The following is a 101,655-nucleotide window of genomic DNA, read 5'->3' on the forward strand; positions in this document are numbered from 1 at the left end:
ATTGTGTATATGAGGGCATACAGCAATCAGGCTGGAGAAGTAACATGACTATGCAGACAGACCCTTTTTCAACAGCTAAAATATTAGCAAAAGTTATCACATTTAATTTATGAAATTTACTGTGTGTGGTAGTTACCTATATATTTGACTGAAGTGACACAAACCTTAGCCTGGTGAAATTTTAATGTATTTACTGGTTCCAGCCACAAGGTGGCAGACTATTACTGCAGTTCAGTGTTAGCGCGTATAAGAAAAGTTTTTGTATCTGTATTTCCATGCAGTGTGAACATTATAACAGTCCCTGTGATACAAAAAACACACTTACAATAAATACTTTATTTCACCATGAAAAATAGACAACATTCTCCATTTAGAACAACAATTTCTGTCAATCATATTTTTATATTTTCATCACTTTTCAATTTAAACATCCTCAGGATTCTCCTTCTTTAATCTTTTTCATTTTCTTACAGAATAAAGAAGCTGTCCAGTTAAGTTGCCAAGCAAAACTATAGCACAAAAATAGACACCACGTTTCTCACATACTGGAACAAACTCTTAAACACATTAAAGCACAAAGTGCAAAAAGGCTTGATGGTTTGATGGCTGAGATAGTCCATGCAGATGTTGGTACAAAAGCTGCACTGCAGTACATGAAGTGTCCAAAAGCGTTGCCTGCAGTAATTCACCACCTTCAGCTGTTCTCATTTAGTCACACCAATAGCTTTGAAGCAACATCCAAGCGTTGCTTTTACTTTACACTCAAATGTGTGCCAAGAAAGCTGAAAATATACAGATGATGAGCCTTTTTTTCTCTCTCACTTCCTTGTTTTTTTTCCCCATTCTCTGTGAACCTCTTTAATCTTTCTGTGAATGTAGCAAAAAGGAATCAGTAGTGAGAATGAAAAGAACGGTTTTCTGTAATATGGCGAGTGCAAACGTAGGCACAAAGAGCACCCTTTGATTCTGAGCTTGTATGGTATGACCACCTGTGCGTAATCGGTTGTACGCCTATTGTAAGACCTCTTTTTTTCCTTTCTTCTCAAAGACCGGTATGCTGCTTGCGCAGCCTTCCCTGTAGCTCTTCTCTTTTTTAACAGCCACAGATACGGCACAGTTGCAGTATGGCACAGTAAAATCTGGGTTTTAATGCCCAACAAAGAAAGAAAGAAATGCTTTCTCCTGAGGCTTGTGCCCTCCTGATTCTTTTCCAACAGCACACAATAGCAGCATTGATGAACATCAACTTGCAATCATACATAACTTGAGGTAATTCTTTCTTTTTTTTTACTTTTTCTGGCCTCACACCTCATTATGCCCAAAGGAACAGATGCAAATCAGCTTTGGCAAATGCTGATGCGTGACATTATGGATTTAATGGTGCACACGTTAATCACAGCTGGGTTCAAGTTGTGTGTGTTGCACTGTGCACGTAGCAGTTCTGAACTGAGGCAGGTATGGCATGGCGAAGCCACACGCCAACGGTGACGGCAGGATCCCGGGCTCGCTCAGGTTGTCTTGACCGAGCAAAGGATGCAACTCCACGGAACAGTGCCCTCTGTTCAAAGTGGTACTTTTAAGCAGCTCCACTTTGGCTTCTTCGTCTTCACTCTGCTTGTCGTCTTTCTCACTCTCCTCATCCTCTGCTGGGTAGTCCATTCCTAGATAATACAAGTCCTTCTCCCGTCTCACGTCATGCTCGTCTTCTGATGTTTGAGAAAGCTCCTCCACAGAGTTGTTCGAGCAGGAGCGCCTCGGGTCATCCATCTCCAAACCACGACAGCTTTCCAGCTCCCAGAGGCCACCGGGAAAAGATCCCGAAATGTCAGAGTTGTTGGCAGAGAAATTTCCCTCATCGCTGGAGCTGTTACCACTACCATCCTTGTAGGGCAGATGAATGGGGGGCTGCTGGTCCTGACTGGGATTGGAGACCAGAACAGCGGTGTAGATGACTGAAGACTGCCCAGAGTTGTCGGTGCTACCTGGATGTTGGTCCACTGAGGGATCAGCTGGCTGCAGATCATCTGCTCTTGGGCTTGAAGTAGTTAACATATCCAGAACAGCTGAAGAAGGACCCTCAACAGGGAGAGTCTCATTCTCCATGAACTGATCAACATTCAGGTCAAACCCAGGAGAATGGGAGCCAGCTAAGGCATCTGCAGGGTCTGGAAGTGGGTTTTGGATCAGAGCTGTAGTTAGAACTTTGTCCACTATAATGACCTGGGAGATGTTCTCATTGGGCATGAGCAGCGGCCAGACCGGCAGACCTTCCTGAGGTCGGAACAGATAGTCAAAGGTGTCCACCTGGAGAAAGTTTCAGAGCTGATGAATAATGAAGCATATGGCCATGAGAATACAGAGAATCCACTTATGATGGAAAAGACCGTTAAGAAGAGACTAAATGCATATTTTCTTGCTGTACTGATCCATGAAGGTAGCAGTGCAAACCGCTCACAAGCATTAATAGCCTACAGATGGCGACAAACATACATGACGAACATGTTGCCCACAAACTCATCATGCTTCTGCCTCTTTATTTATCAAGATAGACAGGAACTACTGAAGAACTTGCATGGTGAGTGTTTTTAAATCGACTCATCTCAGTATCATGTGATGACAAGAAACATGCAATCAGAACTTTATCCAAAGGAATAGAGCATATAGAGCATTTTCTACCTGAATTTTTGATGGGAACATCAAGATCACTCTCAAGTGTTTTCATTAAATATGAAGCAGCTAGTTAGCTTAGCATAAAATGAATCTTGGTGCTGCTGCTGGTATTTTGTTGTTTTTAGTTTGTGCCATCTCATCTTTTTTTTTTTTATTTCCTTCATTTCCTTTCTCTCTCTCTTTCTGTTATTATGATCGTTTTCAAGTTTCCTGTCCTCATTATCAGTGTTTTGTGTCTTTTGACTACTGCCTGTTTACTTTGATGATTTCCTGTCTCATGTGTCTCTTTTTGTATTTACTTCCTGTCTTTGTTTTTGTCTCCTTTGCGATTTTCTGCCACACTTTCATTAGTTCTGCTTGTATCTCGTCCCTGCCTGTGTCTGATCACAAATCACCTCTGCATGTGTGTGTACATATAGTCCTGTCTTCCCCTTTGTTGCCTCGCTTTTGCCAGTTTTTGTCACCTTTGCCACCTTCCCCATCCTACTGTTCACCTGGCTGTTTCCTTGTGCCTCTGCAGAGTGATTTTCTCGATTAACCTCCAACCTTTGTGCGGCACTTTTTTGAATAATTCTTTTTCCACTGAGATATCTCTGGTCTCTTTTTAATTGACACAAAAGTTAAAAGTTAAAAACAATCACTTGTAATTGTAACACTTGTAAAACACTTGTAATTTAACAAAAGGTATATGTGAGGTTCCACTCGCTCTTTAAGAAAATAAGATCATGTTAATAAGCGACCGTGTTAGGTAACAGCATCTGTCAGACTGTTTCTCCGACTTATACTAAGCTACCTCAGTCAATTTTTATTTGAAAACAGTGCAAATTAGCTTCTTTCACATGATGTTGTTCTTTAGGGCTAGTATGACCTAGATGTTAAGATTTTAGGGTTAATAAACGGATGAGTCAACAGTGACATTCACAGTGTACATTTCATACCTTTTTGAAGTCTATTCCTTTAGCCCATGAACACTTCCTTGGGTTGGGAACATCCTTCCATACAAACTTTTTCATCCTGGAAATGTAGCAGATATTCATGTTAGACATTTGATGCCTAAACACTCCTTTTCCCTTCCTCTCTCGGGTCTAATTTTTCCACCTTTTATCCACCAACATCAAGCGTAATTACACCCTGGTGACCTGTTAAATGTCACACCACTAATTTTTCATGGTCAGTGTCTCTGTGCCCTTAATTAGACTGCACCATAGAAATTACTATCATATATCATTTCTTACAAGTGTCTGTTCGGATAAAAAAAACTAACCGTGTATATTCAGGGTTAGTTTTACAAGATCAAACGGTGAACCCTAGAATTATCATGTTCTGGCTGTGTACCTCCACAAACCAGGCAAGCTACAGTTTACAGTACATCCAGGCCTGTACAGACAAATGTAATTTACTAATTGACGACTTTTGATTGGTGAGCGCTAAAGATTAGTGTCACAGTCTCTCCTGTTCCTGAGTCACAGCACTGAAAAATGGCCAGAGAGGTTTTTTTTGCAAAAAGTCTGAATGTTTTATCGCTTTACCCTCTTACACATTTGTGTCAGTTTGTAAATACATTTTTCTGGAATAGCTCTTACTGGTTTTGGGAGAGAACCAGGGTGACAAACAGGATGATGAAAAGAAAGGAGATGATCATCAGCATCATGTAGGCCTCAGGATCTCCTCTGGTGGCTGTAACACACATCAGAGCTTTAACTGCTAGAACAACAAGAGGCCTTTTGTCATCCTTTAGTGCTGCAGATGACACGACCCGTGCGCAGTGAGCATACCTAAAGTGTAAATCGGCTCCCCTTCTCCCTCAGCAAACACAGGGTACAAGAAAAAGCCGTACTCCTCTGAGGCAAAAAAATCACCTGATGGGATAAATGTAAATTGTTACAGCTTAGTTTAACTTAACATAACCAGACTGTGAAATAACAGTGTAACTAACACAGAAGAGAATGTACTACCTCTCAGATAGACGGGGTAATCAGTGTAGCGCAGTCTGGCCCACGTCTCTGCTTTTGGCCCAGAGTCCTGCTGCTTGTGTGGCAACCACTCGACCACCATGAACAGAGGCACCAAGCTGTTCTCCAACAGGCTCCATGACAGTGACACACATGTGCTGTTGATAAGCAACACGTGGAATGAACGCACGCAGCGGCCTGCAGTGCAGAAAGAAACAACTGAATTCATCCAGGGTCAGATGACCTCGACATTCACAGTGGCTTTTCTTTGCTTTTCTTTTCTCTCATCTGTCAACATCGAAGGCTGAATAACGCTCACTGAGCTTCAGCTACCAGCTTAAGGAGCATTCAGGACAGTGATGCTAGCACGTGCACGTGTGTAATCATGACTATTTATTTAAAGTTGCTGCTGACAGGAGCACAAATGTGCACTAATCTCACTACACATCAAACGTTAAAAGAAAAAAAGACTCTTGCAAACAGCTGTGAAAAACTGAGCCAAAGCAATTTTAGTTTCCCCCAGTCGATGGGTCATTTAATTGTTCCTGCAGGGAAGCGTATTTACAATGCTTTCAAAACTCAGCCACCAAAAAAAGAAGAAAAACAACAAATAAAATTCATTTCACGTCCAATTACACCAAACATACAAACTCACAGCAAACTAAAATTAAATGTATGTTTTTTCAGCAAAAACCAATTCAATTAAGCGCCTTTCCACCTTTTGGAAAAGTGTTTTGTGGAATAATCTCGGAGCTGAAATGTGGAACAGGAACCACCGATCTTCTTTTTTTGCTGTGTGCAAATTTAAGTCGTCCTAACCTACACGACTTGACTTTTTAATTGCTAGAGAGTTTTCGACAGTTCTTATTCAGTGTAAGATTGGTTATGCCAGCTTGATTATGCTGCTGTAACTCACTGCAACCAGAATAAAGTGAAAGCGCTTATAAATTTAAAGAATTTTCCCGGTAAAACTTGTTTAATTCATGTTTGTAGGCAGAAAAAAACTGGCGTGGAAATACAAACGCATATCCACTTGATGCTTGTTAGTCCTTTTGCTCTGTGTGGAACTCCACCAAAGGAGATTTCTAAGTCAGGTGCTCAATGATTTACCACAAATTTGCTGTGTTCTCGTCTTCAGGTTGCTGCTAATAAAACTCTTCTCTAATAATCAAATTATGAAAACAGTCCATCTTTATGGACAATTAATTTATTCTGACAGTTATTCTCTGAATCATGATTAAAGGAAGAGAAAAATGTTACACAAACACACACACACACATTAGACATCAGCCTTGTTTCCTATGTTCCCATTACTCTTAGCACTCACTGCACTAGAACTAATGGATGTTGGGCATCTATCACGGCTCTTATGAGCTCCCAGAGATAATTATTTTAGATGTAGTCTTAAACTAAATGGATGGTTTTAACCTCTGCTTTAAGCATTTCAAGCATGTGTTATGAGGCTGGGGAAGAAGCACACTGGCAAATAAACACATATAGAAACATGAGTTCATCTTGGGCTTGTCAAAATCTCAACATACAAGCCTTGATGATTATTAAAGCGCTGACAAAAATGATGTTTCCAGTAAGTATTTTGCCATGAATGGACACCACTGACCACCTTGTTCTTTTCTTTCCCGTAAATCTGCACCTGTGTCTGTGCACGTTTGAGTGTCCATAAATCTGTAAGAACTGATGAAAGGTTCCTGGACTGTTTGCTAAGAATCTTGCCCTTGCTTTTGTGAGCCTGTACATTTTTCCGTGTTCAAGAACACTTTTGATCTCAGCTAAGGTTTATATTTTCAGAGGAACGTGAATCCTGAGATTGTTAAAACTGCCTGTCTCTTGATGAAATCCTGGATTGATTTAAAGATATTATATCAATATATGGCTTATATGGTTTATTTTATTCTTTATTTAAAACTTGACAGCCTCCAGCATGATCACACTGAGCTTCTTTTGGAATACTAATATAATAAGGAGGATGAGGGATATTATTGATTGATTGATTAAGAACAGCCTCAGGCTAGAGTGACAAGAACATCGCCTAATAGAATAAATTCACTGAGTGTGTGACTGGTCACACGTCCTGTTATATTCCCACTCACTCACCTTTAGGCTGTCTCTCCAGTGTCATGTTTATGTTGTCTCTGGAGGTCCCCAAACTATTGTTGGCTTCCACAGTCACAGTCTGGAGCTCCTGGTTCCACTCGAAGCTGTAGGAGGACGTCAGCTCGATCTTCTCCCTCAGCACAGATCCGCTTGAGGATCGACGCTGGACTATAAATCCATCCACACAATAGGAATTCCCAGAAGGTGGGAAATTCTACAAAACAAATTGAGAACATTTAAACAATTTTCATTTCAAATATTGTATAACACGACAAAACTGCAAAGGCGAAGGCAGATTTGAACTTAAGCCTTTTATTAAATAACCAAAGAAACACATTGGTCCTCTCTTTGTATCCGGACACGTGGCAGCACTTCTGCTATCATTTTGTTCGTATTTAACAAAATAAAAATGCAGACATAGTTGTTTTTGACTATCTCACTGAACTAACAGAGCCAATCTCAGCACGCTTGTACTCTCTGCTCATATTGCCTTCATATGAAATCATTTTTGGCTTTTTAAAGAACTTATTTTAACATTGACCTCAACAGCAAACAAATCCTCCCTAACAGAAAAAGTAACTTCAAGCGCCAGATTGTATTATATTTCTTCACGTCACTCTAATATGGGCGATCGTGGCTCAAGAGTTGAGAGTTCGCCTTGTAATTGGAAGGTTGCCGGTTCGAGTCCAGTCTTGGTCTTGGACTGGTGGTGGTAGGTCCAGTGTCCGGCAGCCTCGCCTCTGTCAGTGCGCCCCAGGGTGGCTGTGGCTACAATGTAGCTTCCCATCACCAGTGTGTGAATGGGTGAATGACTGGTTGTGTGAAGCGCTTTGGGGTCCTTAGGGACTAGAAAAGCGCTATATAAATACAGGCCATATATATTAAATTTGACTTTTGTCTGACCGCAGAACAGTTTCCACTTTGCCTCAATGCAGACAGCAACATTTCTGGGTCATGTTCATATGGCTTCTTCCTCATTATTGGATACTGATACCCAAAGACCACAGGCATCCAATAAGTGATTATCACCCTTGTCAATCAGGCACAGAGATTTCTCCCGATACTCTGAATCTTTTAATAATATTATGTACTGTAGATGATGAGATATTCAAGTTCTCGCAATTTAAATATAGTCTTAATAAATAACCTAATAGGGAATAGTGTGGTTTATTGAAGTGTTTTCTTATAGCATTTGATCAAATAGTAAGCTTCACCCCACAGAGGAATAAAAAGTATCAGGTTTAGCCACAGAGAAAATACTTGTTTAGCGTCTTTTTGTGTTTTTAGAGGGACCTGCAGACAAGAAGAATATCACTGTACCTAACTCTTAATAAAAAAGCTGAACACTGTAATGTATGTACCTCAAACAGCAGCGTGATGTTAGACTGGTTTCCGTGTGGATCATCTTGACGGATTCTCCAGAAATCAGGGCCACGTTCAGGAGCTGAGGAGATCAATTAGCAAACATTACATCCACTCGCAGCCTTTACTTTTGCATTTCTCTGCTAGGAGATGGCATTTGTGTGCGCCATGTCCATTAGAGTAGAAATCACATGGTCAGATGTGACTGGAAACGAACATTTGTATCAGAAGTCAAGGCTGCCACCGCTGCTGTTTTCATAACATGTTTTACCTCTGCTGTTTTGCGGAGTGGAGTAGACAGACTCGCTCCAGTCGCTCCAGTAGCCGGTGCCGTTGGTGTGCTTGCAGCGCACTTGAACCACGTATACGCGACACATATCTGGCACGGCGACCTCTGCCCACAGAACCCGCACAGGATCCTGAAGCTGCAGACATTTTTGGAGCTCATTAAAGAAACAACACGCATTCCTAATGGAAAATGTTCGCTCTGCGCAGTACACATCTGCTCACTCTGTCTAGCCTCCTTATTTTATGAAAAGACAGAAAATGATTTCTTCATTTTTTTTGGTATTTTGAGCAAATTTTGAGATGAGAACACAAATGAGAGCGTTTGTCCAATTTCCAGGAGAATTTTTCAATCAGAGGACTGCAGTTTGATCTCATAAGAGACACACAAGCTGAGGTTATATCAGAGCATCCTGTATCATTTAAAGAAATATTTCATTTGGCACATTTTATTCTGGGTGTTTCGCAGGAAGCTAACAGTAGTAGAGTTCTAACAATCATCCAGTATCATATCATTATAGAAATATCATTCATTCCAAACTTTAGAGGCTTTTTTGAATAATTGATTTGTGAACCCACCACACCAAGCATTCAGTCACAGCGTGTGGTTGCTAAACTGTGCGATAAGCTCACCTTCCACTTTGGCTGGGGGCTCACGGTGGATGGCGAGTAGTACTGAAACTGACACTGGAGACCATCGACTGGCAAAGGCGGAGCCTGCCAAGTCACTTCCAGGACCCCACTGCTGTGGCTCACTGCCTTCACATTAGCGGGTGCATGAGGCTTCACTGCAGGAACGACAGAAGTTCGGGTTTTTTGTGGTAAACCTGGAGTAACGGTGCTGCTGAAGAACATCTAATAAGCCTGGAGCTCTTTAATTAAAATGAATCCTTCTTTCTCACCGTGATCTACAGGTGACAGGTAGACCGGTTTGGACCTGATGGGACCCAGTTGCGATGGCAACTCCAGCCAGAGTTTATAGCAGTTCATCCTCAGAGGGTGGATGGTGCAGGTTTTCTGCCTGCCCTCCATGCAGGCAGGACTCATCTCCCCCAGATTCTCACCCGCTCTCTCCCTCCCCTCCATCTCGTCACATGGCAGGTCAGCCCACCTGACATTAAAAACAAAAAGAAACAGATGAAGTCGTGTTCTTTTTTTGTCTCCACATGAGCTGATTTGCCTGTGCTTGTACTGTTCTTGCACATCATAACGAATGTCTCTCCAGGACCAGTAATGCACCGATGTGATGTCATAGATTTGTTACTTCAAGGAAAAAAAGATTAAAATATTAAACACAACTTTACCAAGACTAAAGAACTGGTGACAACTAGAATAGTTGAAGTCTGAGCAAAACAATCTGATCTGAAATATGAAATAAGATGTTCTCGTCATCTTTAAACTTACATCTGCAGTACATCAGTCAGTTAGAACAAGCTTGCATAATCGTGTCAGGCCACACTGGTTTTAAAGAGAAGAGACTTACTATTGTAGTCTATTGTATTGTATAATACTAACGACACACACTTACAGTGCACTGTTGAAATAAACTTCCTGATATTGCTTCTCTAGTGCTAAACACACAGGTCGAGGGTGTGTTCAGTGAACCTGGTGTCCTGGTACACTGTGTGTGTGTGTGTGTGTGTGTGTGTGTGTGTGTGTGTGTGTGTGTGTGTGTGTGTGTGTAGGTGTGTGTGTGCATGTGTGTGTGTGTGTGTGTGTGTGTGTGTATAGTAACTTCCAGCTTTTCATCACACAAACGTTTTATGAACAATGCAGCATCTTTTAAGAAACATAAACACTCCGGAAATATCAACTGGATTGGAAAAGGTGCTTTACTTGGATTGAAATCTGAGCTTATCCGGCTGTTTGTGAGTCCAACTGCAGTCCATGGCGTCAATATCCCCGTTGGTTACACACTTTATATCAATGTCAGCTCCTGAAACACACAAAGAAAAACACATTTAATTTGGGTGACAGTCACAAACACATTCTGGTTCACGCTGTTTTGCTTTCACATGTCGCCGCTCTGCTTCCTGTCTTTGTCAAATGAACACTGAAGGGACATGGATTTCAAGCAACTTTAAAACATCAGAAACTGACTTTCGCTATAAAAATAGGGAAGAGAAATACATTGGATAACACTTAGACTTGTTTTTACTGGTCCAACAAAGCTCACCTTCCACAAAGATCTGGCTGTAAGGGATGCTCCACTCTTCGGTACACCTCAGGAGGTCATACATTTGATTCTCTGAAGGATGCAATGTGATCTTGCTCACCTGGTTTGGGTCAACAAAAATATTTACTGTACTGAAGGCTGTACATTTTTAAAAATAGGCCCATAGAAATGTTCCGAGCATCACAAAAACCTCTGCAGGGAGAGTTTTTTTGTACTTCTTACCCACTGGTTGACTGGGTGGTACAGGGCGGGTGGAGGCAGCGGTTGGAAGTTGAGCTTCCACACGGCCATGCTGGCATTCATTCTGTGGTCGTTGAATACACAGTATACTGTTACGTTCTCCCCAGGTCTAGCCACCACTTTCTTGGGGATGTAGCTCACCGCTGCACGCAGGAAAGAAGAAAAAAACCACGTCATTTTATGTTACGTTTACTGCCTCAAAGAAGAAATCTCGTTTTTAACTTTTTATACTTTGAAAAGCCTTTTACAAAAGACACAAAGCCAAATGGATGTCACTCAGATGACAAAAACAAAGACTCAAACAAATCAAACACATGACTCATTCTCATTCACCCACAGTTGCCACGTAGACCTTTACAAAAGAAAAAAAGACAAACCTTTCTATGGAATTATGAAAACTTTGTCAAAGTTTGCCATTAAAAGAACAAGCGGGGAGTTATCTGACTCCTGTCACACAGCCACCTGAAACTTCTGTGAGGAGCACTGACTCACTCAAAATGTAACTTTTGTGAATGCTTCAGCAGGACGTCAGCGGCGTGTTCTTCTGTTCTGGCATCGTTTTAGCCAGAAGTTTCTGAGTCACCCTTCAAGCCAAGAACCTCACATCATCTCAATTACTGCTGTTTTACAAGGACGACTGTGTGGCTCGTTTTCACGGGATTACTCAGAGCTGCTGAGTCTCACAAACATTTAACCCCATGACACACACTACTGTGCCACTGACACACAGTACATGGGCAGTCTTTGGGTAACAGTATCTATTATCTAGGAAAAACATCACAAATATGTCTGCTGTGACAATACAACAAGACGCCGTCACTTGTGCTGTGTAAAGCTTTTGGAATCAATTAGCCCAAGCTTAGTATGAGTCACTGATCAGCTGACATGAACGAGGTTTCTGATTTTAGTTCATGCAAACAATTGTTATGTCTCAGTTCTTGCTCTTGTTTTTCAACTTTCAGTTTCATAATTCATATTACTGTAGAGTCTTTACCTACAACATACAGCACCTTGATGCAACTGTTGTTGTGATTTGAGTTGAATAACTTAAAAAAATGTTTTGCATGCACTAATACAGACAGTGCTTGACAGATTTATTAGACCAACACTCGGTGTTTTTACCAAAGCAATCCCGTGTTAGCAGCACTTGTATTTACCTAAATCAGTATTTTTTATGTTAAAATATAATTATTGTTGCTGTCCAAAAACTGTAAAGTGCACTATTAATTTTATTTGATTAGGATATCTGATATGTTCAGTTTGTTACTAATAAATTAAAACTTAATTTTTAGTTTTTCTTGTTTTTGTTACAGGTGATCAAATAAAAAGACTATACAGTAAATAATCCCTTTTATGAGCTCTTAATGCTGATCATTAACCTGGAGAATGACCTCTGATGAAATACTCATATGAGTTTTTCAGTGACTCAGTCTAATGAGCTTGGATTGGACATAATTGCGCTCAGTGCTTGACCCTATCTGAATGAGCCTCTCAGAGAAATGTGAGTTGACCCACAGCCACCAGGACAGGTTTAACATGTTAGGCTCACTGAAAAAAAAGATAATTTTATACTTATTATATCCTTTACTCCTTGATAAATCTTACACTTACTAACTTCTTACACTTCCTTCTTATATGTTCTTATATGAAATGGAGTACCAGATCAACTGATGAATAGAGTGGCTATATGTGATTTTCAAACAATTCTAGAGAGATAAGAAGCTGGTCCCATGAAACATCTCCTAAGGTTCTGCTGTGAGGAAGCAGCTCTTACTATCCAGGCGGATGTGGTGAGGTTCACTCCATTCACTCCACAGTGGAGGCTCTTCCGGGCCGGAGCAGCGAACCTGAACGGTGTAGTTTAGTTTGGGCTTCAGATCCAAAGACACTCTGGGCTCTCCAGGCGCAGACACCACCTGGAGACAGATAAGGAATACTGAAGAACATGCACACATGTACCCACAGACTGCTGGGTGTTGACCACTTGGAGTGATGCCTAAGTCAAATCCATCGTCACAGCATGGCTGCTGCTTTTGTTTAGAGTCCTCTTAACTGGAACTGCAACTGGAACTGGACTGTTTCTACATGCAGCAGCTGATTATTATCGTTATGAAGCATGATGCATTTGATGAAGAATCTATTTTAATTGTGAAATGAAGCAGGGAAAAAAAAAACATGCCTAAGAGTACACTGATGTTACTCAAGCAGATTGTGAAATCTTAGCTTGGCAGAGTGCCCAAAGCAGAGAGGGAAAGTCATTACATGACTGTGGCTCAAGAGTTGGGAGTTCGCCTTGTAATCGGAAGGTTGCCAGTTCGAGCCCCGGCTTGGACAGTCTCGTCATTGTGTCCTTGGGCAAGACACTTCACCCGTTGCCTACTGGTGGTGGTCAGAGGGCCCGGTGGCGCCAGTGTCCGGCAGCCTCGCCTCTGTCAGTGCGCCCCAGGGTGGCTGTGGCTACAATGTAGCTTGCCATCACCAGTGTGTGAATGTGTGTGTGAATGGGTGGATGACAGGTTGTGTAAAGCGCTTTGGGGTCCTTAGGGACTAGAAAAGCGCTATACAAATACAGGCCATTTTATTTTTACCATTTATATGTGATTTATAACAATCACTATGAATCAAGAATTTTTTTTAAAGCCGATATGATCCAAGCAAAAACACTCAGTAGATTAACCTGGGGGACTTGTGGTGAACAACCAGGCTTCAAATATTAGCTGACATTTTACATGCAAAGGTATGAAGAAAAAAAACAGGAAATCCTGTTAATTGATGGCAAATTCTTAGTAGAACTCTCCACCTCTTATATAATCTTCTAAGTATAAATAGTTAGTATTTACCTGCGAGGCCGGGTGAGTGGTGCCAGAGGAGTATCGGACTTCATATCTCAGTGGACCAGCGTCAAAGTCGGCTGGGTCATCCCAGAGCACGATCAGCTCTGCCTCAATGGTCTGAGTGTGTGACAGGTTGCCTGGAGGACTCGGTTTCTCTGGAGAAAAAGATTACAGCAACGTAAGCTTCACAACACCATCAATATACAGCACATCTGACAAATTACCCGCATTCATAAAACTACTCTGCAGTGCTGTCAGAGTGCATCATCACAGGTTACAACCAGACAGTCTGATTTAGCTCATGGTCCATAAAAAGAAAACAAGGCCAAAAGCCTCCTTCTGGTACTGTTTGTTATTTACTGTCACTCTAACAGTATGCCACTAGAGCCATGCAAATCTAATGATGGCTCCAATTCTGAATTATTAAAATTAAATAAATTAAGCTGAGCACAATTTACTTTCACAACCAGGCATAAAAGGCAAGTTCACTTTACACTTTAGTCTAACAGTAAAATGTCATCAAAGCATGCTGCTAATAATCTATAAATCACATAACGTTTCAGGCGGGTTTCTCAGCGGCGTGGACCCAGACAAACATCAGACAGGTGGAGCAGGCCTGATAACAAAGCCCCGTTTCACATGTTCAACTATGACACAAACAACCTGAGATAATTAAGTCTCATAAAACCACAAAAATGCCCACGGGGCGAGAAGAGATCAATAAACATTATGAGTAACAGCCAAATCGTTCTGCTCCCACACTACTCCGCCATTAGGAACATTACGTGCTTCTACTCCTCATCACAAAGTCTAATTTGCACATGTACCTAAATCAAGATCAGGAAACAGTTACGCCCTCCCTAATATGACAACAACTGCAGCACCATTGCTTAATGACAGTTCACACAGTGCAGGTAACAGGAAATAGCCTCGAGTGCCAGTTCCTGGTGCTTCTTATAACTCAGTTGAGTCTGAATAAACTGAATCCACAAAGTGTTTTCTTTTTCCAAGAATACAGAGAAAACACAAAAAGGCAACAGCCACTTTAGCCATTTACATGATGCAAACAATATATAACACATTGTAAATACATATACGCTGAATGGAGAGCCTCAAACCTAGAGTTTTGGCTGAGAAAATGTAAAATCGACACCTCATTAAGGGGGCTCTATTTTTACAAGACATGAATAATACAAGTTTGGTTTCAAGATCACTGAAGTTCAATTAAATGAACCAAAGGGATAAGACTGCAGCGGTGCAGTGAAAAGACAGCAAAAGCCTGACTGTTACTACTCGGTTTCTTTTCTGCTCCGTGCTGTTTCATCTAAGCGGTCTGGTTGAACAAACTCAGCATACAAAGTGCTTGTCTGTTACTGCGGAGATCTCACGGCTGCACACACACGCTTTTAGCTGCATTCCGGTCACAGTGCAGCTATAGAAAGGTCTTTCTCCTTATCTGTCCATCATGTTAAGGTTGGACGTCAGAATGGAGAATTAACCAGTGAGAGGTTCGGCATTACCGTCATACATAGACTAAATGTATTCTTAGGACCATTCATGTGTGGAAAAAAAGAAGACTGTTTGGGAACTTGCTTCTTTGATTGGTAACCGTAATACACTTAAAACAGTGTGGTCACACATATAAAACACCAGAAAAATGACCAAATACCTGAATGTCACTGTCTTACAAGGTAAACTTATTAGCTGAAATTATTACTATTACTATTATTACTTTAATTATTACTTTAATGACTCCCCGCTATGAATCATGCCTTTCTCACCAGGTCGGGCAGGAACTCTGAGCAGAACTGGTGGAGCCACGGCATCAGAGATGCTGACAGTTACCATGGCGACAAAGCTTGTTGTTGGGTCAAGAGTGAGTGAGCACATGAAGGAATCCTGCGCCTCACAAACAACGGGATTTTCAGATGCGGAATAGTCACCATCTTGCTGAAATCTGTAAACAGACGGTAAAACAGTTCAGTCAGAAGGTTCTGGCATTTCTTGGTATAGATTATCATGTTTCAGTTTGGTGCATTTTAGTGACATTTCACTATTCAATTCACTGTTGTGTTATATCTTTTGTTACATTTTCTTATATCTTTGTTGACTTGGAGAAAAAGTACTTTAAGTGCTCAAAAAAATCTCAAAACAGCTAATAAATCAGACTTGAGGGGGAAACCATTGAGTAAAATTCTCAAGTGCTTGTTAGGTCAGTGCTAACCTAATCGCATTAGCCTACCACAGTACAAGCCTGGAGCCAGTGAGATAAACACTTAACCCCCCAGTGAGCAGTTGAGACATCGCCAATCAGACTAAAACACACAAAGGCACACACAATCACTCATTCACACACTCTCAACAGGCAAAACGCACATGAAGCCATTAACGAGAGCCGCTTCACACTCACAACTGCCGCCGTAAGCTGACTGCCATAAGACTGTCGGACGGCTGACCACGAGACCGAAGATCGCAGATTAAATTTCGCCAGTTTCCATCAATTCTGCAGAGGATGTCCAAACAGGTGCCTGAAAAGAAATTACATTTGCATGTTAGGAGACTGTTGGCAAACCTCCAAATGAAGGCTTCTGAGAAAACAGCCTGGTTTAATATTCTTAGAAGAAGCCTGAGACTGAGTGGCAGTCTGGGGAGAGGCCTCCTCCAGCCTGGTCAAAAGGAACAAACCCTCTCTAGCACTGAAATCCTTCGCTGCATGAACAACCTTGGGCTCTTTGCTCAAGTAAAAGTTCTGAAATACAGTTAGCTTTCATACTACAATCAGAAATAGAACAGAACATCAAATCTATTTACTGCACGTACATGCTTTACATATATAGGCAAATGGTCGGTTTTATCAGTTTCCCATCACTGTGGGAAACGTCTGGCTGCTGAAAGCAGTGGAAAAACATGAATGAAAGAAGCATAAGTGCGTGCTGTTTGTGTCTGTAAATAAAATGCACCCAATTCTTAATTTTCAACACCTACTTTGCACTTCATGCTACATTAATCCATTCACACAGCACGCTCTTCTTATCATACACAGTTGTTTTTCTGTTTTTTTACCAGTGTAAATAAGGGTTCGTTTTGGGAGTGTATATCCTGCCCAAGGACACTTTGACAGGTGCCAGGGATCAAACCACCTACCTGATCTCGTCTAGCTCCTGTGTTTTACAGAAGGTGAATCACTCCTGATTGTTAGGCATCATAAAGAATCTGGAGATTTAAAATTCACATAAAGCTGGAAGCACTTACACAACACAGCACCTAATAGATCAGCGCAAATAAACAAATTCTCTGCACCATTCCCCGTGTACTTTCAGATCCATACAACACAGAGAGGGGATTTTATAATTATGACTCCTATGTGCCGAGTATTTTTTCTCCTTGCAAAAAAAAAAAAAAGAATAAAAACACACAAAATCCTAGTGAGATAAACCTTATGAACACTGACTCATCAGCCAAGTGGGAGCAACATAAGTACACAATAGTTTTTCATCAGATGTTAATTTCTGCATCTATACAAAATTTAAAAAAAATACACTTTTTAGAGGTTTTGCAAAAACCTGACGACCATAATTTAGATTTCAGTATGTCAACGTACAGAAATGAAATGATCTCATTTACGTTTTGAGCAGACCCGTTTGGACCTGGTCGTGATTCAGTGATCACACAGATGAGTATCTACACACAACACTGACAGACACTTTGTATCAAGGCCTAATGTATGTGTTATGAAACATGTTGGCGCTAAACTCTTACCGCCAGAGGATCGGGGATGATGTGAATCAATTCTCGAGCTCTTAAAAGTGCAGCCGGGACTGTGTGGGAGATTTGATTGGGAGAGGTTTGCTTCTGGTGAATTTGCGCTGCCTCCCTCCACACCCAGGTGGGCTGAAGGTGACTCACAGCACAGCTCATCTTGCCACGGGAGGTCCACGGCACCTGAACGCAGAGAGGCTCCATCCTCGGGCTTCAAACTCTGAGCACCTGCTCACAGGGAGGCAATAAAATTAAGAGGGGATGACACATGAGCAGATTTTTAACAAGAACTTTACTGTGTATTACAATTTTTACTTTTTTTTTTAATTCAAAGGCAAAATATGTTTTATTTTATATCTCATTAAAGTGACAGCTTACTTAAGGTCAAAGCTATCTGGAACATTTGCTTCTTTGACTGTTTCTGTTCCCTAAAATGTTGTGCAATAGCAACGGCTCTTTCATGGAAGTTGGATGCTGAACATCTGCTGAATGTGATGACAGTCTGTGTTTGTGTCTCAGGGACAAAGGCAAAAGGAGAGAGAAGCAAGAAGCCTTTCTTAGAAAGAAAGAGTAAGCGTAATGCAATAAATAGGAATTTACTCAAAACTGACATAAGCAGAAATTACGAGCAATAATTGAAAAGATAAAAATAATAGCGCCTCAGATAAGACTCAAGTAAGTCTGCTAAAGACAATTCTGTTTACTGATAAATATGAGTGACATATTTTATTTCTTTTGATTTGTGTGCTACTTGTACTCGTGTTTATGAAAAGCACTGTATACATAAATAATTCTTCCACACTTCTTGCTTGGCCATTCTTCACACATATTAATTTGATGCATGCAGTTTTTATGAACAGTATTCCCTCTGTAGGCTAGCAATTTACAGAAGCTAACAACAGCTAAGCTAACAGAGTATTTAAAAGTAGAATGGGAGGGAGAGCCTTCAGTTTTCAGGCCCCTCTTCTGTGGAACCAGCTTCCAGTTTGGATTCGGGAGACAGACACTATCTCTACTTTTAAGATTAGGCTTAAAACTTTCCTTTTTGCTAAAGCATATAGTTAGGGCTGGACCAGGTGACCCTGAATCTTCCCTTAGTTATGCTGCAATAGATGTAGGCTGCCGGGGGATTCCCATGATGCATTGAGTTTTTCCTTTCCAGTCACCTTTCTCGCTCTCTATGTATTAACAGACCTCTCTGTGTTGAATCATATCTGTTATTAACCTCTGTCTCTCTTCCACAGCATGTCTTTTATCCTGTCTTCCTTCTCTCACCCCAACCGGTCGCAGCAGATGGCCGCCCCTCCCTGAGCCTGGTTCTGCCGGAGGTTTCTTCCTGTTAAAAAGGAGTTTTTCCTTCCCACTGTCGCCAAAGTGCTTGTTCATAGGGGGTCATATGATTGTTGGGTTTTTCTCTGTATCTATGAAGCGCCTTGAGGCGACTTTTGTTGTGATTTGGCGCTATATAAATAAAATTGAATTGAATTGAATAAACTAGCATATATAAGACTTATCTAAACAAAAAAGAGAGGTCAAGGGAAGTTTTAGGATAATCAAAGCACTAACAAGCCGCTAAAGCTAACATATTTAGCATGTTTTTTCAGTTTTACTTTTTAGCATCTTGAACCGTATATAGCATTAATAAGGATATCGGATGAAACGTTTCAATGTCTGTGTCTGAAACCACATAAAACCAATGGAGACATTGGTAACTGTGTGTATTAAGTAAGCACATTGTAGTCTTGTCTATAATTGGAATCATTACAGATTACATAAAGATAAAATTGGACCTCTGTGTAAGAGGCTATATAACCAACTCAGCCATTCATGTGAGCGTCCCAGACATTATGTCTCTACAGAAAATTAATTACATCTAGATTTAAAGAGGACATGAAAGCTACATATATAAAGGCTAATTTACACCATTGAGCCCTGCTCTCAAAAACTGACAAACATTACGGCTAACAGGTGGATTTTCCCGTCTGAGTGTAGCTAGCCAAACAACAGATCAGTGTTGCCAACTCCTCAGTAAGGAAAATCGCTATTGGCTGTCCTAAAAGTTGCTATAAGTCGCTAAATGATGTCATTGCCTAATTTGCATAATTGGTCATACTAATATAATTGTAACCTACGTTGTTGAAGAGAGAAATAACAACGTGGAACGAGACATAAAGTGAGTAAAGCATGTCTTAAATGCATTTAGAATTTATTTAGAACTACAAATTAAATTTCTTTTAGCAATTATTGTTTTTTAATGTCACAATTCCAACCGTGCTCCTTTAAACCTTGTGATCCACAAAACAGCATAACAGTAAAAGAAGAATTGACTGCATTACAGTTAGTGCGGGAGCGGCGGCTTTGCTCGTGCGCGTTTCATTTGCAGTTTGGACGCATAGGTGTCTTAAGAGCAACCCGCACTTTCACGTCAAAAAGTCGTCATAAATAAGTCTCCAATAACACCAGAAAAAGTCACCAGATTTGTCACTAGTCGCTTTTTAGAAAAAAAAAGTTGCTAAGGGGATCTGAAAACTCGCTAAATATAGCGACAAAGTCGCTAAGCTGGCAACACTGCAACAGATAGCCACTTATTGCTAAAGAGACAGACAGTGAAGTGGACAGTATATCCTCCGTTTTTTAACATAAAACTCATTGTTGCAGCCCAAATGTTATCCCCTCAGACTGATTTTTTTATTTTAGTGTCCTTATTTTCATCTGTTTTATCGATTCTGTCACTAGTTACCTAACATAAGCTAATGTAAGTCTATTAGCTGCAACCAACCAACCAACCACATTGCCTCACGTTCGTAATGAGAGAAGATGGCGTTAAACAAGCTAAAACTTTAACTTTAAGCACTTATTTTTCTAAATCCAGCTTCACAGACAGTGATGTCAGTTTTTGAGAGCAGGGCTCAATGGTGTAAATACGCCGTTATATGTGTAGCGTCTTTAAAAGACCAAAATCTTTCTGCCAAAATCTCAAAAAATCAATTTTTACAGCCTCTTACTGATGTGGATGTGCATCTTAAGTAGAAACACATCCACGGATGGTGTACAAATTTAGTGTGCGAGATTGATAAAAGACACGTGGTGACGTGTGTGTCTTTGAAGTGTTTGGAGCATATCATTTCCCTAAAATAAACACTTTCTTAAATTAATCTTTCAGTAAACTAAAAAAAGTAAACTTTTTTTGTTCTACGCACACCACACGTGAGAAGCACTGTTTATTTAAAGGAGAAAAACTCTTTGCAGGTAGAAGAGGTTAAGCTTACAAGCTGGGAGGTCAAAGGTGATGTGCTGGAGGTGGAACTCACCGTAGGAGACCAGGAACACAGACACAAGGCCTGCCAGCATTACAGACTGAACCCTGTAGGGAAACAAAGCAGGAATAAGAAATAGGAAGATGGAGTGAAGAAGAGAAAAAAGAAGACTGATGGAACACTGAACATACAAAAAGCAAAAATGCAAGGCATGAACAAAACAGGCACAGATGGACCCAAAACGCTAACAAGTTTCAATATTTAGTATTAATAATTTATATTCGAATTTTAATTAGCTATCAAGGGAAACAACAGATGAGATGTTCTTGGGAAAATACTCAAGCTGTTTTAATAGCATTTCTAGACATTCTTAGGTCAGTTGGTGTATTTGCATATCTAAACCGTCTTCAGTTTCTTCTGAAAATGCTGACGGATAGATTTTCATTTAGCAGGAAAACAAAGTAAGGTTGTGCAAAACTCAGTGTTTTATGAGTCACTGATTGATTACTATTACTCAATGTAAAAAGGTTTTTCAAAAACAGATATGGGAAAGCAGTGGGAGTAGAAGGAATGCATTCCAGTTTTCTGCGGGAAGGGCACTGGAAGAACTGGACCGAGTTCTCTGCAGACGTAATCATCTGACATAAAAACCTGTGCTGTTACAACACAAGACAATGACAGTTCACAACCGCTTAATACCATTTAAGTGTCAAGAGGTTGATGCCTGAGGACAGGTTGAAGGTAGCTCACATTTACTTTAACTTGCTCCAAGTTGCAACATATGTAACCATGAGCTGCTCCAACAAGACACTTTCTCATGGAGTCTCTGAAAAACTCGTACAGTTTCTAAAGTGTTCATCTCACAAAGCTTTCAGCAGGCAAATAAACACATAATTAAATTAAATAAGCCAATGTTCATGTCTGTCTGTGAGGTACGAAATTTTTACTGTGCAAAAAGGGATCTCTGACTCATTTGAGTGCAATCTCCAAGGGCAGGACCAGTGAAACTCAAATTTCTGTCAGAGAAAAGAAGTTTAACAGCACATTTAATCCTCCAAAGATCTTAGAAGGTTTTTTTAATGCAATTATAAGAGGATTTCTCTGTTTTTCTACATACTGTAGTTAATCTATCAGTATTGATCTTTGGACTTAAATTGTAAGAAATAAATGTGTAAAATTACAGAAATGTTCTGGTAGCTTTTTTCTCCACTTTGGACCCACTGAATAAAGCTGAAATCTTCCACAGTAGAAGTTTTATGTCATTTAATTGTTTTCTATTACTTAATTACTTTGGTGTAATATGAATGTTCATGGGAGTAATTTTTTATTAGTAGGAAAAGCAATAAAAATTATAAAACTGTCCAAAATTCTTTCTCTTCTTCACATTTTTTCAAAGCTGTCCAGTGGCCAAATTCTGGCTCCCGGGTCTTATGTTTGAGATCGTCAGACAACAAGTTTGTGAATACAAAATCAAAAACTAGTGTTGCTACTTCTGCATCTGCAGCGAGCTCTTTTCAACACCCCACGAGCAGAAGATTAGAGAACAGACAGTAATACTTACATTGTAGTGGTCATCGCGAGAGCATGGACCACATAGGCTTTGGCTGTGGTGAATCTCACTGAGGACAGAAAAAAGAGACACAGCTGTTTAAGGTGCTTGGATCTCCAAAAGGACTGTGGGTCAGGACTTTATTGTGACCTGAATAAAAAGTGACAATTAAAAGTCTTTGCAAAAGGCAGAGCCAAGGAGATTATAAATGCAATTTTTCTATTAAAAAAAAAAAAAAGGTCTCTCGCTGATATGAGCACCTCCCTCTCTCCCACCTCACACTCAACTGCTTTTCATTCATGAAACACACCAGGCAGGACGAATGAATATTGCAGGGAGATCTTTTCTGTATTTTGCCCATGTAACTGTTCACTAGACGTCATGAATATAGATGTTAGATAAAAATAGGCAATTTGCTTCCTTTTCTTTTCTCTCTAACAGAAATATAATCAAATTCAGATGTTTTCTGTTTATTTTTTTTCCATCGACCATCATCATGAAGCTTTCCACTTCTGCTTGTTTCGGTGCCAAGCAAGAGCAGCGAGACGGTAAATGAATACAATCTTTTAATTCAGTGATACACTAACCCCAGACACACAGCGCCCTGGTGAAAAACAACACCACAGATGCACAGCAGGCACTGTGCGTTTGGTCTGAGTGTAATACTTAAAGCACTTCTGTACAATACATCCAGCACTTCTGGATGGATGCAAACTGCATTTTGTTGCCTTGTACTTGTGACATGTGCAATGACAATAAAGTTGAATTCTATTCTATTCTAATACACCAATCATTAGCAAGCCAATCTGTGGCCAAATTTGTAAGGATCCACTGAAAATAAGAGCAAACTGGCCAACAGGTTTGTTATCTGGTGGAAACAGACCATAAAGCATAGGTGTCAAACTCTGGCCCACGGCCCGCGAAGCCATACCAAATTACTATTAGAGCTGGCCTACTGGTATTATACAGCTAATATATATATTGTTTAGTATTAAGCTTTGCTTGTTCCATATTCAGTTTTTCAGCAAAACGTGTTTGAGTCCATAAGAAAAGATGCATTCTTATATCTGGAGGAATAAATATATTTCAATAAATATTAATGTTATCCCGCGACTTTGTTCCAGTTTTGAATTTTGGACCACTGTGTATTTGAGTTTGACACCCCTGCCATAAAGGATTCAGTGAATTCATGTAAAGCAGAAACATCAGTAGAGGAAGCATCTCATCTATTTAAAGGCACGTATACACCTGCCATCACCTTCATATGATTCTTGGAACAGCTTTGGGGAAAGTCTGTTATGCAAAGCATTGTTATCACTTCAGTATAATTACTGAAAGAATCATCACAAAGGTTTCAGTTTCACGTTAACCTAACAGGAATCCTTTATGACGATATTACTGTATTTAACTAAAATTTCCCCCAAAAAACTCCAAAATTTTTAATGTTGATCCAATCCAACAGCTTATGCTGTGCATTTCCTTTTTTTTTAGCAATTTTTTATTTTCTTAACTTACGGGAAAAAAAGGTAACTCAGTTCACGAAACCTATGGTGGGAGTAAGATTGCATATAGTGTATCTCAGTTATTATAAAAACAGTGCTCATGGCAGGGTCATGAAACACTTGAAGGCTTAAATGTTGTAGAGACAGATTTCTCACCCACAGTCATTTGCATGTGAGATGGAAAACAAGGATTCCCTGCATGTACCCATGTTACAGCATGTGGAATTTGGAGCCAGGATGTTAACATATACACTGTTGAGAAACTTCTATGGACAAAATAGTGAAATAGGAATCTGCCATGCATTTAATACCTGCGTCACAGAAGAATTTAACACTGACGCGATTCTCGCTGATTTGCAACACCTCCTACAAAGACTTTAGATTAATCACAGATGTTAATAGGATCGCAGTCACGGTGTAAACAAACTCCTCTACCATATGACAGTGTACTGATTCGTTAAAGTACACAGGCCCACCAAGAACCAATCAAAATCACAAAAAGATTGTTCCAAAAACTATAGTAATGAATTCCATGTGATCAGCTGTTGCACCATCTTAAAACAGGATACATAAATCGTTCATAAATACACACCCACGGCGTCGGAAAAAGACGTGAATGTGCCCAGCGTGCAACCAAACATGTGCAGCAGAGAAAAAGCTCAGCTGTCAATAAAGTGATGCTCACTGATCATCATCATCATCATCATCATCATCTGCAGGTGGAACTGAGCAACTCAGGGCTGTTATTCATGCCCTTCTTCCTACTGCACTGTTGCCCCCTCCCCCTCCCCCCTTCCTTTCTTTGGAAACAATTTAGATCAAGACGAGCATCTGAAACTATTTTCCACTTGCAGGACTCCTATCCGTGTCCTCCAGGGACTCCACCTCGCCAGCTATTCATCCATGTCTGACTCACACCCTGACTGAAGCTGCTTTGCACAGAGGCGCGCAGGGGCTTGTTTCCTCCCCTCCTTCCCATCAGCAGCCACAAAAGCAGGAACATAGTTTCTGCCAAGCTGCATCACAACAAGTTTAAAACGTTTGGCTATTCCATTCCTAATAACATTCTTAGACACTTTACAGAAAAATGTGCTCTGGAACAAGCATATCATAAAAAGTTCAAGTGAAAAAAAGTGAGAAATTAAGAGAAACTCACAGAAAAGTTAGAGATGATGCCCAGAAATCACAATCTAAGAGAAAAGTAATAAAAGGCATTTATTATCAGGCGGCAGGTACAGAAATGACGGAGGGGGAAACACATGCCACTAAAAAACGTTAAAGCTGTCAGTCTGTCAGAAGTGGGCGAGTTAACTGAGCAGTTAATCCTCACTTCTGTGTGGACAAATAGAGGACCGCACAGGAGCGTGAAAGGTCACAGGCAGAAACACGATCGGACACGGCTTTAGTAATAACGAGAAAGGGTTCTTACGTCGCTGCCGAAGAACTTCATGTGCGCTTCATTCAGTTGAATTTAATCCTTTCTGAAGATCTGCGCGCCTCTATCACAGCTCACTCCCCGCTAACTGAGACCGAGGGTAGCGATCAGGATTTCTCAGTGACAGACGGGCAATTTCCCCTCCCTCTCACAAAACGAGCCGCTGCCCAGAACGAGATTGAAGGCGTCTGAAACAGCTAAAGAGCCGAGGGAGGAGGGAGAGCCTCCAGTGCCCGGCCCATCGTGATGCGTTCAAGACACCTGCGGGAATCCAACAAGAATCTACTACGCTGTTGCTCAAGGTCTAAACTCGAGTGCAGTTTTGAAATAATTTAACCCTCCTCCATTATTATATTGAATATAAAACATGCTTTGTGATAAGTATGACAAGATAAGTATGACAAGATAAATGGAATCATTTATCATCAGTAAATGATTTATTACTGTTACTGAAGGTCCGCGGCTCCGAACCGTAGTAAAGGGACCTCTGGCTAATACAGCGGGTTCCGTGTCGGGCTCATAGCCGAAAACTAGCTTTACTTTGTTGTCTGAGTCAACTTTGCTTGCGAGAGACAAAGAGAGGCGTTGAACCGCTGCTCCAACTGAACTTATTGTTTTTGGAGGAAAACACGAACACGGTGTACAGTCGAGTCTTAATAGCTTACTTACAACTGGGCTTGTCAGGCACTCTTCTTGGCTGCAGTGGTTATTATTATATTTACATGCTTCCAGCTCCCGTTTTTGCTCGATGACAGCTCATACTTTTCCTTTTTCTCTCTCCCTCGCTCACAGACACATAACGTGTATGGCAGTCCATTCTCCCTGCAGCACGGACTACACTGCCTATGATGCTACATTCTTTAGAGCTATACCGGTAGCATTCTGCCTATTAGCTTAGCACAACAACAACAAAAAGGCCTCTCTCACCCAGGAAACACACAGAGAGAGCGTCACCCTGTAACCATGGTAACCGTAACGCTGCCGCCTGGAACAACAGAACGTAGCTGTCAAACAAAACCCAAACAGTCCTGACCCGCCACAATATGAAACAGGAAAGTACCGCCGTGTAACCCATTTATTTCAACAAAGTAACTATATTCTAAATACCACCTTTTTAAACGGTAACTGTAACGGAATACAGTTACTCATATTTTGTATTTTAAATACGTAACGGCGGTACATGTATTCCGTTACTCCCCAACACTGTCTATGGATGAGTCTAGTTTATGCGTCTCTTTAGCCTGCCATATATTTATAGATAGGGTAACTACTGTATCTGGGAAGTCTTTCACACCAATAACTGGAATACTGAAAGCCACTTGCACTCGTGGGCCATGAAAATGTGCAAAACGTTAATGACTTGGTTTGCCCTCTCCATCCATCATTCCATTAAAAACCCATAAAGTGTGTGAGCCAAGTATTTTTTTGCATATCCAAAATATCTGAGTGAAGCAGTAACTTGCTTTCTCTAGTCACGGTTCCGAAGCACCACTGTTATTAATTCTTCTGCTGTGAACCTGAATCTCAAACCTGAGTTGGAGATATATGTTAACTTTACAGTAAGCACTTGTTATCCCCAAGGGCTAAGCATCACACAGAATAAGAGCTTGTCTGATCCCTGCTGATTGTATTGGTGCAAACAGTCTAGTAGCCTACTTAGGGTTATTGTGACATGCAGCTTTTTCCTTTAATTTTGAATTACCTTAACAATTTTTCTAGTCCTGGAAAAAAGTTTCCCTGTCCACACCACGAAGTTGGCCTACTTTTCCAAATGCAAACAGGCAGTCTGTTATTTGAATGGAAGGTATGTCTGTATTATGATTAACTATACAGGGCTTTCACAGCAGTGAATGAATTTGTTGTTCTGAGTGATGTAGCACACAAGTGAAAATACAGAACTTACTTTATATGTAATACCTGCTGTTCATTCATTGCCCCAAATGTGCCCCAAACAGAACACGTGGTAAATACACAGGCATGCTTTAATTTTCTGACTTGGCACTGTTTAAAACGTTTTGCAATACACCAGGTTTCCAGGACATCAGGACACTTTATCAATAATCTTAATTCTGGCTGTATCCTGTCTGTCACGTGCATTGCAAATGATATTAAATGTAATGTAATAGCATTCATTAATCAGCGGCTGCCAAACTGACCAAAGCATTGTAGCTACATTTGTGGCAGCGCATGAAGTGAAACATAATGCTACTAATTAGTATTGCAGTTGGAATATGTGGTTATTGAGTTGACTAGTCTGTCTATAGGTGTGAATTCTAATTAGTTTAATTTAGAATCTGAGACATATGATTATATTCACTGTGACATTTCTTAAGGGGCACAGTGCGTGGGTGTATGTGAATACTGTGACGATAAAACACATGTCCACTTGTGACTGTTAAGTCATTTTTCAGGTTCCAGTTTGCTTCTTAGATTTGATTTTTCTGACTCTCTGACTAGGCTTAGGTAAGCCTAAGAGCATCTCGGTTTCAAGCTGAAACTGCTCTCACATTACAGTTGATTGTGCAAGCAAATTATTGAGAAATATAGTTGTGTTTAATTGTGACAGTGACCTTTAGTTATCATAATCACTGTGACAGTGATTATGTGACAGTTTTTTTTTTCCCGCCTGTCCCATTTGGCTCTTTTGCCATCAGAATTATTGTCTAAAGGCGAAGAAAGATGCCCAACGGATTTACTTTACCAAATGGACCATCCCAGCCTTGCCGTAATGGTCTATTTGATTCACCTTTTATTGTTTATTTTATTTTCACTTGTTAAATATGGGACAGACTTGACTGGGGAAAAGAAAGGGGAGCAAGAAAGGGAAAGAAAAACAGCGGGGGAACTGCACCCAGACCCAGGTTGTGTTACCCTTTTCCCTGGGGTGGAGAGAAGCAGACTGCCCCAGCTCGGCAGCAGCAGGGAGGCCCCACTTTCCAGACCCCGATCAGGCGACCATCTCCTCCTCCTGGCCCCCCTGCTCCAGCAGGCCGCAGCGAACGGGGGTGTGTGAAGACTCCAATCCTCCCTCCGCCCGCTCATATGTAGTGTTGATGCATGTGTGTTCTAAGGTGCATTTAAAACCCAGGAGGGCTTGAAGCTAGTAAGCGCATAGCCCCCTCCTGATAGCCCTCGATGACTACATGTATTTAAAATTGAGAAGGTAACGACGCCAGGGGTGAGTTGTACACCCTGATGGTCTTTTGGATACCGTGTAGCGTGCCCACCCCCAAGATCCTATATGTATGTGTAATGAGAGTGTGAGTAATGTGAATGTCTAAGTTGTGGGATAAAATTGAGGCACAGGCAGCTAGAAGTGGACAGAGGGGGGGATGCTTCCCCTGCACCCTGCTGACACACCTTTACGCCAAGGCCCTGCATGTGTGGGTGATTATGGTGGAGCGGGAAAAGGGAGGCAGCTGGAGATGGGGATGGAAGGAAGGGAGGGGCAAGTAACCCCTCCCTGGGGCCAAACCCCAGTAGGCACCCCCATACTCTGCAACCGGCCAGGGAGAGGGGGGCCCAAGCCCCTCCGGACTGGGGCCTAGTTCGGCAGCGCCACCTGGCCCCACAGAGCCCAGGACAGCCCACCCGACCCCACCACAGAGAAAACTGCACCAACCCCGTCATCCACTCATCTTCCAGACTACACAAGACAATAGACGCCCAGGCTGAGATCTTCCTCCACCTCTCCTATATCTCCCCCTCCTGCAGAGTGAGTTCCTGAAGAGAGGAGACCTCCTGCAAGATGTAACAGCCTCCCCCCACCAGTTGATGAGCCGGCGGAACCCTGCGCCAGGGCTGGGCCCCCATACACCCACCCGCCCACAACCCCGGCAACACACCAACCGGGACCCAAGCCCCCAATTCCCAGCCAGGGCCCAAGCCCAGAGATGGAGCACCCCCAGAACCTCACGCCCGTCACGGGGGCCAGGGGCAGCCAGGCTACCAGGTCAGTAACCCACGTCCGTCAGCACAGACCCTCCCCTAGCCCCGCTGCACGCAGCCACGAGGAAACCATCACCTAAGAGCCAACAGAGCCCTTAATAGGCCATGACTGCAACTCCGTGTTGAACCCTCCAAGGAAGATGCTCCTGGCTTTTCATTTCCAAATGATACTTTCAGCTGCAACGTTAACAGATTAAAGGCTTTTGGCTCAGTTTCACGTCCTTCAAAGCTGCATGGAGAACTATGACGTGAATTAGATGTTTATTATTGTTACAGCGACGACAAGAAAGGTTTTTTGGTTTTACCCAAACCCTGACATTTAGGTGAGCACAAAATATATGCAGTAATACACTCCTTTGAATCTTGTTCAGGAGGTAGGGACAACAGTCATATGTGAAAGACTCACTGAGTAAGGCTGGAAATGCTTTTCAAAGATATCAATCCATCAATTTTAGCGTAAACACTGCAGAGAAACTTTAGAGCAGAGAGGACACTGAAAAGCTAAAATAGGCTAACAAAGACATTCACACTTACATTCTTATATGCCACATCATCTGACTCGCATGCCTTTGGATTTTCACAGGGAAATGGAGCATGTGGATGATATCCAGAGCGACATGGGGAACAGATTAAATGTTGTCAGAGACTGCAGCTGGCCCAGCAGCTCCTTACTGTGTGGCAGGAAGGACGGATGTGTCAACATGTGCGTAGTAACGTTTGCATCTGGGGACTAAATGACAGATAATACCCTCACAAATATAGTAGTGCTAGTGTGCATGTGTATGTGTGTGCCATAGTGAGATAGTGCCTGCAGTCACTATAAACCATTATGACGTGGAAAGGATGCGTCACTGCATAAACCGCCTTTGCAAAAAAAATGAGGAGATTAATTTGCAAGAGGAGTTCCTTGATCTGCGTCATGATAGAGGTGCATCACCTCGCTTTCACAGCCCACCGGTCTTTATGGAGATTGATTTGGCTCATTGTTTTCAGCAGCCTGCGCTGCACTGTCGCTATACTATACTGCAGGGATGCTTGGAAGAATCTGGTTTCACACATTCAAAATCCACCCACATGAGCGTCAAACAGGAGTAAGGACGAGAGATGACAAGTATATTTTGTTTCCCTGCTGCTGCATTTGTCTTTAGTTACTTTTTGTCAATTTATGTGAGAAAACATGTGATTTAGCTGCTTGATGGAAAACAAGTGTAAAATGCTTTTTTCCTAGTTTTGGACCATTTTTAAATGAACAGTGTTATTCACACTTACAGACAACATTACTCATAAAGACAACATGCTTTGGATTCTGGAAAAACAGCAAACTGCTGTTAATAGTTTGCTGTTAATAGCTGTTCCTGTAAACCCAGATCTCTTCAGCACTTCAGCTGACATTAATTCTTGCTGTTGGGGATATTTGACATTTTTCATGGCACTTTCAAAGAGAGTTAGTGAAAAATTAGATGTGTAGTGTCTGACATTGTACATAAAACTGGGTTAAAATCTAAGGTTCAGTGATTAACAGGCCAGTGGAAAGATAGCCTCACCAACAGCATGACATCATCCTCTGGAATGACATCATGCTAACCTGTGTGCAGTGGTGACAACACCAACTGGTATGCTGGTATAAATAAAAATAATCAAATTATAAATATAATTTTTAAAATTACAAGCTCAGCGTCTGATGAGTGACAGGAGCAGTTTCTTTGTTCTTTTTTTTTTTTTACCACAAGGATCCGGTCTGCATGTGCTTTCTGTGCTGATGTTCAGTCTTTGAGGTGGTTGCTCTTTGTTGTGGGGATTAGACAAACTCTGATGTTCAGTAAGAAAAGGAAGAAGATAACTGCTCCTACATGCATCGTATTACCATGTGAGTAATTGTTCCTTATACAAACTGAAAGGACCACTATTACTATTAAACTAATGCACATCACATCATGGAACACATTTTTTTAAATATAATAGAAACCTCAACTAAAATCCACCAAAAAAAAAATCTCAGTTGATCTAATTTATCAATATCTTTTAATAGTAAAAAGTTATTTAAAAAAACAAAACAGAAATGTCACAAATAGTTTGAAGTGACGCCATGCACCATCTCACCAACAAGCCAAATGCTGTCAGAGAAGGGGGGGATCAAGCTGCTTATGTCCACATAAATTTTTTGTTGTACAATATTTTGTATGAGCCACTAAAAAGTAGGTGGATGACCTGACAAGAGATCTACAGTATCATTGCTGCAGCAGATGAGTCACACACGGTCTCAACATTATGAGTGGATGCTGTCTAACAAACACCCCCCAGTGGCCTGAAGCATACAGATGCCTCTGAGTCTCACAGGTGGGGAAGCCATTCATGAATAATTAAACACATGCTGAAAAAACCTTTGGGGAGGGGATTGCATAGCGAGAGGATGAGGTCATCCTTAAGTCTGGTAAGGATGATGTCACTTGAGGGGAATGATATCATCTCTTCATTTTAAATGCATGATGTACATGTTTTCATCCCCTTCTAAGTGAATTCAAATCACATTCAAAGAGTGATTTTAAATTTATGCTTGCTTTGTACCCTAGCTTTCCATATTAAGCTGTGACCCTTGCATCTATAACTTCAGCATGAAAGAGAGGAAATAAGGCAGGAAATAGAAACAGATAAATCGCTATTGTTACAGTGTGTGTTCCACAGAAATTACTTATCTGGCATGTTCTTGTTTTCAGCTATTCTCTGGAAGGAACCCGTTTGCAGTTGGCGGGAAGGCTTATCTTTCTATAGAAATGTTATACTTCTTCAGTATTCTAAACGTTGAATTTTAAAGGAGTAAAGAGAAGACGTGCAACAAAACACAACTCACAAACACGTGTTGTCTTCCTGGAGCTGCTTTTCCTTGGAAAGAGAGAGCGATAGGGCAAGAGGTCAAATTATGCAGAGCAAGAGGAACAACAGTAAACTGTGTAGCTATGTGCATTAATTCATTATTTATTTTCTACACTTCTTGTGTGCCATAAGTGATCCCATAACATAATATAATATATAAAATATTATGTATATTGCATTGTTGTGTCTATTAGACCCCATTCCCGCAAGACTCCTCAAAGAAGTCCTACCATTAGTTAATACTTCAATTTTAAATATGATCATCTATCATCTATCTCTATTAACAGGCTACGTATTGCAGGCCTTTAAAATGGCAATAATTAAACATTTACTTAAAAAGGCATCACTTGACCCAGATATCTTAGCTAATTACAGGTAGTTGTAAAACAGCTGGCTGATCATCTGCAGAGGAATGGTTTATTTGAAGAGTTTCAGTCAGGCTTCAGGGCTCATCAAAGTACAGAAACTGATTTAGTGAGGGTTACATGTGGTCTTCTTATGGCCTGTGACAGTGGCAAATCTGTGCTTCTCCAACTAGACCTCAGTGCAGTGTTAGATTCTGTTACTGTTGACCACAGTATTTTATTATAGAGCATGCTGTATGAATTAAAGGTACTGTGCTGGTTTAAATCATATCATAGACTCTAATTTGTTAATGAGGAGTCCTCTTCACACACTTTGTTTAATTATGGAGTTCCACAGGGTTCTGTGCTAGGAACAATTGTGTTTGCATTACACATGAGGTTTCTTCCTGTTAAAAGGGGGGTTTTCCTCCCCACTATTGCCAAGCAATTGCTCAAAGGGGTCATTCGATTGTTTGGGTTTTCTCTGTATTATTGTATGATGTTTTCCTTACAATATAAAGCACTTTGAGACGAGTGCTGCTGTGACTTGGTGCTATATAAATAAAATTTAACTGCATTGAATTGTTGCCTTTTAACAAGAAGATCCTGGACTCTAATTCACTATCTGGTCTGTGTGTAGTTTGCATGTTGTCCCCGCATTTCTGTGAGTTCTCTGGCTTCTTCCAGCAGTCAAAAGACATACAGTTAGAGGGGTTGGGTTAACTTATGGTTTAAATTGGTCATAGGTGTGAGTGTGATTGGTTATCTAGGCCTGTCGTGACTTGTCCAGGGTGTACCCTGCCTCTCACTCCATTGCAGCTGGGATAGGCTCCAGCCCCTCTTGGAACCCTAAATTGGACAAGTGTGGAAAAATGGATGGACGTAATATAACTAATTTATTTATTATATGGTATTTTCCACTGGGGAAATTTTCGGCCCATGCTTACGGAAATACATTTTCCCTTCCAACTCCCATCTTGAATTTTCTAATTCTAAAGATGTGAATGAGTATATGTGCAGTTCAATACAGAACATCAGATGTTTTTAGTGTGTTTGTGCTCAGTGTGCAGAATATACTGTTGAGCTCTCTGTTTTCATGTTTGTGGAAGGTCCTTGGACTGGACATCCTTGTTTCCACTGGCATTTTGCCCAGGCCACACTATGAATGTCCCTGTTAGAAACGCAGTCACGCCTAGCAGCAGGTCTTGCTGCTGAGCAGAAGAAATCCTGAAAGTTTGCCAAACACACACCTTTGCCCTCATGGGGTTTTTTTTCTGAAAAGACATGATCACTCAGTAGTTGAGGGCACATGCTTGTTATATCATGAATTTGATTCTACATCATATGTGCAGCAGTGTGTACTGACAAAAGCGTGCTTTCCCAGTTCACAGCTGTAACACGTGTTTCCTTACGGGATGTACTGGCAGAAATACAAGCTGACACTGCTTCTGTCATTAGCTCTTGTTTGTACAGCCAAAATCTAAAATAAAAACAGGCCAATCTTTGGAAGCCACATCAGCAGAATATTACTAAGACACATGCCACCCACCTGAACATTGTTGAGACAAGCACACAACAGTCTGGAATGTGGGACCTTCCTGCTGCTGCGGAATTGGGGCGGTCTGCTTCTCCCCACCCCAGGGAAAAGGGTAACACCACCTGGGTCTGGGTGCAGTTTCCCCCTCCAGGGGCAAGGGTACCAAGACCCGGGGCTTAGAGTACGCTTGGGGAGTGTGATTGTGTGTACAGTGTCTCTCTATGTCCGTCTCCACGTTGGGTGAGTGTTGAGTAATTGCATATGAGAGCATGAGGGTGGGAATGGATGTTTGTATCTGTGTGTGCCTGTATGTCTGTGTCTATATGTCAGGTTGGGTATCAGACGCCACCTCTCTGGGGACATCTCAGGCCCTCCAAGGTATGGAGGCCTATCTCCCCCCACCACTTCCCCTGCCAGTGGCAGACGCCCTCGGACATCGGTGCGTTGGTGGGTCTTTGTGTCCGGGGATGGGCGTCCGGGTACACACTGGCTCACTCTTTGGTGGCTGCTTGTCAGGGCCTGGAGCCTGGGGCTCGCTCGGGCCACTTCGGGGGTGGGGTCCCCTCAGCCTCTCGGCCTGGGGCTCAGTCACTCTGGCACAGCTGGCTGCCGGCGGAGCTCACGGACACGTCACTGCAACCCCCCCTGGCTTCTGCTCCGCGGCTGCTAAGTGACCCCTCATCTGGGACTCTCCTCAGCTGTTTCTGGGATAGTGGCGCAGCTGCCCCTCTGTTGGTCTTCCTTGGTCTCTTGTGTTCTGGGGGCCTCTGGATGTCTGGAGTTTTGATCTGAGTTTTGATCCTCCATACCTGCTTCATGCCCTGGTGGACGGGGCTGTGGCCCCCCCAAACCCTCTAGCAGATCATTACATGAAGGAACCTTTTAATACAAGCGCATCCATGCTCACAGGTGTACACACGGGTGCTCTCACACACAAACTACACCCTTTTTGGCTCCTACCTCAAAGCACACTGTGTGCTGTCGATCTTACATGCTGCACAATAATGTTTAATATTTAGTATTTACCGTTATATTCCCATATATCATCGTGATGTTGTTTATTATGTTGCTCTTTTCTTTCTCCTGCTTGTTCTCTCTTTTTTCATTCTCAACAGGTGAAATTAAAAAAGTATCTACTGTTATCTATTGTTAGCTAGTTTATTGTGATGGTGTTGTTTTTATTATGTTGCTCTTTGTTGTTTGTTTTCTCTTCTGGTATTTTATCTCCATACAGGTGATCCAGGTGTTTTGTTTGTTTTTCGTGTTTCTTTTCTTCCCCCCTTTACACCATCTCTTCTCCCCTCTATTTTTCTTTCTCTCCCTCTCTTTCTTTCATTCTTTCTCTCTGTCCTATCCCCCAGTCATGTCTGTCCCATCTTTAAAAAACGAAAATAAAATAAATACAAAATTATAATAAAGGTCAATCAAATGGACCAATATGGCAAGGCCATGATGATCCACTTGGTAAAGTAAATCCACTTGGCATCTTTCTTGGCCTTCAGACAACAGTTCTGATGGCTAAAGATCCAAACAGAACAGGCAAAAAAAAAAGAAAAAAAAAAGCACACAACACACTCCCTGATGGCACTAGCTTATCCCGGTGTAGGTAATCTGGAATATTTTGACATTGTTATTTTTTCACTTGCGCTTTATTTTCTCATGAGAAATGTGCAAGTGTGTGGCACAGCTGCACATTAGATGCAGTGTCTGCCACTTCTAAAAGAGAAGAGACGGGCAAAGAAAATAGCCGAGAGGCAGAAAGAAAGTGTGAGTCAGGCAATCACGTATGTGCACAAAGCCCCAGAAACAGCTCTGGGTGCCAATATACTTTCACTGAATTTGCAACAGGTGACGAAGCTTTCAACATTAAGGCCTCCTGGCTCACTCATAACACTGTTGAACCATTAAAAAAAATAGATTTAGCAAAAAAACAAAACAAAATAAAGATGTACCTTGGGCTCAATGATGTTATTGCAATGTGTTTCTGCTCTTTGTGCTCTTTGATTGGTCGATAAATTGGCTAACATTGGAAACAGCCATTTGTTTCTAGCTTTCTGTTCTTATTTTCTTATTTTGGTGACCCTCCTGTAGAGTTGGATGTCTCGAGACCGGTCTTGGTCTCGAGACCGGTCTCGAGACCACTTTTACGTGGTCTTGGTCTCGTCTTGGTCTCGACGGACTTTTGTCTTGGTCTCGGTCTTGGTCTCGACGGACTTTTGTCTTGGTCTCGGTCTTGGTCTCGCTGTCTCGGTCTTGCGCTCTCAAATCGACATAGTGTTCGGGAGATTTGGAGTCAACCATCAGCGGAGCGGGGGGTATCTTACTGGGCTTAAGCCCGGGTCATTTTTTCAGAAGCATGGGGTTTTTTGGAGTGTAATTTGTTTGTTAGATGCCTGACTGACAACTGTATAAAACAAAAACAACACACGAAGCACAGAGCGCACCGTCGTAAATTCCCCCTGATTTTGGTATGATCCGAGCTTTGGCACTAGGCGACTGAGCACAGCACCCATGTGAGCGAGGGGGGAGAAGATGCTGCCTGCGAGTTTGCTGAAGAGGAGAGCTTAAGTTTGACCAGGTACCAACGGAAATCATTCGTACTGAACTAATAATGTAAATATGACGGTGTATCACAAAAGATTGATATCAAACTGATCACTTGGTTGCGTTACTTACTCTTCGAGTGAATCAACAAATGGATAAATAAAAAGCCGAACGACAATGCTGATTTTTTTAGAGAGTCTAGAGAGATATTTTCAGTTGTTACCCTCCACGGCTAAACAAACTCTCTAAATCGGTTTCAGTTGTGTACTGATGAACACAACAATGGACATAAGGAGCTTCTTTCAAAGAAAAAACTCAGGTAGATGTTATTTTATATATTATGCTTTGTATGTTGTTGTTGTTGTATGTTCAGTATATCTATGCAAAACAAGAGGAATTTCAATACACAGCAGTATATTCACAGTTGAAACCAGATATTTACATACACTTTAGGGAGAAAACATAAAACCTTTTTTTACTGTTAAACATCAATTTAGAGTAAACTTTTGTTTTAGATAAATAAATGTTGCAATGTCTTTTGAATTAGTTAAATGTCAGAATAAAAAGAGGGAGCTGTCTATTTTAATCACTTTCATCAAATGTAGGAGTACATATACACTAAGTTTATTGTTAATTAAGATTAATTAAGAAAACTCCAGATGATTCCATTCTGAGCTTAAGAAGCTTCTGATTGGTTAGTAGAGTCCATGTGGGTAAATTGGTGGCACAGCTGTGGATGCATATAAGGCAAAACACAGAGCCTGTTTCTTTGAAATGGGAAGGTTTCTTTGAAAAATCAAGAGATGTCAACCAAAACACCTGGAAAAGAATTCTGGAAAAGAATTGTGGAGCTCCATAAGTGTGGCTCAATTTTGAATACAATTTGGTGCCATTTACAATTAAGAAATACAGACAGTTTCTCTCTTTACTCTTAAAGTTAACAAATATGTTTTTTATATTTATCAATCTAAAAAACTAAACATTTAGTCTGATTTGATGTTACAATTAAAAAGTGTTTGTGTTTTTATCTGAAGAGTATGTAAATATCTGGTTTCCACTGTATATTTGTGTTTGGCTTGATTGTCAGCACAAAGAGGGAGAGAGACGACGAAAATGACGACAGAACAGAGATGGAACAAGAGCAGGTGAGACACACAAGTTAGTCAAATGGTTGTTTGCCAAAAACTCATCAGAACATGTATCTCGTACCTATTGTATCTTTTTAGATAGCGTTTGTTACTTTTAAAATTCTATATTTATTAAGTTATGCAGGCTTGTTTGCTCAACAAGGCTAAATAATTATATAAACTTTTCAGAATCTAAATAGTGTACTTTGGTAGAATTAAAAAATAAGTGTAGTGCAGGTCTAAGATGATTTTTAGTGCTGCTATCATCTAGTTCTGATTCTGGTTCTGTCTTGGTTACTGTTGTAGTCCTGTTTTAATTCTGGATCAGTTCTGGGTCTGGTTGAATTGGGGTTTAGTCCCTGTGTCTTGATACAGGCCCGACTTTGTTCTGCCTTGCTGCTTAATTAAAAAACTATATATATATATATATATATATATATATATATATATATATATATATGAAGTCATTCTTTTTTGAACAAAGCTCAAAACAGAGCCTAATAATCTTTCAGTCATTTCTACCCCCACTTAATTTCCTTTGGCTGCTCAGCTCTCACACAGTGGCTCAGCTACGCTCCAATCCCTCCATATTGTGGCCAATCACATGCGAGGATATAGGATAATATCATTATGTGAAAAACAGAGAGGGTGAGAGACGCAACAGTCAAGTGGAGCATGGGTCAGTCCTTTCAGTGAGTGAGTGAGACAGTAGACAGTGGCGAGGAGGGCTGTGCGAAAGCAAATATGCCCGAGACCCGTAAACGAAGCAGCATCTGGCTGCAGTTTAAAGACTTTTTTTTTGTCTCGGTCTTGGTCTTGGTCTCGTCTCGGTCTTGGTCTTGGTCTTGTCTTGGTCTCGATACCCTCTGGTCTTGGTCTTGTCTTGGTCTCGATACCCTCTGGTCTTGGTCTTGTCTTGGTCTCGATACCCTCTGGTCTTGGTCTTGTCTTGGTCTCGGATTAGGCGGTCTTGACTACAAGTCTACCCTCCTGTGTTTCTGTTGAACAGATTTGCCTTTGTGCTGCTATACAGATGGAGCTCGATGATATCATGTGCACAGTTATGACGTAATAACCCCACCCGCTCCAAACAGGTCGTGTTGTGCGTGTGTGACAGAGAGAGAGAGAAAGAGAGCAAGAGAGAGTATTAGTGTGCAGCCCTCAGGTCTCACAGGAGTCATTGAGAGAGCTGCAGCGAATACATTTAATTCAATTTGTAAAGATCTGTGCTCATCAGCTGGCACAAACACCGCCTGGAAAACAAAAAGCACTGAGTTATTTTGTGTGTGTGTGTGTTGGGGGTGGGGGGGTTGGAGCGGGCATGATGAAAAACCAGTGAGTGCCAGATGTAAGTGGATCCATCTGGCTGTGACACCAGCAAGGCTTGAAGATGAACTCGCATGGGGTGGAGCTGTTTAGCGTCAGAGGCCATAGCAAAGGCCTTGGGGGCCCAGTTGAGATGAGTATTGCCTTCTCATCTTGTAGTCGTGTCTTTCTTTTTTTCTATCACCCTCTCTGTCCTTTTCCCTCTCGCTCCTACACATCAGCGCACAGTCCGCAGCAGCAGGCATGACAATGTGCTGACACGAGAACACTGTACTGACTCTCACTTTGTTGTTCATTCTGCCAGAACCACATCATCAGCGCCTGATAGAGTGACTTATAAAACCACAGCCTTTCTCTGGTGCACAGTTTCACTCTTATTTCTGTGCACACACACACACACACACATACACACACTGTGTTTTCATGTCTTGTGGGGACATCTAATTGACATAATGCTTTCCCTGGCCGCTTACCCATCAAAAATGAATGCCTAACCTTAACCCTTACCCTAAGCCTAACCTCAACCCAAATGTAACCCTGACACTAAAACTATATTTTGAGTCTCAAAAATGCCTTCAAACTCGTGAGGACCAGGATTTTGTCTCCATAAGGGCTGTTGGTCCCCACAAGTATAGTAAACTTTGAATTTTTGGTCCCCACAAAGACATGAATACACGCTCACACACACCCACCGACACACTGAGCCAGTGTGTCGCTGATTCTGTCCAAAGTAAATTATGTCTTCAGACACTCACGCAGCTTCTCTCTTATTTTTTCCTTTGAGAGACGAGAAACTCTTTAAAGGATCATTTCTCTTCTTTCCACCTTCCAGGGCAGAACACAAATATGGAAAGAATTAGCGAGAATAGGAGAAAAGAGGATTCCCAGAGCAAAACTTGTGCGTCATCAGATTTGATTATCTCGAACCCGGTGCGCTGGCCCTCACGGCAATAGTGATAAAACGGTAAAGAAGTGAAGTGGAGTCAAAGTAAGTAGACTTTCAGGCTGAATAAAGTGAAACAAATTGCCTGTCATTCCCAAATCATGTTTGATCAAATAATTTATACTACTGTATTGTTTAAGCACATACAGAACTCCTTGAGATCAAACCAGATTGTCTCTGGTGTCGGTTTTGGCAACTTTAACTCACACACACGGGGAAAAAATACCCCAGTTCCAAGGGAACATTTATGAAACAGGTGTGTGGCAGTGGTAAAAATTCAGTCTGTGCAGCATGAACATATTGTAAAGCAAGTTCACATAAACCTAGACTTAGAGCTTTTTATTGTCATTGTGCAGTTTATTGCATAGCGAAATTGGTTAGCTGGATCACAAAGGTGCAAAAGTAAGAAGAGAAAACGATATACAACGAAGGGGAAAAATAAATAAATAATAATAAAAAAATAAAAACCAATATATATGTATACATGTATGTGAGTGAAACTGTATACATGATGTATGCGTAAGAAACATTGAAACAGAAACATTGTGTGGCTGTATACAAGGGCAGTTATAAAATGTAATAAATAAATAAATAAGGGTGGAGGGGCTATGGTCATTTAGGAAATACATGACTCCTCTACTTCCTTCTAACTTAAGAAAGCCTACAGATAGCTGCAAAAACAATAAGAAAGGGGAAACCGAGCCCATGCAGCATTGTTTCCTTTGGCCTGTGCCCGGCCAATTTTTACATATTGAGAACACATTATTGTGGACAGAAGGGCTAGAACAGAAACATTAGTAGTAGTCGTAGTTGTTTACTGATTAACTAAGACTATCGATCAAACATATCTAGGAGGAAAAAGTAGCAACATGCCAGTGAGGAGTCTTCACAAACAGCCCAAGCAGGCAACAAAACTGCGTTAGAGTGTTTCTAAAAAGAAGCTAAATGTAATTCAGTCACTTCTCTTTTTGTAACACCAGCTCTGTTGTCTGTCTAGTCACTCCCACACTCATTAGCAGCTTCAATTTCTATGTTTAACTCTAGAACCCTGCTGTTCTGCTGCTGTCCTGTTAAAACTACCTGCTTTCAAATATTTGCCTGTTTTTGCTCAGCAGCAAAGCTTCTTTTTCTCTTTAATGCATTTGAGCATGTGCAGTTTTACTAAGATGGCTCAGATTAACAACAATAGATTTTTGGCGGGCTGATGTCAACGCAGAAAAACTATGTGGGGACAGGTTCTGAATTACCAGGCCTCTTTTTTTACTTTGTTTCAGAAAACACAGATGTTGACGTCTCTATGACGGATTGTAAACAAACAGATGACCTTACACAGTGCGTAGCTGAAAGGTTACATTTGTTAACAAATGGCTCTTTGAGGAAGTTCTGTGAGAAGTAAAGCAGCAACAAACACACAGACATTAATCCAACAAAATCTAATACCAAAGTCTCTGCACATAAATAAATAATATAATCAGATCAACAAAGGAGCCTTCATTGCGGTCATCTACGCTGCTTTGCATCCTGCACCCCTGACTGGATACTAATAGGTAGCTAAGCAACTGCTGAATGCTAATGGCAAACCTAATGTCAATAAACATATCCGGGGCCATTTTTACTGAATACATGACACTAAAGTCTTTATCAACTCAAATTAAACTGGAAAGCCAGGCTATCAGTAAGTGTAAATGATACTCACTCACTCTGTGCTGCTGATTTTGTGTGTGGCAAGCCTCCCATAAAATAGCAGCTTTAGGATATAAAACTGGAGTAGACTATTGAAAAGGTAAAAGCCAATAAAACAAATGAAAGAAAACCACTCTCTTCCTTTTGCACTCCACATAAGCACAGGAATCTGCACCACAGTCATCATAAAACTATAAGTACTTATAGGAAATTAAAGTTTGAAACAGTTAAACCGGGGGGGGGAGTTCAGATAAATGCTGGAGTTTGTTTTATATCAATGAATCAGAATCTTGGGTTTACCAACAGTTTGGTAATTAGTCAGCTGCAAGTTGTCAAGTGCACGCAATAACATCCTTGTGGGTTTCTCTTTGAGTAATGCCTTAATGTCTCACTGCATCCGTTGAGCAGCACTGAGAGCATCACTTTGGTTGTTATAACGCCTCGGGACGTATCATTTGAGATGCAAACTTTCTTCCAGTGCCATCCTGGATGAATGCTCTATATCTATTCTTTCATATCAAATTCTCCTGGCGCAGGTCATAGTGTTCAGTGTTTTCCAAGCAAAATGGCTTATTGAACCTCGAGTTATATTTGTGGTCTGAAGCTGTAAACCATTGAGGCTATCGGTTCAGTTTCAAACTCATTGTCATTATAATCAAGCTTTCCTCCAGGCTTAGAGTGACATTTAAAACATAAAAACTGTGTAAATAATCATTTTTAATAAGAGTAAAACACTTACTGCAACTCACTGGAACTGGAACACTTAATGGAAGGAACAAAACTTCTAACCAATGTATTTTTTCACCTTTTTGAGTATAGCTTGACCTTTCCTATGGCGTTCAGCAGTGACTAAGCAGAGCTTGGTAGAAATCGGTATGTGCACGTGTAACTGCACATGGGTTTGTGTGTTATCAGAAAACAGATTATCAGAAAAATAAACGAACCACATCACATAACAGCCTTAATAGAAATTGTGGGTGAATTAGTTTCCGAGAAAGAGGAACAGTGTATGGGTGCCTGTAAATGGCATATAAATGAACGAGCAAACAAAACGTGGACTGCGATAATGGCAGAAAATGGAAAAAGTGAAGCCGAAGCAACACAGAGAATGAAGCAAAGCACAGAAACTCATTTCATTATATTTATCTACTTGGAAAAATATATATATTTTCCAACAAGTGAATACTGGGTCATGTCTTCCTTCCTAGAATATTGGCACCTCTACATAGCTAAAAGCATTAGCATCATATCACACTGACATAAACCGATATAAACTCATAAACAGGTGGGATGAAGTATTTTGTTGTGGGACGCGTAGCACTGGAACATTTGGTGATCATATACTTCAAGCTAATGATTCACAGGAGAGAAGGAAGACAAGCAGACACACTGAGGCATGGGAACATCAGAATGGTACGCTTGAAATTAGCGTCCTGATGAATGCCAGGACCAAAGGTTTCTCAGCAGAGCAATGCACTGTAACAAGATGATCAAAGGTATCCACATCATCCATCGGGGTTTTATCTGATCGGGGTTCTCCAAACGAAGTAAAAGTTTCTTTCTTTTGTTTTTCCAACTTACAGTTTTTCTCGATTGGTTTGGCTCATTTCTTGAAACAGAAATTACATTCTCAAAATAATATGGACAAACCTCCAAACCTCTTGGCATATGTTCACAACAGAATGGCATTTCTCATTCATTTTATCAAATGGCAAATGCCTTAGTACATGTCTCAATTGTCAAGTAGCCTACAGTTATACAGTTAGCCCACATGTAGCACATTTTCCAAATGAATAGATCTTGTAGATCTAAACTGATTAGTTGATTCTCAGTCTAATGATCATTCTCTCCAAAACATGTCAGCATGATTTCATTGTATAAGTACTCGCATGCACAACCGTCTGTTCAATTGTCAAAATTGGTCAAGAACATAATACCATGAATACCATATATGAATTTCTTTGAATATTTGATAAATTGATGACAGTCATTGACAGTCAGGTGAAACTAGGTGTCACACACAGGTGTGTTCCATGATTGTGTGCTACCAAACACAGATATATAGAGCTTGACCAGAGCCAGTCTGATCTCTGAACATGGATAGACAAGGCCAAGCAAACGGACAAGGGGAAGTTCTTCCTCAAGGAAGAGGAGGAAGAAGAAGAAGAAGAGGAGGACTGAGAATGCGTGGTGGAGGAATAGGGGGAAGAGGAGGCCGAGGAGCGCGAAGACACTGTGCTGTCCCGAATGAAATTCGGGCCACAATTATAGACCATGTCATAAACCATGGCCTCACAATGTCAGAGGCAGGTCATCGAGTGCAGCCTAATGTGCCTCGCTCTACAGTCTCCTCCATTATCCAAATCTTTCGCAGGGAAAACAGGTATGTACTCTATGTAATCTATGATGGAATTATATGTTGTATAGGACAGGGCACTGTGCGTGAGGCAAAAAATGTATAACTTACTGTAGAGATTTTGTGTGCATCTGCCTACAGTGGTAGGTCTATACTAGCAGGTGGAGAGGACTAGTGGAATGTTTTGATACTAAATATGACAAGAAATATATTGAACAAATTACTGTAAACTATGGAATTACATAATTTATACAGTTTAGAGAAGTATTCCAGTCACTGTGCAGCGGGAGAATGAGTACAGCGACCACTGAATAAGTCCTTGTTTTTTGATTTTGTGTTCATACAATTTACTACTGTAATGTACATTTTCTTTTTACATATGTATGAAACTTTCTTTGCGTGTGAATAAAAAATGGTTATCATTTCCTTGGTAGTGTGAGTGCAATCTGTGATGTCAAACCTTGGAGGCTACTCTTTTCTGTTGTATATTGTTGGTCCTCTGCCATAGTGACAAAACATCTAAACATTTTGTATGGCAGTACTCACACAATGCCAAAGGGATGATGCATTTTGGGGGCACTGACTATTCAGATTAGAAAGAAATGTAGTTTTGACACATGAGTGAACTGTTTTAGGGGAGATGTGAGCTTTTGCAGGTGGACCAGGTTGTTGTGATCAACCATCCAGGTTTATTTTGACAAAAGCACCAAGAATGATGAGAATGTCCGATCTGTGTCGAGAAATGAGCCAAAGCTATTGAGAAGGATCTTTGCCATTTTGGAGACACTGACTGTTTGAATGAGAAAGGGATTTAGATTGAAGCCTGAGTGAACAGTTTTGGAAGAGATATGAGCTTTTGCAGGTGAGATATAGTGTTGTGCTAAACTGTAAGAGTGTTTTGCCAAATGATCTTAGAGTTTTGAGAATGTAATTTCTGTTTAAAGAAATGAGCCAAACCAATGGAGAAAAACTGTAAATTTGCTGCATATATGTCGAATTTTATCTTCCCGTATCCTTTTTAGACAGGAAGGATTTGTATTTCAAATAATACTTCCTAGGTTACTTTCTTTTTTTCCATCTAATCTCTTGCTCATCCTTTGCATCTGTCAGCTTTCAGACTAAACAGAGCTGTGTGTATCCACACAGAACTCCCTCACACACAGTTTATCTTAATGTTTACACCAAGGGCGGACAGACAGACAGACAGACAGACAGACAGACAGACAGACAGACAGACAGATAGATAGATAGATAGATAGATAGATAGATATTATTTAGACAACTGAGTTTCAAGTGAGCAAACAGCATCACCATGGAGATGTCCGTAACCATTACCTCATCTTTTGCTCTCAAAATTTAAATAACAGAGTTTGTCCAGCTGGCTTCATTCTGCATCCAGCAGAATAGCCACAGCTCTTATTGCTAACACAGAGTGAAAAACTATAGTGGCTCCTTCTCCAAACGCCAGCTACTAAAGTGTCGATCGAAGCCAGACAGTTTTTTGCCTCAGGCTTGTCTGAAATAGTTGTGTGACATGGGCACCTGATCTCAGCCTAAAAAGCACAAGTATAAACATGTTAGTGTTTTCACTGCTGAAGACACAATGCTCCTCTTTTGAATAATCTGCAGAACTGTGGTAAGTATTAGAAAATATATTGTTTAGACAAGACAGAGGAAGCTTAGAAGCAGAAAACTAAGATAAGTCAAAATTAGATAAGAGCACATTTTACTCTGAAACGGAGGGAAAACAACAGCATCAGTGTCCTGGCTCAGCCGCAACCCAGCAGATCAGCTGATTTTCAATAATATCAGCTGATAGCTCAGCTGATGTGAATCTCCACGCACATTGTTTTACATAAATGAAATGCGTTTGCCATCCAACCAGCAACAGAGCCATGCTGCCAAATTTAATACACTCCAGGTGGAAATAAGTCTCCTCTCCAAACTAGTAGCCTGACTAGGCTGAATATATTATTTGCTTTCTTGACATCAATATCTGCACCAATATCTCCTGAATCCCTCATCACTTTATATTTTTCTAGGAAAATGGGAAATATGTGCAGTGATTTATTGACACATGCAAACATACATGCACATAGAGTATATAAGGAAAATAAAAAAACAATTCAACTTTCCGCTCATCGCTCCATAAGACCTGTGTCCACTGTGGCAAGTAACATATGTCTAAAGATACAATTTCAGATTTAGTTTTTCCAAAATGTTCTGTTATATGTAAACCAAACTGTGTTTTTATACTTGAATGACTCATATTAGGTGACTTAACAAAAAACATTCCTCTGAAAATGGCTAGGTGCACAGACTGACTGAAAATGAGTGAAAAAGCAAAGAGAAACTTTGGAAGCCCTTCAGAAAGCCAGTAATATTCTCACTTATTATTCAAGACCACTTTTTTAAAAATGTCAGTCTCCTTGGAGATATAAAGAAATAAAGGATGGTTCAAGACTTTTGCATAGTGAAAATTTAGTTTGGTTTAGGTTTGGTTAGAAAAAAGCCAACGAAAATGAAAAATGTTGCTGCTGATCCTAATTTGGAAACATAACTGCACAAAAACATCATCAACAATGGACAATAGTCTTAATCTAGAAAGCATGTTTTGCATTTTGTTTTGGATTCCTTTTATGACTGATATTCCATCATTTCCTGTTTTATTTTGTAATCCTTGGCTCTCATGCATCCTAGCTAGTTTAACTTCGGTACTTTGCTCTTTTACCAACAGGTTTATCCCCCATCTTTCCCCTGTTCCTAATTATTCCTCCTAGTGCAGCTCCCAGATGGCCATTACCCTCTGCAGTCTACTTTTCCCAGTCTCTTTTTGTTTGGTTTTCTTGGGTTTTTGCAATTGATCTATTCAAATATTTTTCTTTTCATTCAAATACCAACTCACTGGCCCCCTAAAGCGAACACTATTGCACTTTTGCTTGTGTCAATGCACAGACTGAAAACAATTCAATCCCACCAGATTTCTGGCCACAGGTGTAAGTGTGCCACTAAAATTTGGAGAGAAAATAAGTAAGAACACAGCGGAGCTCTGACATTTCACCAAGACAGAAAGTTTGTGGTGATTAATTAAATTAAAGTGAGGCAGAATGAAAGAAAGTGAGAAACTGTACATATAAAGACCGAGGGAGGGGAATGTACCGTTTCAGTATAACAAATGTAGCGCAGAGTGATGAGAAACACAAGGGAGATCAACCATGTATGACAGTTACTTCTCCAAACAACCAACCAACGAACCGTCAACACAAAATCAACTTCAGTGACACGGGCGGCCTTTGCAGTCTGTCAGGCTTCATACAAGATTATGTTCAGTCTTATGAAATGTTGCCGTGTTTACAGTTACTCACCAGCAGCCCCACACCACCAGATATCCAGAAGTGAAAGATAAAAAAGTTTGTTTCCAGCTGATACGGCCAACATTTGAAGTTGGACATTTTAAAGTCCCACACGGAGAGAGAGCGCTTTATGCGGAGCAACATGTCTCTAGGCATCAAGTGCTATTTCTGATACAGGCTATCAGAATACACACCAATCCCTCACAACACCACACACAGGACAGGGTGTAAATACACGAGACAATCATCCATGTATCTGTTGGAGTGGGTGCCACTCAAGTGTAGATGGCACGGGGGAATCGAATACTTCTGGATAAAAGCCATCTCTATTTATGTAAGTGGACTGGATGTGTAAGCCTCTAGCTGTGGGCACACAGAGATCTCAGTGACAAGCCTACCTTCTGTGAAGGGCCTCCTCAAATTTTCCCCTCTGCCTAAGCTACTGTGGGCTTTGTGTCTGTGTGTGTGTGCATGCAGTCCAATGAGTGATATTTGATCCCATAAATCTTCTGACACACAGCCAAGAGCTGTGTGTCAGAGTTGTGAGCCATTTGCAGCAGCTCTCCCCTCACTGACCCATACTGATTCCAGGCCAAACAAACCTTAGGATATGACCCTGCTTTATTTACTTCTAAGATGGGGGGAAAAAACCTCTTACACGATATTCTTGTAAGTCTAAAAATACATCCTGTTTGTGTGAAAGGGAAATGTTCACTAAGCTGCTGTACTACATTCTTACATTATACTATATTCTTACATATCATTCATACATGATGAACAATGCTGCCTAATGCAGAAGTTCCTTAAATCTATATGTTTTCTACTGGCCAGATTGAGTCATCTCCACTGGTTACAGGAAGACATCTGAGTGTGTTGAATCCAAAGCTAAACTGGCTCTACTTTTTTTTTGTGAGCTCAGTAAGCATTTTGTTAAATGGGTTTATTATTTTGAGTCTTTTTCAGTTCAACAGCGAGAGAGAAACTGAAAATTATTTGCCCTTTTGCAGTAAAACAGAAAGAAATGAGGGCATGTGGACCCTGTGGTTGACTGGTCGCTCACACAGAATAACGCATCCAGCATCCTTGAGTTTCTTACAGTCCCAGTTTGGTAAGATCCCAGAGTTTGGTAAGATTCAAAGATACTTTTAAGAGTTGGCCATTTATATACTTCTCCATTGTGTTTTGTTTTCAGTCTGCTTTTCATTTCCTCACATGAAAATCAAATAGATGATCCTTTCTGACCAAGCTGGCTAGCGAGTTCTAGCATCGCCAACTATCTCTACCGTCATATTCAAACATGGTCACAACTCCAACACGCCAAACGTATAAATGGAAGTCCAAAAACAAATGGACGTCATCATCATAGCTAGGTTTACTGTTTATCTACACTGTAGATCAAAGGTGGGCTATTCATTGTCCCAAGGAACCACATAAGAAACTGGGAGTGTTGTGAAGGACCACATTTGTAAATTGATAAAGAGATCAAATCAACCCTGTAAAGCCTGAACCATGAAATATTTGCCAGAATTGTTTTTAAATTGGAAATATTTAATATTTATTGAACCTTCTATATGTAGAACTGGGTTCAGCTCATTTACACGAACCACCACACCAGTCGCATCTTCTCACGTCGCTCCATGGGAAAATTAATTGTTTATCCCTGCTGTATATCAACATATATGCAGTTATCACCCTAATTTGCTTTCCAGATTGGATTTGTTTGTTGTGCTCCAGTGAGTGCCAAACACAGAAGAAATACTGGTGAGAAAAGGTATACTGGACTACAGGTTGGCACCATCCACAGCAAATTTATAAAGCACCAGCCTTTTGTTGCCCCACTTCCAAGTGCCAGGATCTAATAATCTAACAATAAAACAAAGGAAATGACCCATTTAAACATAAAGTTAAACATACATAAATCTTTGTGCACCTGCTACAAAACCTTAAGAAGTGGGAAAGCAAAACATCAGGGTCAAGTAGCAACAAACCCCAACAACAGCTGTGCTATTTTAAAGGAGATTTTAAATGCCTGTAAAAGTTATTATTATAGTTCAATTGATTTCCATCACAGCTGCAGCTGGCAGCAGAGCCAAAGAGGGGAGAGACGTGTTATTTTTAAACTGCCAGTAAGACAACAAATCTCTGCCCAGCAGCATTCTGGGGTCGACCTCTATGACACCTGGAGTGTTTAAAACAGCCTAAAATCTTGACAACTGTTGCGCTACGATGGCTTGGCTTCCTGTAACCAGATGTGATCAGTAAAAAAAAAATGCACACAAGATTTATCTTTGAGTTTTCTGCTGATATGTTTTCAGAGATAAAGCTGACGCTTGGCACAGTATGTGTAAAGTTGATCAGTCTCCAGTTGTCGTACATAAAGATGGTGTTCGTAATCAGTCAGTAATAATAGAGGAGAAAAGACATAAAAAAAAACACAAGACTGAAAAAAAGAAGATATTCTGTTTCTTGTTGATGTATGAAATTAACACCCAGGCAGCAATATCTCAGTGTTTTGGTGTGCAAACCAGACATTCCTATTCATGTCGCGCACGTGTACATTGATTATGTGAGTGAGAGACTAATAGGCACACACACACACACGTACACGCGCACACACACACACACACACACACACACACACACACTCCCTCTCTTTCTACAGTCTTATTGCATCAGACAGGATGTATTGCAAAATGTTCCTTTCATTCAAGTTGATGCTTGTAGCACGGAGATTTCAGATAACCATTTATGAACGGAAAATGTGAGGGAAGAGTGATAACAAACTTCAGAGTATAAGAGAAACATAAAAAGAACAGCTTTTAATCTGTCAGAACCGTCAACTAATGTAACAAGTGAAGAATAACTCACCAAATCATTCCACACATGCCTCTTAGCTACACACCCGCTCCACTAACAAAGAAACTTGAGGACAGTTCATTGAGGACATGGAACAAAGGGTCAAAGTTCACAGAAGTCAAAGAACTCTAAAAACATGGACAAGCTGGACTTTCTCACCTCCTCGATGAAAATTATTTTTGGCTACAAGAAACAGAAACACTGGGGTTTACATTAGACTGACGTACATTGATCGGACACTCATGGCATGTTGAGGTTGTTATTTTTGCTTTTGATTGACTTGGAATTTAGTCTCACTATAATGAGTCTAGTGATTCCTTAATTATCAACAGAATAAATCTGGCAGCGGAGAACAAGCTAAAAATCTATATTCTGGAGCCATCTGTACTCATACAGCTGTGGTCACATTTACAGACATTTAATTTGGGGCTTTTAATTTTTTCTTTGAATTGTTCTTTTTCGTGGGTGAAATATTTGTAAAGCATACACCTTTAATAACTTAAAAAACAACAACCGGTTGGACAAGATTGACTTTATTTTGTATTTTTATCAAATCCACACAGGATCAAAAGTATACATAGAGCCTCAAGTATCTACACATGCTCACTTGAATGTGTCTCTTTGCCAGTATAAAAAGGATGCTGTTGATCTGATGTGAAGTTAAAGATTTTGGAGGTAGTGTAAGAAGTAACTAGCAGCAATTCAAAAGCCGCAGCCTACCATGAACTTGAAACAACTACAACACCAACATCACTGTCCACAGTGATGTGAATTTTATACAGTGAAATGAGAAGGTGCTGATCAAGTCCCTGTTCCAAGTTCGGCATCTTTAAGCTTGACTGAAATTTGACGCTGTCCAGATGCACAAGGAAAATACCATATGGAGAAAAGTGTCTTGATGCATGCTCAATGATCCAGGTAAGTAAATCTCCAAAAGTTTATTCTGTTCATCTGGACGAAGCGTTTTGTGGGAGAAACGTTTCGTCACTCATCCAAGTGACTTCTTCATTCTCAGCTGACTGCAGGTTTCCCCAATCATATAAACAGGACATTTGCACCAATGAATAGACAATGGCTGTGAGGTCAGTTAATTGATCATTAATATGCAAATTGTTGTGACCATTGATCAACAACCACTGATCAAAGACCATTGGTCATTAATCAAAGACTGTTCTGGAGAAAGGTTTTAAAGTCAGATGAGATAAAAGTTCATCTATTTGACCACTTTGACCTGTTTGGAGGAGTAAAGCTGAAGCTTTGAGACCTGAGAGCTCTGTACGAGCTGTTAAGCACGGCGGTGGCAGCATCGTGCTCTGGGGCTGTTTTGCTGCCAGTGTTATTGATACAATGTACAAAGTGAATAAAATAATGAAGAAATTCTTCTGCATCACCTCAGGTCAGATGGTTAAAACTTGAACACAACTTGGTTTTCCAACAAGACAGTGATCTCAAACACGCATCAAAACTTTTTTGTTTTTTTTAACTTAACCAGGCTAATATAAGCTGCTGGAAACCAGTACATTTAAATGAACTCTGCCAATTCTGCCAAGAAGCACATCAAAGAAGTGGTCAAATATTCAGCCAGAATTATGTCAAAAGCTTGTCGATGGCTTGCTGAGGGACATTTAGACAAATATTAGTGGGGATGTATTCATATATTTGATCACATATGTACACTTTTGACTCCGTTTAAATTTGAGGAAATCCTAAATAAATCCAAACTCCCCATTCCTTTGTTTTTTTTAAAGTCATTAGAGATGTATGCTATACAATTGCGCCTATTGATGCCCGTGATGTGTACGTAAACTACTGTTCACAACCGTATTTAAAAATATGTCTACATTAACATGAAAATCATATTTACAGCAATTTATCTCAAGACTTAAATATAAACCATTCACATTTTATTCATATTTTTTTCTGTAATAATTGATTTTTAATTGACTTTTCCACTATATTTTTTAATAGAATCAACTTTAGTAAATGACAATACTTATTGTATGTTGTCTTGAATATAATATTGTTAAATATAATAAATAAATATAGTACTAATTGTTAAATATAATATTGTCTTAAATATGATATAATATTGTTAACAGTAAATCCACTAATCAGCTCAATAAAAAAAAGGACTCCTAGTATTTTTGTTTGTTGACCACTGAATGGAAAGGCCATGTGAAAAGATATTTTTATGTACTTCTAATGTTCCCACAATGAGGGAATAGCATCTCTAGAGACATTTTCCCAGGAAGCGGCAGTCGGATTACTGTAAGATAACAACAGTTTGTACTGTGCTTGTGCAATTCTGAAGTTGTCTTAAATACATTTAAGATAATATTTAGTTACGCAAAGCAGCACACGACCTGTTTTCCCAGCCATTCCTGACATCGCAGGAGTTTCCAGCATAAATAAGTTTTAGCCTTTAAACTGACGACAGTGCTCGGCACAGACCAAGCTGCTTTTTTTTTCATCGTTGATGCAGAAAAACAATGTTCCCTTGTTACCATCAGTCTCTTTGTGAGAGCAATTTGTGGCCAGTGCAGGTTTATGTTGGTTATATTAGAAAGATGATTAAGACACCCTTTTTGGGAACCGCACGTCAGTGTTTACCTTGGCTTTATATCTCATTTAATTTCTAAAATCTAGATAATCTGATTGTGTGAGTCAGCGGATCTTTTGGCCTTTTTATATATAGAGTGAATTACACGGTGCATTAAACACTGAACGTGGAAATGTTCACATTGTTCACAAAAAGATGAGTGAATAACGAACTCCAATAAAACAAATAACAAAAAACAAAGAGATGAGACTCGCTTCAGCAGCAGGTGAGCAGTGATGAAACCAAGCTGGCTTTTCTGTGGGCAGAAAAATTGGATTTATGTTAATTTAACTGTAATAAAAGACAACACTTTTATTAAAACTCAGAGCGAGACTGTCTTCTTACTCTGGGGGCTACTTTACTTTCCATACATAATGGGAAACCTCTCTCAGAGCTCCATTCATTAAATTTATATAAATTTTAAGCAGAGGGCTAACAAACAAAACAAAACTATTTTGGTGGTGCTCAGGCTCAGTGACAGGATTGGCACCTCTTTCCACAGACTGTTGCAAACAGTCCAACCATATTACAGAAAAAGGGCAAATGGATTACATTTCAAAACAGCTTCAACTAGTAAGATTATGAAGCAACTCATACAGTTAATTTGCTTGCAATAATGACTTCCTATAATAATTTCCTAGGGATCAATAGAGTATTCTGATTCTGATTCCTATAAATTAAATACATTTCTTCTCAGCGATCATTTTGTGGTGCAAACATGCTTACTCGTTTCTAATTTCATCCAAATCCTCTCTGCTCATAGCTTTTTTTCTTTCTTTTTTTCAAACTCTGTGTGTGTCTAACAGCTTGACACCCAAATGCGGCTGGTGTTTAATGGTGTAGGATATCATGAAAATAAAACATCGGCCTGTGCTGATGGTAAACATCCATCAGCACTGGAGTCTCTCGAGAAGTGCGTCAGCACTGTCAGCAGAGCGAGTTGGAAGAAGGAAAAACTGAAGTGTCCAGCAGTAACTTTGTTTTACAGTGAATCACTGATTGGGGGGGGATTATATTCAATTACCCTAAATTTCCTTCTGGATAATGTAACGCTGGCACCGCAGCCATGTTTTCCCGAAACTGGGCCCCAAGGGGAGAACTATCAGCCCCAGATGGTAACAAAGCCGGAGAGGCTGGAGCACAAGTAGCAAATAGCAGCGTTGTGCCACAGCTTATACTGTAATGGCTCATTAGCATCAGAGCAGTCGTGCACTGCCACAAGTTGACATTGATGATTGCTGCCATTGTGAGTCTGTATGTTAAGGGCCTTTCAAGAAACCCAAGAAGGTCGCTTTCTGGTCAAAAGTCAAAGCCCAAAAGCCTGTGTGAACAGGTGACATCTCAGAGGGTGGGGGGTGGGGGCATGAAAGGCTCTGTCCTCGAAAGATTGGAGTTTGGTGTAGAGGGATGCAGAGTATCTGTATCTTTATCTGTGGAAAGCAGAATCCAGGCTGGGGTGCAGGGGAGGAGAAGATCAGATGAACACTGGGGAACACGATCACATAGGGATTTAGAGGTGAGGAGAAGGATTTTACTGGAGATTCGGGACCTGACTGTGAGCCAGTGCATGATGGGGATAAGCTGGTGAGGAGAAAAGCCTTTTTAAAGTTGCAGTACACCATCATATTAATTAATGTTCTTCTAAATGCTTATAGGGTGGAGATGGCAGCACAGTTAACTTGGGTTCCTTTCTTTGCAGCTTTCCTTTCTTACTCTGTCAGGTTTTCTTTCAGATTGAAAAAGAATAAATATAAAAATAAATTCAAGGTCTTTTTTAGATGTTTACAACTTGCTGCACCTGCAGCCTGTGACAGCTGCACAGGTAGTTCAGCTGTCAAAAGAAGGTTTGCAGTGTCTCGAGGCACAGTATCAAGAGTGTGGAGGGAAAACCAGAAGATACGCAGTTATAAGAGACTCGACTGCAGCGAGACTGGTATCTGCTCCTTTGGGCGAGGAATATGAGGAGCACATCACCACCAGCAGGGTCCTCATGTGCATGTTTCTGGCCAAACTCTCAGAAACAGACCCCATGAGGGTGGCACCACGTCCTTTTACTGGGACTCTCAGCTCAACTGATCATGACATATAGTTCATGTGCTGTACAATGCAGCCCTCTAGTGGTTACAAAGACAAAGGCCAAGCGAGATATAAAAACTGAGGAATGCTGCTCACCCGGCTCCGGTTTCTGTTTACTGTTTATTTCTGTGCACTGCACTTGATCATTATGTACATCCTGTAACTGTAAACAGAACTGAAAAGAACAACATGAACAGAATTTTTACACAGCTTAAGTAATATTTGAACAGGAGACAGGCAAACACATAACTTACAGTACTCTGTATCCAACTCTGAGCTCCTCCATACATACCACAAGTTCAAACAACACACATCCACTGACTACAATATAGAGGTTAGCTTTTTAACATAGCTGTAAGATCGCAGATTCAGTCAGCGAGGGAGCCTATGAGGGTTATTTCACATGTAGGTCCTCAGTGTAAATAAAGCATAGACACATACTACACACTTCTCATATCTTGTAAAACGACAAAGAAAGCAGTCACCTCCAGATTAAAGTTCAGTATTTTCAGCCTGAGACCCGGAGTCTTGTTCGACGGCCCAGTCAACACTTGTTATGGGATCCTTTCGGGGTCCTCAGCCAGCTAATGAAACCACACCTCACATAATTCTCTTACGCTGGTCAGAAGTCAGTCAGCATCCTTAATGCAGATGAACAAACTGGACGAATGAAATCCAGTGAAGGGAAAAGACAGTATGATGCCAACAGAAAATCACCTTTGACCTTACTATGCAAATCAGAGAGCATGAAGACAGTTAACAGTGTCAGGATCTTCAACTGGTCATGAGCATGAGAAGGTAAACACTTGGCTCGATTTGTGTGTGAAGAATAAACCCAAACAGCCTAAACTGTTTCGGGGGATCGTGTAGGAACATATTAGTGTTTTGTGAAAACCTCATGTGCTTGAAAGAAATTGATCATTGCCTCTCAAGTTATTGCATATTTTATCGTTTTCTCCACTTTGCTCTAAAATGATGAAATGCTTTTAGCACTAAGAACCGATTTTGTGAATAATTGCACGTAAAAAGGGGCCAAATGCTTCCAAAATCAGCAAATGTTTGTGTTAGGTTAGTACACATCAGCTGCAGCATCGACTGCTGTTCACTACTTCTAATGTATACCCCATTCTTTTATGCTGATTATGAATAAACGTGTAGTAAATGAAGTAAAAAGTAAACAAAACAAATCAATAAAAAGTAAATTGTTGTAAATCAGTGTTTTGATGAAACACAGTATGATCTGCCTGACATGAAACAGTGATATACAGTAAACAGAACTCTTATTGCATTCTTGATGGTTTGCGTTTAAGCACATTAGTGTCACTTCTGTGGTTCAGAGATTACTCCACCCAGTCTCAACCTTACAACTACCTCCCTAATTTAATGCAGGCTCCCCTCTAGAACAGCTCTGACTCATCAGAGCATCAAGATGTGATGTTTTGGGGTGTCTTACAAACTCTGGCACTAGGACGTATGTCTGTGAAGGTTCTCAGTCATCCAGGTCATCATAGTCAAAGGAGCTTGCAAAGAAAAGCGTCTGGACTTTTTTAAGTTACTTGAAGACGTTTCATCTCTCATCCGAGAAGCTTCTAATCGCCTGACCTCAGGAATTCGCATGATAAGGTGGGGCCAGGTTTCACAATGAACTCACCCGAAACTCTGGCTGATTGGGACCCACACCCATTTTCACACCTTGGCTCAGGCAATTAGAGGATCATCAGGGGGTCTTTTTGTCCCTCTGTGGGGGGATACTCCCACTAGGTTTATATCTGGGACTCTCCACCATTTGACCTTAGAACTGAAGAAGCTTCTCGGATGAGAGGTGAAACATCTTCAAGCAACTTAAAGACGTCCAGACGCTTTTCTTTGCAAGCTCCTTTGACCACTGGGATAGAGGCAAATTTTTTGAGCCCTCTGGTTGTGTGGAGGCGTCTGTTAAAGTGCGTCCCATGGATCCTTGATCAGACGTGGGGGATCTGGGGAGTCTGAAGGATAGGTGTGATGTTAAGGGCGTCACATTCTCATGAACTGCCTGATGTTTCCCAGCAGAGAGCTGCACTGTGATCAGATTTCCTTTAACTGCCAGTGGTTTTTACTGTTTTGGCAGACGACTGTGTTTGACAGACGTTAAAAGTCTTTAAGACAACAGCCTCAAAGTCCTGAACTGTTTCTCACGAGCAGATTGAATTTGAACCAATATTTTAAAGACAAACAAAGCGATTTAATAAATTAATTCATGGATTGCCTTCCTTGAGAGCTGCACCGATTCGATTCATCAGTTTGTGCTTTCACAGAGATGTAAAGCAAAAATATATTATTATATGAGTGTGTGCGAGGCCTCAAGGTGCTTCATGTAAGGAACTGTACATGTGCTAATGCTAAAACATACAATCCCCAGTTCCCCACAAGGCTTCAGGATATCAGACACACCAATTCGTATTAAACCTCTTCATAACAAAACCATTCCACATGATATCATATATGTCACATAACAAGTCAAGTTATTGTGTTACTGTTTTTTTTTTTAAACTAATTTTGTTTCCTCAGCTACACTCAGCAGACGACATCTTCAAGGTGAAACTCGACCTCTGATCAAGATTTTCTAATCCAATCACCTCCAAACAGCCTATTTTAACTTGACACTGCTGTTTGTGTTTGTTATTATAGGGACATTAAATAGTGTGAAAACTGGATTTGATATGACGGAACTGATCTTGAATTCAGTGTTCGCTCACAGTACAAAAAAATGGCTTGAATGCTGTTAAATGCTTGTTGTGCCTCACAGACTTCTTCATGCTTCAAAGCTCTCGCAAAGAGCAGTCTGACAAATGTTTGCTCAGTTTATTCTCGCGCATTTCTTTTTCCAGATCAACAGCTCTCACCTTGTTTTGATCCGTCTCTTTGACGTCCAATTTTTTTGAATGGGATGGTTCAAACATACAGTATGGATATTAGAGCTACAGAGAGTCAGCTGTTCGTCTGAGCTTCTAGTCCGGGCACGGGAGGCTGTTCTATAGCCTGTCATCACTCAAGTTCTGCGTTTTTGTTGCAAGAAGAGAGACACAAGTTAAAGCATGGGTATAAAGGCAGATGTTGCAGGGTGTGGCTGCAGTATGCGGACAAGAGGTGGTAACACTGTAAGGGTTAGATGATGGAATCAGCAGGGACATCATCTCCTCCTCCTTAAGTCCCCTTACGCTTTATTCAGTAGAGAGGCTTTTGTCCTTGGGTCTCAAATTCTGACCAGGCATCATTTAGTTCCATGAAAATCATCTTGGCATATTGTTCGTATGGTTGTCCCGTCGCCTACGAAGTAGGAGAGAAAAAACACAACAGTTATGAACCCATAAGTAAAGCATATTTGAGACATGTTGGCCTTTTGGGATTCCCACTTCATTTGTCTCTCATTCACAGCTTGCTTTACTCGAGCATTATGTCAACATTATATTATTCACTGTTACAGAAAATTCAGGTAAGACACTAACTTGTCTTTCAGTGCTGAGAGTCAGGAAGTATACGGTACCCCACTCTTTCTATAATACACACACATCCCTGCATGGATGGATGTTTACAGGTATAACTTGAATCACATGTTTAATTCTAAGCCAAGCTGCGTTGTTTTAGTGGGTGCAGTGGGAAAGGCCCGGCCTAATGCTTCAGCTGACCACATGGTAGCTGCTGTACTGCCAGTGTTGGGGAGTAACGGAATACATGTACCGCTGTTACGTATTTAAAATACAAAATATGAGTAACTGTATTCCGTTACAGTTACCGTTTAAAAAGGTGGTATTCAGAATACAGTTACTTTGTTGAAATAAATGGATTACACGGTGGTACTTTCCTGTTTCATATTGTGGCGGGTCAGGACTGTTTGGGTTTTGTTTGACAGCTACGTTCTGTAGTTCCAGGCGGCAGCGTTGCGGTTGCCATGGTTACAAGGGTGACGCTCTCGCTCTGCGTGTTTCCTGGGTGAGAGAGGCCTTTTTGTTGTTGTTGTGCTAAGCTAATAGGCAGAATGCTACAGGTATAGCTCTAAAGAATGTAGCATCATAGGCAGTGTAGTCCCTGCTGCAGGGAGAATGGACTGTCATACCCGTTATGTGTCTGTGAGCGAGGGAGGGAGAAAAAGGAAAAGTACGAGCTGTCATCGAGCAAAAACGGGAGCTGGAAGTATGTAAAGTAAGTAAGCTATTAAGACTCGACTGTACGCTTTGTTCGTGTTTTCCTCCGAAACAATAAGTTCTGTTGGAGCAGCCTTTCAACACCTCTCTCTGTCTCTCGCAAGCAAAGTTGACCCAGACAACAAAGTAAAGCTATTTTTTGGCTACGAGCCCGACACAGAACCCACCGTATTAGCCAGAGGTCCCTTTACTACGGTTCGGGGCAACGGACCTTCAGTAACAGTAATAAATCACAGCAATAGTACATTCATGTAGTTGTAAAATGCATGATAATATGTTAAGTAATTCAAAGTATTCAGAATACGTTACTCTCATTGAGTAACGTAACGGAATACGTTACAGAATACATTTTAGGGCATGTATTCTGTAATCTGTAATGGAATACATTTTAAAAGTAACCTTCCAAACACTGTGTACTGCATAGCTGTATCTTTAAGTGGATTACAAGGGAAGCTGTGGCTTGGCTTGGCTTGAGAGTCTGAGAATGACGCACTCTACGCTAACAGACTCTTCACTTCACAGAGTAAAGTGCAGAGCTTCAGATATCTTTGTATTTCATTATATTGTTCACATGCTCACACATACTTTTAGTTTGGTTTGGTTGTTTTCTTGTTGCAACATCATATATGCAAAAACTTCATCCTCCAGCACTTTGAACACACAGACACTACTGTGTGTGTGCGTGTGTCTAAACACGCGTTGCAACTTCTTGTCTGGTGCGCGTCTTTTATTTTGACAGCGAATGCGCACCTGCAGACCACTTATGTGCACCCCTGCTTATAAGCCTGATATAAGGAGAAGAAAGTGAAAATAAAGACAGTCACTATTTTTTCATCTGACTTTACCTTCAGTTGCTTTTAAGTAAAGAATGTCTCGTTATTGCAGCTGATTTATTCTGTACATATGGATATGTCTCCTATTACTGCATAAAGATCCCATTCATCGCAAATTCTGTCTCACCTTATCTGGGTGAACAACCAGGACTGCTTTGCGATAGACCTTCTTGACCTGCTCTGGAGTAACCAGGTCAGCCATGCCCACAGGCTTCCAGCGTGTCTCTCCTTCCCAAAGCACAGTGTGCATGGTGGAGAGCAGAGCACGGATGTTACGCTCTTTCCCCTCTATCCAGTCCAGAATCTAGGGCACAGAAGAGGGAGGCAGAGGAGGGGAGCCAATAACCAGTGAGGACCTGATTTGAAACAATTATTAGCATAACTGCTTTCAGTAGTTCTGGCTCTGGTTTTATCTAAAGAAAGCTTTTAAAGGAGCAATTAGATGAACCAAAATTTGGTCATGGGAGACCTACATTGGACGCTTCGTTAACTCTGAAATAAACAGAAAAGGTTTAACAGCCAAAGGTTTTCAAGTACATTATCCTACTTTTGGGAATCACTGAACTGCTTCTGTTGAGCTACACTGGATAAACAGGCGACCACCACCAAGCGAAATGTCATCAAAAACTAATTGTAATCAGACACAATGAACCAAAACTTATTGGTTCAACTTCATTAGTTTCAAACAAACAGCTCATGCCTTTAGTTTCTCAGGGTCCATTTCTTTGGCCATCTCCTCCTTCCTCATCTCTGCTATAGTCCTGGGCCCTTTCTTCTCTTTGGTCCCCGCAAAGCCCTGAGCAGACAGCAGGTCGTCAAAGTTGGCATCCGAGGGTTTGGACTTCGAACCTGACAAAGAGGCAGACAAACACAAAGACAGGATACATAGTTCTTAAGCAACAAATGCACTAATTACTATACGGTGAGCTGAAGAACAATGTATGTGCGCACAGCATGAAAATTTTAATGGATTAAAAATGCGGCGCTGTCTCTAAATGTTTGCAGATATTTTGTTAAACGTTTAACTTCAAAAATCAAACAAAAAAAACTTAAAACCTTCAAAATGCTCACAATTCTTAGTAACATTTTTAAACCTTATATTTTGAAATATAAGTTAAGTGTAATCTCTATTTTGTTTTAAAAGAAAAATGTCCTTTTATGTGAAATATACCCCACCTGACCAGCCACAACATTTGGAGCGTAACAATGAGCCTGTCGAGCTTACCCATCCCAGCCTGTGCTTTTCCCCCTGCGCTGGGTGAGCCTCCTCCCATTGCGGAGAAGCTAACATTGTAGTTCGGTCGATTCTGGGGCGATGTGTGGGGCATGGAAGTGTGGCTGGGGCTGGGTTTTGGCTGCGGAGCAGGACCCTGTCCTTGCGGTTGCCACCCTCCACCACTTCCACCAGCCTGCCACGAGGGGAAAGTGCCTCCTGCGTGGGGCTGCCAGGCTCCTGTGTGCTGGGGAGATGGCGGAGGCCTCGATGGGGAGCCCATTGGAGGGAAGGAAGGGGCCGTTCCAGTAGGGGTGGTGGGCTTGCTCGAGAAGCCAGAGCCTCCTGATCAAAAGGACAGAGATTATGGCATGAGAGGTAGTAGCAAAAATACTAAGAACTTAGGAACATTTCCAGCATCTCACCTCCAAGGCTTCCCCCCAGGTTGCCAATATCAGCGAATGGGTCCAGAGTGTTTGGCTTGGTTTGGTGGGTGGGGGTGCTGTGGACTGAGCCAGTGGGACTGGTAGTGGCTGACCGACTGCCCATACCAAAACCTCCTGAATGAATCGGCCAACAGCAAAGCAGGAAAAATAAATGACACTGATGCCAACGTGTTTTACAAACAGTGTGGTATCTGCTTGTATGTATGTGTGGCTGTGTGCTTGGGAGAACCTGTGCTTGTGGTAGCAGGTCTGTTCCAGTCCCATGCTCCCATGGCGTTTTGCTGCTGAATGTTGACAGTAGGGGTGGTGGGTGGGACGGGGGAACTCCGACCTGTTGAAGCACATAACCATCGGTCACGGGGGGAGCACACGGAAAATGGGAATTGAGGGACACGAAAACATTAAGCCGAATAAAATAACAACAGAACTGAGCTTCCGAGAGCTGTTGTTTCGTGGATGTGGAAACAAAATTTATAGTTGCTAACTAAAAATTGTCCACAGAAGACAAAAAAAACAAAGCCAGAAGGCTCTTCTTCATGCACACATCATGCCCTAAATCCTCAAAGTATAAAAAAGTGTAAACCTGAAGTTAAGAAAAACTGTTTTGCCATGTTTAAAGTTGAAAATACTGACTGTGAGCTGAGGAAAAAATTACTAGTAGGAGCTTGTGCTGGAATTGAAAAATCAAGCTTGCAATCCGTATGGAGTGGCAATGAGATGACCTGCAAACACTTCACATACAGCATGCAAACTCGTGAATTACAAATCATACATTACATGAGCAAAACAACAAAAATGTGTGAGTAAGCACAGAGAAAAGCTAAAAATGAATATATACTCAGCAGTCGGGTTTGGGTGTCAGTTTAAATAGACGCACAGATGAAGGGAAATTATCGTAGAGGCATCTTGCAAATATCTGAAAACATGCCTTACCCTAATTTGGTTCAGGCTCTTGAAATGCTTTAAGTGCACCTAAAATAATGGTTTGGGAAAATGTTCAGCAGAGCAGCAAGGAGCATGCCTTACCAAGGCTTGTAGGTTGCAGGGTGGGTGATGGTGAGCGAGCAGCATGCAGGAAAGGGTCTGGCTGCCCCACTTTACCTGGTCCGAGGAATGAACCCATCACGTCCTGAGGTTTAGGCATCGGACCCGTCCCAAAAGGATCAAATGCTGAGGAGAACCATCCACCAGTGTTATTGTCTTATGCTAAATTGCAAGAGTAATTGTGCCTATTTGAAGTCTAGTTTTAGGTTAGACCTAAAAGGAAATGCTTTTTCAAACTTCTCACCTGGTGGGGCAGGTGAGGGGCATGGTGAGGCAGTGTTGGGGGCGACTTTGTGTGGAGTGGACTGGGCAGATGGAGGCCCGCTGGTTGACTGAGGTGGGCCCCCGAACAAGTCCCCTAGGAGGTCAGTGGTTGCAGCTGCTGTAGATGGGGGCTTAGATGACGGGCGGTTGACCTCGTCACCATCGAGGCCGAGAAGATCGACTTCCTCGGCAGGAGCAGGGGTGGCAGAAGTGGGAGCTGGGAGGTCAGGTTTCTGATGGGCTGCACTGGCATTGCTTTGCTGGCTGGAGAGAGAAAGCATTTCATCATCCGACGGCTCGCTCTCCTCGCCACGTACCCGACCGTCTGGACCTCCGTGGGACCGACTTGGTTCTGAAAATGATGAGATGGGAAAAACAGAAAAGAGTGTCATGAGAAAGACACATCAATCACGAACAAAGCAATGACTGAAGAGATAACAAAGCAGACAAAGGGAATTAATTTGAGGTTCAGATATAAAGGGACAAGAGTGAAGCAGAGGATGATGGTAAACTACGCAGGTCATTGCTTCTACAGCCAGAACAGCTATTTGTGCTACGAGGTTGCAAACATACACACAGTCTGCAAATAAATTCTAGCTAGTAGTTGCTAGTTGGAGAAAACATCTTAAATGTGATAAATTTCAACATAAAAGAATATGATAAAAAAAAATAAGAAGCTTGTACAGCATGGGATTAAACAGCTGTATAAATCAAAAGCAATATTTCACTTTGGTAGAACATTTTAACGTTGGATTTGTTTACTCCCCAGACATGTTTTCCCTTTATTTCCTTTTGGGACTATGAGTTTTCCCCTCTAGTTCTCCATATCCATAAAAAAAACCTTAAAAACATGTCTCTGTATGCCCAGGAAATAAAATGCTGGCATACATGTTATGGAAATTGTGTTAAAAGACTGGTGTTTATACAAGAGACAGGACAAAATATTTCTACCAAAATGATACATCATGGGCTACAAGAATGGGCTAAATTTCAATTCAATCAATGCAAATCACAGTTAGAAACCACCAAATGGATTTTCCAATAACAAAAATTCTTCCTGGGTAGAGCATGAGTGAATTGAAGCAAACCCTGGGTAACTACGCTCACTGTATAGTTCCTCTAGCAGGTCTGTGATCTCCTCTACCGTCTTACCCTCAAGATCCAAGCCCTCCATCTCATCTTGCAGGGACAAAAATGAGTCACATTAGTTTTTCTGACTATGTTTTAATGTAAATTGATTAGCCACAACAATAAAACCACTAACATTGATACTGGAAATATTTCCAAACATCCGTATGATGAGGTGGGGGAGATCTTCACAATATTAGGCAAATGGCTTTAATGTCGTGCTGGCTGGTTCATAAATATTAAAATAAGTCGTAAAAAAAAATTAGTAGCAAGTTCTTTTTGCCTAATCTTTATTTTGGTACCAGGTAAACTAAAGTCGTATCCAGGTTTGGGGTTAGAGTTTGTTATTAAGGTTAATGTAGCATTATGATTGGTTTTAGGTAAAGGTATGATTACAAATTGTAAAGGCTAACAAAACAAGCAAGCAAAAATGCTAACTAAAAACATTTTCAATACAAAATTCCACATTGCTTGTTAGTCAAGCTAACTGCTAATTTGCTAGCAGCTAACCCATTTTGCTTTAGCATTTTCAGTTCTTAGCTAAAGATTTTTAGATTAGATAAAATAAGATAAGACTTTATTGATCCCACAACAGGGAAATTTTTGCGTTCATTTAATTATGTTGGTAGTAAAATCTGACAACAGATTAAACAAAGCAGTAAATGTTTGATTCTAAACTTAACATCTGATTTGAGTTTTTAAAAAAGGAAAACTTAATGTGTCGTATTTTATAGACTGAACACCAGTTGTTGCCCCAGTGAAACCCTCCGATTTTTACCAGCAATCGCCAGCGCATCCTGATGTTCCTGGTGGCCAGAGAAGAGCACATTTGGGCTCAAGTCTTTACAAGGAAACTGTTCCCATGGTGGTGTCAGGTCTTTCTGTTTGTCCACCCCTTCCACCTCCACGTCCAATATCACATGGAAGAGCTGGGGATATTTCTCTGGAGAGTCACAGGCATCGAGCTCTGGTCTGAGAGGAAAAGCAATATGTGTGAGAAAGAAAATTGAGAAGGTAAAACAGTCAACAGAGTGGAAGTCCAGCAATATTGTTTTTTATAGTGAGAAACCAGAATTCCCCGATTTTTGTAAGAGATTTTCCTTACTTGTTAAACTTTAACATAGTTGTTCCAGGAGCGATGAAGCCAGTGTGGAACTGAATCTGGAAGATCTGTGTGTTGGATACCTAACACAAGCAGGAACAAAGATAAATGTTGGTTACATTATATTTTATCAGCACTCTCCTGCAGTCAGTTACCCCTTACCTGTTGTTCTGCAATGTTTTTAGGTGTTATGTTCAAGTTTTGCATGTGATAAATCTTTGTCATGTAATAAAATACAAGCAGGTGAGATAAGAAAATCCAGTAAAAGAAACAAAATAAAAGGAAAAATGTTCAAGAAAAAAAAGACAAGCCCACTTTAACAATTTTAGCTGATTGGATTTTTAATTATTTTGTACTATTCATCTAGGTTTTAGTACAAATGTGCTATATAGCAAAATAATGAAGTCATTAAGCTACATATGCACATATTATTATAATGCAACGCATGGTGATGTATACCTATGTGCCAATAATCTGTCATAAGATTACTGAAAGACAATAATACCCAGATGAAACACCTGGACCAAACTAAAGCAAAAATAGCATAAATAGTGCATAAATGCTTCTTGCAGCAGTCATGAGTGAGTAAATCTGCATATTTCTATAAATGAAGTAAATCATTAAGTCAAAAACCTTCATCCAGCTTCTTCTTGTCTTAAACAATGTAACAATGAGACACAACAAGCTGTTGAAGCTACCGGAAACTCTACAATGGCTTATACTTTAGCATGATCTTATCACCACAATCGTTCCAATACTGTCACTGTGACTTAGTTGGAGTTTGCTGCTTGCTAGTTTGATTGAGATGTTGATTTTATCGACATTTTATCTTATAAAGCAGACAAAGCAGAAGCGTACCTTGGCCTGCAGTCGTCCTCCAATGGTTGACCTCATGTGGTAGACTGAAACCACAACATCTCCTTGCACGCTTACACCCAGAGGGAAAACTACCTTCCCGTCCTGGACCCTGTGCTCTCTAGGCGTGCAGAGAAGGTGCAGCAAAGTGTAATTGAGGGAAAGTGTTACAGAGTGAGAAAAAGGAAGGAGGTATAATGAGGCTTTGATTATACTTTCATTCATATCATACTCCGCATAAAATCTCTGAGACATTTGTAGTTATTCTATTCCAATACAGAACTGCAACGCTACCGTGCTCTCTGCCGTTCGATGCTGTCAAATTTTTTATTAATCTCGCTAATGTTATTTACCTCATCCTTTCATACTCCTGTGCAGTGGTGAAGATCTTCGTCTCTCCAATGAGAACGTCACAGAAAGGTCGACAGCCACTACGCTGCTTGTTGAAACAGGGGATGGGACTCATAGTGAGGGCCTTGATCACCAAGGGCTTGGAGTGGGGTAGGCTAGGCTTCTCTGATACCATGCTACATACATAGCCTATGTACCTGCAGGCAGAGAAAACAAAAACAGCAGTTTTCAATTTTCAGCACTCTGAATGATGCAATAAATGTCATTTATGAGGAGACGCTTGCACAACCATCGACTGTTAACTTCTACAAGTATGACAGGCGGACTCGTGGTTCTTCTTGCCCAGCAATCAAGAGTTTATGTTTAAGCTGAGATAACTAATAACTGTTGGCTTCAGTGATGGCTGTATGTATATTTCAACACGTTATGCCTGTAACAGCATATGATCTGAAACTGTGCTCTTCTTCTTAAGTGTGAATGTGTTTTGACCTCATTTAATATGTGATTCTTTATTAGAAGTGGTAAATGTTCATTATCTATGAAAAATAGACTGCAGATTTATTAGACATTGAAGAATGTAACATCAGCAGAACCAAAGGACGACAACCGAGCACAAGGCTCCCACTTTTCTTCTTCTCTTTCTGTCACATTCACATCCCCATGTTCACTGATGCAAACCTGCGGTGTGAAGGCCAGAGGCCAGAACCTGGTCTTTTGGCGCTGAGCAGCTGCATGGCAGGAACTGGATTATTGAAGAGGTGGCAGAAGCAGAACATGGCACAGACCAAAACACCTGAAGGAGCGCGACCATCCTGAAAACCCAAAACAAAGATGAAATTACATGTACATCTTATCATAACCGCAATTTGAGCCACTGGAAATTTTTTCTTTTGAATAAACACACGTATTATTTTTCTATGAGTCTATTCATACATGTGAACTGACTCTGAGTTCATTTCAGGTTACATGGATACTGTAACACTGTTGTTAACTGAGGTGAAAACACAGCTTTTTTAAAAAAGGAAGTGTTTTGTGAAGATTATGCAAGAAGAAGCAGTTTGCCAAGGCAAAACCAAACCCACAATGACTTGGTAATAACATGCCCCAGCACATGACAGTCTATAGTAGTCATGTCACTGAATTCCAATAAACAGAAACTCAGTTTCTATTGAAAAAGTCAGAAATGGTTGAATTCCCAAATGTGTCTAATGCAAGTGGCTGATATTGCTAAAGTGTCATGATCCACGCACTAAAAGTGCCTTTCATCCAATAAGCCTAAATAGGACACCAAAGAATACACCATTCTGCAATAAGCATAATAAGATGACTTCTATCATTTTTACTGAACATCATGTATCTATGAAGCGCCTTGAGGCGACATTTGTTGTGATTTGGCGCTATATAAATAAAATTGAATTGAATTGAATTGAATCACAGACCAAGATGCAAAAATGAAATATTCTTATCCTTTGCTTTTCATTTTCTTTTCAGTACCACCTGCTAAGTAACAACAGTGAAGAAGCTCACACGGCTGATTAATAGAGACCACAAGAGCAGTCTGAAGAGCTCCGAGCGGGAATGTATTTGGAGAAAAAAAGACTGTTACTCCAGCGTCAAGGACTGGCAACAGCCGTTGAAGAGGAAGAGAAGATTTCTGATCTGGGCGGTAACATAGCCTTTATCTGGAAGAATGATCCCTTTTGCAAAACTGTGTTAATTTATGTTAAAGTGAATTGTTAAATGTTGTCATTTTTATGCTTACCATCTCTACATTGTTTTAACTCTGTGATGAAAGGAATTCTTTTATCCCCCTCCCCAGCCTCTCGAGGTTCTGGGGGGGGGGGGGGGGGGGGTGTAGTGTTTTATTGCAGATACATCCTATCTGGAAGATCTGTTTCTTGTGATGTTGCTTCCTGCTTTTATGACCCTTTTGGTCAGCAGGAGGTCACACACACACATTCTTACACACACACACACACATTCTCACATGCATACAGATGTTTACACACACATATACATACAGTGCCTTGCCTTAGAACCATTTGGGGGGGGTTTACGTGGGCGGTGCTTTTGCTGTGATGTGTATTGTGTGAACTGTTTTCCCAATAAACGCAGCAAGCGCAGGCCGTCGTTGGGGTCATTTTGTGGTAGATACCAACGAGGCCTCCCTTGCAAGTAAATCGATCGATCGCTGACTGTCTTGTTTTCTTCATGATGAATAAGTCTCTAAACCAGCGGGGCTTATGGAAACACAGACCCAACAATTTATGTAGATGTGGAAAAAGAAGGTGAGTCATGTTTGGAAAGCTGTTGAGCAGTTGTTGTAGCATTTAACAACTTCAGACTTTAGAGATCCGTGTCTTGGAATGCCTTCATTTGATGTGAAAGCAAAGTTGACATGTAATCAATGATACCAATATCATTGTTGAGCAAAATGTTTTGGAAGGGGAACAAAAAGATTCTGACACTAAATATGCTTCGGTCTATTTCAGACTCTCTGCTTTGATTCAAAAGTGGGTCACAGGACATCAAACAGCTCAAAAATTAACGGATGTGTTGTGGGACCAACAAAAACAAGGCCCTTTACATAACAATCAAAAGTACCTCACTATGTACTTGTTTTTCATGGGAGAATGATTAGTAATAATTTCATATGAATCCTTAATAAATTCAACTATACAAAGGAGGATGAAGAATTTAATATAGGGCTAATGTGTGTACATCTCCTTACCGAGCATGTGATTACACAGACGTTCTTGGGATTCTGTTTCAGCCAGTTGTACATGTTTTTGCACACGGCAAACAGGTTGTGGAGGCTGGGTGCTTGGCGTGAAGGCCAATTACACTCTGAAACCTGTATTGAAGTAGATGCCAGGAATAAAAGGAGGGAGAAGGAAAGGGATTCCAGTAAAAAGAAAGAAAGGAGGCGGATCAGAGAGATAAAAGGGCAGGAAAGGGTTGGGGAAAAAAGGAACAGAGGAGAGGAAAGGGGAGTGGTGGAAGTTAGTAACAGCACTGCAGCAGCAGAGCAACACAACAGACCAGTTGCCATGATGAGTCATCTGCTAAAGATACAGTGACTTCACAATGCAGACAGGGGGCCAGCTTCACCATGTTAACAACAAAGCATGACTCCTAACAAGCCGGACTCCTTAGCTCCCACATGTGCCTTCTATGCAGTAATAGGAAACGTAGCTGCGGAAATGTCCCGATACTGAAAGATATGCATAACCATAAAAGCAAAATAAGATACAATAAACTGAGTGTTTGGAGTTTTATATTTCCAAATGTGGTAATTTAGCCGTAACACTGGGATTGGAAGCCCACAAATTAAATTCTGAATAATGAAATGAGTGCTGAAACCAAAAGCTGCAGTTTCAGGAACAGCCAGATGAGGTTGATCGCTGCTAGCTACTTATTAGGCCTTGCATCAGCTAATTTGCATCATTACACTGGATTTCTCAAAGGTGTTTGAAGTTCTGTTGTGTTTTGTGAGATTTTTTTTGAGTAATTATTCAACTTGCTGCAGGGTTAATTGTATATTTTAAAAAAAACTATCCAAGAAGTCTTTGGTCCTGTTTTGTTTTTTTGGTAAGAGTAAAATTCTACCATTTATTTATGTGTTAGCACAAATTAGCAAGTATTGATGTCATGTGTGATGCAGCCATGCTCTGGTTTTGTTAGCCATCTAGCTTGTAGAAACTTTCCACCTTCTTGTCGAAATGTAGTCATTTCTGGCTTCTAAAAAACCAAATGGTGACTGCCAAATTGACAGGTTATACACAAACCAGCTGATGACACTGGATACTTCATATACTGTTTGAACAACAATTTTATGAAACTCAAAAAATTATTCTCAAGTTTAAAAAAAGAAAGAAAAAATGTACTTTTTTAGCATTAAGCTAATGCCTAGGAATAGGACTCAAGTACCGGCTGTTGTAGAGAATTGGTTCACAGTAGTTCAATGAAATTGTTTATCTACTTATGCCTATTGATTCTGCTTATCGGTTCCTCTTGCACTTGTGCTGATATCAGTTTTTGTGCTGGAGGAGAAAAACTGCGGTGCAGTCTAAAGCGTTGATATGGACATTCATTTTATTTTTATCACACAAAAGGACGAGAGCTCGATGGTAATGGCAAACTGCATTCAGGACAGAAACATCTGGATTGTGGTGCTAAAACAACTTCAGCTCTTTTTAAATACCTGCACAGAAAGCATGTTAACACTAAGGCAGCTAAGAATCCAGGCTGATGTTAAAAGTGAGCAACTGCTGACCCCAGCCCAGTAGCCAGACCCTGAACTTCCACAGGTAATAAACTGATGGCCTGTCATGCTGCAGTCTTCATTTCTACCCGTTCATGATTCTAAAGTAGACTCATGAGACAATGCATTTTAGGTCATTTTACTGAAAACCTTGAAATATTTAAGCAACGTACTGCATTACCTTTATGCAAAATATTCTATGTAATATTGTATTACCACAAAATTAACACTGATTACAACAAAGAAAGAAAATACCTGCAATGCGCACAAACATTTCACCACACAGCATGCAATTAATTTGCCTGAATGTAATGCGGTTGATATTCTGCTTAGTGATGGTGGTAACTCTCAAAGCAGAGCCACTGAGAACCCAAAGAGAACCTATAAGAGATTCAATAAGGAATCAAATGAATAATCCATACAATTAGTGATCCAGTAATGAAATCGGAATCCTTAGCAATTACAGACCTGATAAAAAAAGCAAAATGAAACTTTTCTCTGGGTGGTTTGAGACTATCAAGGAACAATCATGCCTAAAACTGTAATTAAGCCCTCCTATTTCCCTTCTATGTTTATAAAATGAAGAGTGCGAAAAAGGTGGAGCAACCACTACATGAGTAACAGCTTCATCGAGATTCATGGGCTACAGTCACACTCACCCTGTTGGAGAATTTGGCCCCACGGTAGTTACGCTGTGATAGGTTGAAAACAGTGTAGTGGTCCGCATGCCGGCTGTCAAGAAAAGAGCGGATGTCTTCGACATGGTTCTGGTAGCCAATCTGCACCGACTCAGCTGGATAGGTCATCACTGAAAAAAACAAAGTTTGACATGTTCACATGTACAGTGCAATTAAGACAAACTCAGTCATGACAGAGAACATTTTAACAGAACTCTAAACAGTCTCGTTCAAAACTAAGCACAGTCTATAATTCAGCAGCTTGTAGAACCTCCTTTAGCAGCAATAACATTTCAGCCATAATTTTGTGGATTTGCTTGTGTACGTAGGAACATTGCTGTTTCTGTTGTATGACCCAATTTCAACCAATCATTAAATGTCAGAGATGGCCTCACACTTGACTCTAGTTACTTTTACCTAATTCACCACTATTCTTTAAGGTTTCTATGGTTGATGTAATTAAATCCTGTACAACCTGCATGAAATTCTTCTTGAGATGACATGATGCGATCAAGTAAGAGTGGTTAGTTGCCTGGATTTGCGATATCATGAGATCACGCGAGATTTCAATCCACAAGAAAATCACTGGGGTTAGAAGAAAAGCACACACCATGTGTATGCCATTGCTATTTATTGTGGTTTTACCTGTCAAGGACAAAAACGTAATGAAAATTCTGTATCAAACCTTGTAATCATACCTTTCCTACTTTTTCTTGACTCCTTGAATTTAAAATAATCATAAAAAGGATTTCCACGTTAATAAATATCTTTCTCTTAGCATTAAGTGCTTTTGTTGGACTAACATAATTTGCATGGATTGGATCAGCTCAATAAAATTATGATGGACTCGACTCCAGTAAATAAGTTGATTCATCATTAATTAATTAAGTTGGTCCAACTCTAGTACGTTACACATTGGAATAACAGAATTGCATAACGCTAAAATAAAGCAATTTAATCACGTGGAAATCCTTTCCATTATTTTTTTTTATGTTCATTCAAAGAGTTTTTTTCATTGAGTGTCAGTCGTCTTATAATTGTCATGAGCTTTAACATGCTAACCGAGACATGTAGAATCCAAAATATAACTCTGAGAATTGTACAGTCTGAGCCTGGAATGAATTTTCTGTGACCCCCACTCCTGGGAAGACTGTGGTATTGTGTTAAAACACACCAGACCATCAAACTGATCACAAATTCCACTTTTACGGAGGTGCTCACACTTGCTGATGTTCAGTTAATTAAGTACATGGCTGCTACTTACTGTCTTAATTCCTATGGAAGCCGTAAGAGTGTGCTTAGTTTTTCACAGGACTACAGAGGGGTTCTGTGAAAATTTTTCATTTCTACATAACTGTATTTTTACCCACTGTGGAGTACAGGATTGCAAAAAGGTGAGCTGAGTAGCTCTACACTCCAGCATGACTACCATGGGATATAAAGCCCTCGAGTGACAAATGTCTGACTGACTTTGCCTTTTAAAGGGCACATTGCTGCTCAATCAAAAAACTGGAAAACAGTCCAAGTAACATTGTTAAAGTTTATCTATCTACACACATGCGTATATACAATGCCCATTCGCTAGAAATACATTTACCTATGATCCGTGATGTTATGTAGGCAATGTCCAGCTCCCCTTTGGTATAACTGTAATGAAAAAGGAAATCTTTGAAAACACGTTTTATTACATCATATATGTAAAACCAATGTCCACTGTCCACAAGCATCTCAATAACTGTTTAAAATATAAGTTGTGGTAGGCTTTACAAAATCACCTTGCTTTTGTATTTCTGTGATTTAGATATGAAATGTTAGAGATTCATAATGACTGTTTCTGTGCATTTAGCTACCAAGACAAAATGATGCATATATAAAAGGTTAGTATAAGAACATCCAGCATCCAAAAAGGTTGATCCACCTTTCTGTCATTCCCAGGTTGAACTGCATTACAGGCATATCCAAGTGATTAACTTCAACAGGCTTTAGAGCTGTTATCTTGTTCGGGCTCACCACTCTAGGCTGAACTGCCTGGGATCAAAGAAATACCATATGTGAATTCTTAAATTGGGCAGCACTGCCTTTCATTGCCAAATGCAGCTCTGCCATATGGACCTTTTTTTTTTCGACTGTGGGGGCAGCTGTGGTGCACTCACATACAAGCAGTCCACTAGTGCTCCAGCACAGCAGTGGTGGAAACACGTACTAATGAAACACTGCCAAAAAGGCTCAGGGTGGGGTTAGAGTGAGAGACGAAATTTGTTTTTGGACAAATGACTCACAAAAACAAAATCTCACAACTGACAGCAGCAGAGGAAGGCTCAGCTCACTGTAGTTGCATTTATTTTTCAAGATAGGCTTGTAGGCTAATGCGAATCAAATTCAGTTGGCTTGTTGCCTACTGTGTAAATCCTGCAAGCTAGGCCTAGCTGGGACCGTCATCTCCGTGTGATCATGGAGGAGTGCCATATGGGCCTGCTGCAGTCCTAGACCTGGTTATGTAATGCTGTCCTTCTCAGCTAGACTGCTAAATGAGTCTTGGGTTTTTCTGTAAACAAACCAAGTGTACCATATCACGTGCATGTGTCCATTTGTGTAGTTTAGCCTTAAAAAAGAATGTAACTGCTAATATACTACAATATAACAGACAAACAACCTTAATTAACTCCAACAGTGAGGTCATTGCATGTAAGTTCTCTATAATGAGGTAATTGGGCCACAATTGAAGCTTCTATTTTGATCTCAGAGTGTTTGTTGTTCCCAGAGTGGAAAAGCAGAGTCAATGTTTGACCGATTTAACGTGGAAAAAAAGGTCAGTTTTATCTTTACATTATACTTTTATTAGTAAATCGGGACTGGGAGATCAGAAGGTGACATTTCTGCTGGATATTAACACTTTTGTGTGTACATATCTGTGGTTTTACCTATTTCTATGCTGAATAATACATCTATTACCATGGAAACAGGTATACAATTATGAGCCAACTAAACTGTGTGTAATAGAGAAATGCATCTCCAGTATAAAGAATGAAAAATATTGTATTAATGTGCAATCTGAACACCCACCAACTAGCTAATAACAATAACACCACTATCAACACCTGACACGACCAGCTGATCCCAGCTGTGGTGGAGCGTTGATCTAATTACTGTGGAGATGCTAAATGCCAGCAGATGTTTTTTCAGACTGCTATAAAAAATTTCTTGTCAGTCCTTTGTGTTACACAAAGACATTTGATAAAAACTGTTGATATGCAGTCGATATCAGAGCACACAATCAAAAACAAGCCCATGTCTGACAGACAGAAAGTTAAAAGATAATGACGAGACTGGTGCAATTTCCTCTTGCTGGAAAATGATTAGATACATTTTGATGTAAATTGCACATAAATAGTCAGAAGGCTTGATTTTGGACTCATCCTTTGTTTAATCTGCCACTGAATCCCTTTTTTTCCCCACCAAGTGGGCAATTTATCTAAAGGTAATCAGTCTAGCAACTATGTGACTAATAATTTGAAGGACTCACTTCTAAAATTGTGGTTTACCAAGATACCAATCATGCTAGCTCATTAAGTTAACATAATGCTTATTCATTAACTTATCATCCCTGTAAGGATGTTAGTATTTCATACCATTAATATATCATTCCACATCTTAGTTTTCTCTCATATGTATACTGTTACAATGGGGGATGTTCCAATTAAACATAGTCAGAGTTTCAAATAAAGAGGTCATTTATGTAGTGTCCAAATAAGCCCTGTGAGCCACATTTGAGACTGCTTGGTTTCGGACATAGACAGTGTTAAACATGGAGGTAGCCTTGGTGACGTCACCCACTGGTCTCAACATTCTGAGCTTCAGGTTTGGCTAAAGCTCAGACATTTTGCTTCAGCTATGGACATTGCCCCTTAAGGCAGCGATCCCCAACCTTTTTTGCGCCATGGACCGGTTTATGTCCGATAATATTTTCACAGCCTTTAAGGTATCGTGGACAAGTACAACAAATAAAACCAGTCCCGGAACCCAAAAAAAGAAGATTTATTGTGAGAGTTGAGGCACCCAAGCCTCAACTGTCACGGCCCGGTACCAAATGACTCACGGACCGTGAGAGTTGAGGACCACTGCCTTAAGGCACATGGTGCTGGCTTTAAGCACAGAAGCCCCACCCACCTTCTGTTCAAACCTCCTGTTTGTGAGTATCAGCCAATTAGAAGAAAGATGTCTACAAAAGTGAGGCGAAAGAGAACAAAAACACTTTGTACTATTGTACTGTGCTGATGGCAGCAACAGATCTCTAAAACACTGGGACAGGGGGACAGAAGGCTGGAATGGTAAGTGGTACTAATAAGAAACAGTTGGAGAAACATTTTGCAACTAATTAGGTTATTTGGTAACAGGCTGGTAATAAAACTGGGTATAAAAAGATCATATTACCAAGGCAGAGTTTCTGAGAAGTAAAGATAGACAGATGTTTACCAGTCTCTAATTGTAAAACATTTTCAGAAACATATCAGAATATTGTTCCTTGATGTAAAAGTACTTTATCTGATCTTTTTCAGAACACAGTAGCTGAACATCCGACTCAAAAAGATTCAGAGAATCCCGACAAATCTCTTTAAATGACAAGGCTGAAAATCAATTCTTCGGGCCGATGATTTTTCTCTGGGTCAGAGGTTGTTTGAAATGGACTGAAAGCGGAAAATGCTTAGTGAAGATGAAGTACATTGTTGATACATCTTTCAGACTAAAAAGGAGAGAGACTATCTAGCTTGCTATCAGCTCTCATTTCAAAAGTCCACATCTCTGATGGGATGTTGGTGCATTAGTGCCTATGGAAATGACTGCTTGAACAGTCACCTTCAATGCTGAAAGGTATATACAGGGCAACATAGAGCAACATACTCTCCCATTCAGACAACGTCTTTTTCAGCAATACGATGCTAAACCACATACTGCATCTACCGGATTACAACGCACAGCTTCATAGTAGAAGACTCCAGGTGCTACAGTGGCCTGCCTGCTGTCCAGACCTTTCACCAAAAGAAAAGACACAATGGTAAACGCAACTTTCTTTAATTGGGACAGTTGGGTTTAGTTGGGTTGTTACTACCGTCAAATTCAAAATGAGCTAATAGTTTCTTTAAAGTGGTACATTTTCTCATTCCAAAATATTCTATCTGTGTTTTCTACATTCTACTGGTCTATGACATTTCCAAATGATTGCATTCTGTTTATATTTACAGTTTACACAACATCCAAACTTTGTTACTGTAGTGGGCTTGTAACAGGTCCCCCATCGTTTGAATCTTTCTGTAGATTACATGATCACTAATGGTCACCACTGATCTTTTCTTTCTTCTATCTGACCTGAGAGACAAAACAACAATTTTTAGCAGTTAGTAATTTTTATGTGACTTTCTTATTGCTGCACTACTTTATTCAACTTGATATTGGTATTAACTCTGATGTAATAACTCACATTTTGTGATAAAAAAAAAAACAGTAAAAAAAAACCCTTGCTTGGGTTGGTGTATAGATGTACCGGTATGTTATTAAACCCATTCTGAGCAGTACAGCACTTTATGTTCATGTTTTCCTCCGAGAAAGAAAACACCCTGAGCTTATAAGACATTTCAGGCTGAATACATGAGAAGTGAGGTGCTCTATTAGAACCTATCAAAGCTACACAAACATAGTCTCAACCAAATCAATGTAAGTGGGTTAGATCCCGATGGATATTAGAGTCGGGCTCTCTACATTTCCCCTATGGTCTTCTCTAAAATTCACTTGTCTTCATTTTGTTTAAGCAGGATTTTTATAGCATGTCTGCTTAAACCAATTTAAGTGGCTACATAGTGTTTGCACTGCAATCATCTATCCTCGGGGCCTGATTTAGCTTCATTCACTCTTCAAAATCACAGTGGGATTTTTTTTTTATTTTTAATTCACTAGAGTTTCTTATTTTTGTAGATAAGCTGTGCTGTAAGTTTGTGTTCTGTGTGTTTTGGTGTCTGAAAAATGACATGGATAATGAAATTGGGAAAACTGGAATTTTAGATGCAGATCAAAGCTTGAAAACTTGAGGGAAAAAGGCAAATTAATGTGTGTCTGATAGGGAGGTCGGTGGAGTGGGGGTTACAGCCTGGGTGCAGACCAAGCACACTGTGTTATTCACAAAACCAGCACAGCCATCAAGGCTCCATATTCATTGCGCTTCTCACAGACACAAACACACTGTTGCCTCAAGTCGCCTGCCCTGCAATTTTTTCTTCTTCAGCTACGTAAAGAAACACAGGTTGGTTTTAATAATTTAGAAGCAGCTCTTTCCCTTGACTACGCATGAGAACAGAAGCAGAGAGGAACGGATCAAGACCTGTCGGGGCATTCAAAGAGGTAACAGGTAAAGATAACAGCAGAGGTGTCACGTTATACCGAGGAAGCTCAAGGGAATTTTTTTTCCCTTGGTTGACATTCTTGTATCTCATTTAAACCTGCCTTAACACTTTGTCCATGTCAGCAGACACGGTTGAATATTGGCAGTCACATTTGAGATAAAGTCCAAAATTTGCTCAAAATCTATTTACTCAAATCTTCTGTTAAGCAACAACTTAACCAAAAGACTTACATAACAAGAAAATATGGAATGTTTTGCTGGAATAATGATTAATCGAAACAGAATTGTTTGGAAGTGGTCTGAATGCATACTGTTTAAGAAAGCAAAAGGTATGAGCTAGCCTACTTCTCCTCCCTCCATTATCCCTTATCACACATGCATATACAGTCCCCACAAACACACTTCACATCGCATCACACAGGTTCCTAATGAAATGAATCCTTCTGTATCAGCAGCGCTCTGGCCATTTGGCACAATGAACCGCCATGAATAATGCAGCCAGAAGTGGGGCAATAGACACCAAAGAGGGAGGGAGAGAGGAGAGGAGAGGAGAGGAAGAAAGGTGGAGCCAAGCGGGCAGTCGATCAACCGAAAAACACAAGGGGAACGAGAGGACAGGAGAGTGGGGGTTTGCCAAGATGTGAGCGACAGAAAGGGAGAGACCCCGGAGAGGAAATTTCACAATCAGACTTGCTGAGTCAATAGTGAGGGGAGCAACGTAGGGGTGTGTGTGTGTGTGTGTGTGTGTGTGTGTGTGTGTGTGTGTGTGTGTGTGTGTGTGTGTGTGTGTGTGTGTTTGATAATACAGAGGCCTCTTTGTGCCGCCCTGTGCAGATGCCTGTGCACAAACACACTGGGACGACCGAGCCGTGCCAGACTCTGAAACCTCACTCTTTCCTCCCTCCATCCCAACCGCTCTGCTGCTTCACTTCTAAAGCTAGTCGGAGACGCTTGTGATCAACATCTGAAACAGCATTCGGTTAACCAGTTCGCTCGCTACTGAACGAGCGTAATGCACAGATTTACGCTGGACTTGTGTGCAGTATTCATCTTTGGCTATACAACGCTAGAAAAATATCTACAGCGGGGATGTCAAACACGTTTTAAATTGTTTGCCAAATACATTGGCTACTTTGATCTGAAGAGGGCCGAACCAGTGATGGTTCCTTTTTTAACAGGGTAAAGAAGTTTAATTACACATTTAATTTCATTTAATATAAGAAATGCTGCAGCAGTAAATGTGAGACATCTGTTAGCATTTCTAATATTATAGAAAAATTATAGATTATTATTTATTACTTTGGTGTGGTTTGAATGACAATAGGGTCCCTGGTTAGTAGAAAAACTGTAAAAATTTAGGAAAATAAAGTTAAAAGTCCAAAATCTATGCCCTCCTTCACATTTTCCAAAGCCATCCAGTGGACCTGATTGGAGTCTCTAACGGGCCAATTCTGACCCCTGGCCCTTATGTTTGACTGCACAGTGTATTTAATTCAGTGTCACATGGTAATAAACTCAAGATAAACTAGATGTGATCACAATGACTAAAAACCGTATCTGTAAAAATCAGAAGCACTGACTGAGCTTATGTTAAAGGTCATCATTTTGAGCACTTCTGGGCTGTTTTTGTTCTTTTTTTCTTTTCTTTTTGTCTCTCGGTCAGACTTTGTTTCTGCGATGCTTTAACTTGTTTTCGTTTTTGGGATGTGAACAAAGTTGCAGAGAGCTGATCCCTCTTGTGAGTGATCCAGGTATTGGGCAAGGTCTGGGTTAGTTTGGCCAAAAAATGCTCTGATGAATGAGACATGCTGGTAGCACCAGACACTCGCCCTCAGGTCCATCCATGTTCCAGCAGAGCTCTGTATTGACCATCTGACCCAGTGAAGTACGCTCCTGGTTTTGTTCCTCACGGGATGTGCTCCCTTCAGGATTGTAAACCTCAAACTCTTCACCTGAAAACTGCTGGAAAGCATCAACAGTGATGATCTTTGACAATATTCAGGTCAGTTTGAAATAGACGTTAATGTGAGGCTAAAAATCTCTGTCTGGACATAAACAACACGACAACCTTGAACATAAGATCAGCCATATTTTAATCAACTAAGAGTTTTTTATATTTTTAATCATCACCTCTATACAGTTGCAGTAGCCGACCAAGTCTCCATTGCTTTTGTTGCTCAAGTCTCTCGAAAAATAATCTTTGCTTATTAGTATAACATTTGAGCAAAACTGTATTCATTCCTGTAATATGAAACCATATGAATGCAGTGGTCACTTACGTAGCAACTTGATGCATGACTTTGGTGGAGGTGTCCTTCAGCGTGTCTTTCAGGTTGTCCTTAAAGTTGCTGAAGAACTTGCCAGCTCCTCCCTTGACCATATCCAGCAGTCCTCCGCCATAGCCTGCATCCATATCTGAGAACAAAGGAGCAAGAAGCTTTTCAAGCTCTGATGTCACTGATGTCCTACAAATTCCTACTTCATTTTGCTTTAGGGCAGTCACTGTAGCTGATCCCACCTTTGTGGCGCAGGGAAAGCGACCAAAATTACACGTGAGAGGAGGGCAACCTTCCGCTGAAACGTCCCATCATACATTTTTGCGCAAATGATGGATTTACACGTAGTGCTCGAAGACCCGCGATCCTTCGAGCCCTAATTCAGAGGTTTTTCATTTGGTGATGAACATGAGTCACTGCTCTACACACTGAGTAAACATGTGTGTATGTGTGAAGGAATGATGGAGAAGGACATAAGAGACAAGACACACATTAAAATGCACACCAGCTCATGCGCATCTGTGTGTGTTTGCATATATTCTTAACACTGGATGAGGCCCATGTGTTTAATCTGAGTCACTCAGACCCTCCCTCCTCTGTCTCCCCTCTTCACCTACTGTGCATAGAAACCACCATGTCATTACTTTATATCATCTGGCAGTGCTGACTAATCTACCGACATTAAACATGATGCCACAGACAAATACCCACAACCAGATTTTAGGCAGTCTCCTCTTAGCATCATGCTTCATGCACAACCTGTCTTGTCTGCAGAAATGTGCACTTGCCGACAGAGAAGCATTCAGTCAGTGCTTGAGTTTCTGATCTGTGAGGAGTGAAAAGAGCCTCTCCCAACCAAACCGGTCAGTGGGCATCATTAAGCTAGCTAAGCATCAAATTTTAGATCGGGCCCAGAGTAGGGTTGTTTTTCGGGTTTGGTGATCCTCATCTATAATTCATCTTCATGTATGTGCAAGTGGGTTTTTCCCCATGATTAAAAACAAAGAAAGCTTAGTTTATGTGTTGCACTGGCCTGGATAAACTAATGGAAGTATTGCAAAATATTTTTAACAGGCAACTTCTTCTATTTCAAAAAGTCCCAGTGATGCAGGAGAAGGAACACTGCGCACTTATGCAAAAACAGACTCAGTCTGTACAAAGTTTTTCTTTGGTTTAAATAGTTTGAAATGTCAGATTCACACTCTAAAAGATGTTATGGGTTTATCGATGACTTTCATCTGGACAGTACTGGGGAAAAGGGTTATTGAGGTTACATAGATGGTTCATTATGACAAGAAACTACTGTACCACTAGTTAGTAGTTTGTGGGATGTTTCTAACTCTGAAAATGGAATATGACAGGAATAGCTCATAGGAATAGCTAACGGGCTATGCAAGGACATATTTGTTTTCATGCTGGTTGGCTGCCGTGCCTTTCATGTCAGCCAACCAACATGTCAGACTGTCAGGCCAAGCTCAGAGGTTGTCAAAATCAGAAGCCAAACAAAAACTTTCACTTTTATCTGAAACATACCCACATACTTTTGCTATGTTATCAAAATGTCAAAACTTGACATTTTGATAAATGTTTTCTTTGCAATTGGATCAGAAGCTTGAAAGCATCAACTCCATCCTTATTTTAGGAGCTTGGAAAGACGCAAAGACATTACAAACAACGTCTAGGAGAAAAGCTGCGTGCAAAGTTTGATATACAACCATAGACAGCAGCTGCTTCAAACTCCTTCGACAAAGACTCCTTCGCCACATGCATGATGTATTTGCAGCGATTCTTCACTAAGTTCCAAAATTAGACTTTTGGTCTCTGACTGCTGAGGCATGATGTGCATGACGGGGATTTATTTTTACTGAGAAATAAAACTCTTGCAGCCTGTGACACACCAAAATTCCCCCATGCTAAAAAAAATTGAATTAAACTTTGCAAACAGCAAAGATTACCAGTGTTAAGTCGAGTTTTTATACAATGTAACTGCATGAACATGTCTTTAAGATAGATAGATAGATAGATAGATAGATAGATAGATAGATAGATAGATAGATAGATAGATAGATAGATAGATAGATAGATAGATAGATAGATAGATAGATACATAGATACATAGACAGATAGATAGACAGATAGATAGACAGACAGATAGATAGACAGATAGATAGATAGTGGAAGTTAATTTGTAGCCTTTAGCTGATGTCTTTGTCCTTGGAACATTTCATCCTTTTTTCTCTCTAATGTGTCAACATTTTTAAAAACAACAAAGACCCCAGAAAACATTTTTTAAAAGCAAAGCGATAGACAGGTTGGTAGTTGGCTAGTTTGTTTGATTAGTTTTGATTTGTGTGTCTTTTTTGTATTTAAGGTTTGTGTCGACTGCTCTTTGCAATCCAAAAAGCATCTCAAGGATAATAAATAGTAAACAATCCAGTCACCTATCTCAGAAATATAGTTGCATCATTGGGCGTGTCTACACTGAACAACAAAAGCTAAAACAGTCCTCTTTCCTTTTTTTAGGCAAGGCTGTGATTTCAGTAGTATGTTTTGACCCATTTTAAGCTCCTTGGCATGCACATCTGCCAGTCAGTGACCTTGACAGGATTAAGAAAACCAGGATCCTACACTCTACCCTGACATCAAAACTAAGTGTATGCGTCAGTCATGTTTGATACCTGTACAGATGGAGAAGCAGCAGTGATGCTGAATGAGCAAACATTCATAAAGAAATGTCACATCCAAAAGAGCTTTTTCACTTAAAGAAGGCCGGTCCGATAGCCCACACTGCCCCTCCTCAGCTGCCTAGTATCACATTCACTAAGCTGACCAATAGAAACAGGAGGGGAAGACAGAGGTGACTGAAGTGAGAGGAAAAAAGACAAGGCAGTTCTATTCATGTCCAGAGGGATCTGTTGGCTGTCAGCATATGTCTCCCTCCTTCTATAGCCTCAAACCTTACTCCCTCAATATCCAGCCTAGTGTTAACGACACAGATAGATGCACAGGGACAACAGTAAAGCTTGAAAGGCAAAAACCCTGCACTTAACCTCAGGGGTACCATAATCATGGGCCTTGTTTCTTCCTGAAGTTCAACAACTGCAGTGTCAACCCGACGCTAATCTGCTTAATTATAGATGCTGCTGGTAAGACAAGGAGTCTATGATTAATCATCTACTACACAGCTTAACCAGAAGTGTATTCCGCTCCCTTGAATGACAAGCAAGCCTTTACATGCTGCTGAAAGCATGACACACTGGTATTACAGCTCTGACTAAGTGTAGGAGGAAGCTGACAGAGAATTAGGCAAACTGATTCTTTTACAAAAGTTTTGAAATTCATAATTTTAAAAAACCTTGTCACGACTTCTGAACCTTCAGATCCTTAAAGCTGCTTGGGATAGTTAAAAACAAGCCCGACTAATCTGTCATCTGTGTTTTAAACTTCATCATTACGTACAGTCTTGTGAAAGACTTTTTACAGGACCTAAAGAAAACCAGAAGCTTTGGTCAGTTCGCTGAAATGGAGCATTCAAGTGTGTGTTAACACACGTGCCACGATATTCAGCACAAGGTTGGACTGTGCAACGCTCAGGAAAACTGCAAAAAACACAAGAGCTAAATCTCGGATACTACAGGCCTCAGTTAGCATTCTAAATGTTAGTTTATAACAGTATAGTTAGAAAAAGACTGAATAAGTGCAGGTTGTTTGGATGGATTTCCCTTCTCTCTAAAAAGACTGTGGCAGCACAGCACATGCTGGCAAAGTTGCATCTGAGCAAACCACAAGACTTCTGGAACAATGTCCTTCAAACAGACGAGACAACGTTTGGTGAAAACCAATCACAGCATATCAGCACAAACACCTCATACCAACTGTCAAGCATGGAGGTGGAGGGGTGATAATCTGGGCTTGTTTTGAAACCACACAACCTGAGCACCTTGCAGGCACTGAGTCAAACCTTAAGTCGTCTGTATTCCAAACTCTTCTAGCATCAAATGTTAGCTTCAGCTAACACACTTCTGTTTAATCAGTTTTCTGTTTGACGTTTATTCAGCTGTGTCAAAAACCAAGGAGGAACCCACCCGAGGGATTAATAAAGTTTTATTTTATCTAATCTAATAAATAAACTTTAATCTCAGCCAAACCGATTTACTCACGAACAAATAAAACACTGAAAAAAGCCAAACAACAACATTTTTAGTTTATCTAAGTGACTTATATATCACATTTAATCTGAGTAGCGGAAGACCGCGGTGATCTGAAAACGATGTGCCGGGAGTTTGCCGTTCTCGCCGGCTCTAGTGACCCTCGAGCTCCCAGCTAGCTATCGAGCTGTTGGGTAACAGACGTCTCCGAAAACGTCGGAGCGCTTTTGCAAATATGTGATATCTTGATAAACCGAGCAGATATTTGAAGTTTACACAGCTACATTCTCACCCGAAAATATGTTAAAAGTTTATTTTGTGACCCAGAAAGAGTAATAAAAGTAATATTTAAACTTAGTAGCGGCCGCCATTGTTGAAAACTGGAATTGGCAGAATGAATTCTGGGATATGGTGGGCCACAAAGGATACACCCAACCCATCCTTCAAATTCGGGGAAAAGGAGGATGCATTTGTCAGCTGCATTCGGAGGAGTATACAAATTTGACAGCCTTTGTCGCGTTGCTGTGACGTAATCGGTCTACAAATGCGGCCTCAGGAGGATGCAGCCCATTAATTTGGACACCATTTAGGGACACTCCCAATAGGGCTTAAAAAATCTGGGACTCTCCACCAGTTGCTCTTAGAACTGATAAAGCTCCTCAGATGACAGGTTAAACGTCTTCAAGAAGTCCAGACACTTTTCTTTTCACCCTCCTTAGCTTTAGCTAACGCTTGTCCAAACTGGATCATGCATTAAGGCAACAATCCCAAACATATCAGCAAATCTACAACCGAATGGTTGAAAAAGAAAAGAGTCAAGGTGTTGTGATGGGCCAGTCCAAGTCCAGACCTCAACCTGATTGAAATGCTGCAGCGAGACCTTAACAGAGCTGTGTATACACAAATGCCCACAAACCTCAATGAGCTGAAGCAACGCTATAATGAAGAGTGGAAGAGTTTCTATGGGCACTGCAGTGTCCACAGAAACACGTTTGATAAACATACAATGACAATACAAACAGCTGAGTTATTTAAACAGATGTAACACTGTGGTGGGGTTATGCCATGCTCTGTATAAATTAACCCCAGTAAATGGCAGAAAGTGTTGTAGTAAGATCTAACAAGGTGATGTTGGTTGGTTTTTTTATCCCTTCACTCAAAAGATAAACAATTGCTTATTTTGGGGGGAAGTACTAAGACCCTGCTGAAGACTGAAACCAAACTGGAAAGCGAACTTGGACCAATGATCTACCATTTATCTGTTCACGCATCTATATTTTTTCCATATTCTAATTATCCTAAGTGGTTCCCTTTTTGGACAGTTTAATTGCACAGTGTCAGCTGTATCAGCTACTTTACACCAAATGACTTTTTATAAGCTGACGCAGTGATTCTCAAACTTACTGGCTGTTAAACTGAAGCAGCATCTGCTTACAACAACAAATTGTTTCATAGGCCTGAAGATATGATCATTTCAGACAGACTATGAAATGCCAAACTTCACAGGACTCACATTAAAATAGGCAATGAAATCTATATTTAAGAAGAAAAATTGTATTTAACATGATTTCAATGGCCCATTAATCATCCTGTGTGATCGCAGAGTTTAGAAACCCCGATCTAGATTAAATTAGACAATAAAAATCTAAGCTAGCTACACGATAACGTAGAAAGTATTTAGCGGTGGTGAAAGAAAAGTACAGATTGGTGTATTCAGCAAGATCATTAGGGCCTTTAGTTTTATTGTATTGCTGAAATATTACAATCGAAATGATACCAGTGCTTAATTAAGCAAGTTTTTTTTTTTTTTATTGTGCAGGCTTACTTTATTTTCTATATATTTCCTAAGTTGTTTTTATCTATATTTATTAGAGTGTTGTTACCTTGTAGTCATACATCCTCAATGTGACCCTCACCTTTGCTTCAGCACATTTTGCCTATCTCTGTTTTTTTCAGTCATTATCCCCCTGCAGATCTGTTAGAATCTGCCTGTTTGCTTTCCTGTTGGTCTGGTAGCTCGCCCATGTGCCTCTGTGTCCATGACCAGATGGATGTGGGAGTCTGCTGGCTAGTGAGCCAACCACAGTGACAAACCCTGCTAATGGAGACACCAGAGGAGGCTGTGATACAGGCTCTATCAGGTAATAGAGCAGCGGTTAGCCTGGCCATTTAGAGGAAGAGAGCACAGGAAATCAGCAGCACAGAGGGCCCTTGGCTTTGTGAGAAAGATCAATAGCTTGTTTGAATGTGGTTCCCTCCTCCTAGAGTGCCAACCTTTACCCCTCCGCATCCAGCATTGTGGGGAAAAAACAGATGGATACATAGACACACACATGCACACACAAGCAGATCAAAAAGGTTGTCTGTACACACTGGCCAGGCAGACATCTGACACAGGAGTGCCCGCCCCCCCCCCCCCCAACAACACACACACCCCATTCCCCACCCACAATCCCCTTTCCTCATTGACCCTCCCACCCTCCTCATCCAGCTTCTTTTGTTTCACACAAATGTTCATCTCTGGAGACTGGCTGACTCCACAGAGTACTGCAGTGTGGTGAACACACATTCTACAAACAGGCCTCACAATCTAGATACGCCTATCAGCCTTATGTTATTTATTTATTTTGCATATGTTTTAATTGTTGTTGTTATTCTGTAATATAGGTATTAATAGCTGTGGTGCTAATATTTTTGGACAACTGTGGCGTCATTTCAATTTTTTAAAACTGGAAATTATTTTTAAGTTTGAGTTGGTTGTTCACACTTGACATGTTCAAAATACTTTTATACATTTATAAGAGAAGGAAGCCTGATCAGCATTCATATTCACATTCATCACATGACTCTATATAGAGGTGCATAGGATGTTGTGCTAATGCTTTGCTATTATTAAAAGTGGCAGAGTCCATGGAAAGAGCCAAATGTCTGGCATGTGACAAAAATGTATATTTGTATCATGAGCCAGGTATTTGGCTCTTATCATGGAGTCTGCTATTTTAGGAATAGTAAGTATGGAAGGAGCACAGGCAACAGAAACTATCCCAAAACTATACCACCCTATAGGATTTATTTTTAAACAAAAAACTGAATCTGTCAAAACCAATGAATTCAAACAGCTGGATTAAATTACAGCACTTTGGTGGATTGGAGTTTTTGTTTTTCTTATAGATCAGATATGTGGGGCTAATAATCTGTCATCAACAACTACCAGATTAAAACCTAAACAGAGAGGATTTGTGCTTCTACCGCCCCAAACTAAACAAGATTTATCCTCTTAACTGTTGACATATGATATTTCCGCTACAGCTGCGGTAGAATTTTGGTCTTAAAGCCCATGTGTAAAGTAAATAAACCATGAAATATGGTCTACGTAGCAGATAGCACCCAAATGTAGCAATTAAATTACTTTGCATAGACTTTTCCCGTAATTTTAATAGGGGAAAAAAATGATAAGTGTTTAAAAAATTCAGAACATATTTTTGGATACAGTAAACATCTGCATCTATAGAAGCCTGTTTGAAGTTGGTAGGGACAGATAGGTCATGCAAGAAGAGTAAGGCGTATTTACATATTCATATGACATATATGTTTACATCTATTTTACAGTAGCAGCTCAGTACAGTCTCTTAGGTGGGGTCTGGGATTTTAGGATTCCTCTGTAGGCTACTTTCACTTATGTTAGCCATTATGTTGTCCACTGCTACCAAGACAATTACAGGCCGCGGTAACACTCAGTAAAGTCAAAACACCTTCATTAAAGCCCTTTCCGCGTCCACGAAGGCTCCAAACGCCATTCGGAAAGCAGCCGGAGGCGGTAGGGGCTCTTACCTGAGCTGTCCATGGTGCTGCAGTCCTCCTCTCTCAGCGGGCCCGCCTTCGGTCCGAGGGTGGCCGATATGGAGCCTCCAAGTGTGCCGCCGCTGCTCCCTCTGCCGATGCTGAAGCTATCCCCTCCGCTATCGACCAGCTGCAAAGATTCATATCCATCGTAACTGCTCTTTTTCTTGTAGGCCCCCAGCAAGCTCATTACCAAAGGAAACAAAAGAAGGGAAATTAAACACAAAAGAAGCCCAGAAGACGTAGAAAGCGACGCCGTCACCGCCGCTACTGCCCGAGCTGCTGCTGCTGCTAGTGCCTCCTCCTCTGCTGCTGCTGCTGGGTGCACCACATGTCCGGGGATGAGAGGGTGGCCGCTCTCCTCTGTTTGTGATAGAAAACCGGGTGGTCTCTCTCTCTCTCTCTCTTTCTCTCTCCCTCTCTCTCTCTCTCCTCTATTGCGTCCTCCCTTTCTCAGCAGCGCATTCTACTACGACGATTGTGCTACTGCTGTAGTCCCCGACTGAGTACAAGGGAAATCCACCCCAACTCACTCACAGTCGTCCTGCGTTAAAGCTGCACTCACACTCTCTAATAGGCTGGTTGAGACTAGAAGCATTCGTTTAAATCTGGTAAGTAATATCCCAAATCTTTCACTTGTTATATCATTAATGCAAAGCATTAGGACAATTGTAAAGAACTGCACTTACTTCCAGTGTTTATGCTGGATTAAATCATATTAAATGTCCCAAAATAGTTCAAAATGCATGTCACAGTTTAACAGAGTCCATGTCTTTAAGTGACTTGTTTTGGGCAAAACTAATAAAGAACCCAAAGGTATTAAAATTTACAATAAGACAGCAAAAATGTGGAATTAAAATGGACTCACATAATCAACAGATGATTTGAACAGTGGCTTCTTTTCTCCCAGTAAATCAGTTCATTTTTAAGTGATGAAGGGGACTAAACTGTTGGATTTCCACACTCGAGTCGAATGATGAATCGTGCTTGCAATGACATGTGCATAGTAGAGGCAGAGATTTGAATGGTCTGAGGTGTGTGTGTAGATGAATTGTTGATTTAAATGATAATGCTCCCAGTGTTGCAATTGAACACCTGAATTTATTTAGAGCTGCTTTTGTTTGTGTAAATAAGGTCCAGATTAGGGGACCATAACTGAGAACAGTTTTCATTTGACTCCTGCACTAAAAATGAACAAGGACTCCTGGCTCTGTCAGAATGAATAAGAGCAGGGGCACAATAGTGCCATGCTTTGCCACAAAAAGGAAACTCTTCCTCATAAAGAATTTCTTTTTTTTTCTTTTTTTCTTTTTTTGGGCCAACTTGGATTTTAATAGCCATTAAAATTAGGCAGATTTGTCTCTTAGCTCCAAATTTGTCCGTTTCATTTTTGTGTTATGACCCCAAGTCCGTGTAGGACAAAGCACTGACCAGTGATGGCATGCTTCCTTCCTAGGCCTTGTCCCCTGGCAACAAAAACCCTGCATGGTTCTGAAAAGAGGACATGAGCCTGGGAAACCCTTTTAGGAAAATAGACGGGAGCTCAAAGCACAGCGGGAACGGAATGTCCAAAAGGGAAGAATGATACCCCGGCCATAACCGGATGCAACGTGCTGCTCCTGCATTGTTGCAAAGGAGCTTCCAGTCTAGTTCCGAACCGTGCCTTCCAGTATTTAGCCAGTGATGCCCTGCATGTTGAGCACACAGCAAGCAGGTGCAGTATGAGCTCTTTGCTTTGTCATTACACATGAACTTAAATACTTATTTGTAGCATGTAATGTGCTTTAATTCATCTCGTTGTGTTTGTCTTTTTGTCTGTTCTGTATTCAAATCTGTATTTTATAATATATAATATAATCTGTAAAAATTTGGTTTTAATGTCAAGGTTACAATTAGGCAAAAAATTATGGCCACCTCCCTAATAGTATGTTGGTCCCCCTTTCCTGCCAAAACAGCCCTGACCCGTTGACTCCACTAGACCACTGAAGGTGTGGTATCTGGCTCCCGGATGTTAGCAACAGATCCTTTAAGTCCAATAAGATGTGGCAAGGGGCTTCCATTGATCGAAGTTGTTTGTCCAGCACATCCCAAAGATGCTCGACTGGATTGAGATCTGGGGAATTTGGAGGCCAACTCAACACATCAAACTCCTCAAACCATTCCTGAGATATTTTTTACTTTGTGGGAAGGCCTTCTTCCCATAGTGCGACCTGGTGCCAGGTGTTCCCCAGGTAAGCAGCAAGCACAAACCCAGCCATCTACATGATGTAATAGAAAATATGATTCATAAGACCAGAACACTTTCTTCCATTTCTCTGTGGTCCAGTTCTGTGTCCATTGTACAGTGACGTACAGGGGTCAGCATGGGTACCCTGATTGGTCTGCAGCTATGCAGCCCCTTACGCAACAAACTGTGATGCACTGAGTACTCTGACACTAAAGTGAGCTACAGTAGCTCATCTATTGAATACATGGGCCAACCTTTTTGCTGTGAGGTGACAGTGCTAACCACCGCACCACCATACACCTCTTATATTGTTTTCCATTAAATTTTAAACGACATGGGAGAAGCTGCTATTATGACCTTCTGGGAATTCATTTCTATTTCCACTGTACTGCTATATGGCAACTGCTGTAACGTGAAAAGAGGCTGTATCACAGTTTATAATGGTTTTACCATTAAAGGTACCTCAAAGGTAGTTTGAAGATTAATCATTATCCCTATAACAGTTAAAGCGGAATCCAGGAATCTGCTGCATCAGCTGCACGACTCTGCTGATAAATCAGGTAACAGACCTGAATCAACTGCTGAGCCGGTGTTGCATCAGTTCTTACATGTCTGAGTAAATATTGTCGCTGCTGGAGTGTGCATTGCTGTAGCTTTCATCAGCACTGTCATGAAAATCTACAGAATGATGCTGCCTGTTTATCTGACTTTCTCTTCACTTAACCATAAAAAGCCTTAAAGCCCTTGTGCACACAATTTATACTGAGCCATAATGAAACCATTTACGCCTGTTTGCATTAAACAAGTCATCCTCTAAATCCTGAGGGATGACTATAACACCCTGGTGCGAAAGGTGAGGCAGTGGTTAAACATCAATCCACGCCAAGGCCTGTAATCCGCTCACGTGGTGTGCGTGACGTTTGGTGATGTAAAGGTACGCTATTGGATCAAAACAGAGGAGCCTTCCTCTCAACCAGAGCGAGCCCTCGGTGATAAATATGGTGCATGTGATGGAAAATACATAGCACCCTCTCTTCCTACAGCATTATTTAACACCGGTGCTCTGACTAAACTGTTTCTGTTTCTTGAAATTTGTCCTGCGAGACTGAATTGAGGACGGGACATACAGGATGTGCTTTTAACTGATTTCCTGAAATGCAGTTATGGTCGAAATCACCTGCCAATAGAAAAATCTAAATACTACTAAAAAAGAAAAGTGCCAGTCCTCGTGACGTGAGCCAGTCACCTCAGGTCGATGCCAGTACGAGCAAAGTAACAATAGCTGTGATTTTCTTGCAGAAGGGACACGATGTCTTATATGCAAAGGGGGGGAGGGAAAATCGTTGCCTCTGACAGAAATAACCCAAATGATGTCATTCATCCTAATCGTGAGCGCATCTTGCAAAATATAGGCCAACTGCACAGAAACAAGTGTATTTTAATTTGTTAAACTCTAATCAATCCTTCTTTTATGCTAACTTGGAGGAAACATTTCTCCTTGGAAGCGAAATCTGTCCACCGAGCAGGGATGAACTGTCGGGGAAGTGGCCACAATCTCCGGAGGTAGATATTATGTAACATCCACACACGGATCGTGATGCTCTCCGCTTCTCTTCCTGCTTTGAGGCCACAGCAGAGCCCGAGACGATAAATTGTAATTCTCATAAACTCAATCAAAGAGTGCGAATAGAAAATCCAGCTGATGACTTTACCTTTCTGAGCGCCTTCTACCATCCTCCCGGGAGCGCCGTCTTGTGCCGAGGTGGAGATGCGCTTTGCGCTCTGCTCACAGACACCGACCTTTGATTTGTCATTCGCTGCCAGTCAAAGGTCAGTGCGTTAAAAACGCCCTGTGAGACCTGCTGTCATGTAACAACTCCCCGGTAACTCCAGGTTAACCCGTAAAAAAATGACAGAAACAACAGGAGGCTACGGCATCATCATATAATCACATTTTGGAACATGATCAACAAACAAAGTCCCGCGATGGCGATTGGTAGATCTGTAGAAGATGTGGATGAGTTACAGGCAAGGCGGTGGTGGGAGCGTGGATGTTCGTGAATTTGTACAGTAGAAACTGCGCCGCTCAGCGCAACCTGCCTGAACTGAAGGGGGAAAACCCGGAGTGGACTGCACGGAGAAGCGAAGAGCAAGGAGAATGTTTCCCCCCCTCCCCCACCACCACACACTCTCTCTCTCACACACACACACATTAAGGATTGTCCATTGACATAAAACTGTTGTCGGAACCATACTGAATTTCACCAGAGAAACACACACACACACACATATGAAGAGAGAGAGAGTATGCATAGTATGCAAACGGCTACCAAACAGCCATCATAATTCGTCATACAATGAGAACAGGACAAATCAACAATTGACAATGACTAATTAATATTAAAATCTGTAACATAATGTATTGTTTGGAGTTTAGTCTGTTACTGTTACTATTTTTTACCATTTCTTCTTGGAGCAACTGTAACCCACATAATTCCCTTAGGGATTAATAAAGTATTCTGATTCTGATTGTTTCAGGATGACCTGCCATTATCCAATGACACATCTGCTTACCTGTATCTTTTGCTTGTTTCTCCTCCTCTTCTTTTCTATTTTTTTTTTTAACTGACCACCTGATGGCTTTGAACTTTTCTTGTCCATCTTCCATTGGTTTTAATTTCGCACTCCAGTATGAACACAAATCCCCCATATCGAGGATCGCCACAACATAACCTAAAAGACCTACACCTTAGTTCACAGATTCACTTTGTTTATTTCTGGGATTTCACACAACCCAGGACTCAAATCATGAATACATCATGGGCTTGGATTTACATCATTATGAATGAAATGTGATCTACTTGGAAGCAGCTGCCCCCCTCCCCTTTCGACAGGTTGTGTGTGAGACTTTAAATCATCAAACTGTAAAATATAAATTTTAAATTGTTATTGATCCCTTTACCCCTAGTCCTAAAGTGTATGTTTATTTTCTTACTCTTCTTATATATATATTGTTTGTTTACTTGCACTGCTGTAATTGGAGCCTCGTCGTCTCGTCTCTCTATATACTGGACTGTATGTAGCGGAGATGACAATAAAGTTTTACTTTGACTTCGGCAGCGAGCAGGCGCACCGAGGGCTCTCGCGCTCACTTTTCGCGTACAGAATTGCGAAAAAACATCGGTGCAAATTATAAGTCTGTATCATAATGTCTGGTGTTTTCGTGTTTGTTGGTTTGTTTTTATTTTGCGAGTTGGTTATTAGATGCTGCTCCAGCCAGCCAGAGACTCCCCCGCCGCCCCGCCCTCTCCTCCCTCCTCCCAAGCAGCAGGCTCACCTCGCAAACGGAGGGTGCGCCTGCTCCCAGCAAATGGGCGATAGAAAATCGATCGGTACCTGTGCCATTCCCGGGCAATAATAATAATAATAATAATAATAATAATAATAATAATAATAATAATAATAATAATAATAATAATAATAATAATAATCCTCGTGTTTGATTTGGTTTGTTGCAGGTGAGAACATTGTTCATCATCCAAATCTGAATCAGGTGTTCACAGTCGACCCTGCTGCGCCTCCCGTCGAAGGTAAACACAGCAGATGAGACGGTAATCCGCGACGGTGGAGAAGGCCTTTCACCCAAGCTCTAATTCACGTGGGGTTGATTCACAGATCAGAGAGGATTAGACACGAAGGGAGGACAGAGATAGTATTCCTAAGCATGCTCGTGTGGTTTCAGTGTGTGTTAGCGTTGGTCTTTTAAATATGCCCTGCAGCTGGCACACATTTAGATTTTGGCGTTTTGCTTTCCTCAGAGGATTTGAGAGATACAAGATTCACACATTTATATTTTCTAGAAAGAAAGACAGACAAGAAGGAAGAGAGACTACATTAGTATAGACAGAAGCGTGCACTGTATTTAAAGTCCTAGGAGTAGCTATTGCACAAGTTGTTGTGGTGACACAGCCCTCTTTATTAAGTAGAGAAACAGTTTAAAGAACACACTGTACACACAAGGTGTGTCTTTGTACACCCATTATTGTCATTCATTTAATTATCTCCTAGGTCTCGTACACAATATTGCATGATCTTAAGAAACGTATCTAGTTGTGCACAAGTGCATGTTGCTAAGCAAGTACTGGCTTAATCGCATAGAATAACAATGAAAGCTGACTGAATGAATGAAACCTGGGTAAACAGATTTAACATGCCTAACATGTTTTGACAACACTTTATGAACACCAGGCAAACCCATTGCCACATCCATTCATTTAAGAAGCATTCAGTCCTACACTGCACAGTGTAAACCCACGTCCCTCTAAGAGTCTGGATTTGTCCTACATTAGCAAATATGTATCAATTTATTTTGCTCCTTCCCCGGGCTCTGTTGCACTCTCATGTCTACTTCCTCTTTGGTCTTCTGGTTACAATATGAGAGTCAACTCATAGTACTTTTAAATCAAATGTACAACATACCCATACAATCAAAACACAGATAATGAAAGAAAAAAACCTCATTACAAACCTGGGATGTAAAACAAAGAGAAGCTCATGGGAAATGTGCTGCAGTGAATAAAACAGATGCTAATTTACATACAAGTTTTTAAAATGGTTGGACAGCACTAACAGAGCTACATCAAATATCTTAGAAACGTATTTGATGATGGATGTGTTTTAGTTATTAGTGTGGCTAAATTACCGTCTCAGTCATCATTTCATAAGCTATTGTGTATTGTGAATAATCACCTGCAACTTTCAAACAATCACATGAAACAAAAAAAGCCACAAAGCAAAGTCTGCAAAGACCTACTACATTTTGTTCACCCTGCAGCACTGATTTATACATTCAAACAATCCAGACATGAGAACATCTTTGCATCTATGACCATATCCGAATCATAAAAGTATTTAGCTGAACAATCACTGCAAAATCATTGCAGCATACCAAAAATATCACATTTTGGTGATCAGAATCTCAAGGCAACCTTATGGCATGTTTTAAGGAATGTAACAATACTGAACGCACTGATCTTCATCCCAGTGCTGCTGAGTCACTGTACAGGATTCTTGTACAAGTCCAAAGATGACTGCAGACCAAAGTTAACAGCATTTCAGCAAAAAAGATTAGCAGCTTGTTACAGCTTGCACTGTCTGTGTAACTGATGGCTATAGTGTACAATCACAAATACATTTAAATTAAAAAAAAAACAGTTCTGTATGTAACAGATGACTTTGCATGTAGCACACAGGCTTTAACAGGTTTCTAGTGTCTCAAATGACTCAAATGATGTTTTCATATAAGGGGCGATGATGAACATTACTATTGCTCAGTTAAGGCAATGGCATGAGAATATTTACTCTTCATGTGTGTTTTCTAGGCAATAATGTGATGATATTTTATGCTGTGATTTATATTTAAAAAACTGTAAGTGTTTTTAATCATGTGAGTATTATTTCCCCCATCGTTTTTGGTTTTACTATAAAATAAATCAGACGTTAGTGTTTACTTTACTTTACCCATATTGGCTCATTCAGTGGTTGGATCGGAGCAACTGAAGATCAAAATTCATGCGTGATAAACTGATTAATGAAAGTGTTGTACAAAATTTGGATGTTTAAGCATTTTGGTTTTTAGCCGGCTTGAACGATCTTGAATGTTTTACTGTCAGGATTCTGAATCTGAATTTGTCACAATCTTCATTCTATAAGTCTTTGAAAATTTTCATACAACCTTTCGTTTGGAAAACTGGACAGTCAATGAGAAACGTGTGTGTCAGTGACCTGGTCCATTGTTCTAAAGTTCACTCTTAATGGCAAAACCGAAAGCTGACACCAGGCCAGTACGTAAAGGCACCACTGCACTTCTTCCCACCCTTCCCCTTGGTTTTTTGTTCAATCGGGGTAGACTCATGGTGTCTGAGCTTGGCAGGTATCTGATGGCTGTGTGTGCATCTTGGTGCTGAGGAGAGAATTGATATAAGGCCAAATCCGGTCCGTCTCTGTACCAGAAAATGAGTGCAGGATTCCTTGTGACCTGAGTGAAGAAATAGGAGAACAAATGAGAGGAAAAGCAGGTTGTGGGTACAGTTCTTACATTATCTGGAGGCTGTACCACAAAATGGACAATTTAGAACGGATGCATCAAGTGTATTGACTTTTCTATTAGCTTATTTCCTACAATCCCCACATTTCAACTGAACTGACAATAATTTGAGAGTCAGGCGTGCCATGCTAACTGCAACTAATGCAAACTTGACAATGTAGAGATGAAGTAGGGTAATAAGAAGTCACTTATTTCTAGCTCTGTGACCAAACATTTACACACATGCAACTGTAATCTCCAAAAGTTGATTCTGTTCATCTGGACGTAGCGTTTTTAGTGGGAGAAACGTTTCAAGATGTCCAGATGAACAGAATCAACTTTTGGAGATTTACATACCTGGATGATTGAGCATGCATCAAGACATACATGTAATGTTCAAACCCAAGCTGTATTACTTGTATTAAATTATCATACTTTATATTTCCTCTAGAAGCTATTTAAATATGACTATGATTAAACAAATGTAAAAAAAACAAAAAACAAAATATAAAGTAAGATCAAATGAAGTGCAAGTATTTACTGACTTGTACAAATTAATTACGGGTTTTGCCACATCTTTGTAATGTCTCAGTCTGGCCGTCAGAGCCTCCGGCTTGTCGTCATCGTGCTGAATCAGTGGCTCTCCTGTGATGTCATCCTTACCCTGAGGAAGGCAATGATAGGTTACAACAATGCAGCATAGGCAAACACAACACAAATCCGTGAAATGACATTTGCAAATGGGATTGAAGCACAGTACAATACACTAAATTAGCAAACAACAGTGCATTTGCCTCCGCATGCTGCATTAAGTCCACAATATGCAGTCAACATGATACCCATATATTGATCTTAAGGAGCTTACTTTCAGGAATATTATAGTCGACATAAGATAAAAAATATGGCAATCTGATTCCATTGTAATTAGTTCATGCTTACAATTTGCAGTTGTTTTAAGAACATTTTAACTATACAAAATACTCCGTAAAAACAACAATATCATAATTGTGAATCGCTAACGTGCACTGGAGTCTTCATATCTTCACGTCACACCACTATGAGTCACACAATGTTAAATATTGCATATTTAAGATAATGATAAGTCAGTTATATATAATATAAGATAGTTGTGATTATGTGCTAACTGGGACTTTGGAAACTTTAAAAAAAATAAAGAAACTAAAGAAAACTAATCACAAAGCTGTGGTGGTGGTGGTGCAGGAGTGTGGCAACAATCCTCCCCCTCGTCTGGTTTCAGCCTTTCATTTTGGCAGGTTTCCACCCTGTAGAAGAAAGGCACTAAATCCCTAACAGCTTAAAAAAAAACCCACAATGACACAAAACCCGTCAGGAAGAAACATCCACACAAAAAATAAAAATCTAAATTCCAAACTATTTCAAACTTTGTGGCTATGCTGCCACTTCCAGGCTGCTGACACCTGCACTCGGGGAGGGTTGAAGCCCATGTTGTAGACCCTGCCGCTGGCTGGATGGATCCAGCGGTCGCTCAGTCTCTCCTTGAGAGTCTCATAGGGGATGTTTAGGCTGATAACCAAGTCTAGCTGATACAAATTGTTGAGGGCCAAAGCCTGTCCGAGTGTGCGGGGGAAACCTAGGCACAGTCAGGGAGAGGGAAGGGAAAACATGAGTCATCGAGTGGTCAACCAGGAAAAACCAATGTTACACACTGAGTTAGCTAAAAGACTAAAAAGTGAATGTGCACTTTTGAAGGTACGATCACACCTGAGGAAGAAACAGTTTACACGTGAAATATTCTGTTTTACAGTTTCAGATGCTGTTATTTCCTCTTGCTAATATCACCAGCTGGCAGAAGGTGTTTACAGTTTTCCTGTGGAATGGCTTGCAGTCATGATATTATATCAGGATTTTGCACTTGTGAATGAATGGGGTGAAAAAACCCCGAAGCTTTCAGTTACACGGCTTTTATCGAGCACCAGCAGAAATGACAAGCCAGCGCCTTTCATTCATGCTGCCAATCCCTGTGTCTAACTGCTGCACCTCCAATCACTATGCTTTCAAACTTCTGATGTTTGCAGACAACATGACCCTTATTGGGGTCATCTCAGGTGGGGATGAGTCTGCCTACAGGGGGGAACTGACCGTCTGACAGCCTGATGTAGAGACAACAACCTGGAACTAAACGGTGTCAAAGCAGTGGAGACAACTGTGGACTTCGGGGGATGGGGCTCAGCCCCTATTTTATGCCATGTTTTTGTTATGACACTTGCACATTAAACATTTGTTTTGGGTGCTTTGATCTTTATCTGGACACTTCTTCCTTTCTCTTTTTTTACTCAGAAACCACAAGCCAAGAAACCTACGGAACACAAGGAATCGATACAAAGTTTTTCAAGGACGTACGATGGCAGAAGTCAAATCTACAAATGGATTCTGTATTTCTAGTTCTGTTGGCTATGACAATGCAGGTTTTTTTTTTTTTACAGTTGACCTTAAATGTTACATTACACAGTGTTCCTGGTTTGTACCTTTCCTCTGTGTCCAAGAACTGACAGTTCTCGAACCCTCCTGTTCTTTTTTTTGGTTAATAATGCACCGTTAAAACTCTAACCACCAGGGTTAGAGCTGCCATGCCAGAGCCCACAAATGAATCACAGAAAAGCACTAAATCAAAGATACACAGAAAGAGACACAAAATACTGAAGACATGCCAAAGACTGGGAGTCTATAGTGCATGTATGTAGCTAGGTAAATGAAAGCATGACATGAACTTTGAATGGTAAAAACCAAATATCCAGTTGGCACCAGCAACACAGACTATCAAAGGCATGATAGAGGCATGATCGAGGAAATGCAGGCGTGTGTGTGTGTGTGTGTGTGTGTGTGTGTGTGTGTGTGTGTGTGTGTGTGTGTGTAACCTTGATTTGCTTTCCCTCTTGCTCAATTATTTGTTCATGCTTCAAGGTTTGAATTGGTTTAACACCCACTAGCTTGTTTCGTCAATGTTTTGCATTTCTCTTGATGGCAGTGGCTAATATTCAACCTTGAAAAAGACACGGTAACCTGCAAAGTCAGCGCTTTATTCATGTAACAAGTTCCTCCAAAAGTATGAGTATCCTGTATAAAGACTGCTATTAATGACTGACTGATGAAAAGTATGTGATTATTAGCATATGGTTAGAATATCATAAAAAAGTGATCTTTTTTTTGGGGGGGGGGGGGGGGTGAAAGGTAATGGACCAATGCTATTGCCTGTAAATGCTTAAATAAGCAGGGGAAAGTGTTTTTTACATTTTATTTTACCTGTGAAGCGTGTACACACACTTGCAAAACCAGTACCTTAAAAGTCTGTGAAGGTTCTTAGTTATCCAGGTCATCGGACCATAAAACTTCATTACTCACATGTAGAATAGTGAGGAGAGTATTTTTTTAATCCCCTCAGATTTAAGTAAAGCCAAAGCATATGACTCTTTGTGGTTAATTTTTGAAAATACAGAAGTGTGTCTTTGCTTTCTTTCTTTTTTTTTCTCTCTAGCTTTCAGCGTCAGGATTTGAGGGGTGGCACCGAGTGGTGGCCAATCAGATTTGAAAGATAGCTGGCAGTTCCTAACACTGCCATGAGGCTGCATCATGAAAACATCCCTCCCAACCTCACTACAAACAATAAAGACAGAGTAGTGGGGCAGGGTGCTATATGTAAGTGTTAATGAAAAAGTAAAGCAAAGCAAAGAAAAGAAAGAAGCATTCATTGTAACAAAAAACAACCCAGTTCTTCTTACCATCCAGCAGCCAGCTGTGACCGCTCAGCTGTTCCAGTCTGGGCAGCATCAATCTGGTCATCACATGGTCAGGCACCAGCATGCTTCTCTCCACATAGGTCTTCACCAGCAAGCCTGCCTCTGATACACAACAGACAGGTGAAAACAGACAACGTGTGTCTGTTTGTGATTCCGGATTCTGAAGTTCATAAACAAAACAGGACTGGGCCTGTTGTGTCAGTGTGGAGGTCTCACCAGACACTCTACAAACCTGGAGCCTTATCCATCTGAAATTACAGTGTAAACTCTGTGGCCTACTTAGATAATTGCATAAAAGATTCATGCTAAGTTACAGGGTTTGTCAAGCAAACATTATATATATATATATATATATATCTCCTGAAACATGGCAGCAAGGTTTTCTTAAGGCACATGTGTTTTTACTTAAGCCCTCCATAGTGAACTAAATGTTATTGTCAGTGTGAGCTTGGCACATGCTGGGAATTAAACTGACTGTGTTTTTGTAGCCACAATGAGGAAGTGCAGAGAGACACACGCACGCAAAAAACCCAAAAAAAGAAAGAAAGACAGAAAGAAACGGTTTTAGGCTGTTTGGAGAAACTGCTGGAGTTAGTGCTCTGGGTGAATTTGACTGAAATCAGATACAGTTGATAGTAACAATAAATGTCTTGCTCGGTGCAGTTTGGATAGAGGGCTCAAAGTTTGCAGTGAAACAACTGTGGACACAAACAAATGCGCACAACTTCCTCCTGCAACCTTAGCAGGATTGGTATTTTTGCTATTTTTGCATTCGTGGGAGAAGGAGGGTCGTGAATTTAAGATATGCAGGGAAGAAAATTAAGAGTTGCATCAACTTTTCCCTCTGCGCACGGTTTCTTCCTGTTTACACCACAGTATTGCCGCTTGGGTTGCTGTGCATATCCTACCTGTTTTTGCCGCTATGCCCTCTCGTAGAAAATGACCACTGGACAGATACTGCAGGCCAAAACTTTGCGCAATCCTCTGGGATATCGTTCCTTTCCCTGATCCCGGTGGACCCATGATAGCAGCTCGGAATAACTTGGCCATATCTTAAAAGCTACTGTGAAAACAAAAACTCTAAGATGCTCAGATGTCACTTCTGCAGGTTGTGCGTCAGAGACAGAGATAGGCTCACCTTTTAATTAAATTCCTCATCAGTTGCAAGCATGAGCAATCAAACAGATCTAAGGTTAGGACGGTTTAAAAAAAAAAAAAACTCTGCCAATGTAAATTTCAGCCTATCTCTGGAGTCTGTGGATCTTTACGCAGACAGAGCCCACTTTCTGCGCACAGTGGGACTATCCTGCTCTCAGACTCGGATCAAGTCGAAACACCTTTTTTTCTTTTTTCTTCAGGCTCTCTTATGGATACGTTACGCTACGCCTTCGTCTTTAAGACTAGCGATTTGTCTGCAAATGAATGAGGGAGTCTCCAGAACGCCCTATTTTACTGCGCACATTCATCCAGAAAAAATGCGGATGGGAGAACGTCGCAGGGTAAACTGGTTAATGTAGTTTTCTTTAAATATACAGCCCACAAACATATGTAGACTAATGGGTCACTCTAAGACAGAGAGGGGAACGTTTACATTAATTGTATTATTATATGTAACAACGGCATAGAAAATAAATCCATCCATCTATCTGCCAATCTACCATAGCCACGTGTTAAAATAATAATATTTACCTCACGTAGGCGCGTACAAATACATCAAAATAATAAAAAAAAAACAAGGAAAAAAGGAAAAAGATTATTTAAAAAAATAAAATAATTATTGTCGGTCTTAAAAAAAAAAAGTGGGTTTATTTGTATTACACAGTTAATTGCTTCGCAGTGGGAAGGTCACTTTAAACCA

At 40.7% G+C, this 101,655-nt stretch overlaps 3 protein-coding genes and 2 long non-coding RNA genes across 18 annotated transcripts; 1 reads left to right on the top strand and 4 right to left on the bottom strand.

Moving 5' to 3' along the window:
• Positions 1-321: 321 nt before the first annotated feature.
• lepr (leptin receptor) lies at positions 322-51,963 on the bottom strand. 5 transcript variants are annotated; one of them, XM_085138648.1, is made up of 22 exons: positions 25,128-25,764; positions 24,855-24,888; positions 22,209-22,266; positions 20,702-20,754; positions 17,391-17,618; positions 16,042-16,159; positions 15,413-15,588; positions 13,638-13,786; positions 12,572-12,713; positions 10,780-10,940; positions 10,558-10,657; positions 10,218-10,317; positions 9,284-9,492; positions 9,015-9,169; positions 8,368-8,521; positions 8,096-8,178; positions 6,735-6,948; positions 4,626-4,820; positions 4,446-4,529; positions 4,254-4,347; positions 3,609-3,684; positions 322-2,304 (listed from the first exon to the last, which is right to left on the bottom strand). In XM_085138648.1, exons 3-22 carry the CDS (start codon positions 22,220-22,222, stop codon positions 1,390-1,392), a joined length of 3,420 nt encoding a protein of 1,139 aa, XP_084994774.1. In that variant the 5' UTR covers positions 22,223-22,266; positions 24,855-24,888; positions 25,128-25,764; the 3' UTR covers positions 322-1,389. The 5 variants fall into 5 exon arrangements, with proteins under 5 accessions (XP_084994774.1, XP_084994770.1, XP_084994772.1 ...); XM_085138644.1 differs by lacking the exons at positions 24,855-24,888; positions 25,128-25,764 and adding an exon at positions 47,178-51,963; XM_085138646.1 differs by lacking the exons at positions 24,855-24,888; positions 25,128-25,764 and adding an exon at positions 29,616-31,021.
• LOC146498821 (uncharacterized) lies at positions 35,931-47,171 on the bottom strand. Its single transcript, XR_014870344.1, has 2 exons — positions 44,784-47,171; positions 35,931-43,032 (listed from the first exon to the last, which is right to left on the bottom strand). It is a non-coding gene; the product is annotated as an uncharacterized LOC146498821 (long non-coding RNA).
• A 5,772-nt stretch (positions 51,964-57,735) lies between the features above and the next one.
• Positions 57,736-92,070, bottom strand: dnajc6 (DnaJ (Hsp40) homolog, subfamily C, member 6). Of its 5 annotated transcripts, none has more exons than XM_085138655.1 (19): positions 91,649-92,070; positions 79,725-79,860; positions 72,652-72,701; positions 71,037-71,185; positions 68,845-68,967; positions 66,792-66,925; positions 66,116-66,310; positions 65,766-65,883; positions 64,911-64,990; positions 64,584-64,777; positions 63,830-63,856; positions 62,658-63,029; positions 62,396-62,539; positions 61,599-61,700; positions 61,349-61,483; positions 60,936-61,268; positions 60,411-60,559; positions 59,838-60,014; positions 57,736-58,002 (listed from the first exon to the last, which is right to left on the bottom strand). In XM_085138655.1, exons 1-19 carry the CDS (start codon positions 91,668-91,670, stop codon positions 57,901-57,903), a joined length of 2,742 nt encoding a protein of 913 aa, XP_084994781.1. In that variant the 5' UTR covers positions 91,671-92,070; the 3' UTR covers positions 57,736-57,900. The 5 variants fall into 5 exon arrangements, with proteins under 5 accessions (XP_084994781.1, XP_084994780.1, XP_084994778.1 ...); XM_085138654.1 differs by lacking the exon at positions 91,649-92,070 and adding an exon at positions 87,701-87,899 and having other exon boundaries at positions 62,471-62,539; XM_085138652.1 differs by lacking the exon at positions 91,649-92,070 and adding an exon at positions 87,701-87,899.
• LOC146498823 (uncharacterized) lies at positions 88,205-99,211 on the top strand. Of its 5 annotated transcripts, none has more exons than XR_014870342.1 (4): positions 88,205-88,320; positions 89,166-89,940; positions 93,455-93,526; positions 98,341-99,211. It is a non-coding gene; the product is annotated as an uncharacterized LOC146498823 (long non-coding RNA). The 5 variants fall into 5 exon arrangements; XR_014870341.1 differs by having other exon boundaries at positions 98,079-99,210; XR_014870340.1 differs by lacking the exon at positions 98,341-99,211 and having other exon boundaries at positions 89,166-89,423; positions 89,665-89,940; positions 93,455-95,211.
• ak4 (adenylate kinase 4) lies at positions 93,960-101,279 on the bottom strand. 2 transcript variants are annotated; one of them, XM_085138660.1, is made up of 6 exons: positions 100,936-101,279; positions 100,706-100,860; positions 99,780-99,899; positions 97,461-97,633; positions 96,567-96,685; positions 93,960-95,973 (listed from the first exon to the last, which is right to left on the bottom strand). In XM_085138660.1, exons 2-6 carry the CDS (start codon positions 100,845-100,847, stop codon positions 95,847-95,849), a joined length of 681 nt encoding a protein of 226 aa, XP_084994786.1. In that variant the 5' UTR covers positions 100,848-100,860; positions 100,936-101,279; the 3' UTR covers positions 93,960-95,846. The 2 variants fall into 2 exon arrangements, with proteins under 2 accessions (XP_084994786.1, XP_084994785.1); XM_085138659.1 differs by having other exon boundaries at positions 100,706-101,274.
• Between the last annotated feature and the right edge of the window lie 376 nt (positions 101,280-101,655).

This window comes from Neolamprologus multifasciatus, chromosome 17, assembly GCF_963576455.1.
Source record: "Neolamprologus multifasciatus chromosome 17, fNeoMul1.2, whole genome shotgun sequence".
NCBI lineage: Eukaryota > Metazoa > Chordata > Actinopteri > Cichliformes > Cichlidae > Neolamprologus > Neolamprologus multifasciatus.

Coding starts and splice junctions, on each gene's coding strand:
- lepr (XM_085138644.1), bottom strand. CDS start 47,250: ATGTTGGCCGTATCAGCTGGAAACAAACTTTTTTATCTTTCACTTCTG. Junction 13,787..15,412: donor CAGAGTTCCTGCCCGACCTG/GTGAGAAAGGCA, acceptor CTTTTTCTCCAG/AGAAACCGAGTCCTCCAGGC. Junction 10,318..10,557: donor CAGCCAGATCTTTGTGGAAG/GTGAGCTTTGTT, acceptor TGTGTGTTTCAG/GAGCTGACATTGATATAAAG.
- dnajc6 (XM_085138652.1), bottom strand. CDS start 87,899: ATGAGCTTGCTGGGGGCCTACAAGAAAAAGAGCAGTTACGATGGATAT. Junction 64,991..65,765: donor GAGGACGACTGCAGGCCAAG/GTACGCTTCTGC, acceptor TGCTTGTGTTAG/GTATCCAACACACAGATCTT. Junction 58,003..59,837: donor TGGTTGTTCACCCAGATAAG/GTGAGACAGAAT, acceptor CCTACTTCGTAG/GCGACGGGACAACCATACGA.
- ak4 (XM_085138660.1), bottom strand. CDS start 100,847: ATGGCCAAGTTATTCCGAGCTGCTATCATGGGTCCACCGGGATCAGGG. Junction 99,900..100,705: donor GGGCATAGCGGCAAAAACAG/GTAGGATATGCA, acceptor GTTGTGTATCAG/AGGCAGGCTTGCTGGTGAAG. Junction 96,686..97,460: donor TCAACCCTCCCCGAGTGCAG/GTGTCAGCAGCC, acceptor TGCCTTCCTCAG/GGTAAGGATGACATCACAGG.